We start from the raw sequence: 144,179 nt of genomic DNA, 5'->3' as shown, positions 1-144,179 counted from the left end.
CCTCCTTCAATTATATGAAGAACCACATGAGACTCAATGTCTGCCTCCAACCTTATGTGAAGCACTGGTGGTCACACTTTTGAAACCTGAAAAACCACCTGACAGGTGCGGCTCTTATCGGCCCCTATCCCTAATTAACACAGATGTAAAAATATTAGCGAAAGTATTAGCCACCAGACTGCAACTACTTCTGCCCATTATGGTACATCCTGACCAGCCGGGGTTCATCCCCGCCTGCTCTACATCACATAATTTGTGTATGCTTTCTGCAATAATGCATGTGTTGGAACCCAATCTGCCGGCAGTGGCAGTGCTTCTTGATGCCGCCAAAGCCTTTGACTCGATCTCCTGGTCATATATGCTTACCATTTTACTTCGCATGGGTGTCCCATTCATTTTCACTAATTGGATAAAATTACTATACACCAATCCAGTAGCACGGGTTAGAGCAAACGGACAGATATCGGAGATAATTCATATACAACGTGGCAAGGGTGTCCGCTGTCACCCCTATTATTCGCGCTTGTACTCGAGCCCTTAGCTTGTATTTTAAGGCAGCACCATGCTCGGACTGCGTTACGATTTTTACAATGTACTCTCGCGGTCTCTATGTATACGGATGACATGGTGCTATATGTTCGCGAACCGGTAAACCACCTTGCACAACTTATACATGAGTACGTCCGATTCAAACGCTTCTCGGTACTGGGCATCAACTGGCCTAAATCAATTGTATTGCCCCTCACGGACTGTACACATCCGTTTGACATGGAATTCCCCCTAACATGGTGCACAGACACTGTAAAGTACTTGGGAATATGGATCCATAAAGGTCCGCAGTCTGTGGTACAGTCCAATTATGGCACTGCCATCACGCGACTCGAGGGGCAAATGAGTCATTGGATCAAACTGCCCCTGTCATTTGTGGATGGCATAGCGCTCATGAAAATGGTTATCCTCCCGCGCTTCTTGTATCTTTTTTTAAACATTCCTGTACACTTAACGCGGCATTTTTTTGATAGACTTCGCTCCCTTCTGGTCACACTAGCATGGGGAGGTAAAAAGCCCTGGCTCAAGTGGGAGATTATCACCCTTCCTTACGATCATGGGGGGTTTGCAGCGCCTGACTTCCATTTTTAATATCTCTGCACGCAGGCGCATTACGCCTACTACTGGCGGCACGACCCAGCATACATACCGCATGTGGCAATAGAGGGGGGTGCTGTGCACCCCATACCGCTTAAAGCCATGATCGTCAATAGGCACACGGTATTTGAAAAGGGGGAGTTCGACACTGTGCAAACCACATCTACGGCCTGGCATGAGCTGGGCAAACGAGCGCAGAAATTGCCGCTATACAAGTCTAGCATGCCTCTTCTGCATCACTCTTTTGGTCACTATGGAGACTGGCACACTGCGGACACTTCACGATATGGGGATGTCGACAATGGAGAATGTTTTCCCTGGAGGTCAATTCATAACTCCTGCTAACATAAACTCCTGGGACACTGTCCCTGCCATGCACCTCTTTCTCTACACTAGATTGTGTTGTGCTCCACTATGCGCGCATTTTATTCGCAATTTCCTACTGAACCACCGACACTTGAAGCGTTACAACTTATATATACCACCACTTCCAAAGCCAAGCTAGTCACTAGACTCTACCAGGCATCACAGAGAGATGTAACTGCCGGGGGCGCATCTGCCCTGGCTAAGTGGAATTCCATGCTCCCTGATCCGTTGTCTGAAGATGACTGGTTTACCAGTTGCCACTTGATTGGTCAGCTGACGGCGAATGGCAGATTATGATAAGTGCATTTTAAATATACTACATCAGCTGTATTACACCCCAGCTCAGCTTCATAGATATGGGTTGAGAGAGGCTGACAATTGTAAACGCTGTGGCGCGCCTGGTGCCAACTTCTATCATCTAGCTTGGGAGTGCCCACAAGTGCATGAATATTGGAGATCAGTAACACATACATTATGCCTGATGGTTGAGGAATCTATTGCATGCAGCCCACAAGTGTGCCTACTGGGAGTCATCTCTAAAATTAAGGCATCCAATAAGAAGTTTGTAGCCATAGCACTATTATTGGCTAAACGCAGGGTCTCCATATGTTAGGGGGCAGTCCTGCTCCAATCACTAAACTGTGGTTGCAAGATCTGACTTACTGTCGAGACCAGCTCACATGCTATTTAGAGGAACTACCTGCTACATCTAAACCACAGGACATCTGGGGGCCACTTACGTCTTACCTGCTGTCGCTACCTGACATCTGATGCCCGTTTTTGTAAGATTGCATCACCGGATACTGCTGTACACTGCACTTTTAAGTACTGCCCTGTCTGTATGACCCTATGCTATTAAACTGTTCAATATTGTGATCCGTTTAATGTGATGTTATGCCATGCCAATGCTCTGATCTGAATCCTTGTATGTTGTTCATTACTTTTGAAAATGCATAAATAAAATAAATAACAAAATAAAAAGATTGGGTTTGTCGAGCACTGTCCACCTCATGGTCTCTGCTAGATGTTTCATTTCATGGAAAAGTTAAGTGAGTTTAGTGTTTTGTTTATCCCATCTTATCGTGATTTTGTGCTCCAAAATGTGAGTCTTCACCTAGCGTGTAGTCATGCCTACATACCTCAAATCACAGGGGCAGGTGATAATATAAATCACCCGCTCACTGTTGCAATTGGTATGTTGGCATAGCTCCCATGGTCTGGCTGTGCCTCTGTCGATGGTCTTAGTAGCTGACGTCTGTGGGCACACCATGCATATACCATATGGGAAATGGCCTTGGACTGGAGGGAGGTCCCATAGAGTATTCTGTCTGGCAGTGTTCATAGTGATTGGGGGTCTAGTATGTACTAGTCTGTCCCTCAGGCTGCTGCTCCTTCGGAATGCAAAGACAGGTTTTTCTAGGTTAAGGGAACCTTTGTTCAGGATGATCCAGTTTCTGTTGATGGTTTTTTTGAGCTCATTGGAAAGGAAGGAGCTGAAAGTGTTCACACAGACCAACCGTGTCTGTGTTTGTCTGTTGGGAGTGGTATCCAAAAGTGCTTCTCTATTGTTGTTCAAGGCTCGTTTCACCGACCTTTTTACCAATGTGATTGGATATTGTCTATCAAGGAGATTTTCTCGTAGTTTTCCAGCATGTACCCTGTATTTCTCAGTCCTGGAGCAATTGCGTCTGACGCTCAAAAATTGCCCGAAGGGCAGGTGTCACGCAGTGACTTAGGGTGATGGCTGTTGTTTTGGAGCAGAGATTTCCGAGCCATGGGTTTTTGATAAAGCTCAGATTCTAACCTGCCATCCGCTGGGACTATGAGCAGGTCGAGAAAGGGGAGCTTCTCTTTGCTGAAATCACATGTGAAGCAGATATGTGCTTTCTGTGCATTAAGCCATTGATGGAAAGCCATGATGGGTGGTGGGTCACCACGCCATACGATGAAAATATCGTCTAAGTACCTCTTCCACAGCCTAAGTTGGGAGAGGTACAGGTTGTTGTTGGACAGGACCACCTCACCCTCAAAGGCGTGCATGTAGAGATTAGCCAGGCTCGGGGCGAAGGTACTGCCCATCGAAGTACCTGATGTTTGTAGATACAGATGGTTTTCGTATTGGAAAAAGTTCTCTTTCATGGCTAAAGTAGCACAATCCACGATGAAGGGGATGGGTGTGATGCTTTCCGGTGGGTTGAGGTTCAGAAGACTCTATATGGTCGCCAGTATCTGATCTTGTGGGATGCAGATGTACAGTGACTCCACATCGAAAGACAGTTTCTCTCAGAAGACGAAGGACATCTTTAGTGTCTTGGAGAAAGGTGGGCATCTGTTTAACCAAAGGGCATAGAAAAAAGTCCATAAACTGGGAGAGTGGTTTGAGTGCTGACCCAATGCTAGAGATGATGGGCCTCCCTGGTGGCGGTCTCTGAGGCTTGTGAATCTTTCGTAGAATGTAAAAATACGGGGTGACTGGTTCTTTGTCAAGCAGGAACTCTGCTTCCTTCCTGGTGATCCAACCATTATCTAAGGCATTGGTGGTCATGGAAGCAATGGTGTTGACAATTCTGTTTGTGGGGTCCCGTTGTAGTTGAAGATATGATGTGGTGACGTCAAGTTGGGTTGACACTCAGATCTGAATGATGTAGTGTATATCAGGATAATGTCCACACCCTTTCCTGCTGGCTTGATGGTGACGGTCTTATCTGAGCTGAGAGTGCATATTGCCTCCTGTTCCCTCTTGGGAATATTGTTGTAAGCTCTGGGTAGGGAGGACAATCTGGAGTCTAAATCCTTGAGCACTGCCTTCTCGAAGGTGGCTACCTCTGTAGGTACTTGGCCAATAGGCGGGTTAAAGGTAGATTTGAGGTGTAGATTTGTGTTCCCTTCATCTGTGGCATTCTCAGCTAGAGGTTTGTCAGCAAAGAAAAAGTGGAGCCTCACTTTACGGAAAAACGGAGGCACTTCTTGGATGAGTTGGAAGAGGTCACCACTGTAGGTAGGTGCAAAACCGAGTCCTCTGTTGAGTACACGTGACTAATCCTCAGTTATCTGGCGTGCGCTGAGGTTGACAACTAGTCCGGTTCCCTGCTCGGTCCTGGCTGTTGCGTTGTCTTAGTCATTGTCATGCCGTGGGTGTTGCATGGAGAAGTCCGGGGGGGTCCAATGGACTTGTTGCTGTCGTCTCCCTCTCGAGCGGTAACGGCCCTGACCTAAAAAAGGCGGCTGATTATAGCCTTGTGGCAGTGGTGGTTGCAATCCCATCATCGTTCCCTGTGGTCCTGGTCCAAATGGTTGGTAGGGGGATAGTTCCAAGGGGCCATGTATGATCCAAAGGGGTTCCAGTCTACTGGATTCACTTTCCCAGTCCTTCCCAGTCCGCCTCCTGTCAACTTTTGCCAGCCCTATTTTAACCCCCTTCCACACCTATTTACTGTTGTGCCTGCTACCCAAACTGCGCAAGCACTCTTTCCCAGCCTCCAATAGGCCACCGCCGTCACCCGTGTCAGCCCGAATTTACAGCGACCTTTAAATGGGTCTAAACGTAATCACTTTACTGCGTGACCTCCTGTGCTTAATGGAATCTCCTCCACTTCTCCCTGCACAGTATAGCGAGCATTTCTCCTAAAATTGGTAACATATCATAACCGTTAGGCTTTCATTAGTCACTGTGCCTGTGCACTTGCCATGCCTCTAACCAGTGGGGCCCCAGCTATCAGTAATTTCACATATTGGTTGCGTAGTTCCTACTTACCTACTGTAATAAACCCAGGGATATTGTCCCTAGGCCCCATCGGTGACTCTTTTACAGACTTGTCATGTTTTTGCGTACATTCTTTTAATGTTTGTATCATGGCAAACACTCATTCCTTAGTTTTAAACTTTTCTGTTACTGGATAACTTGTTTGTTTATATGCTAATAGGCAGTATCACATTAATTTATACACCCTGCACCCCTACTCGTTAGGTTGGATGGGCGTTTGTACCTAGGGCCATGTGCCAGGGACAGTTGATGTAAGATACCTGAAGTTTGCAGGTGAGTGTAACACATAACGTAACCACTTGATACGGCACTCATTTTACAGGATGGCACTTGCGTTATTCACCAAGTGCGATGGGTTGTCTTTCTAGAATTATGAGAATGTGGGTCAAACACGCTGCAACCAAATTTCTAATTGCTTGATATGTTGTTTTTATATCACCACTGGTACACCAATGAATCTGCTGAACAGCCGGATCACTGGTTTTGTATTACACTGCGTTGCTTCTATTAGTGCACCTTTATTTTATTTCGTTTTTTCACACACTTGCAGTACCTTAGTAGGAGATCCTGAAGAAAGCCACCACACTATTAGAGATCAACATGGCTGTAACATGTCGGTTCTTTCTCAGTACAGCTGTCTCTAATTAGGGCAACTACATTACCCATTGCTGTTTTTAATCCTGGCACCAGGAAGCATCAATAAACTATAGTAGGCTTACCTTGTAGCTCGTTTTAGAGTTTTTTTCCACTGTTAGTCAGCACTGCACCACCTCACTCACACAACCGCTCACATTGGGTCTTAGTAATACCCCTTTTCCTCAATAAAACACCCCTGAGGTCCTCCCTCGCAGCGAGGGGGCTGTAGCCCGTGTCACGACTAGGTTCGTGACGCGAGGATGTATCCCCATGATGGAGCATGACACCTTTGGTGTGTGAGGGAAACCGTCCTTAAAAGAGACACCCCCTGTTAGACCTGTCTGCTTCTGGGGATACTCTAACCATTATTATTTATTTTTGTCCCCCTTAGCCTCCCAGAGTTTCTATTTTTATTTTTTACATATGTCCATCAGGATTTTTCAATGCTGTCAGGGGGCTAGATGTTCCTTGGCTATGACGCCATTTTTCCCTCATAACCTGTGAGGCCTAGTCAGGCCCCTTGAAAATCTAGGGATCTCCAGAAACCTAAAATGGTGTCCACCAACTGCCATAACGGACACTACTGGAGGACAGGCCCATAGGCTAACATAGGGAACTTTCTAGAATCAACCAGAGACTTCTGCAGGTCTCAGGCCACCCTATATAAGGCCAGTGACCAGCAGCCATTTTGTGCTGACCCCAGAGTAGAGGAGTGAGGCAGTGGTGAGAGGAGGTGGACACACTGAGAGCAGCTAGTTTGTCTCTGAGGCTGACAGTTTCTTCAGAGGATTGTTCCCCCTTCAACCTTTGACCGATCCCTCTCTCTCAAAACATCACTTGCTAATAAGAACAGTAAGCTCCTTGAGGAAGAAGACCCTTCTGCATTGGAGCCCCAGTGAATCCTCTCAGGACACCCTTAACTGAGGGTATCCCTGACTACGCACACCCAGCGCTGCGCTTACCGGTGCTGTGGAGCAGCTGTAGTGAAGGCGGGTGTCTGTGGCACCCTAGCGACCTGAGGAGTGAAGGCGCTGTGTGTGCACATCCTTCCTGAGAGGCCGGAGTGAGAAGTGACTGACCAGGAGCAGCGGCGCTGCTGCGATCGGCTGTGGGACCCCGGGGGCACCAGCCGCGTCAATCCGAGCAGGAAGCGCTGCCGCGCATGCCTTGAGCGCGAACGCTTCTGTGGAGGCAGGAGGGGCCTAGGATCGAGCAGGCCCGGGAGAGCAGCGTCACCGGAAGAGCAGCGTCCTTCCTTGGAGTAAGTGCGGAGGCGGGAGAAGAGCGAGCGCTTCCGCGCATGCCCGGCGGAGTAGTGCGCCTGAGGAGTGCCGGTCGCGTCAACAAGGAAGCCGACCGCGTCGGAGCTTCAGGTGTTCGACCCCCCCCTTTAGGAGGCAGAAGCGCCACAGCGGACGTTGCGGTAGGGAGCCTTGGGGCCAGGAAAACCTTCCCCGACCTTCCCCAACAGCCGTCTGCTGCCGGGCTCCCTCGCGTGTGAAGGACCCAAGCGTGACACGCCTACAAGTAAGCCGGGTAGTGTGGGAACGGGAGGCGGCAGCACCGGGTGAAGGAAGCAGGACAGTGGGGCTACGACCCACACAAGTGACTAAACAGTCCAGAGAAGCCTGACTTCAGGAAGCGGGCTACTGAACTGCCTAAGCCAGGCTTAAGTAACCAATAATGGGCTCAGAAGAGAGAGGTGGAAGCGGTGCAGAGAACCACAGGGTTCCTGAGTAAAAACCTTTATAGGTTATTGATAAATGAAGAAGTAGAACCTCTACCAGACAAGTGTGCCTGTACATTAGAGTGGGGGGTACCTTGCTAATATTATTGTATCTTCCCTTTTAGCCACATTACTGGTGGGGAATGCTGTGAAGTTCTACAACCAGGTCATTCTGTTGAGTTGAGCGGTGCTTAAGAGCTGTGGGGTAATGTACCTGCGAATGAGTCTTTAAAAACGTATTACACTGTCAAACTGCATTTTCCCTTCTGTAAACATATAGTGGTGAAGTGTATTGTGACCTGAATAACTACAGACCTTAAATGTACCCTTGATCCTCAAATTCTGACCAGGAAAAATATTGAAGTGTGATCTGAATTTCATGTACAAGGTGTAATTTGATTGTCTTTTATCCCTGACTAAAAAGTATAACGAGAAAAGCATATTATTTTTATAAAAGGTAACGGTATTTTTCCAAACATTGGTGTTGTGTCTTTTATTTTAGTGGTTAATCACTGAGTTACTGTGAGTGAGACTTGTAAGCACTTAACCAACGCCTTGAGTCAGCTGTAGCCACTACTGTGCCAAGCTACCTTATGTAGACTTGGAAAACCTAGGTCCAACATAATTGGTGTTTCAGCGGTGGGATCACGGATTTGTGCTTACACTCACTTAGTAGTAACGCAGTGCCAACCACGGGACCCCACCTGGAGTTTTCTCCCTGCGGCCCTCCTAATCTAATTTTTGTTTTTTTTCTAAATTTATTTCTGTTGGTGGGTGGAGGTTAACCTCAGGTCACTTCGTGGTTTTCTCCTGTGAGTAATTTTATACCATGGCAAAGCTGGAGGTGAATCTTAAAGAGCTGGAAGCCAATACTGTGGCCCAACTCAGGGATTGGTGTCAGCAGAACGGGGTATTTTTTAATAAAGGTGCCAAGAAAGGAGAGTTGCTGACAAGCATAAGGGCATGGTTAGAAGCTCGTCTAAGGGAGGAACCAGAAACGGAAGTGGGTGATGGGGACACTGTTTCTGAGGCTGCATTGCTGAACCAAATGGGGAGAGGGAATCTTCTGACAGGTCCCAGGATACCTTCAAGGGCAAGCAGCAGCGTTTCAGACAGGGGCTTAACCGAAGCCGAGCTGGAAGATAGGAGGGAGGAGAGGAGGTTGAAAATAGAACTAGCCAGGATGGACATGGAAAGGGAGGATAGGAGGTTGGCGCATGAGCGGACCATCAAAGAGATGGATTTACAAGCCCTAAACCGAGGATCCCCCAAATCAGAGAATGGTGGCAGCGATACCCAGACCAACATCAAAGAACCCAGACCTTACCTACCAAAAGATATTATGGCATGCTATGTACCCAGTGATGACATTGCCAAATGGCTAGCCGCCTACGAGGTCTCACTGAGGGCCCATGGGATCTTGGAAGTCCACTGGGGGGGTGGGTTATATAAATACATGCCCCCCACTGGCAGGGATACCTTGTTGGCCCTAGAACGTAGTGAACAGACCTACTACCCGGCTATGAAGTCAGCGCTGTTAAGAAAGTTTGGGTTGACCCCTGAGAAGTATAGGCAAAAGTTCCGGGGCAGCCACAAACTAGGCACGCAGAACTGGGTAGATTTTTTGGATTACGCCAGGAAGGCCCTGGAGGGTTGGGTGAGAGGCAGCGAGGTAGGGGACTATGAGGGTTTATATGACCTCATACTCAAGGAACACCTACTCGAGAAATGTCTTCCCGAACTACGACAGCATCTGGTGGACAGCAAGCTGGCCAGCCCCAGGAAGCTTGCTGAGGAGGCGGACATCTGGGTTAGTACCCGGGTGTCGACTAAGGGGACTGGAGGGGATTCCCAGAAGCATGGACAGGGCGCCCCCCAGAAGAAAGAGGGAGGGGAAACTAAGAGGGAGTTCTCTAAAGGGCCACAAAATACTTCGCAAGGAAGGGGCAGAGGATTCATCCCTAGGAATAACCCCCCTCGCAACCCTACCCCTGGCCAAAGCCAGCAGCCAAGGGTTGTTCATTGTTTTGAGTGTGGTGGTGTGGGACACTATAAAGGAGATGTGAGATGCCCAAAAAGACCACCCCCTCCCACTGGAGGAAAAGCCCCGGGAATAACTAGTGTAGTGCTCGGGGAGGAGATGCCTTTGGGTAACGGAGGGGAGCGGGCGGGTGTCACTTTAGTGTCCCTGGGAGATAAGGAGATGGTTCCAAAGACCCAACTGCCCTCTAATACTACTAAGTATGAGCAGTGGGTCACCATCAATGGCCGTAGAGGGGAGGCTCTGAGGGATACAGGAGCCAGCATGACTATGGTAAGGAGTCAGCTGGTGTCTCCAGAGCAGGTCATCCCAGATGTACTCCATCCCGCCGTAATGGCTGACGGCAGATTGGGCCACTACCCTGTGGCTGAGGTTCCCTTTGAGTGGGGAGGGGTTGCAGGTCCACTTCGAGTTGCCGTAAGCCCTGCCGTGCCTGTTGACTGCCTGTTAGGGAATGATATGGAGCACAATGCTTGGAGGAGGGTGGAGTACCAGACTCACTCTGAGATGCTGGGACCCCCTGACTGGACTTGTGTCAGCACAAGGTCCGCGACTGCCCGAAGGGGGAGTTCACTGACGCTGGAGCCTGGAACAATGGCCCAGCCGGCTGCCAGAGAGGAGAAGGACAGGAGGCCGGAGGACCCTGCCTCAACATCTCCACCTCGTGAGGCCGCCGGGCCACCTGCGGAGGTGGATCTGGAGTCCACAGGGGAGAATGTTGCTTCCCTGGAGAACCTACCCATCCCTACTGGATGGCATGTGGAGGGAGGTCCTTCCCGGGAAGAGTTCTGCAAAGCTCAGAAGGAGTGTCCTACTCTCGAGGGGCTGCGGCAACAGGCCAAAGCCCAGGCAACAGGGAACATTGTAGGGAGCTACCAGATTTACTGGGAGGATGGACTCCTCTACAGTGAGCCCAAGATACCTGGACATGGTTCAACCAGGGCCTTAGTGGTCCCTCAATGCTTTAGAGCCTTTTTACTGGAACTGGCTCATGAGATACCATTGGCAGGACACCTAGGACAGGACAAGACCTTTGCCCGGCTTGTCCCCCATTTCTACTGGCCTCGAATGAAAGTGGCGTCGGATACATATTGTCGGACGTGTGTGTCTTGCCACGCCAGTGGGAAAACTGGGGTGAAGCTAAAAGCTCCCCTGGAACCACTACCTGTCGTTAGCACCCCCTTTGAGAGGGTGGGCATCGACATTGTAGGGCCATTGGATCCACCAACTTCAGCTGGACACCGGTTCATACTGGTTTTGGTGGATCATGCCACACGGTACCCAGAGGCAATACCTCTGAGGACCATCACTGCACCTGCAGTGGCAAGGGCCCTGATGGGGATCTTCACCAGAGTGGGTTTCCCCAAGGAGGTCGTTTCCGACAGGGGGACTAACTTCCTTTCAGCATACATGCGGGCTATGTGGAAGGAGTGCGGCGTTACCTATCGGTTTACCACTCCTTATCACCCACAAACCAATGGTCTTGTGGAAAGGTTTAACAAAACCTTGAAAGGTATGATACGGAGTCTACCTGAGAGCCTACGGAGGAAATGGGACATCCTCCTACCCTGTCTCTTGTTTTCCTACAGGGAAGTGCCACAGAAGGGAGTGGGCTTCAGCCCCTTCGAACTTTTGTACGGGCACCCTGTAAGGGGACCTCTCAGCCTGGTGAAAGACGGATGGGAACAGACTCCCAGGAAGCTTCCCCAGGACGTGGTGAGCTATATGCTGGCCTTCCGGAGCCAAATGGCTAAGTTGTGGAAGCAGGCTTCAGACAACTTGGAGGCCAGCCAAGCAGTTATGAAAGAGTGGTATGACCACAACGCTCACCCAGTGGAACTGGAGCCTGGACAGAAAGTGTGGGTAATGGAACCTGGAGAGCTAAATGCCCTCCAGGACCGTTGGACAGGCCCCTTTGAGGTTTTGGAGAAAAAGGGGAAGTCCACCTATTTGGTGGATCTTAAGACCCCGAGGCAGCCCCACAGGGTGCTGCATGCCAATCGCCTCAAGCCACATCATGAGAGGCCCGAGGTTGTCTTAATGCTGGTAACCGATGGAGCAGAGGAAGAAGAAAGTGAACCTCTCCCAGATCTTCTCTCGTCCAAAGAAAAAGATGGGTCAGTGGAGGGAGTGATTTTCTCGCCATCCCTGACTCCTGAACAGCAAAGTGATTGCCGCCAGATCCTGGAGCAATTTTCTCCTCTGTTCTCCCTTGTCCCAGGTAGGACCCACCTGTGTACCCATGACGTGGACACAGGAGACAGCCCACCTGTGAAATCTAAAATCTACCGGCTGTCGGACAAGGTGAAGGCCAGCATCAAAAGTGAAGTCGCCAAGATGCTGGAGCTAGGGGTGATTGAACCTTCTGGTAGCCCTTGGTCTAGCCCGGTGGTTTTGGTACCAAAAGCTGCCCCACCAGGCACCACACCTGAATTGAGATTCTGTGTGGACTACCGAGGTTTGAATTCAGTAACCAAAACTGACGCACATCCCATCCCACGGGCGGATGAGCTTATTGACCGGCTAGGAGCTGCTCAGTACCTAAGTACCTTTGACCTAACTTCAGGGTACTGGCAGATTTCCCTTACCGAGGAGGCGAAGGAAAGGTCAGCCTTCTCTACACCTCAGGGACACTACCAATTTCGTGTGATGCCCTTTGGGCTCAAGAATGCCCCTGCCACTTTCCAGCGGCTGGTGAACAGGGTCCTTTCGGGAATGGAAGCTTTTTCTGCTGCATACCTGGACGACATTGCTGTCTTCAGTAGCAGCTGGGAGGACCATTTGCAGCACCTGCAAGCTGTTCTTCATGCCCTGCAACAGGCTGGCTTGACCATCAAGGCCAGCAAGTGTCAGATCGGACAGGGGTCGGTGGTGTACCTAGGTCACTTGGTGGGCAGAGGGACGGTGCAGCCCCTCCAGGCAAAGATTGAGACCATCATCGCCTGGGAGCCCCCCAAGACTCAAACAGAGGTCCGAGCCTTCCTGGGCCTCACTGGATACTACCGTCGCTTCGTGAAGGGGTATGGCACTATTGTGGCACCCCTCACTGAACTTACTTCCAAGAAGCAACCCCGACGGGTAGTCTGGACGGAGGCTTGCCAGCGAGCCTTCATGACCTTGAAACAAGCATTGTGTTCCGCTCCCATTCTCAAGGCCCCTGATTTTGCTAGAGAATTCATTGTCCAAACAGATGCGTCAGAACATGGCATTGGGGCAGTGTTATCGCAGCTAAATGATGAGGGCTTGGATCAACCCGTGGTCTTCCTGTCTAGGAGACTACTCCCCAGGGAAAGGAGATGGAGTACAATTGAGAGAGAAGCCTTTGCGGTGGTTTGGGCTCTGAAGAAGTTGCGGCCATACTTGTTTGGCTCGCACTTCCTAGTTCAGACTGACCACCGCCCCCTTCGTTGGCTGATGCAAATGAAGGGGGAGAATCCCAAGTTGCTGAGGTGGTCCATCTCCCTACAGGGAATGGACTTTAGGGTGGAACATCGACCTGGGACGGACCATGCCAATGCAGACGGTCTCTCCAGGTACTTCCGCCTTAGTGATGAGGACTCCCAAGGGGTTGGGTAGTTCTCCCCACTTTCAGCTGGGGGGGACGCGTGTTAGACCTGTCTGCTTCTGGGGATACTCTAACCATTATTATTTATTTCTGTCCCCCTTAGCCTCCCAGAGTTTCTATTTTTATTTTTTACATATGTCCATCAGGATTTTTCAATGCTGTCAGGGGGCTAGATGTTCCTTGGCTATGACGCCATTTTTCCCTCATAACCTGTGAGGCCTAGTCAGGCCCCTTGAAAATCTAGGGATCTCCAGAAACCTAAAATGGTGTCCACCAACTGCCATAACGGACACTACTGGAGGACAGGCCCATAGGCTAACATAGGGAACTTTCTAGAATCAACCAGAGACTTCTGCAGGTCTCAGGCCACCCTATATAAGGCCAGTGACCAGCAGCCATTTTGTGCTGACCCCAGAGTAGAGGAGTGAGGCAGTGGTGAGAGGAGGTGGACACACTGAGAGCAGCTAGTTTGTCTCTGAGGCTGACAGTTTCTTCAGAGGATTGTTCCCCCTTCAACCTTTGACCGATCCCTCTCTCTCAAAACATCACTTGCTAATAAGAACAGTAAGCTCCTTGAGGAAGAAGACCCTTCTGCATTGGAGCCCCAGTGAATCCTCTCAGGACACCCTTAACTGAGGGTATCCCTGACTACGCACACCCAGCGCTGCGCTTACCGGTGCTGTGGAGCAGCTGTAGTGAAGGCGGGTGTCTGTGGCACCCTAGCGACCTGAGGAGTGAAGGCGCCGTGTGTGCACATCCTTCCTGAGAGGCCGGAGTGAGAAGTGACTGACCAGGAGCAGCGGCGCTGCTGCGATCGGCTGTGGGACCCCGGGGGCACCAGCCGCGTCAATCCGAGCAGGAAGCGCTGCCGCGCATGCCTTGAGCGCGAACGCTTCTGTGGAGGCAGGAGGGGCCTAGGATCGAGCAGGCCCGGGAGAGCAGCGTCACCGGAAGAGCAGCGTCCTTCCTTGGAGTAAGCGCGGAGGCGGGAGAAGAGCGAGCGCTTCCGCGCATGCCCGGCGGAGTAGTGCGCCTGAGGAGAGCCGGTCGCGTCAACAAGGAAGCCGACCGCGTCGGAGCTTCAGGTGTTCGACCACCCCCTTTAGGAGGCAGAAGCGCCACAGCGGACGTTGCGGTAGGGAGCCTTGGGGCCAGGAAAACCTTCCCCGACCTTCCCCAACAGCCGTCTGCTGCCGGGCTCCCTCGCGTGTGAAGGACCCAAGCGTGACACGCCTACAAGTAAGCCGGGTAGTGTGGGAACGGGAGGCGGCAGCACCGGGTGAAGGAAGCAGGACAGTGGGGCTACGACCCACACAAGTGACTAAACAGTCCAGAGAAGCCTGACTTCAGGAAGCGGGCTACTGAACTGCCTAAGCCAGGCTTAAGTAACCAATAATGGGCTCAGAAGAGAGAGGTGGAAGCGGTGCAGAGAACCACAGGGTTCCTGAGTAAAAACCTTTATAGGTTATTGATAAATGAAGAAGTAGAACCTCTACCAGACAAGTGTGCCTGTACATTAGAGTGGGGGGTACCTTGCTAATATTATTGTATCTTCCCTTTTAGCCACATTACTGGTGGGGAATGCTGTGAAGTTCTACAACCAGGTCATTCTGTTGAGTTGAGCGGTGCTTAAGAGCTGTGGGGTAATGTACCTGCGAATGAGTCTTTAAAAACGTATTACACTGTCAAACTGCATTTTCCCTTCTGTAAACATATAGTGGTGAAGTGTATTGTGATCTGAATAACTACAGACCTTAAATGTACCCTTGATCCTCAAATTCTGACCAGGAAAAATATTGAAGTGTGATCTGAATTTCATGTACAAGGTGTAATTTGATTGTCTTTTATCCCTGACTAAAAAGTATAACGAGAAAAGCATATTATTTTTATAAAAGGTAACGGTATTTTTCCAAACATTGGTGTTGTGTCTTTTATTTTAGTGGTTAATCACTGAGTTACTGTGAGTGAGACTTGTAAGCACTTAACCAACGCCTTGAGTCAGCTGTAGCCACTACTGTACCAAGCTACCTTATGTAGACTTGGAAAACCTAGGTCCAACACCCCCCATTCCACAGCACTGTTCGTCCACTATCTCTCTTTCAGTGGGACAACCATTTGTTCATTGCTCAGACCCGAGGGCTTTTAGTGTTATTTATTGTATGACTTGGGGAGAGTGCCCTCGCTGGTCCCTTACATCTCCTCCACACCCCCATTGTGTAATGTAAACCTGACTGTAACAACTTTCAAATATGGACCTCATCCCTTTCACAACAAGCTTTTAATAGAGTTATACATTCAACTGGGAAAAAGATTTCTTGAAACTGTGCTGTCCCAGAGGTCCCATGCTTGGATGGCAATAGGCTCATACAGCCTTCTAAAACCTCTAGCATCTGGTTACATTTCAAGCTTAAACTGCTGCATCTACAATTGGGTGATCTCCAAACCCACTACATTGCCCCCGCCTGGAGACCATTCTCCACTGAAATCTCATTTATTATTATTATTATTATTATTATTAATAATAAAATGTGTATTGCGCACGCGCACAGCTACCCTGGACAGGGTTTCCCGGCGCAAGTAGTTAAACTACTACAGCTGAAAAACCATTTTGGTTCTGTAACTACTCAAAGGAAGACATCTGTCACATTGTCTGTACTTGCCCAGCTCTAATGATGGAACAAAAAGTCCTGCTGAGACAGTATTTATTAGGAACAGCATACGCAAGTGCTGGCAGGTGATTATAGCCTGCCTTCAAGGAGAGGACGCTAAGCTTAGTGGGAAAATTCAAACTTGTATATGCATCGCAGACTCAAAATTAGCAAAGTCAGAATTATAAAGGAGAACTCTCTTACTATGATTTGCCGAATGTCTGCAAACTGACTGAGTCTCTCGTAGACAGTAGACATTGTGCTAGAACTGAAATGTCCCAGTCGCCAAACACTCATTTGCAGGGCACTTAAAAGGAATGAGTAAGCAGTATGCACTTTCTATTAGCCACTTTTTTAGTATAAACATTTGTGATCCTTTATGATCTGTCATCTTCATCTCTTTGGTCCAGTATTTTCTGTATGAGGAAATGAAATTAAGTAAAAGCACTAAGCACTTTTATCCAGAATATTTGAACTACTAAAGTTATTATGTTTTAATCCCAGTTGTCGTCCTTTCTCTAGTCTAGTTCGTCCTGTATAATGAACTAAAATCTAAATCAAGCACTTTCTTCTGAGTATTTGCACTTTAAAGTCTATTATGTTGTATGTCCTGTCATCTGCCTCTGTTGGCCCAGTATCCCCTGTGTGTTTGATATTGACACCAATTCAAAGTATTCAGACCTGTTTTCCAGAGTAATTGCACTAGTAATGCAATCTTGTTTCATGATTTTAAGAGTATATTCCTTTTAATCTGGTATCAATGTTTAGGTGTGTCAAATGTCCTCTATAACTAATCAAGGATGATTGTATAGAAACATTCAAGAGCGCCAGATTTTATTAAATGATACTTTTTAAATTGTTATCTCATAAGAATTGTAAGTTTTAATTAACTAAACAATAATATTATTCGATTGGAGATAGTATCGGGCTGTGTGGTGGGACTTGCCCACTACTTGCCCACTACTTTCTTGTCTGCAGTGTGTGTATGTTCCTGTTGTCTCTGGTGATAAAAATATAGAAATGGTTAACCCCACCACAGTGCCTCTCCTGCAGCCCTCCAAATTCCTGGTTTCTAACTCTCTTGGGGTAAGCAGACTCTACAGAACCCCCTCCCACATGGTCCCCAGATTGTCCTTAAATAAGGATGGGATTTGCAAAGTGGCGAACAGCTGGAGCGTCGACAGCTGCTGTTTGTGTAGGACTTGGAGTGAGGTTGCCAGCACAGCAGAGACCCACTTCAAGAGTGGCCGAGCTGTCCTGTTTTTGTCCCCTCAACCGGAGAGACCGACAACTGCCTGTGATGCACAAGCCCAGTCAACCTAACCACTCTCCCCCCTCCAACACCTTCCCTACTGTTGCGCAGGCTGGAGTTGAAATAGTAATTATACTATTCCTAAGTCCAGCGCCCCCCTACAGCAAGTCGATCTAATGACTTGCGTTGTAAAGGCATCACGTTCTATCAACGCGGTCATTGTAACGACCGCGCTGGAAAGAAACTGCGATTTATTGTAAACGTCTCCCACTAGGGCAATCACAACTATTAATGTAAAAACAACTTACTCTTTGTTGACCAACCTTGCGTTGAACGCAGTGGTGCAAATGGCTGTTCCTCCTCGTTAATAGGCCGACCAAAGAGATGCATTATGAAGCAAAAAGGGGGACTGCATTAGAAATTAATAAAAAGGGCAATTGTTCCCAGTGTCCATCTGAGCCTTACCGGTACAGCCTCCTATTGTTAATCAACATTTGCGCTCTTGAGCACCGGGGTGGAGCTGCTCAGTCCAAGCTCTCGAAAAAACCTGTCGCACAGGATAATGTACCCCCCTCCAAGGGAGCATGTTCGATATATCCTGTCCGATGTCAGAACTAAGCATGGGCGGATTTTGCGGATCCACGATTCGCGGATTCAGCGGATTCAGCGGATTCACGGATCGTGGATCCGCAAAATCCGCGGATTCAGCGGATTTGCGGATTTGGGGGCGGGGCTTCCTCGAGCGTGTGGGCGGGGCCAAACGGACGGGGCTTCCACGCGAGCGCACATGCCTCTTGTGTGTCTAAAAGGTCAGAGACCGATCAGAGCAGCAGATTAAGAGACAGAAGCCCCTGGTCACAGGAACAGCACAGGGGTTGCGCTCGTAAAAGTCAAAGATGCCCAGCCTCCCAACGCTCACGTTTTTTTTTGGGCTGCTGAATGAGTCACTGCATTTGCGCTTCAACTAGTTCCAGCGACCAAGTGTGTGTCACTATGCAATCGCGCCGAAGTGCGCAGGGGTCCCTTGAGTGAAATGTCCATCATAGTGGGTAAATGGCGGGAAGACGGTGCACACCTCGAGTGTGTGGGCGGGGCCAAACGGACGGGGCGTCCATGCGAGCATGCCTCTTGTGTGTATAAAAGGTCAGAGACCGATCAGAGCAGCAGATTAATTATTTAATTGTGCCAGGACCGTCGTGCCCGAATGAACCCTGCCCTTCATATTTATTCAAGAAGACACCACTGTTGAAGTAATTTACGATGGCGCCGGCAAGCTGCCAGCGCCATCCTGCAAAAGTTACTTAATTAGCTTCAACAGGAAGCTCCAACTGCTAAAATAAAGCAGGCGCTCGAGCCCCTGCTGTATCTTATCTGTTAGAGCTTCCTGTTGAAGCTAATTAAGTAACTATTGCAGGATGGGCGCTGGCAGCTTGCCGGCGCCATCGTTAATTAGGCGCGCTTGAACTTTTGACCGCAAAATCCGCTCCGATCGCGGATTGCGGATTTTCGGCAAATCCGCGAGAGTTCGCGGATCGCGGATTTGCCGAAAATCCGCAAAATCCGCGATCGGAGCGGATTTTGCGCTCATGCTTAGTCAGAACAATGCACCAATCTCGCCTCACCCTAAACTAACACCATTGGTACTATGACAAGGTACTCCCTAACTTGCACAGTCCATCCCTAACTAATCTGACTTCTCCTTTGGTGCACTGTTCTTCAGCCGAGGGCGCAAATTGTACCTGGTGACTCCAGGCACAGAGGGGTCAATGAACAGGGGCTCTTTAACCCCTTGGACGCTCATGACGAGCTCAGCTCGTCATGAGCCACGGTGCTCGTGTGGTCATGACAAGCTCAGCTCGTCATGACCGTTGGAACGCTCGTACGCTGGGCTAATTCCCCTGCTGTGCAAGCGTTCTACACAAATGGGTGTGGTCATGACAAGCTCAGCTCCTCATGAGCACACGACCACGTGGCTCATCACGAGCTGAGATCGTCTTGAGCACCAGGGCGCTGTGCACGCAACCCCTCCCCCAGCACAGCGGGGGAATCCGCCTCGCATGCAAGGGGTTAATGGCTTTGCTTTCAGGGGAGGCACTGCATTTAGTACATCGTCCTTCTCAGCATACGTTTGGGTCCATATAAGCCGGGTGTCACTAAAAGGGACAAACTGAGGTACCTTCTCACCATCAGTGTCCCCAATACCATCCATCGCCCACTGGTCATAGGGTAAGGGTAAGGGCTCTGTAGTTCTTGTAGACAAAAAAGCTAATGGTAAAGCATCTGGCCACTGCAACCCAGTGGTCTCCTGAATCTCTGCTAATTTCAGTTTGAGAGTACCATTGTACTTCTCAACCAAACATGCTGACTGGCGGTGGTTCACAGCATGAAACTTCTGTTTGATGTGTAGTCCTTCACAAACTAATTGAATAACCATTGCATTGAAATGACTTCCGTTATCACACCAGGTCAAACAGGGCAAGCCAAAGCGAGGAAGGAACTCCTTCAGGAGTATCTTTGCAGTCGCAATGGCTGTATTTTCTTTGGTGGGGTAAGCCTCAACCCATTTACTGAACGCACAAACAACCACCAACACATACTTCAGATTATTGACTCTGTCCATTTTGATATAGTCCATTTGAAGGACCTCGAAAGGGAAAGTAAGTGGGAGGTGCAAAATTACAAGGTGGAGTAGGGGTACCCTTGCCAGGATTGTGCATCATGCACACCATGCAGTATTTCAATAAAAGCGCAGCTGTCTTTGAAAAGTTATCATTCTGCCATACGAGGTCCAACAACTTGCAAGTACCCTTAGCACTAATATGAGCTGGCCCATGAGCCATAGTGACTACAGGAAGTACATATGTATCTGGCAACATCCATCTCTGCTTCCCTGACCTGTCAATCCAACATCCCTCAATATTCAAATTTCCTGTACTCTCTTGCCACCCAGCTAATTCCTCCATCATGGCCTCACTCTGTATTTCCTTTACATTTTCAAGTGTATCCTCAAACATGGAGAACTCGGGCACCCACCTCGCGGGACCTGCTACAAACATTCTTTTCATCTTCGTTTGGGCTGTTTCCTTATCTGTCTGATCTGCAAAGGCTTTCCCCTTACCCACATCATCAGTAACTTTCTTATGGGTGCTACACATCACTATTGCCAATTTCTTAGGGAGTGTCAAAGCAGACAAAAGCTGATATATGAGAGGGCTGTGTTGTATTCTCGTCCCATGGGAAGTAAGGAACCCCCTCACTGCACAGAGCCGCCCAAAATGATGGGCGACTCCGAAGGTGTACTGGCTGTCAGTATAAATATTAACAACCAGTCCCTCGCTCAATTCACAGGCTCGAATAAGGGTGACTAGCTCTGCAGCTTGGGCCGACTGATAGGGAACTCATGAAGTCTCAACTACTGTGTGCAGTATTGTAATTGCGTATGCAGCAGTTGTAGTGCCATCTGGTAACTTAAAGCAGGAGCCATCGACATTTAGTTCCCCTTGGGGGTCAGATAAGGGAACATCAGTCAAGTCTACCCATCCTTTCGTCTCTTCTTCTGTCCGAAAGATACAATCATGTATGTCAATCACCTCTTTTCAGAAGGGAGGGGTAGTAACGTGGCTGGATTCAGAGTGGCACAGCGTTTGATCGTAATGTGCTTTTGAAAGAGTGTTAGCTCGTAACCTGTCAGACGTGCACTGCTGAGGTGATGTGTCCTTGTCTTCTTCAAAAGTGTATCCACAGCATGGGGTACCATAACTGTGAGGTCAGTATCGCGTACGAGTCCAGCCGATTGTCTTATTGAGACGGCCACAGCCGCAACCGCTCTTAGACAGCTGGGGGTGGCTCAGGCGACAGTGTCAAGCACAGCAGAGAAATAAGCACACAGTCATTGCTTATCCCCAAACTTTTGTGTTAAAACAGAAAGCGCACAATCACCCATCTCATCAACGTACAATAAAAAGCATTTTCGTAATTAGGGTTACCAAGCACTGGAGCCGAGCAAAGTGCAGTTTTTAATTGCTCAAAAAACTGCTGACACTCCGGCGTCCATGGCATGGGTTCATGCACATCTTTTAGTGTTAACGGAAGCAGGTGCTTAAGAAGCAGAGAGTAGCCAGGTGTCCACTGCCTGCAATAGGACGTGATACCTATGAAAGCACGTACATCTTTCTGAGTTTGCGGGACAGACATTTTTAACAATGGTACTGATGAGCTCAGAGGTCAATCTCCTACCCTCCTTCGACAGTGGGAGACCTAAGTAGGTGACCTCCTGTAGACAATACTGAAATTTGGAAAGGGAGACTTTATGGCCATGGTGAGCTAAATGTAGCAGCAATTTAACTGTACTGTCTCTGCAACCTTGTTCTATATCTGAGGCGATGAGCAAGTCATCGACATATTGAAGCAATACATTACCTGCAGGGACAATGAATCCAACTGACCCTTCAATGGGAAACAACCTTTACAACGCAACTTTTACAACGCACTACCATTACAACGAAACTTTTACAACGCAAAAACTTTTACAACGCATACCATTACAATGCATGTTTTTACAACGCAAGTACCTTTACAACGCATACCATTACAACGTAAGTATTGGTAAGTATATAATTATATTTAAAATTTTATATGTTTGGTTTTTTTAAGGGGTATTTTTAGGGTTCAGGGTCAGTTTTTAGTTTTTGGGTAAAGGGGTATTTTAGGGTACAGGGTCAGTTTTCAGTTTTTGGGTAAAGGGGTATTTTTAGGGTTCAGGGTCAGTTTTCAGTTTTTGGGTAAAGGGGTATTTTTAGGGTTCAGGGTCAGTTTTCAGTTTTTGGGTAAAGGGGTATTTTTAGGGTTCAGGGTTAGTTTTCAGTTTTTGGGTAAAGGGGTATTTTTAGGGTTCAGGGTCAGTTTTCAGTTTTTGGGTAAAGGGGTATTTTTAGGGTTCAGGGTCAGTTTTCAGTTTTTGGGTAAAGGGGTATTTTTAGGGTTCAGGGTCAGTTTTCAGTTTTTGGGTAAAGGGGTATTTTTAGGGTTCAGGGTCAGTTTTCAGTTTTTGGGTAAAGGGGTATTTTTAGGGTTCAGGGTCAGTTTTCAGTTTTTGGGTAAAGGGTTTTTTTTAGGGTTGAGGGTCAGTTTTGGGTTTTTGGGGTACAGGGGTATTTTTAGGGTTCAGGGTCAATTTTGGGTTTTTGGGGTACTGGGGTATTTTTAGGGTTCAGGGTCATTTTGGGGTGTTTGGGGTGCAGGGGTACAGGGTTAACACAAAAAAAATCAAATTAATTAAATTAAATTAAATTAAATTATATTAATTTCAATTAATTTAAAATAAAAAAAATAATATATACTTACCAATACTTACGTTGTAATGGTATGCGTTGTAAAGGTACTTGCGTTGTAAAACATGCGTTGTAATGGTATGCGTTGTAAAAGTTTTTGCGTTGTAAAAAATTCGTTGTAATGGTATGCGTTGTAAAAGTATGCGTTGTAACGTCATACATCCCCTTTCAATACCTGACTATATATCAAAACATGTATATGAACCTCGGTACTCTAGTCAATTTAGTGTTGATTCATACAATTTCCCATACAGCTGGTTCAACTCTTGAAAGGAGGATCATTGTATCAAACTTTCTACCTTTGGAATACAATGCTACTGTTTCTAAATATATGCTAAAAACTTTATTTTATATGTACATTAAATTGAACAGCAAGTGAAAAAAAATTGCTTGTCTTGTTTAGATTGTCTTTATGGAAAATTGTATGATTCAACACTAAATTGACTAGAGTGCCATGTACATGTTTTGATATTTCCCACTGGGTTCATTTGGGCCACAGCGGTTTGACACCTTAGGTAGTGGGGTGTAGATCTGCAACCTTGAAGGGCACCAATACTGAAGTTGTCCATATATGATGCACAAAGAGAGTGATGTGCTACCAATAAGACCACCACTACCATTTGTAAATATTGTTTAGACCTGACTATATATACTCAAACTCTCTGTATAGCCGTGAGGAGTGCGACAGAATCTGAAGCTTCTACCAGCTAGGGTGAAACAGAACAAATATCTGCTATCAGGATGAATGGGAATACTGAAGAATGCATTTTTCAAGTCAATGACAGAAACAAATTTAGCAGCAGAAGGAATCACCGTTAAGACAATCGTAATGTCAGGGACCACTGGGAACTGGGGAATCACTATTTTATTGATTTCACACAAATCAATCACAAAACAATAAACATCTTCTTGATACTCAGAGGGAGCCGAATGCGTCCGTTTGAGGATTGGAAGAATAGGGCTGTTACAAACATTAGCAGTCGTCTCCTCAACCACTCCTTTCTCAATCAAGTCATGCACAATTTGTATCAGAGCTCACTAACCTGCCTGCAGAATTTTATACTGAGGAATATGGGGTAAAATAGCACCTTCCTTGACACGTATCAAAGCAGGCGATATCTACAACAAACCCACAACTGTTTACCCTGTTGCCCACAGTGTGGGTGGCAGATCTTTAAATTCAGCAGGGAGAGGCGCATCTTTTGATAGACACTGCTTAACGTTCACCACATCAGGACCCATTGTTATTAAACGCCTGCTGGGGAGCAATAAATTGTAGCATGCAATTTTTTCAACAAGCCCAAACCCATCACATTTTCTCTGCTATTGGAAATCAACAAGAATGGCAAATCCACAGTGAAAGGACCAATAGTCAACGCAAGGGGTTTCGAAATGGGGTTCACAACTGGTACACCAGAACAACAACCAAAATATTATTATGGCAAGACAGAGCCGCCCCAGGGACCAAGAAATGAGAAATAGAGCGGTTTGTTGCAACTGTATCTACCAGAAACTTCTGCACTAAACTTCAGCACTAACATACGGACTGTGTTGATATACAGGTAACGGAACTGGTGCCTCACTGAGTCCCTGGCTTACCTAGCTGTAAGACATTCCTGTTACTCATCCGTATCATAATCGTTATGATAGTACTGTCCACCCCGAGCATCATCAAAATAGTTCTGATCTAAACTACCTTTAGAGGCCACCGCATTCTGAGTCCTGTCCTGTCCACAAGCCCCATGACCCCATCCACGAGAATCTCGTCCTCTAGGGGCCGCGACCTTCTGCAACAACACTTGACACTCACTGCACAGTATCCCTCCTCTTTACAGTATGCACGCTGATTCTGTCTTACAGGCATAGCATTCCTGCTAGTGCGCGGGAGCTGTCTGGCCACACCACCACATCCTCTACCATTTACCCATGAAGTCTGCTGCAACAACACTTTTGTCTTCAAATTTTTGTGCTTCTTTTGCGCCTTCTCCTTATCCTCATTTTTCCTGTGCTCATAATACTGTGCCTTATTCAGGATAACAGAGGGAGAAGAGGTGGACCAGGTGCTTTCGGAAGCCTGTAATTGGGCCGCAATCTGAGGAAGCAAATTAGAACCAAACATATTAACAGTCACACACCACCTTCAATCGACAAGTTCTGTCCACTGTAATCTAGAAACACATCTTCAAGTCGAGTGAAAAAATGAGGCACACTCTCATCTTTCTTCTGACGACAAGCCGATAATTTGTCCCGATCAACCTTCCTCGGAGGAATAAGAGAATGCATGTATGTAATGATACGACCGTGAAAAGCAAGTATTTCTGCTGTAGGCTTATCACCTGGCTTCCATTCCTGATCCCATACTTTAATTTTATCCCAGGTACCACCCAATTCAGCAACGTGATCCTGCATGTGCACTTGTCTCCAAATGTCAACCGGAACCAACAAACCAAAGAACATTTCGATATCCGCAAGTGTCATTACTGTCGAAGAGGGTTGCCTCAGTAAATTCCTTATAATAGGCAGTAGGAATTTTCCTAGGGTCAGGTAACTGAGTCTTAAGAGACAAAACCTCACTCCTATTCCATGGAGTATAAACGCATTGTTCTTAAAAACGAGCCTCTACCCTTGGTTTAGTAACATTATCATGCTGATCCCGTAGCTCTGGTATCTCAGGATGGTATATAGGATGTACCTCCCTCATCGGAAACTGTGGTACCAGGGTGGGGTTCTTCTCCAGCAGCATTTCCTGATAAGCAACCAATGTTGCAATATTACCAAAGACCAGAGCAGGCTCCATATCAGTAACACACACACGATCCCTAATATTGTATATTATTTGCGGTGATGCACCCTTGAAATGCTGCTCCCAAAGACCAATCAGAGTAGCCGACATGTGCTTAAGGGCATGTTGCTGTGCAAAAGGCTCATAATCTTTCATCACACTCCACACGTCTTCCACATTGTAAATGGGGTTAGGAGCCCACTGCGCAGCTTGATTAGCCACCACCTGTTCTCTGCATCTCCCACATCAGATCGGACCAATGTCTGCCCCAATCGCTCCTTAAACTTTGTACAATCTCTATCCTCAGGGCCGCGCTCCGGTGTCTCACTACTCAGTAATGTCGGGGAATGGAGTAACACAGTGGGGGTGACAACAGAGGGAGCGGGCACCAACATCACTGTCTGTTGCGTCATGGGTACAAGAGATGGAGAGAAAGACTCAGAATCAATACGCGTTGCAGAACAGTCACAGTTGCCACAGATGGCAAGGAAAGAACAGGAGGTGCCGCGGCCAAGGCAGTCTGATCAACAGTAACAGAAGCAGAAACAGCAGAGACAGAAGAACCGGGTAGCTAGGCCTGTGAGGGAAGAGGGAGATATACCCTCTGTGGGGCCTACGGAGGTGGGGGTCGATTATCTAACAATTGCTCCACAAACCTATCATTTTCTTCTTGGGCCACTTATGATTTATCAATCTGTAACCGGAATCTCCTATCTTCACGTTCGATTCCTATCTCCTGCTTCTCTCTATCATGCACTACAGCTTTCTGAGTCAATGTTTGCATCCTTCCTTTCCGGGCCTCTTTCTCTACTTTCATCCGCCTCTGTTTAGCTTCTTTTTGCCATGTTCTGAGGGAATCAAACATAGACTGCCTATTCCTCCTGGCAAACAACTTTTCCTGTAAGAACCCAATTTTTGTTCATCAAAGGTGCCCGTCAAAGGCCACTGTAACTCGGCATTGTCCCTTGTATATTTGTGCCATAGCGTACTAAACATAATAGGGCGAAGGCCATGTTTCACATACATTTCAAAATTCGGAGTGCCTTCCGGAGGCGCTGGCTGACTTTCTTCGAGTCGAGCCTCAGCAGAACAACAACGACAACAAGAAACCAAAAAGAGTCTGAACAGAGGCATTTTCAAAAGTAAGCCAAAGTTGTTATGTTGCCTGGCAAAGTGTTCACAAACACTTTGTATCTAAAGCGGTCCTCGGACCGTACCAAAGACATACCAAAATCGGTCCTCAGACTGTACCTAAGACATACCAAATTGGTACCTTATCCACAAAGAACCAAAACAAACTCACCTGGTGCACACAGGTCAAACTAATGTTTTCTCCACTGCCGACTCTTTGAACCAAACGGACAGATCCAAGAGTTTCGCCATTCAGGACCCCACTGGGGATGACCGCTGTGCAAAGCACCGACCTGCCTGATAGATGGGGCAGCTACGAGTGCAAGAACTCTCTCGTGCAGGAATCCGATTAGGGCCACCCCGGTCACCCGCGACCACCTCTCAGCCTTCCATACAAATGAAGAGTCAGTCAGGCAGTAGAGAATACAAACCAAGTATATTTTATTCAGGTACACTCGAGCGGAGTTCAGTCTCACCAGCTTCCTAGGATTGCTGCAGAGGGACTGACTTCAGCCAACACAGAGATACATTATGTAGATGTCTAAACCAAGAAGTCCCGCCCATAATAGAAATCTACTAGCAGGTGCAGCTAAAAACAAAGAAGTAGAGAAAGATGAGTTTCAACTCTGAGGCCGGGCACACATTATCTCCATGCCAAGGTCATTCTATTTGTGCCTACCGCTAGACTAGTGGGAGAAAGCCTCTATCTATGAGAAAGGAATGTGCTAATAAGAGCAGTGTATTCATTAGCGGAGCAAGGCCTAACCTTGGAGAAACAGAAATTTCCACAGCCTGCTTCTCGAGTCGGGGAATACATGGCTGACGACATGATTCAAAATGACGGCTAAACATAAAATGGTGCCGCGAATGCTAACTTAACCTTTGGATCCCCCCCGTGCACCCTTGAAATAGCATTCTCATTTTACGATTCCTTAATTGCGATTCGCAAAATGAGAATGGCTTCCCATTCATTCCTATGGGCCTCTAGGCCCATAGGAATCAATGGGGAGGGATTCCTTAATTGTGATTCGCAAATTGTGAATCGCAATTAAGGAAAAATAAGGAATCGCAAATAAATTTGCGATTTTTTCATGCATAGCCGTTTGCGATTTCTTAATTGCGATTCCTTAATTTTCGCACTTAAGAAATCGCAAACGGGAAGATTGATGCATGTGGCCGCTTGTGACTACCGACTTGCCTTAGTTCAGAATGCCATTGGTGTTAGGGGACGAGCCATTAATGTTTCTAAGTTCAGGTTTTAAATGTTTGTATATGCAGTGATATAATCTGATGTACTAAGGTGAAACGCTACCACGTGTCAATGTAATATACGTATCATATTTTTACATTATGTTTGTAGCACGATATACATGGCAAATGTTTTAATGGCTTTGCTCGTACATGGACTCTTAGACCCAAGCCAGACCCAACTCAGCTCTGGATCTGCTTGCCCTATTAATTTGCTGGCGGGCCCATCTCTATTTGCAACTTGGGCTTAGTACATGGGGCCGTCAGTCACCTGATAAAATTATTTATAATGAGGAGGACTGGGAAATGGAGCCCTGCCTACAAGCACTGATTTGACAACTCTACTATCAAGGCTTCTCGAAGAAGAGTGTGTGCAGTGAAAATGCATTCAAAATAAGTGATCCCAGGGCAGGAATCACTTATTTTTTGTGGCCCTTGTGTTGTACATGACCGTAGTCATGAGTTTCCAGCCAGAACTATGAGGCCCAGGCGAGATGGGCAGGGGCATAGCTTCGGGTATCGGGAGAAGGAGTGGGGGATATATTTGCATTTTTGGCCTTGTAGTTGCATTTGAGGGCCATAAGTTAGATCTCCTATGTCTGTGTCAGTTTTTCTTGTTCTCGATTTTTGGCCTTGTAGTTGCATTTGGGGGCCATAAGTTAGATCTCCTATGTCTGTGTCAGTTTTTCTTGTTCTCGATTTTTGGCCTTGTAGTTGCATTTGGGGGCCATAAGTTAGATCTCCTATGTCTGTGTCAGTTTTTCTTGTTCTGGATTTCACAAAATACTTTTAACTTGTTCATTTTTTTTAACGGAAACTTGAATGTATGTAGTGACTGTTTTTACCAAACAATGAATAAATCTGCACCCATAGAAGTACTCATTAAATGGGTGCAAATGTACTACTTTTTGGATTTCACAAACATTGGAAGTAGTAGCAGGGCCTTATACCACAGGCAGAGGACTTTCTATGGGCGAGTGAGGAGTGTACTCTAAATTTTTTCGAGATCGCCAGAATTCCAGAATGCTGGAACAGAGAGAATATATTCGATGAGGAAGTCCTCAGTGTGCATGTTGGCCTCCACCCCCCTCCGTAAAAACAAACAGTCCCTGCTATAGAGAGAGCATCTATATTTTGGTGAGAAATTATGGTGTAAAATGCCCCACCCGGTACCCCCCTTGTGCATGCTTTTTACGCAGGCACGCACAAGTGCGAAGTTAGACCTATTGGCATCGCCAATGCTCATTTTAATATTTCGTCTCCCTTTAAGACCCTCTTTGCAATGTCCGCACCTCCCCCCCTCTGTCCCTCTTGCAGATGGAGCCCCCACTCCTTTCCCTCCCCCGCACTCCCACGCCTCTGTGCCGGCACAGCCTCTTTCTTTTCGTTTCATTAATCACAGTGGAAACTGCGAAGATTAGAGTTCACGTCAGACATCGGAAACAGGGGGAGACTGAAAAAACCGGCCCTGTTTTGTCGGTCAAAAGTCAGTGGACGACAAAGAAGTGGGATTCCCCGAAGAGATAAAACTACTGTTCTACAATATTCCCCTTTAGCAGAGCGTAGCTCAGCTTCGTTTTCGAACTCTGACAAGAACATATAACAAATAAAGCGCCTGCACTCAGCAAGACCAGCCAAGAGCCCTCGTCCATGTTTTCAGGGCAAAACTCAAGTCACAGCACACAGCAGGTGCAAATAGAAATATTGAATCAGAAAATACTGATTTCGAAATGTGTGTAATGTGTCTATTTACAGAACTGCGTTTCAAAGCCGCTGCAGGCATTGTCTTCGGCAGCATGGCTTTCAGTTCCGCCTTTTCGTGAAGTGAGTGCAATGAGGGAGAAGCCCACTAATGCAAAGTTGTCAACCAATGGCATTTAATCTGAAGCCTTTATTGATCACTGTTGCCTAAGAAGAACACGTTTGGCGTATTCCTATTGGTTCCAGGTTTGAGGACACAGAAATGAGACACAGAATTTTCATTTTGGAAGGGACGCTGACCCATGAAGCATCCAAGAAGCATGTCCTGCTCCAACAACACAGACCCTCCTAGAGATGTCATAACGTGCAGCAAAATTATGTTTCTCCCATGACAGTCCAATGGTACACTTTCTAAAATGAGTGACTACTGTCCACATGACCAGACCATGACACGGCTAACAGTTGGAGACGGCTTAGTAATAGTTGTGAGTTGAGGATTTTTAACTACCCCATAGCAGGGAGACTGCTACCTGGCATCCCTGTGTGTATCTGTGTAGCTTATCATGACAGGATCTCTTATTGGCCCCGTTGTATATGTTGCGCTTGAGAGTGATTGGGCATGAGAGTTTGGGAGTTCCATGTTTGGGGTCCCCAATAAAAAAAATTACACTGTATATTGGTAGTAGTCTGCCTGCCTTCATGCACTGCTCATTTTTTATTAGAAGCTATTGTAAAGCCAAATGCACGCATCCGGCCTGAAAGAATGTAACAGTAAGATTTGTTGTGACCAAGCCAGATCCAGCAGGTCAGCCTGGAGCAGGAGAGGAGCAGCACCTGAACAATGGCTTTGATCAAGGGAGTGCCTCAAGCTCCTCACCATAGGCAAAGAAGATGTGAAGGCCCTCCATTTCCTACGTCTTGTGTCCAGTCCTACTGAAGACGGCAGAACTTAGCGATGTCTGATTGGAAGGGTTCACTGACAAAATATCAAAGTAAAAAATATAGAAGTAATAAATATCGATGTAAAAATATAGAATGCAAAAATATCAACTCCCTATACTTAAACAGGTAAGTACAAAAATATTGAATACAAAATATCGATGTAAAAAATATAGACGTAAAAAATATTTAAATATATATTATAAAATAATATATATTAAATAGTAGTATTAATTTAAACAAAAATAATTACACAAAATATAACAAACTTAATTAAAAAAAAAATGCACAATCATTTATACATATACATATATTTACTTTAAATTAATTAATAACCTATTAGCTTTAATTTATTTAAATGTTTTAAAATGATATAAAATATATATATATAAATAATTTAAAATATAAAAAAAACATTCTAGAATAAATGAAAACATTAAACTATAAAAAAATATTTAAACTTAAATTGCCCAATACAATAAGTGCAACAGTAGAGCAAATGTTGGATAGCAAAATAATTAAATTTACTATTCCAACTCCATTGAGTGCAACAGTAGGGAAAGTGTTGGATAGTGAAGATGTAAAAATTACTACTCCCACTCCAGTGAGGGCAATAGTAGGGAAAGTGTTGGATAGCGGAGGGGAAATAATTACTATTCCCACTCCAGTAAGAGCAACAGTAGGGAAAGTGTTGCATAGCAAAGATGTAAAAATTACTATTCCCACTCCAAAGAGTGCAACAGTAGGGAAAGTGTTGGATAGCAGAGGGATAAACATTACCCCTTTTATTAAACGTTTTTAATAATTTAACTAATGCCCCACACCCAAGTACCTGGTCGACAAGCATTATTGGGCCAGTTTTTAAAAAGGGTGACCGATCTCAACCCAACTGTTACAGGCCAATCTCCCTAATAGATATGAAAATGAAATGGAGGATACTGAATAAAGACTTGGGCCGAGGATGACTGTATTTTACAATCATGCCAATTGGGATTTCGAAGCAAGGTGGGGACTATTGAACAATGCCTGAACCTCAAATTAATTATTGGGAAATATACTGTAGCTAAGAAAACCCCTATATATGTATATGGCTTTTATGGATCTCACCTCGGCCTTTGATTTTGTTAATAGGTCCCGGTTATGGTCTACCCTTTTGGAGTATGGATTAGATGAGGTGTTGGTTGTTTTTTTTAGCATACCTGCATAGGGACTTACGGGCTCGATTAAGGATCAATTATAGTGGGGAAGTCTCAGGGGATATCAGAATCGAAAGGGGTGTAAGGCAGGGGTGCGTTCTGGCTGCTCTGCTGTTTATTTTATATATTAACAATTTGCATAACTCCCTTATCGCACTTACTAATGATGTCCCCAAAATTAATGACAATTTAGTCCCCACCTTATTGTACGCAGATGATGCTGTTTTAATGGGACGAACACCAAATGCCTTACACATTTTAGTGAGGGGCTTTGTGGATTTTATGCATAGCTTAGATTTGTGTACTAATTTAAAAAAATCATTTATTATGTCTTGTGGGCCCAAAAAGCATATTTTAAATTCTATTACTATAGATGAGCAAAAACTTCACTGTACAAGTAATTTCCCTTATCTTGGGCTTGGACTGACCATGTGATACTTAGGGGCCGATTCCAATCTTGGTCGGAAGGGCACAGAATGGGGTTCGGCATTAGCGGATCGGATTCGGAGGCTGAATTTCCGTCCGGTTCATACACGGGTCCGGAGGTCGAAGTACGATGCGAACAAGCGCGAAATCTCTGTCCGAAACTTTTCCGGGTCCGAACCGCTCCGTACGTCTCGGCCGTAAGCTAACCGTGGTGCGCAATGGAGGCGAATTCTGACCGAGCCAGTACGATGCTTTATTCGGACAGTCGGATCGAGTCGGAGCTTCTGGCTCGAAATAGCTCCTGGAGTTCGGCTTTGGGGGTCTGCATCAGACCCCCTGTTACCCGCAGCCTTAAGATTCGGACACAGGGGGAGACCCATGGGTCTCCCCAACACAGACAGGTACGGTGCAGATGGCACCAATGCGTACCCACTGTAGGGGGTGCACTTGTCCGCAACATACCCATTCAGTCAATGGGAGCCAATGTATGCATCATACGATCGGCTCCCATTGACTTCTATGGGAGTCCGACCGAACTGAGTCCGACAGCATACGGCTGCATCGTACTCGCTCGGGCAGACTGCAGGAGTCCGGATCGGTCGGAAAACATCCCGGATCCAGCTCAGTCAGGGAGTGCTTTCCAACCAAGATCGGAATCACCCCCATAGTAGGAACAAGTTTTCCAAAGTTATCAACTCAATCATCAGCCTACCGCAGCCTAATAAGACAGGGATAATACTAGCACTTTTGAAAATTTACAAAACACAGTGTATTCCAACAGCGACATATGGTGCAGAGATATGGGGACACACAAAACGCAATAGCATCCAATTTGAAGAAAACAGATTTTGTAGGAAAGTACTGGGAGCCCCGATTTCGACCTCACAGTTAATTTGTCATGCGGAACTAAAATGATATTATGTTGAAGACTTTATAAAGGCGCGACCCATTCTTTTTTGGCTTGCGATCTGGAAGAACCCCGCAGCGTCCCTGACTAGAGAGATCATTAGAGACTGCTTAAAGTGTGATAAGGGGAAAGATATACCATGGCTTGCTGCTACAAGGGATGCCCTGAGTAGTATCAGCCATGCCTATATTTTTACAAACCCGGAAGACTCCACTGACATGAATAAAAATGTGATTTGGGGGGGTTTTATATGACCATTACAGGACTTTAAGATTTAAAAGGGAGACCCAGAAAAAATCTGTTGAAAGTTATTTGCCAGTTGCGGAAGAATCTATTACCCTACCTAGATACCTCCTAAAGCTAATCGGACGCTGGGAGAGAGGATTATTGTTTCGTCTTAGGGCTGATACAGTCAAATATTTCCTTTGTTTCAGTTTGGGGTATACTGCAAACCTGGGTCAACTACCTTGCCCATGTGATGACAGGAGTGGGCAGACAACATTCCACTTTTTATGTTTTTGTAAATTTTATAGTTGATACACTCATCAGCTTTTGCTCCCATTTTTTTAGAACACACGACCCACACACTCAGAAGATGCCTACTTAACAATTTGTAAATAAGAAAATGACGAGTTAATGGCCAGACCTTTTCAAAACTGTCAGTACGTACTCGCAATTCCATGTGCACTCTATGATGTTTTTAGAGAATGAGTTGTAAAAGTAACTGATTTGTGGGATTTTCTGTATATATTGGTTTTATGCTATATTAATTGTCATGTATGATTATGTTTTATATGGCTCTTGTCTATGGATTGTTATATTTCCCCTTTTATTATGATGATGTGTGCTTTTATGGATAAAATGTATCCGAATAAACATCTGAAACTGAACTGAAACTATTCCCACTCCAGTGAGAGCAACAGTTAGGAAAGTTTTAGATAACGGAGGGGGAAAAATGACTATTCTCACTCAACTGAGTGCAACAGTAGAATAAGTATTGGATAGCGGAGAGGCAAAAATTGCAATTCCCACTCCAGTGAGTGCACCAGTAGAGAAAGTGCTGGATAGCAGAGAGGTAAACATTACTAATCCCACTCCATTGAATGCAACAGTAGGGAAAGTGTTGGATAGCGGAGACATTTTTTTTACTATTCACACTCAAACACTTAAACAATTTTTTCTTTTAATTATTAAAAAATAAATATAACAAATATTAAACATATAAAAATAACATATATTAAATATGAATTACATATAACAAAAACCTAGAAATATGATATTTTTCTTTTTTTAAAGTACAAAAAAAATAATTCTTTTAAACAAGAAAATATTTAAAAAACAAAAAAAGTATTCAAACATATATATATTTATTATTGTATTTCCTACCCTATAACACCACACCAATGACAAAACCCTTCAACATTTTTAATTACATGTATTTACACAATTAACATAATTCATAATCAATTAAAAAATATTAATGAAAAAACGAATAAATATTCATTACCTAGACAAACTTTAACACTATAACATCCATAACACACACCTAAATGAAACTATAAAATAATAAAATAAATATTAAAACTTATTTTAAAATTTAAAACTACTACTATTAACAAGTAATAATTAAATAATTTAATTTAATTTAATGCCCACCCTTTTCCCCTTTAAAAGTAAAAACACACAAAAAATAAACAATTGCTCAAAATAAATGTCAAATAATCAACATTAATTAACAACTATATATTACTTACCACCCTTTACTCCCATAAACACCACAACACACACCTAAAATTAATTACACAATTACCAATTAATTAATTAAAATTAATTAACCATTTATTAAGTAATCAATTACAAATAAATTATCTCCCACCCTTTGCACCTAAAAAAACCACAACACACACCTCGAAGTAATTACACAATTAAAATTAATTAACAAACATTTACTAATCCATAAATTACAAATACATTACTTCCCACCCTTTACACCTATAAACACCACAACACACACCTAAAATTAGTTACACAACTACCATAATAAATTACCAATTAATGAATAAAATGTTATTAACAACCAATTATTAATTAATTAATAATAATTTACTTTACACATTTAACACTATAACATCTCAATCAAACAAATATTAAGAAATGACATTAATAAATATTACTTAATAAAAATTAATAAATACATATCATATAATTAAATTACTTCCCACCTTATTCCTCTATAAGCCCAATTCCCGCTACAGATCTAAAAATGCAAAATTCAAACAAAAATACATTAATAACTTTTATATAATAAATTGCTTCCCACCCTATTCCCCTATAAACCCACAACTCGCTACAAAACTAAAAGCACAAAATTAAAATTGAAAAAAAAACTACTAAAAATCAAACACATATATTAAAAATACAAAAAATTCTTATACAAAAAGACATCACATACATATAAAATATATAATAAAATACATAACAATAATAAAAACGATATTAAACACTTCTAGATTTTTAAAATCGATATTACTTACCTTAAATTCGATATTCTTGACCACGATATTCTTTCTGTCGATATTTCTGACCCACGATATTTATGCCTTGATATTTGTACAACTCAATATTTATTACTTGATATTCTGCTCTGCACCGGCCAGTTATCTACTGAATATAACACGGCCACTTTCGTTTACCCAGTATTCACCCTTTTGCTAGGAAGAGTTCTTGAGGCTTGTGCAAAGGAAGGACCTAGGAACTGCTCTACTTCTCCAAGGCAGGGAAGGCAGATTAGATAGTCTGTTCAAAATGGAGAGAATCTGCCTTTATTTGGGACAGTTCCTGATCCTGCTGTTGTGAGGAGTTTGTGAGAATAAAGTCTACCAAAATGAGTGGCCAGCAACCAATGCCCATCCCTAGCAAGAAACCCAGAGAGCTACACTGAGTGAGAGGGTGAGGGCCTCTGTACCTCTACACCCACTGCTACAAATGTTCCCTCCTTCTGAGTGATGCTGAAAGACTATGAAGACCATTGTCCCTCGGCACTCGGAGGAGGAACATTTTCCACACTCTGTGGCACCGTAACAGCACAACACCGAGTGTACCTGAGCAACCACTGCGGGAATTAATTTCCCCCCTGATCTGTGCTGAGAGGATGTGCAGGTCCATGTGCCTCTGCTCCTGCTACCACACCAGTTTTCTCCCAATGACCTGTGCATAGAGATTGTGCTGTCCTATGGGCCTTCACACCCACAGTTACACTGAAGCAGCATCTCCCGATTCAAGAGTGTGAGCCCATGTGGAACTGGCATCAGGTTTAATTTCTAAATTAACTCTCCCTCATCAAGAACTGCCACTTCATCCACATGACCTCTGAGAAGTAGACGTTGAGAGGTCAAGCGCCAGAGGAGCAACAATACCGCCAGAATATAGTGAACGATCAGCCTGCAGGATTGAACACTTTATGGTCTCATAATGTGATTTGGCTAAAAAGTTAACTTTACATTTGAAACTGTATCAATGCCAAAGAGGCGGCCAGAAGTCTATATAATGCACAATAGTTACATTGTGAGCCCTATGCGTAGCAGGGCAGTGATTTCTGGTACTAGACTTCCTGAAGGTGCTAAGTGCGTCCCTTCATGTAAATAAATCTTATCTCCTTAAAAACACTCTACTTACGTTGTATCACTTGCATCATATTTATTGCAAAAGGCACATGTGCTGACTGTAGTTGGCAATAAATCCTACACCAGCCTTCAAGAGCAAGCCTCTCTGAAAACAGAAGCCCATTCATTGAGCTCACAGCAGGGTATGGTACCGGTGGCTCTCAGAAGAATAGAAGTATAGGTTACTGGAATTAGCCAATTGCTTTCAAGTGCGCAAATCCCTTCATTTTCTGCACTTAATTCCTTTGCCCTTTTAGGAGGTTGGGATTAGTGTCTTCCATGCAAATACTGATATTGCAATCACTCAACAACCTGTTTGAGTGTGTGGAGAATAGGGGTGCATTGAATAATTGTCTGTATCAAAGGGCTGTGATGCATGGTGAATTGCAGTTCACTGGCAGTATTATCTGATTTACATTGATTGCATGAATCGTTCATCTCGGTCAGGCAGGACGTGATCTATTTCATGGTTCAGTGCTAGTCCCAATGTAGTTCAGAGAGGCACTGTGGGTGTAGGCATGCCAGCTGGCTTCTAATCTCCTTCCCCCCACCATGCAGAATGATGCTAGAGTTGCATCACGTATTGTAGTGATGGTCGGTACAGTGTTGCTGCAGTCTGGTAGGATGAGGGGAAATGAGTTGTATGGAGTGGTGTAATGTGATGGACAGTGGTGCTTATTAATGTGTTGGTGCGGCGGTAGTTTGCATGCTGGGAAGTTCTGTGGGGTAATTCCCTATTTCCATGTCTTGGAATGACCTTGGTATGTTGGATAGTAAGATAGGACCTCTGCCCAATGATTAAGAGGGATCTGCACACACTGTTCTGCTAATGTCGAAGGGCGTCTCAGGAACACAAGGGCATGGTAGTATGGGGTGATGAAAGAGGAGGGAAGATGAGGGAAATGTATGCACTAAATCTGGTGCAGTGTGTTGTGGTATTATGGTGAAAGATGTAATGTAATGCCATATATTTCATCATGAGACAGAGAATCATGAGGTGAAGTTGTAATGGGGTATCATGAAATACTGTGTGGGTGGAATTTAGTTTGAAAGTGCAGAGGGTTTGCTTTTGTCCAGTTAGTGGGATGTGAATTTAGATGTCGTGATGTGATCTTTATGCGCAGTGTGATAGCATATATTGCATGGAGAGGTGGAATATCATGGTGTCAGTGTAACCCAAAATAATGTGATTTTGTTTGTTGTGATGGTGTGGCCTGGTGCAATGTGGAGCAGTCTTCTGTCGTATTGTGTGGAATGGTGTGGTACGTTAAAGTTGGGTGTAGCAAGTAGAGAGATTGTGAGGTGTGCCCTCTACACACTCAGCTTCTGTTGTAGCCCTCTTCCTTGCTGCCCCTTTCTCACCATCTTCCCCTCTTATCCTGAATAGGTAGGTGAGAGGGGACAATACAGATAAACATGAATTATCTATGGAAACATTAACAGATCCATCTAAGATTCGGGTTGATGAACCGGATGAGATGCATGGTAGTTAGTAAAAGTGTGTACTGTGTAGGGAAGAAGTTTTACATACATTTGCATAACACATATGCATTTAATGTGCAAAATACTGAGATGGCTATGAGCAGAATCTGCCCCACATTTAGCAAAATGCTAGATAGAAACTTGAGAGTAAGAACAAAAGGCAATAGTTACCAGGCCATTTCAAGGACATGCATTTCAAAGTGAGGCCTAGAGAGCAGCAAATAATGATCACAAGTCATTTTTCACCCAGTAATTGCTGATACAGTCTTGGTATTAGTAGAGCCATAAATAACAGGTTTAACTATCAACAGGTGATAGGCACTTTAACAACCTCAGACAGATGAACTGTTGATTTTGTATCTGCATGCTCCCGCACGAACAATAGAGACAGTCAAACAACCCACGGTGTTCTACACACTCAGGGGGCCATTTAGAAAAAAGTTGCGCAACGCAGCCCCCTGCGAGACTGTGCTGCGTTGCGCAACAGGGAGGGAGCTGGAGAGCGCCATATTTGAAAAGATATGGCTCTCTTCTCCCCTTTCCCTTGTGCTGATTTCAGCAGACGTGAGTCATGCACACACCTTAGTGCCGTAGCGCTAGGGTGTGCAGCCACGGCCCGTGGAGGGAGTTTCGGTGGGGCGGAGAGGCGGGGCGGGGGAGGGGCAGGGTGGGGGGTGCTAAAAACCGGAGTATGGATAATTGAAGGTAAGTAAACAATTTAATTAATAAAACGAATTTCGTATCGCGCCCTGCATCGCAAAATGTGATGCAGAGTGCGCTACGAAATTAGTTTTATTTATTAAATTGTTTACTTACCTTCAATTATCCATACTCCAGTTTTTAGCACCCCCCACCCTGTCCCTCCCCGCCCCACCTCTCCGCCCCACCGAAACTCCCTCCACGGGCAGTGGCTGAGGGTGTGTGCATGAGTGTAGCATAGGTTTTGTACAGGAAGGGTACTCTTCCTGTACAAAATACTGTGCTAGACACGAGGGAAAGCGTTTCCCACTTTGAATGCGTGCTGCACAGTGCAGCATGCAAAGTCGGAAAAGGAAGGAGAAATTAAAGCATTTCTCCTTCCTTGCACCTAGTTGAAAAGTGCGCAGTTTTCTCACGCTAAACCCAATCTACTGTTTTTAGTAACATGGGTTTAGTGTGAGAAACCTTGGGTGGTTGCATGGGAACGCCCATGCACCACCCTTGGCACACCCCCACGGCGCAAAGTAATGCGAAGCTGCACAATGCTCTGCTTCGCATTACTTTAATGTTATTTCCAGCGCTAAAAAAGATTTAGAGACGTTTTGAGTCACTTTTGTGATGCAAACAGGGCGCAAAATCTTAGTAAATCTCCCCCTCAGTCTGGGCCACTGTGCTAGTGTTTTTTAACATTTTTATTTTAGACTTTTAAATGCCTATTTTGTTGCAATGTTGGTTGGGTATTGATCTTGTTATACAACCATAATGGCCCTTAAATGGAAGTTTTATTCAGAATTTCTTTTGGCTTTATATTTTTATATGGTGATTTAGATTGCTTATATGCCTGCAGCCAATGCCCAGTTCCCTACCTGTCTGTAACTGTTGGGTATGACCCGAGTCATGTTTGAGGGTGCTAGCACAGGATAATATAGCTCTCAGCTAATCCATATGCACACTACCCCTTCCCCTGTTGCTTCTGGACGTGCTCACTGTTCATGACCAGCAGTATCCTCGCAGTGGTTGAGACTTTGGCCATGCCCTGTGCTCTCTCCTGCACCCAGTGCATGATCGACATGTCATTTGACGGTGTCCTTAATGGTGATGGCACTGGAAGTGGTCTTTCAACATGTACTTCTTCTGTTCACCCTCCACAAAGAACAATTTTATGACGAGCAAAATCCCCTATCTTCACAGATTTTTCACCATTGTTAGTGCACTTTATGGATTCACAATTATAGGGATAGGTTTTGGCAAAGTGTGCTTGTGACCATTTGCCCACCACCACAATTTATGTTCAGAGTAAAATTCAACAATTGGCTAACTAACATGTATATCCCTATCTTTAACTGAATTAATCTGTTTTCTAAGGAAATGACACAAAATTGTTTAATTAGCCGAATAACCTGCACCCCTCCTTCTAAAGCAGATGGCTGAAACTCTGGAGGGTGGTCTGCCTTCTTCCATCCATGCTTTACATCCTGTCTCACTAATAATATCCATGGCAGCGGATAATTGTGAGTTAACAAATGTTAATACTTGTGCGATGCCTCTCCAGACTAAATGCATTCCTAGAGTGCCCTAATCATATCTGAAATATAATTTAATTCAAGTACTCCTGATTGTTAATCTTTATGGTTTGAAGATTGCTTCACGCAATGGGAGATAGTTACTTGTTTGCACGTACATGATTTGTAGCATACTACAGAAAGGAGCGCATATTTAGGATTTGAAGTCCATAGGGTGCAAGCCACTTTCTGTAGCTGAAAGTTTCAGAAATATGAGTTCTTCTCAAATCATAGAATGATATCAACAATTGATTCTAATTCTCTGGAAAAACTCCGACCAAACACATAGGGGCCTAATACACAAAACATAGGAATTTAGGGATGACATATTAAGATGACGTTACAAATACCTATAAATTCAGTTCCCTTGCTGCAGCTCTCATCTCGGTCTTTAATATCTTAGGAGAACAACCAGCATAACATTGTATGACTGAATGCATGGAAGCCAACACAACTTGCTTGCAACGTATTTTCAACCTGATTGTAGAGCAAGTAAGGCAGGGTTGTCCTTGTTAATTTTAGGAGGAATTATGAGTAAAACATAAATATTTTCTTTTGTTTTTTAATTCAAAAGCATTACAATTGATGTACAAGGACCACAATTGCTTGAGGACTATTGAAGAGGAAACCGGCTCCCAAACAATGCTAGGGTAAGTGCCACACTAACCGACCAAAACAAATAAGCGATTTGCCCCATATGGTATACAATGTAGAGGTACTCAGTCATTGACTCACTACACCAATGAAAACTTGATATTATCATTGCCTCGTATAGATGGAAGTTAAGAAACAGTGTCATAAAATTCAGCCATGAAACCAACAGGGAGCAGAGGGTTGCGCTAGCAGCACTGCTCCACCAGGCTCCTCTCATCACTCTGCTTCACCCAACTTCTTGCTCGACTGCTGCAGCGGCATTGAGGAAGCACCCAAAAGTGCCAGGTCCTCCCGAGTAGGCTTTTCCTAATGCCCTCAGTTCGAGTTCTAGGTTAACACGATATAGAATGCAGCAGGTGACAAAATCTAGGCAACCCCGAAGGAAGGAACTTTTTTTGAGTGGGCCTTTGTCCTCTACAGTGGTTGATTGCAAGGGCGCTGGACAGCCCACCACACTCCTTGCACTTCGGAAATCTCCCTCTTGCACCTGCTTATCACTACCCATGGCCTGTACATTGCTTAATTGTGCCGGAGCTCCGCAGGACAGCAGACATCTACCGTGCTCATCTTTATTTTAAAGCAGACCTCTGAATCCGTCCTTACGTTCACTCTAATATCAACCTTCCTGACTCTCTGTTGTCCCTTGCCCTTCACAATTGTCTTTGCGCCCCCTGGGAAAAACCACTTTGTCATGCCTTCCACGTCATACTAGTACTTCACACACCACCTTCTTTCCCACCCATACCACCCTGGCATACAAATATGCTATTTCACATATCGCCCGCAGATTTCAGCAACTGGTTTTGCTTACTAACTTTCCAACTCATAAAGAACGTTATAGATATCAAAGATTCTGTAGTCGATGAAGTTGGTTCAAATCCCAATCAAACATTATAATTAGTCCCACATCTAGTATGACCTAAATAAATACAGTCAGGACTTTATACAATGCAACAAGTTTTATTGTTTTGATCATTGTTATATCTTCACATTTTCTACAAAGTGCATTAAAGATCACATTGTCTATAGAAGCACTCTCCAGCACAATAAAGTATATTGTACATAACAATCATCATATGTCACATATGCACAAGACACCCATATATACAATGCCATTTCAACTGAAAAATGCACCACATTTAGGTGATTGGCTTTAGACATATTCACAGTTCTATTTCCATCTCATAGGATGTACAGGATTCTGTGGTTTACACAGAAAATAAATATTCAAAACATTATGTTTCAAATGTATGAAGCTTAGCAGGCACAATATGGGCTACATTTCCATGGGAACATGTATCGTTTCAACTTCTCACAAATTACATTTGGAGATGAATGGTTGTTAGTAAAACAGTGCTCTGACTGTACAAATCTAAAATGATAAGTTAATAATTAATTGATATTACTGTATATCCAGTATTAGCAAAGTTACAGCTCAGCATGTTATGTACACGTTCTGGTATAGATTAGATATCCTCGGCTACGGAAACTAAAACCTAGTTAGGGGTAGTTACAAAGATTGGTCCTCAGTAGTTTTGTAGAGACTTTTTTTACAGTTGTTTTTACTATCTTAGTGAATTCCATGACGCTTGTCAAGTTTTAAGGAAAATATCATAAGAAAACGTCAATTGAACTTAGATTTGTAAAATGAAAAACTAGGCAAAAACTATTTTAGAAGGAGATTTCTCATAGTTGATAAACTTTGCAAACATTGCAAACTGTTTGAAGTTCAAAATGTGAAACTTCGCTCACCGCTTGTTTTAGTACCCTTGAAATGTTAAGTCAGGGAGTGTGAACAATAAAAGGGCATGGCAATACGAGCGCTGATCTCTTTACTTTGGTGATGGAATCACATTTGAAGAAAATCTGTAATTACATAATTAAAAAAGCAGCAAAATGTAAGTGATCCTCAATCAGTCAAGATGCGTGTGCTCAAAAATAGCTAGTTCTTTCACATCATATCCTGTTCCCTGGATCCAGCCATGGATCGCATGAGTATGGAGCACACTTCACAAAACACATACATTGCTACAGGTGTGAATGCATGATTATTTTTACTGGATCTACTGCACACATTTTATGGAATGTGTGACATGGTACGTATCCTGCTTGGCATGGTTACAGTCCATGCAAAACATCAGTGTAACCATGGCAGAGGCCTCCAACTCTCCACATAGTTGCATTATTAGCATCGGATTTACCTTCCATCAATGAGTGCCGTTTGATGCTGGATATCTACCATCTGCCACTTCATATCCAAAGTACACATCTATATCTGTGGATGGGAATACAGACTAGATCTGATAAATGAGGGAAGAATGCTGAATTTGTGCCTAAAGGGCCGAAGTCATTCCATTGCAATGGATGCCTCGACGCCTGGTAAAATACCTTAGATAGTTCATGAACTGCAATATCTGAGAGGCATTGGTCCTGTTACTGTTCAATACATGTGACACAGTAGACCATGCTGATGCTTGCACGTACTCCATGAATGGGGCACACAGTTATTGTTAGGGATAGGCATACAAAATATGGTAATATTTCTCCTGTTTCTAACCAATGTGCAATGTTCAAAAACATGGATTTGAATTGGTTCTCAATGAATGCCACCTACATTGAATCTTTGACAATATTATGAGTCCCGCTGTAAAGAAGAGACTGAGCAAAACCAGCACGATAAATATTGAAAATAAACGTAACAGAATTGTAATAATTATATTAACAAAAATTAAGTGTGGCAGCCCAAAATTTGATTTTACATTGATGTGCATGGAAAGTGTTGAAATAATCAAATTCATCTTTAGGGAACCCTTATCAAGGAAGCTGCAAGGCAGGCACACTGCAATACAATGGCTGACGTAGGACAAAATGAAGGGGCCCCCCTGCACATTGTGATTAAGGGTCCTAGAGTCTTCCATATCTCAGAAATATTCATTGACCTTGGGTTAAATAGGGCTCTCTTTAAAGAGGGCTTCCCCCGCACTTCAAGGGTCTGTTTAAACCTCTGATGCAACACCTGGAAGGAGCCGAAGCACAGAGTGTCCAGCACTCCTTAGTTTCTTCAGTTTCCTAAATCCATCCTGGTGAATGTGTAACAATGACTTTCTCAGCAAATGGTCAATGTACCATTAATCTCTTCCCTCTTGCACAAGTGGGAGCAAGCTGTGAAGTGCATTCAAGGAGTGGAGTGCATAAAAAGTCTATTTAGCTTTTGTATTTGTCTGATATGAATAAAAGGTTTAGCTTTAAATGTCCTTATTTCTTTCATATGTTGTTGGCTTTTGATTTGTCTTTCGTTATTATATAAATCTATGCTTTTTAAAAGATTGGTTTTTACTAGAATACAGATACCGGGCAGGCTTGTCACGTATGACAAATAAAGTTTCACATGAATGAACTTGGCCGTAGAAGTTAAAGGTTCCCTACATTTCAAATATATTCGCCCTCTACGAGCACCTTCTGAGTAGCTGCAAGGAAAACATTCCAAGTCAAGGACATAACATTAGCAGCAATAACAACAAGTTGTAATCTTTAAATAAGTTGCACATAGCTCGAGGCAGAGCTTTAGACACATGACTGAAGTAATTTTCCTGATGGAATTGATCCATTTCCATGCTTGCCAAGAAATATTCGTTCTTTAGCCACCAACTTGTGTGTCCTCCTTCTTGCAAAAATGTCCTTTCACATGTGGTAACATAAAGTACATCAACCAAGACATCACAGGCCTTATTCAAAAGTGCTGGTAGTCCAGAATCCTGAATTAACAGCATTGGCTATTGGGGCTCTGCTAAAAAGGAACCATCATGCTTCAGGTATCTGATTTGTCTATAGTCCACAAACTTCGGAGGATCACTACAGGACCTCGTTTTCTACCTCCGGAGGACCCCTGACAATGTTGAAATAGCCAGCTAGAGCTCCCAGGTCCAAAGACAAGGACCGCTGCCTCTTCAGAACATCGGACTCTTCGCTCATAAACAGTGAGGAATCTAAAAAAGGTACAAAACATTTAATGGTTATATTCAGGAATGCATTTCTTCTGGAAAATGTATAGCACATTTTGCACATCAACATTTATAAAGTTTATAATTCCAAATCACATTTTTCTTCATGCTACAAGCATATTTTAACACTATTCAAATCACAGTGGGCTTGACTTATATACCTAAGTTTACCTTAGTTATATAAAAAGAAGTTCTATGCACTTCAAAAGTTTCAAAGTGTATGCATTAAGCATGGTAGAAAAGCTATAGTATCAAGCACTTTACATTTTAAGTCAGAGGCGAGAAGGGGGTATCTACAAAATGCAGTGAGCATTCATATGATTTGTGGGCATATGCTTACAAAACAATAACAATGATCTACTAAGCAAGAGGCTGTCCCAGAGGCATTTCAGAATTTAGGAAAGGTGGTGGGAATACTTTGGGTTAGATAGGAACTGAGCAACTGCTTGATGAGGAACCACAGACATAAGATGTCATCATGTAACCTGTAAGATGATGCCAGAATTACATGCTTTATTTGGCTTTCTACAAAATCAATAGAATTGATTTACAGAAAAAAATAGGACTTGTGGGTATTCACAGTCTTATCCCAGGTACACTTCCATCCCGTAAAGCCATATAAAATTACTGATAAAGGACAAAAGTTAGTGCCTTCAAAGGTCAGAAACATAAGGACAACTCACATATTGCATGAGAATGTAGGGCAAGGAGTTTCTCCAGATGGAAAAATACATGTGCAAGTGTATGCTGCGCATTGATTCACTGAATGAGCGCTGCTCACTGACTGACCAACATATTTGTAAAGCACACACTACCTAACTGGGCCTCACTGCGGTCCTGGAAATCTAGGAAAGTTGCTGATTTCTAGGTGTTTGCCTGTTACACATTCCTAATTTCCAATGATCATGCCATGATATGGATATGTCAGGTTCCTTGGGATTCTCAAAATGGTGCTGGCCTTGGCCACCTAAGACCACTTTAAGCTATTGAAACTCAAATAGAATCAAATGTGTCATTTAACAGGCAATGTTAGTTCTATTTCATATTAGTTACAAACTCTCTTGACCTAAATCCCCCAAACCCTAGACATGACATTTACACTGTCCACCACCCTCAAGAAGGAGCCTGATCCTTGCGGCATGCTGTATTGAAAAGTGTTAGAAAGATTGAAGAAAGTCGTACTCCTACTAAGAAATTCTAACTTTTCATTCAGGTGCTCATGGCCCTCCTTGAGTTTCCTACATCTTTATAACACTTGTAGTCCATCCAGCTCCACTCCATGTTACAAGCGACATTTGATTTCATGCTATAATGCCAATGGTAAGTGGCACATTACACAACATGCACAAATAATTTAATTATGTAAGCACATTCAAATAAAAAAGACATATTGTACCAATAATATTTTCAGGCAACTCCAGCTCCTTCCTTAGTAGCCTTTTCCTTTCGAACAGGGCTGTGTCCAGGCTCTGGCACCGCGGCTGGTCCTCTGGCGGTGGATGCAAAGCCTCGTGTTTCAGTAGCTCGGTAGCGGTGGACCTGTGATTGGGATTCCTCTCCAGAGATGCTGTGATCAGATCCCTCATTGTAGGGCTGCAGTCCTCCGCAATGTCTTCCAGAGGAGGAGCCTGCTTGTGTATCTACAAGGCCCAACAACAAAAATCAATGTGAGTATGGACTAAACATCAGGAATGGCAGATCCCAAAAAAAAGATGCATCGGTCCTCAGCAAATCATCATTAAGTGAAGCAGTATGTAATCCAGAGCATTTTTCAGCATCTGTACATGACGAACCGTGTGCGTGAGGGAACTCTTCAAAAACATACGAACTGCCATACCAATGATATATTCTCTTTTTATGTAAAAGTGGGAAAAAGAGATGAACGTCTATGGCTATTGTGGAGAACAAATGTTCCAGTTCTGATTTCCGTATTAAATATCATATCTACAAAATAACATTTAAACATATAACACATAAACCTTTTCTGTTCATGAAATGAAATCTACGTGCTACATGGGAGAATTTTGCATACTAAAAAAAATGGGAGAGGTGTATACATAGAGCTATGCCTATACTTATGTGAACTGCATTTGTGGGTACGTGAATTAGAAATAAAGGAGAATTACTACATACTCATACATAGTCAATGCGGGTCGTTTGTAGTAAGTAAAGTGTCTTGAAATAGCAGGAAGAACGATTAGGGATATTTTTTTGAATAGGTATACTTTAGATTTTTTTCGCCAGCCTTTTTTGTTGCCAAAATCTATAATCCATTAAAAATAACATCTTGAATTTGTGCCTTAATCGTGTACAAATAGGCTGTTTTTCCAAATTCAGATTCAGACTGGGTCGCAATATGAACTACCTCATTCATATTCAATACGTAGGTCGCAAAATGCTGCTTACCCCGACTGGAACACATGACAGCGATGATAGCCTGTCAGAGTCAGTATACCACCACGTCTGTGAGTACCTTTCAATAAAGTAGACTTTATTTTGAATGCAGCCGGTTTTCCCTAAAGGAAGCAGAGCTGCGTTTAAAAAGAAAAGTTTACTTTTATTTTCTTTGTGCTTTGACAGTTGGCAGTGCTCCCGTGGACCACAGCCTACTTCCTAACTAACTTTTTTTCACATTCAGAAAGTAGAAGTGGTTCCAAGGGAACCACTTCCATTTTGCGAATGGGTTACTACCTCAACTTTGGAAAATGTCAATAGTTTGCAACTATTTTGGTCCTAAACCATTCATCGATATGGATAGGAATCGCTACTTGGAAGGGACACCTACAGCACACCACTACCAAATAGGGCTTCTTTATCCATTTCTAAACACATTTAAGAATCTGAAGAAAAATGTAACTCCTAAAATGAGTATAGTACAATGCAAAAAAGTGTTTGTGGCCACACGCTCCAAACTGGATCATTTGAAAACACAGAAATGTTTTGTACATCTGCCCCAAAGTGCATTAGGCAGGGAAGGTGTTGAAATTCCCCCTGCCTACTGCTGTGACGCTAGGGTGCTACAATGAACAAAGTTAGATGATGAAAGCTGGCTCTGAGGATCCTGGTGTCTGCCTCCCTCGCACCTCCAGGAAAAATAACAGAGATGCTGATTCTGACTCAGAGAGTAATCAACATTGCCAAAACATTTCAGATTTTCCTATTCCTCTGGGTGTGATGCTCTTATTGAATGTTTGTCCCACTATCCTTTGAGCCCCCATTGAGTAAGTTTAAGGATAGAATTGCCATTAGTCATATTTTAGCATTAAACTACAACAAATCTATTCAGCCCAGCTTTATAACCTTTACAATCACCTGCTTTGCCAGTTTTTCATACACAGATCTGACAAAGCCATGCCATCGCCAAGAATTATTGGGGTATTGACCCTTTCCGAACTTCATAGGGACTGGGAATTACAAGCATTGGCAAAGCCAATTGTGCTTGACTTTTAGTTTTGCCAATGCAGACCTATTGGCTTTGCCAGTCGTTTTTGCCGATGCTCTTCATTGTCTGCAAAAAGAAAAAAAATGGCTATTACTGATGCTGAAAAGCACTGGCAAAAACGGCATCATTATGTATACTCGATCATGCATCATCACGCATGCATTTACATGTCTCATGACACTACAGCACAGCCATGTCATGACGTACAACTAAGCATCCATATAGCATGAAGTGAAAGACTTTTAAAAAAATGTTTATTGACTGCTCCAAGATGGCGGACAAAAATCTTGGCGCAGGAAGTTAAAAGCAAAGATTAGGCAAAAGCACATGAAAAAGAAAGGAGTGACCTATGAGGTGAACAAGATTATGAAAAAAAACAAGAACACAGAAGCATGAGGTGGGGTAGCAATGACAGAGTAGATATTGGGAAAAGTTAACAGTGGAAGCAGTGATGAAAGCTGGTGATGTTGGGATGGAGGAGTCATGTGATTTTAAAAAAGAAAAGAAAAAAGTAGGCGGGGAAACAAGGGAATAGCTATGGAGGAAGAGGTTGCAACAAGGAGAGGAGAGGGAGGTGGGGATTTGTATTCTAGCATATGACTATTAATATGCCACACTTTTCTGGGGAGGCTGCAATGAGATTTGTGGTGCAATATACCCTGCATATTAGTCCAAAGTTATACTGGAATGATAAGGCCTTGAGCTCCTCCAGACAGCTGAAGCTCGAGATACAAATCAGCAGAATACAGATTCTACACCCCAATGTAGTCAGTCTATAAATACCTTTGGTGTCTCACCCAGCACAGTAATGAATATAAAAGATTTAGTCTGAGATCAATGCACCAGGGTCTACTGCAGCATGCTTGTGAATGAGCTCTCTAAAATAAAACTTACTATATAAAGGTATGATGGATACGCTGTACGTGGATACCGTTTCACCCAAGGTGGGCTGCCAGTCTGCATGTGGATGATGGTGGCCCCCATGCTGTAGATATCGGTTTTAGTTGAGTGACCTCTGCAAAGTATCACCTCTGGACTCATGTAAATCTGTAAAAGTAACACAATGTAATAGGGTGTAATTATCTGCCTTCACTAGTAAAAAATATATGATTCTCATGTGCCTGGCATTGCAATTACAAACTAATGGTCAGATGTACGGAGACACTGGTTGCAAAGATTGGTCTCAATTTGCAACCAGTCTTTTTGTGAATTGTATCTAATTTTGCAAACCAACCAACGTACTAATGGGTCAGTTTGCAACACTCCGAAACATAGTGGGTCGAAGTTCAAAATGTCTAATTAGTAATCATTAGGATGGTCGTAAACTGTGACTCCTCCGATTGGCCAAAATCACAGGGATGGAGGACTTTAAGTGTTAGTATAGCACCATCCATCGGAGTCACTCTTCCGGAAGCAACTAAAAACCTGGCTCTACCGTGTATAAGGCCCATTTACCTGGGTCCTGCCCCTTGACACTTGACGTGTCTGTGCTGCAGTGTGGGGACACACGAGGGGGTGTAACCAGGGGCTTTACAAGCTTGCTTATTAACATTATTATCCTTATGATTGCTTTTAAAATAAACAGGGCTACTAAAAAAATATATGTTTTTTAAAATCCGTTATAGTGAGAGCTTGCAGTTCTCTGGGCCAATGCCTACTTACCCTGAAAGTTGTACGGCTCAGGTCGAATGGGTCCACCCTAACAATCAGTCTCTTTCTAATGGTTTGCGACTCGAATTTCAGTCTTAAACCACTGGTACTGATTTGATATGTGGACTTGTCCATTCCAAATACCATAGCTGTACGAAGTCAAAAACTCATTTTAGGAGTCAGTCAAACTTCAACAACTCAGGTAAAGGGTGCTGTATATAAATGAACCCTTTTTTTGTGGTTGCAAATGAATCATAGTGTTTGCAATCGCAAAAATATTTCATACATCTGACCCTAAGCTGCTCAAAATCACCTCCAGAAATACATGGGTGCTTCATCAAAAGAGAATCTCAGTGACAAGCTCATCTTATCTCTAATCGCTGGGCCTTTAAAAAAGCACAAAGCATAACATATTGAGGACACCACTAAAACATAAGGTGAGATGATCCTGCAAAGAACTTGGGTTGTCCACTGCACATAGCCAAAATGGTTGGCTCATTTTAGTGTTCTCATTCCTACTCCTCAGAGATGTCCTGAAATATCTACGAGGAGCTCTGTATCACCTAAATAAATTCATGACTTAGCCCATCTAGATTAGTTTATGCTTTACAGGGTGATCATTTTATATTCTTCTTCCCTTATGATTTACATGAACATGAAACTTTTTTTCTATTTTAATTATAGTGTATAAGGTTATTTTGTCTGCAGCATTAACTTTTATTGTTTATATATCGTTTTTTGTGTTAAAAACAATACAATGTGTTCACAACAAAAATAATTAAAAAGTCAAACACAATGATAAACCAAAACCAAGAAACTAGGCGACAAAACAAGGAAGAGACCGTTTTTAAATTAAATGTTATCTTGGACACTAAGCTAAAACACCGTTGTTTGTTTTCAGCACGTTGACCTGGGAATGGAAAAAACACAGTGATGCAATCACTGGGCAAACATGTTTTTCTTTCTGGTGTGTGGGTTTTCCCATACAGTTTCGTTTTTCCTTTCATGCTGTGCACACAATTTCAAGGACCTACTGGAGGAAAGCAAACAATACAAGGGACAGTTTACCTTAGAGGAATTAATACACGACGGCCAAATGCTAATGTTTTGCATTTGCAGAATGCATCCATTTCCCAAAACTGCAGTGGGAGCTTCTTTGTGCATCGCACAGCACAATATGAACCGAGGGCATACTCAGTTCATCTGAGGAAGGGCAGGAATTGGAAAGCGAGTGATAAATAAAATAGCTGAAATAAATGGAAATTTGCAGGCCTGCAAAATAGTGAAGTGAGCCTTTTCAGTCACTAGATGGAACGGTGGTACTGTTATTTTATGTTATATTATGTTATGTTGATATGCAGAGCGCACTATCACCCAGGCACTGGCACTGAGCCGGTGTGAGTCTAGCTAAATCTAGGACCACATGGAACTACTCGAAAAGCCTTCTGCAATTCTTTCTTGGATTCTTGGGGTTCTTAAAATATGTCCTATTCTCTGAAATCTGATACAGCAAAGGCCTGGCATGGAGGTTCGCCCTGCAACACCGTACACACTCTTCGTCTTGCAGGACCATGGACAGCTACCATGGGCCTTCCCATCAGTAGCTTGTGGTGGGTCTTCAGCATGGCATGGTCCCTAAGGTGCACCTGGACATATCGGCGGCCCCTTCAGCATGCTGTCTCTGTCATACATACCTCAATGCCTGCATCCCAGAGAGATAATATGGATGCTGGAATTGTAGGGGAAACAGTCAGTGACATTAGTGTCCAGAGCACAGTACTTATCTGGCTTAAAATATTTTGAGTCTCAGAGCTCAACAAGTGCCTATGTCTAACTGTACTTTTACCCAGCAGCCTCTGATGCGTGGTATCCCGCAGGGATCAAGTTTGTCACCACTGTTAAGGAACTTGTGCGTCCTTGCATTTAGCCCATCTCGCGGGGCAGCTTGTGTACACTTTCATGTACACTAACTAACCCCAAGTTGACTCAGGACACGTACTTATATGCACACTACTATCATTGACAGGCACTAATGTCTTGCATCCTTTAACTTCTGGATGTGCAACAAATATTGCAATCTAGATAGCGAAAAGGCTACAATTCTGCTACCAGTGACAAAACCTACATTTTGGCAATACTATTTCTGGCCACTAGCCCTTGGGATCTACAAGTTCTTGCAAAGGAAGCAAAAAGCCTGGAGTTGAGACAGATTCCAACCTCCATGTGAGCGCTCACAATAGTATAGTCAGAGATGCATGCTTTTTCCACCTGTGTGCTTTTTGATCTGATTCTGTAGTTTTTCACATAAAGTGACAATTGTGGACTATTTTATTTCATCCAGAGTGGCCTTTGCAGGCTGCAACTCATAAAAAATTAAGTTGCCACACTTCACTGGTTGCCTATCAGTGAGCGGTTTAAGTTCAAGGCCCATTGGTTCAAAAAACACTGCACTCCAAAGCTCCTTTGCAGCTGGTTAGTTGGTTCAGCTGATATCAACCCTTGCTCAAGCTTAGACGTTGGATCAATGTCTCTTATAGGTACTAGTTTAAACAAACTTGCACACAAGACAGAGCTTCCTCTGCTTGCTATTGCTGCCTCCTTATGAAGCATGCTGACCATTGTTATCTATACGGGGACACATTTGTTTAAGTTCAGGGACTTTCAGAAATCTGCGTCTTACTCTGATAACCATTCTCTTCTTGTTGTAACGTCCTGCTTGCTAAATCATCAATTGGTATTTACAGCATGTCAGTGATTTGTAGTCATGCTTTATAAACAACAAAGTACAAGGTTGCCAAACCTAACAGTGTGTATCAAACTGACGAGGGCTAAATATTTGATAGTTTCATAATTCAACGATCTGCAATCAGTGCACTGCTGGATTTTTCCCTTACCATGAAAAACTCTTATAATGTAGTTCCTAGGTATAAGATTGATAAACATTTCCTCTTAATTAATATGCATTTTGGACAGTGTTCTGGTCCAAATAGTAGAGAAATTCCTAGTAATGCAAATGCATGACAAATCACTCCTTGGAAGATGGCTCTACATAAATATCTAAAATCCAGAAGCAATTTCCATAAACCAAATACAAAGAGAATCTACATGTTCGCTTTTTCTTGAGATATATGTATATGTATTTTCTGAAAAATATTCATTAACAACAATAGTTTATTTTAACAAGTGTTAACTTGTAGTGCACATTACCTCGGTGCCTCGAAGGTCTTTAGGGTAGTACATGTCTTCGGTGAGCTGAACGCTTAATCCAAAATCCACCAAAGCAGCTTTTGTTGACATAATTACAATGTTACTGGCTAAAATAAAAATAAAAAGAAAGATTCCTGATTTGTACAGGGCAATTTCTTGAAAGTCTTTGCTTCATCACAGAATCTGAGCGTGTCAGTATACTATATATAATAGTATATTTAAAACAGCGACCGACACGACAAAATGCAACGGCCATATAAAAGTGAACAAAAACTTACGTTTAATGTCATGATGGATGACTCCTTTCGAATGCAGGAATTCAAGTCCCTTCAGAACATGTTTGGTCACCCAGATGATTTCAAATTCTCGCATGGGTCCGCAGGTTTCCAGCTTCTCCATGACAGATCCGCCTTCTCCCGCTTCCATGAAGAGATGGATCGTCTCATCCCACAGCACAGCTCCGAATAATTCCGCAATATTCTCATGCTGGAAGTGAGCCTGGATCTCTATGTCGGCTGGTTTGAACTGCTCCACTGGGATCTGAATAATAACAAACATTGATTTTTGGAAATGCCTCTAACGCATTTGGCATAGACTACATTAGCTAAGACGATCACTGCTTCGAAGAACATAAATTACTTAAAATATGGTTCTTCCACAACATTGAAGTATGTCCAAATCCACATTGAATTCAGGTAGAATGAGCTTGGATAGTGAAAACTGTTTGACGTGTTGAAACATTTGAGTAAAACGTATTAATGTGCTGTCTCTATTGTGTCTAAGGCTAGATTCACAGTGCTATTTATGCACGTACTTCTCACTTACACGTGTAAATAGCAGAAATTCTAAGTGCAAAATATTCACATAAGTTGAATTTGCACTAATAAATCAATTCATGCTTGATTTTACCAATATTAAATGAGAGTAATTCCTACTGAAGGATGAGTAACCTTGGAAAGTCTGGGAACTTCTACAAAGTTGAGAGTTTGTATGTGTGAACTTTTCTCTATCCAGCCAATTCTGGAAATAGTAGGAGATTTACTCATGTGGTCCTGCCAAAGTAGTAAACCCCTTACCAGATACTGCCAAAATTGGTTAGGGTGTACGTAAAGTGGTTTCACCACAGGGGAAAACATTTTGAGATCTCACAAAATATATGTGCCAACATGGCAATGAGATCTCACCATGCATAATCACACACCATCTGCAATAATATATGTGGAAATGTCTTTGCATTTTCGAAAACACAAATTTTCACACAAGTTTTCCTAGTATTCCTGCTATTGCCGCAGGGTTCCAGGCCTACTTCAGGAACGTTTTGTGATGTCCTGAAAGACATAAACATGCACCCATTCAAGGTGCTAGACTTGTGTGTGTACACAGAGTTTTTCTTCCACTGTTCTCTCAGTAGCAACGCTATTGGCTGAAGTGTTGGGTCCTACACTAAACTGGTCACAGCTCTTGCCTCGGTTACACATGCTTTTCCTGAAAACAATGGATATAAACCAAATTGTTGTCCTTGTTTACATACATGAGTCGAGAAGACCACAAGTATAACAAGCATTGGCAATGCCAATAGGTCAGGCTTATGAGTGCATTGTGAAGCCAGACCTAAAATATATTTAGGCCAATGACTGCCCTGCTCCCATCTGTTCTGCTGCTAGAGAAAAACATCACAAATTACTTAGTTATCTAAGACACTTTAATAGCATTACAATGTCGAATGTGTGCACCTGAAAGTTCAAACTCAGGCAGCTGGATAAATAAAATGATCACAGATGTGTGGAGGGCAAGTATCTCCTGAGCATGGCATCTGAGGAAAAGAGTTAGGTAGCATAGAAGGGCCTAGGGCAAGAACAGAGACACTGACAAAGAGGCCACGGACTCGCTGAACTGGCACCACAGACCATTCGAATTCAGATGAACTTGTGCTTCCTCGGAAGACGTTCACAGACCCGTATCAGTGAAGTCAATGATGAGCAACATTCCTGAAACCCATCAGCGGCATTGCTACACATTTCTTTTATTTTGAAGTTTAACATATCGCTGGTTAGATCCAATGGGTATCAGAGACATTTACAAATGGAACAGTTATAACTACACAGTGTTACATTTCGTTTTCCAAACAGTTACCTTTATCATATTAAGTATGTTAAAAGCTTCGACAAACCCCCTCCTTAATGGATTGGATCCTGCACCCCCCCCCCTAGGGCCTTGAGACCCTCACGGTTGAGTAGTCACGCTTAACAAACCCCTGATTGATTAATTGAAGTAAAACCATGTATGTTGCATTAGTCTCAGTTCCACTTTGATGTCAAGGAGCAGAGGAAGTTCCAAGGTGAGAAATTCTCAGCCTCCCTTCATACAGTAGGCTGGAGGCCATACTCATCTAAGCCACCATGGATCACAATGCGGGATCGATTTCATCTCAGACTGCTGATGTAAAAGGCGGTGTAGAGGTTCCAGTGGAAGCGAGAGAACAGATGGCGGTCTCCTACGGGATGTTGAGCCATGCTTTATGGCCCTTTATGTGTCGCAGTACTGGTCCAAACCCTGTTTCATCCTGCTCTCACACCCAATGGTAAGGGAGAATGCTATAGAGGATTTGGTGAACGTGGGAGGAGTGGGGGCTTCCAGCCATGATTTGTCCCCCCCAGGTTAATCTTTTTAACGTATACACAGGGAGAAACAGCCTCACAGGTAAAAGCGGAGCCACAATGCACACAAAGGTAGGTTTGTGCTATGCCGTTTTGCTCTGTTTAGCAGAGAACCTTGCTCAAAGTCCAGACCAGGTAGTACTTGGTCATGAAATGCTCATACATTACAAAGTCAATCCGGGTGATTAGATGGGAGAGTTGAAGATGTCACTCAAAACTCCCAGTGAACCAGCGCTGGAAATAGTTTTGTCTGCGAATTATAAACATATTGAAAACACAGGCAGCAGTTGCATTTCAGAAAATCAATATGTTTACCTAAGAGAAATTAAAAAGAGACTTAAAAATAAAGCGAACCTAAGGGAATAGCAGAGGACTTTGTTCTCCTTTTGCGAGTGTATTTGAAGTTTTTAAACCGGTGAGCCAAACAAAAAGAAGTATTAGCTAGAAATAAATTTTTGGGAAACTCCATGCTGATGCAACTGCCCAGAAATACCAAGGCTGAACAAGTAAGCCGTGCACAACGGTTAGATATTATGTTAGAGAGCGGTATTAATGTTTCTGTGATGTGAGACTGATTTAATATAAAGAATGACTCACTGAGTGAAGCATTGACCATTGGCTCAACTTTAAAGCTACTAATCCTCTGACAGCTGAATGGTGAAGTAATGTTCACTGGTTCATGATGCATCTCGGGCTATTAATACTCCAACACATCAATGGTACAGCCGTAACTGTTTACTTTAACTCTGAAACTGCTGAAGGGATTTACTTGTGCGCTTTGTGGTGTCAGAAGGCTTCCAGCAGACCCTGCTGGCTCTGTGAGTTAACCCTCGCCTCCAGCATCTGCTGTGGTCTGTATGACTAAGGTTCGAAAACATCCAGCCAAGCCAACTCATTCTTTCACACTCTAAAGATGTGTACCATTACTTGGTATAATAATACCACCGGTTATTGGTAGTGCTTACAAGCTGCAGAAGTGTGGCATGAAGCGCTATACAAAAAAGTATTATATGTCAGTCTCTCTACTTTAAAATTGATTAGCAGGCCTAAAAGAGTGGGGTGGCCTTATAATGGCTACATTCCAATGAACCTAATGTGACCTTCTTGCTGTTGTGTGTTTGCAGTGGATGAGAGATCTGCATACTTGGCATGCAAAGCCACACTGCCAATGTGGGAGGCATGCTCTCTCACTTTCCACTTTGGAAAACTGCAGTCGGCTTTCTGATCACCAAGTTAGGGTGATCCAAGATGGCGTCTCACTTATTTCATTACCTGTTAGATAATTGCATTTTTAAAGCTCTTGTTCATTAAAAGCACATAGACCCTCAAACGGAGGACTTTTGCAATTCCAGGAAGCAAACTGACCATGAGTTTTTTTACACTGCAATTTTACCTTCTCTTTCCAAGTTCCTAGAAGAAAGACTATCATGCGGTTTCAGTTTTCCTGCATGGTAAAACCATGTTTACCCACAACCCAAACTGGAAAACTCTGAATAATAACTCTTTTTCTCTGCACTAAATCCTATAAGGATTTGTGTGGGGAAAAACAAAGTTCAGTATGAAATTTACTCTCAACTTGGAATGTCAAATCAGGAGCTCCAAATGAGACAAACTTTGTATGACCTTTAATCCTGTAAGAATCGCATCTGTTTGACTATTAGACACGTTTCTATTAAAAAGGCAGTTTCAATTAAACACGTCAATTCACACAGGAACAGTGTCCAATAGGAGAGGCAATCATATTGTCCAAAATGGCAATTCACACATTACATTTTTGATGCTCCTTGGTTATGCGTATAATACTGCTCGGTTCCAGTTTCACTCACTACCTACTATACCTACTATGGCTTTGCAGGTGTTGGGAGATAAATGCTTAGCGATGCAGAACCCATTTTCTTGAGCACAGGTGCCACCATCGCCATGTGTCGCATAGAAATCACTGATGAGGTGATTAAAAACATGGGTGCTTTAAGACTGCTCTGCCTCTGCAACATCCACATAGCTAGAACATTTCTTTACTGAGAGGATTCTCAACATTTCTGATCAGGATGAAACTAAGTGTCTACAACTCCAAAGTCGCGCGTGAGGCAACATTATCATCCACTTAGATGTCAACAGTTGGTTTGTTCCTGAGGAAGAACCTAAAATCAGAACAATATTCAAATATTTCTTAGCTCGGCAACCAATTTCCAGATGTTATGTAGAGACAGTCTGAGACGGGTTCAAAGGTGTTAGTGAGGTGAAGGATATGTTAGTGTCCAAAATACATTACTAAGGATCCCGAATACTGATGATAAAGAAGAAGCAAAAACACTTCCCATTTTGGATGCATTTGCTGACTACTTCACAGCAATTCCATTCTTATGAAGTCTATCGTTTGGACAAGGGTATGGCTATTTTAATTAGCAATTCTGAAAGGGAAATTGCAGTTATCTTGTAGCATGAGCTATGGGGTGGGAGCAGCCTTCTTCGTTACGCTGAAGTGACAAAAATGGTTGTGACAGGGGTTTGGTAGTTCGGAAGAGAATGAACAAAGGCACAAGTGACATTTCCAGTCCTCATCTCTCGAATATCCCGACTCCAACAAGAACAGACAGGCCCATGAAGCAGAATTGCACCAATCAAAGGCAAGGAATTTTCCATAAAGAAAGCACTACAAGTTTAAGACTGCCAGAACTTGGAACTTCATCCCCTACTGCTAATAAGATGTAACTTTATAGCATTTGAAAGCAAAGGAAACAAATCACACATGTCAGTGTTTTCTATCTATTCTGTTCAAGCTGTGGTAAGTGGTTTCCATCCTCCACTGAGTTGGACTTCTCAAACCAAAAATCTAAAAAACATCCAATGCTGGGTGCCTGTGGTCTTAAATACTGATTAATTCTCGCAGAACTAAAAGAACCTAAGCCCACTGCTTAGAGGAGGGTTAATTTACTTAGTTTGATCCTATGTTAATACAGTCCTCGTATACAATGTAATGAATTTATAAACCTCTCATAAGTTCAAATGTGGCTGTGTAGAAGACTTAGATATATGGCTTACAGGTATTTATACGAATGCTAAACAGACACAACCAAACTGTCAATGAAATATCGAAAGGGCTCCTTTGTCGAAGTTCATTTGTTAGATGCAGCAGGTCAGAACCTGAAAATATTTTTATTTTTTTAAACGACCTGGAATACAAAATCACAGCCAGTGCTTCTTTTTAACCTCTTTGTATGGACAAATTTTTTGCAAATCCATAATATGCATCATGAGGCTGTCACTGTGGGCGTCGCCAGGATGGCAACTGGAACGGTCATGGAGTGAGGGAGCTCCAACACACAGGCTCATCAGACACAATCTCGGCGCTTCTCTACAGCGGGTTGGGGGCGACCACACACGCGGCGTACCCTGCCGGCATTTGGAACTGATCGGGCATGGAGCCAGCCAATTAGCAGCAGCCAGGCAGCAGCCTATGGCATCAACTGCTGTCCACCGGATTGGAGCCCACTCGGGGAGGGATATGCCCCCAACCTGACTACATATCTGCCCTTTACTGGGTGTATATAGGAGGCCAGAGAGCTAGCTGTGAGCGATGCTGCCTGGAGGAAGGCTGCTTAGGAGGCGCAGCAGGCTGGAAGCTGGGACAGCGGCTTCCCCCAGTGTGCTACTGGGCTTCTGCTCCACTTTCTCGGCTTCATAGAGCACCACCACAATATTGTGGAATTGGCCACATACCTGGAAACGGTGCTGGCTTTCCCAGGGATCTGGACCTGCTTGTGCCCTAGACCAGGGAGGAGGGCGTCTTACCACTGACACTGAGGGAAGCATTAAATGTCGTCCTCCCAAAGCCCAGCAGGGAACCCATGGATGTGCAGTCTTACAGGCTGCTAACCCTCCTAAATATTGACTACAAGATTCTTGAGAAGGCACTAGCAAATATGTTGCTGTCCTGGCTACCCAAACTGGTTCACCCCTACCAGAACAGTTTCATCTGAGGGAGGAACACCTTCCTAAACCTGAGACATCTCTTCCGACTCCTAGATGAAAACAGACGGGGGCCACCAACGCGCACAGTACTTTTTCTTCATATCGAGAGAGCTTCTGATATGCTGGGCTGGCCCTACATGATGAAAGTCTTGAGACAAATGAGGATGGGTCTAGAAATCATATGCTGGATAATGCTTCTTTACACAAACCAATCAGCCTGGATTTGCATGGGCAAAGAGATATCAGATGTCTTCAGGGTAAACAGGGGCACCAGGCAAGGTTGCTGTTTATTTTGCTTTAGCCATGTAACCACTCGTGGACCTCTTTCATCTCAGGGGACCACAATGGGGGATCCCAAGCAGCGTACATTGGGAGGCTATATCCCTATATGGAAGCGATGCCCTGGTGTATCTTAGAGACGCAAGTAGGGACCTTCAACACTTGATTAGGGCCTTCAAGAACTTTGGCAGGGTTTCAGGCCTACAACTGCATTGAACAAAATCTTGTTTGTTCCCTATGCCGAACATCACATATTCGGAGAGGGAGGTCCTTCCCGTCCTGGCACCGGACGGGCACCCCGATACCTTAAGAGACCTGGGAATAAATATCCACCACTGAGATGAAGATCTTGTTTAGGGGAACCTGGGGGTAGCGATATCTAGCACGCAGAGCTTTTGCCGTTCTGGAGAGCTCTGCCGCTGTCACCCATGGCCAGAGTGGCTTTTGCTAAAATGTTACTGCTACCAAGGATGCTGTATCACTTCATGGATCTCTTTTCCTACCAAGACGCTTTTTCAGAGATCTGTACTCTGTACTCTCAGGCTTGGTCTTGGGTGTGGAGGTAAGAGAGTGGTGCTCCGCAAATTAAATGCACCACTCAAATTAGGGGAATTTAGGGTGAAAAACTATGAATTTTACTGTGTATTGGCCCAACTGCAGTGGCAGACGCTTTGGCTATAAGACGGCCCTTGGCCCAAGCATGGATCATACAGAGGGCTGTGGGTGAGCATGCGATTGTCGATTAGTTTTTGGAATCACAATGGACGGCCATGCACCCTAGTGGGCTGACTGAAGTAGCCAATGGCTGCTGGACCAAATTTGCCAGGTCTAGGAGCAGCCCCCCACCGTACTTGCCAAGCCTACTGCTGTAGGCTATGCCAGCTATTCGAAAGTTGACTGAACATCACAACATCAGACCTTGGACTGAGGCAGGCCTCACCATGCTTGGGGACCTGTACACTCACAACACTACTACATTTTCAGGAGTTACAGGAACAAGCTAGCATCGCGGAAGGGGAGTTCCTGACCTACAATGTGCTTGCAAACACTACAGAGACATTTTGGGGCGCAGAGTGGAAGGAACCGGAGCCCTACTGATTGCTGCAGACACTACTCGCTTAATGGAATGCTAGAAGAGCAATTACAATGCTATACTAAACACTGACGGACACCCAACTCACACATTTCCCTGACCTTAGGGCTAAATAGACTACCTTGATTGGCCATGAACTTACTGGCTGCCAATGGATCGCAGCGCTCGAACAGGTGTGCAGGGCATCCAGAAATCCCTACTTGAATACACCCATTTCAGCTGATGATTACTTACATGAGACATACCTAACATCTCTGAGAATCCATTGCATGTATCCAGTGGCCACTCACAACTGCCCCAGATGCTCATGCCCAGAGGCATACATTTGCCACATTGTAAGGGCATGCCCAGCCATCAGACAATCCTGGACAGAGGAGATGTCGACTCTGGCAGACCAAGAGGACGTTGCCTGTAGCTGCAATACACTGCCTCCTGGGTTTAGCAGTGCATACTGTAAAACAAACACAGCATCAGATATGTCGACCTGGCATACGTACTGGGCAAAATTTGGAAATCACCAAATGCAGAGAAGGCTAATGGACCTGCTCAAGTGGACGACAGCAGAGATTGCATGCTGGCAAATGCAACCCATGCACCAAGTGGGAGCATCGCCCAGTGATGCCTGGAATGCACAGCTAGAGGAACTCACTCCTTAGACGGACAACAGACCTTCGTGAGGGTGATCACCCCAACTGTTCTAGGGCACCTGATGTGCTGCAGTCCACAACTCTGACTGAGTTACAAGCGCCCGAGACATGCTCAGGGTTGGGGAAGGTCTGCTTCCTTTTCACCCACTCCCCTCATTATTCTGTCTCCCCTATGGTTCAGCCCCACTGGGGGTGACAACATCAGTCAAACAAACAACACTATGCTTCCTATACATTCTCGGTTGGGGCAAGGAATAATGTTGCCTCCCTTTTTGAGGGTCCTAGTTCATGTCCACAGACTTGCGGTTACATTGATGTTGCCTCAGTTGTGCGTCTTTTATAGTTACCCGGATCACAATCAAGGGGTCTTTCGATATAGGGCACACAGTTAACTCCCATTCCTCTTTTTTCTGATGGTTGTCAGTACGTTTGGGACGAGAATATTAGAGGCTTGCATTTAGTGATATCAGAGATACTGCTCTCAATTAAATATACTTAATACCTTGTAATACAGGCCAAGTTGCCCATTACTGTATATTTTACTGTGTTCCTGTTGCTTGGACATTGAAAAATATCAATAAAGATCAACTTGGGAAAAAATTAGGTTGTCTCTGTCAAAATCCATGCACAGCCAGCAGGTGTTGAATTTCTGGGTCAGAAGTTCGAACCTGGACAACGTCAATACAAATGGACAACTTGTTCCGTTAAATATAATTATACAGCATGGCTGATACCACAAAGATCGTAAAATACTGGAAGATGAATGAACCTCTGCTTCAACCTCCCCCTAATTTGATTTGAATACCACCTAACCGGAAGTGCTCTTTACGTACCTCAGAAGGTGAAGCTCATAACAAGTGGATAACACACAACAGCAGCAATAACACTAGTATTGGAATCCTCCCTGAGCACTCTAGCTATAATGTCAATGTTGACCTTAAGACAGTTTCCAGTATTCAATTAGTATGATAGATACAGCTAGTACGCGAAATTACTTATTAGGAGATGGACACGTCGGAAGTGGTTACTTACCGAGTACTGAATGACGAGATAATTTGGGACATGTATCCTCACAAGTGGAAATAGAGGAGGATTGTAGTTAAAGAATTTGAATAGATACCTCACTTATTTACATTAGTAACAAACCTAAAACGTGATCATCGAAAATATAGATTTCTTTTGATTCTTAGAATACTTAATGGAGTCGATTATGGAGACTTAATCAAATTAGCCCTGATGAAGTCATTTGGCAAGAATTAGTGCACGGCGAAACATGTGTTGGCTACTTTTGGAGACATGTGAACTGGAATAAATATATTTCAAGACTTTTGAGTTGGACCTGTAATTGAAGAACCAAGTGGGTGATCATTCTTTGGACTCCAATTGATATAGACTGTTGAGATGTATTATATATTGATGTAATCCACTCAATTCATATATTTACTGCAAATTAGATTTAGCTGTATCTATCATGCTAATTGAATACTGGAAACTGTCTTAAGGTCAACATTGACATTATAGCTAGAGTGCTCAGGGAGGAGTCCAATACTATTGTTTAGGAACTCACTTAGTGAGTCCCTGTGGGGTTGTCTGGTAGCCGACCCCTCTTCCTACCCTTTGGATGCACTATTACAGATCGATGTATTTTCCATTACTCTACCCTGACTAACGGCAGTGCGCCTTCTCTAGACCTGGTTACCAGGAACTTAGATTGAGCAGCAATAACACCACAATAAATGGATTAAGAAGTAAAGGCTACTGTGTAACCAAGTATCAGGTCAATTCAAGCAGGCTTGGGGTATTGCCAGTCTAAGCAAGGGTGAGTGTAAGGGCACAGTCTTTAATGGGCGTCAAAAAGACAGCAGACCGGGACGTAATCTTATGTCTACAGGTGAGGAGATTCCAGATTCTTGGTGTAGATGCTTAGCTTCATGAGTGCCTTAGATTTGTTGCCTTGGGCCATCAAGACAAACTAGAGTAAAACTCTGTTTCATAAACTCATCTTTTAATGGAAATTTGCCATTTTATCTGTAGGAGCTAGGAGAGTAGAAGACTTCAATGACGCAATATTCACGTACTGGAAAACAATGATTAGAGATGCTGAGGATGTGATGCAGACTCCACTACTCCAAGTATAAGGTGGGTTCCATAATAAAGCACAGCCTTCAAAGAAGCAGTGCTGAAATTTTTAAGCCTCCATCGATTGAAAAGATAATAAACAAGCATTGGTAATGCATCAGTTTTTCCTATGTAATGAATAAAGAGCTGTATTCATCAATCACCGTCCAGGAGAAGGAAAGAGCTCCCTGACAGATAACATAGGAGTGTAGAGGATGTGGTGTAGCGGCCAGAGCTGCTGACTCAAGAGCTGAGGATCCCGGTTTGAGTATCGGTGGTGCCACGCAACATCCTGTGATTTTATGCAAATCACTTAATCTCTTGGGTGATAAATCGTTATATAAATAAGCTGCAAGAGTAAAAGGTAAAACTTTCTGAAAATATAGTTCCACCAAAGCAGATGTGAACAGTATTTCAGCAGCAGGAAACTGATAAGAGAAGCAGACAAGGAACAAGCATTGGTAAATGCAGGAAAATATGCTACAGCCAATAGAAATGGAGGAAAAGTAAGTGGCACGCACAGGAACCAATGAGAACCCAGGAAAGAGAGGAGGTGGGATGTAAATCCCTTTTAAGTTTATATTAAAAACAATATAGTTCTCGAGCACAGCGCAAGCGAAGCATAAACGTGGACTGCAGTCCTAATACCTTGTTAGAAGCTAAAGAAGGTTTCAGTGGTCAGCAGAGTTAGTAGGATGTAGATGCTGTTGTTTTTACCACATGACACCAACCAACGAGTAACATTAAGTCAAAAACCTGCTCATGTGTGAGGGTTAAAAGATTGCGTGTGCTGATTGCGAAATCAATAATGGGACACCTTCAAGATAGTTACAGTGTTCCCATCAGAGTTCCATCCTGTACCGCCCTACATCATTTGGGAAAGCCACCATAAGTACACAGGGAGGAGCCCAATGTACGATTTGGCACAGCGTAAGCCTGGTGGAAATCAGTAACCCAATGAGCTTTGTGACAGGTAGGAGTCAGGATGTAACTAGTAAGCAGTGCTAAATAATGAAAATAAAGAATTTCTCAAAAATGTGGTGATTTAAAAAGGGGTGGAAGAAGGAAAAATAAATTTATTGGCAACCTTCTACTCCCACTATCTAAAAACAGTGCAAAAGGTAGTGTCAGCAAATTACTACCTGGACAGTTTATATAGTCACGGTCGACATGTTTCTGCAGCTTTACCTGTGCCCCGGGGTCACTTACTGCTTCGTCAGGACCTATGCTGCTACTGCTTAATTAGTGCATGATAAACAAGGAAACTTTAAAACAAAATAAATGTCACCTTTGATTCTCCTGATGAGAGGACCATTGGATTTCACAACCCAGCACACACATGGAAAGAAAAAGAGAGAACACGCCTATTAGCAAATCTCTCTAGCGAGGCTAGAATTCAGAACACAGTCTCGCTCTCAATGGTTAATAATCCATTCCTTTACACACTTATTTTGAAATATCAAATATTCACAAAAGAGCCCAATTACCACTCGTGTAAAAAAACACTCACCCAATATTATGGAGAATATTGCCCCACCTCACCCGGCACTAGCTCAGGTACTACGGAGCCCCGCTCTGTGTAAGCAACAAACACATAAAAAGAATCAATTAAAGGAAGTACTGTTAGGTCAAGGCAAGCCACTCGATATACCGTGGTTCACAAAGGCGCTTATTTCTGTCTCCTGACTCACCTATCCGTCGGTACTCCAGACGTCCAACTGGGCTGTCTGTGGGAGGTACCGACGGTCTGAGTCAGCTTGCTTTTATCTACTTTAGTTTACATAAGCATTCATTTACATACCGAGAAAGGGAAGCCGCGCTCCTCGCTGCAAGCGTCATCTGTCCACTTCCGGGTATCTAGAGGTGTGTCCCAATTGGCCGGCGCGGCGTGATGACGCAGCTGCGTCGCGCCAAGACCTATGGGCAATGTAGTTCTGAAAAATCCCGTGTCTAATCTGGGATATCAGTTCTATTGTACAGGAGTCTTTTCTCTTTCAAGTATTGTTATAATTGAAAGGTGGCGTCATCCCACATTTTATCATAGCCTCCTCGCAAGAATTGCAAAAAATTTTTGGGAAAGTGTCTTAAACACTTTGTCGGCGTCTTATAATCAAACTGGATAGGGGCGCCAACTTCATCTATCATCAGACCCCATGTGTCTCACTCACAAGATCTCGTTCTGCGGTGAAAATCCATGTCATATTAATACTCTGAACAAACCAGGAAAAGGCACAGTGAGGTCTTCCCTAGAGTGTCCATACATGATCGCGCCACTCCCGCGCTGTACCATCTGGTTGATGTGCAACAAACTGGTTAGCACACGCGAGGCGATGCTGCGAACATAGTACTACATCCCCTAGTCCGCGAGACAAAGGTGCTCTATCAAGGGCACCTCTTCCATTCTCATTTATCTTGTTCTTTACTGAGGAGAGAACGTTATAAAAAAGGTCATGCACGTTGTCAGTGATTGATAGCGCCCCTCTGGCAATATATCATCATGTGGGCGTTATACTCATAACCCACTCACCAAAAAAGTCATACAGCACTCACGACCATGGGAAACACCAGAGATACCTCACTTAGGGCATATGACTCATACAGGTCACAGCACTGATTATCAAGTGCATCTAGCTTTTGAGTGACATCCAAGGAATATCTTCATTCAATCCTTGCTTGTCTGTCCCTAATTTGTGTACCCATCGCTGTTCGCGCCGGAACAGGAAACTCTTAATATCCGTGATATGGGCTGGTATCAGAGGTTGCTCTATCACAGTCCAATGCAGATCAGATGACGTATGCTTAGTTATTAAAAAGTGATTCGTCAGTCTGGTCGACTGTCTTGAGCACCGAATGGAGCTTTTATGTTCACAAATCCGTGTGGATCACAGCTAAAGAAGGACAGTTCCTATGCACTGCAAACCCTAGAATTCCCTACTTCTACCACTTACCCAAAATACACAAGCCCCAGCGTCCACCACCAGGTCGCCCTATCATTTCGGGGATCGGCTCCCTTTTAGAGCCTCTGTCGACCTTTGTCGATGTATTTTTAAAGCCAATGGTGAGTGCAATGCCTACTTATCTCAAAGATACTAAGGATGTTTTAAGACTGCTGAGAGATATTGACTTTGATTGTAGTACTGACATCCTAGTATCATTTGATGTGGAGAGTTTGTACACTTCGATCCCACAGAAAGAGACATTAGAAGTAGTGGAAGCACTCCTCTTAGAGAGAGATCTGGACTCCATCACCCCTGTCAATCTCATAATGACTCTGGCTAATATAGCCATGACGGAAAAAAAATTCCAATTCGAAGACTCGCTCTATCTTCAAGTCAGTGGGACGAGCATGGGCAGCATTTTTGCTCCATCGTTAGCAAATCTGTATGTTTATAATTTTGAATTGGATAACATCTTCTCGGACACTAACCCTTTCACAGACAAGGTGCGTCTGTGGAAGCGGTATATCGATGATATTTTAGTGATCTGGAGAGGGAGTGAAGAAGAACTAACAAGGTTCCACGAATGGCTGAATGAGAGAAATCGCTTTCTACGCTTCACAATGGAGCAAAGTAGATTCCAACTAGCGTTTCTCGATATTCTAATTACACCCACCTCTACCGGTTTGGCCTCAGAGCTATACCGTAAACCGATGTCACGAAACTCTCTACTAGACTATAACAGCTGTCATCCTAAATCTCTTCGAGATAATTTACCTTATGGGCAATTTTTGCGCATACAGAGAAACTGTTCTACTAAAGACCGTTTTGAACACCATGCCGATTGCCTAAAAGAAGATCTTGTACAAAAGCATTATCCCAAATGCTTAGTCCGAAGATCAAAAAAGAGAGCCTCCAACAATAACCGAGAGGGGTTATTGGAGATATTGCCACCTAAACCTCATCAAAATCGAATGACTTGTGTCATCACGTTCACCACACAGTCAAATGCAATTCAGAAAATAATAAAAAAACGTTGGTGCATTCTTAATACTGGAGGCGACACTATTCCAGCTCCACTGTTCGCCTTTAAAAGAGGGCAGAGCTTAAAGGACAAACTGGTCCATACGCGTCCCAAAGGGGAAATACCACGAGCTCTAGGCACATTATGGGACATGCCTGCGGCCACAGGACACCATCCCTGTGGGAACTGCGCAGCCTGTCCGAACACAACTAAAGCTCAGACTATTGACATAGGGACTGGGAGACCGTGGGAGCAGCGAAGGTTCACAAATTGTAACAGCTCCAACTTGGTGTACCTAATTAGCTGCCCATGCAATAAGAGATACGTGGGAATGACAACTCGCAAAATAAAGACACGGATTTGTGAACATAAAAGCTCCATTCGGTGCTCAAGACAGTCGACCAGACTGACGAATCACTTTTTAATAACTAAGCATACGTCGTCTGATCTGCATTGGACTGTGATAGAGCAACCTCTGATACCAGCCCATATCACGGATATTAAGAGTTTCCTGTTCCGGCGCGAACAGCGATGGGTACACAAATTAGGGACAGACAAGCAAGGATTGAATGAAGATATTCCTTGGATGTCACTCAAAAGCTAGATGCACTTGATAATCAGTGCTGTGACCTGTATGAGTCATATGCCCTAAGTGAGGTATCTCTGGTGTTTCCCATGGTCGTGAGTGCTGTATGACTTTTTTGGTGAGTGGGTTATGAGTATAACGCCCACATGATGATATATTGCCAGAGGGGCGCTATCAATCACTGACAACGTGCATGACCTTTTTTATAACGTTCTCTCCTCAGTAAAGAACAAGATAAATGAGAATGGAAGAGGTGCCCTTGATAGAGCACCTTTGTCTCGCGGACTAGGGGATGTAGTACTATGTTCGCAGCATCGCCTCGCGTGTGCTAACCAGTTTGTTGCACATCAACCAGATGGTACAGCGCGGGAGTGGCGCAATCATGTATGGACACTCTAGGGAAGACCTCACTGTGCCTTTTCCTGGTTTGTTCAGAGTATTAATATGACATGGATTTTCACCGCAGAACGAGATCTTGTGAGTGAGACACATGGGGTCTGATGATAGATGAAGTTGGCGCCCCTATCCAGTTTGATTATAAGACGCCGACAAAGTGTTTAAGACACTTTCAAAAATTTTTTTTGCAATTCTTGCGAGGAGGCTATGATAAAATGTGGGATGACGCCACCTTTCAATTATAACAATACTTGAAAGAGAAAAGACTCCTGTACAATAGAACTGATATCCCAGATTAGACACGGGATTTTTCAGAACTACATTGCCCATAGGTCTTGGCGCGACGCAGCTGCGTCATCACGCCGCGCCGGCCAATTGGGACACACCTCTAGATACCCGGAAGTGGACAGATGACGCTTGCAGCGAGGAGCGCGGCGTCCCTTTCTCGGTATGTAAATGAATGCTTATGTAAACTAAAGTAGATAAAAGCAAGCTGACTCAGACCGTCGGTACCTCCCACAGACAGCCCAGTTGGACGTCTGGAGTACCGACGGATAGGTGAGTCAGGAGACAGAAATAAGCGCCTTTGTGAACCACGGTATATCGAGTGGCTTGCCTTGACCTAACAGTACTTCCTTTAATTGATTCTTTTTATGTGTTTGTTGCTTACACAGAGCGGGGCTCCGTAGTACCTGAGCTAGTGCCGGGTGAGGTGGGGCAATATTCTCCATAATATTGGGTGAGTGTTTTTTTACACGAGTGGTAATTGGGCTCTTTTGTGAATATTTGATATTTCAAAATAAGTGTGTAAAGGAATGGATTATTAACCATTGAGAGCGAGACTGTGTTCTGAATTCTAGCCTCGCTAGAGAGATTTGCTAATAGGCGTGTTCTCTCTTTTTCTTTCCATGTGTGTGCTGGGTTGTGAAATCCAATGGTCCTCTCATCAGGAGAATCAAAGGTGACATTTATTTTGTTTTAAAGTTTCCTTGTTTATCATGCACTAATTAAGCAGTAGCAGCATAGGTCCTGACGAAGCAGTAAGTGACCCCGGGGCACAGGTAAAGCTGCAAAAACATGTCGACCGTGACTATATAAACTGTCCAGGTAGTAATTTGCTGACACTACCTTTTGCACTGTTTTTAGATAGTGGGAGTAGAAGGTTGCCAATAAATTTATTTTTCCTTCTTCCACCCCTTTTTAAATCACCACATTTTTGAGAAATTCTTTATTTTCATTATTTAGCACTGCTTACTAGTTACATCCTGACTCCTACCTGTCACAAAGCTCATTGGGTTACTGATTTCCACCAGGCTTACGCTGTGCCAAATCGTACATTGGGCTCCTCCCTGTGTACTTATGGTGGCTTTCCCAAATGATGTAGGGCGGTACAGGATGGAACTCTGATGGGAACACTGTAACTATCTTGAAGGTGTCCCATTATTGATTTCGCAATCAGCACACGCAATCTTTTAACCCTCACACATGAGCAGGTTTTTGACTTAATGTTACTCGTTAGTTGGTGTTGAGTACTCTTGAGGGACGTAGCATTTTTGGTCATTAAATTTTCCCTCTGACCCCCCCTAGTGAAGTTTGTAGTTTTTACCACATGGTCATGCATGCTTCTCTTCTGTACGAGTAAGGGATAAAATCCAGAGATTTCATAAAAGGGTGATGAGTCTTTAAGGAAAGGCAAATATTCATTTTAATTTGAGCTTAAGTATGAGGTCTTTCGGTGTATGCTAATTGCAATAGAGGTTCAACCTTAGGAAAACACTGGTGTTACGCAACAGGTAGAACGTGAAGTTTGATGGTTACATTAGTTTAGTGTTTCAAGAGAGAATGTTCTTTTTTCCACCCCTTGAATTTGTAAAGTATTTGTTACAGGCAATATCTTCGTGTGCACCCCTGAAAAGTGTCCTCTCTGGAAATTCCGAAGTGCAAATGCTGCTCTGGAAATTCAGCGGCATCTCTTGCACTGTCCCACAGGAGACAATAATGAATAAAAATCAAAAGCCATGAAGTAGATGTAAAATATATTGCAAGAAAATGTGATTTATTAAAAGTTATGTTCACTAAATCTCGTAATTATTGAAAACATAGCGAGTGCCTTCGTATTTAGTCGAGTCGGAAGCATCAGGGAAAATGTAACAAAAGTCATACGCAGGGCTCGAGTCGGGGTACCACGCGGTGGACGGCGTCCCCCCACTTATTTTACCGGGAGCTCGATAACTGGAGCAAATGGAGCCACACATTCACTCTTTGGCCTCTCTGGGGAGAGATCGGAACTCATTCAGAACGCTGCTCACGCACTTGCTTCTCTGATGCAATCGCATTTAAGGGGTGAGCGAGGGGAGGCAATGAGTCTGATGGTGCAAGCCACCTTTCGTGACGTCACTTCCTGTCGTGATGTCAGTGTCCCCCCACTTCTTTTTTTAGGACTTGTGCCCTGGTCATACGTAACTTTGGGGGTTTTTCTAATTTTTTGGCATCACTTGACATTTTTTTTGACACCGGCTAGAGAGGAAACTAAAATAGAGAAACAGCAGCTTGTGGCAGCGCGCTACAAAGACAAATATTTTCGTGAGCTGTGAAAAACTCTCAAAGCAGAGCTGCAGGCTAACATACCAATTTGCATGCCATCCGTGTTCTCGTTTCCCGGTCTTGGGCCAAGTGTACTTTTCCGAAGGCGCCTTGAGGAACGAACCCGGAGTCAATGTTCCGGTAGGTCAGCTTCCATGGAAACAGGAGCACGTCAGAGTGTATTCGATAGCGGCCACCTTTAACTGTAATCGTCTAGAAAAAGAAGAAAATAATACAAGAAACGTCTTTCAGGGAAAGCAGTCGAAAGGCAACGTCGTTACAGAGAGCATTCAGGTAAAAAGCAACAACATGATAACGAAACCTGAGCAAACACTTGGTAATAAGCACGTGAACAGTCACTAACTCCTCCCCTGTTGGACAGGCTGTTCTTAAAATACACGTAAAATTCGTCGGGAAACATCATTTACCACGAAGGCATTACCACTACTAACGTTTACCACGTGACACTTACCACGCAGGGTGCCTTCCACGCAGGGTGCCTTCCACGACGTCTTTACCACGGGCTGGGGGGGAGACGTGGTATTCCTTCGAGTCGTTCTGCGTGGGCTTGGGGGGCAGAGGGGGGCTGGGGGGGGTCTCCCCCCCCAAAAATAACAAGCGGGGGGCAGAGGGGGGCTGGGGGGGTCTCCCCCCCACAAAATAACAAGCAGTTTACTTTAAAAAAAAAAACGAACATAATTTAAAAAGAAAAAGGAAAGAGCCTCCCCCAAAGACGTGCCGTGTACGTCAAAAAAACAGTCCTTTTTTTATTTTGGTATACGTGTTTTGACGCTTGTTTCAATGGAGGATGGAAGTAAGGGCTCGTAGAGAAAGACGTGCAGGTAAGACGTTTCTAGGCGTAGTAAAATCCTACGTTGTTAATACCAGCGTGGTAAAGCCACTTGCGATGTAAAATTCGCGTGGTAAAGCCATGCGTGGTAATTGAAATCGTGATATAATCATATATTCAAATTCGTCACATCCTTCAGTCATGCGGCAAGTGGAACGGTATGCAAATGCATTTTCTTAGAAACTACAAATTATACTGTCGCGAAAGCAACTTGAACGCTGAGAAACAGGGGGAAAACACATAAGTTCCTTCAAGGTCAGCAGCTCAGGAGGAACTGGAAGTAAATGCAATGAAAAAAATGTCAAATATAATAATGCGGTAATGTGAAGAAATTATGACCCAAATTAGCTAAAAGTTGTGCGTGAAAATCTGCAGCACGGCAACGTGTGACTGTTAGCGATTCAGCTAAATTTACTAAGAATCGCGCACCAATGATGTCATCACCCTTAAAAAAACTGTTGCCTTACAGGGATGCTAGGCAATGGCGCAAAGCTGGCACAGTGGGGTCTTATTTGACACTCAGAGTAAACTTCATAACATTTTTATGTAGACAAAAATTTACATTTCACCTTTGGAAAGATCACGCAATATTGTGCGTGCCCACTGTTTGCGCTATATTTCCTTTGGTGCTAGGGTTTAATGGAAAGCCAGGGTGATGTCCTTTAGTAGCTGGGGCTTTGTGGGAAATGTTTAGGATTTTTTTGTGCGGCACCCATCTGCGATGCTCCCTTTTGTGTTATGGGACGCAAATACATTTTGCACAGGAAAACTGGTCAATTTTGTCATTTGCACAGGTTTGAGTTTAATGTGGGTCTTCGCAAACACTTGATAAATGTGTGCTTCCACCCTTTTTTTTTTTTAAAACAAAGTTGCCTATGTTAGATTTGGTTCCAGCTCGCACAGCGCTTCAGATAGTGTTTCCCTATAATGGCTCAATCACGCTTCCACCTGTTAATATCACTTATTAACAAACTCTTTTGCAGTAAACTTTATGACTCAAGGCCCTTCTCTTCCTCATCAAGGTCTGTGTCGCCCTTCTTTATGATTGGCATTGCATTTAGTTGTTGGGTGATGCTTTGACAGGCAACAGACATTTGGGATTTGTTGTGAAACAATTTATGGGGACCTTGGGTCCTGAAAAAGAAACCCACTGAGGCATTTTTAGTAGGTCAGCTCACTGGCGAACTCAAGGGAGTGGACACATCCTTCTGTAAGGACAATGATGAGCTAAGAGAGAGGAGTTAGTATACACAGCAGGATAATATTTATAATTCTGAAAAGAGTGAGTACCAGACATATGACACACAACATGTGGTTTTTTGTAGGGGAGGGTGGTAAACTCCGCTCCTCCGGCGGAGTTTAGCCCACTCTGCCTGGAGTGTGGAGTTCCTGGAAAAACTCCGCCAAACCCTGTGTGGCAGAGTTTTACTTGCACTCCGCTCACCGTTAAGTTGGCAAACGAGAAAATCAAGCACTAGGACGAGTCTTGGCACGATTCCTCACCGTGGGTGGTCACGGACGGTCGCTACTGCTCACGTTGAGAAAGCTGCTGCTCGAGTAGAACATCTACTCGAGTGGCGCGAAGAAGCGGCACCCTCTGGCGCGCCAGGTGGTGCCATTCGCACTGATTGTACAGTGCGGGACATGTTCCAGGCGCTAAAAGTCAGCACGAGCTGTGCGACGTACCAAAATGACGGCGCTTTGTGGAATCTCACTGAGTTTTATGGGAACTCCGCAGAATTCCACGGAGTAAAACTCCACGAGTTTTGTCCACCCCAAGTTTATTGCATAGATTCTCATCTTACGAACACACAAAAGAAAGGTATGCTCTCGGCCAAACATTTCAACTGCTGCAAGGAACACTAGCTCACTTCTTCACTGGGAACTGAACAGCTGAAATCCTACCATGATGACGCGCCCAGTGTTTAGAAAATGGAACCGCAAACATGTACCAGAGGAAAGATATCGTCACAATAAGCGTACATTACGTGCTACCATTGAAATTAGGGGCAGTTATGTGTAGGAGGTGGAAAATATGCCTGGTTAGTTGGTCCAAACTTCATCTTAAACGGTGTGTTTTCTCTGGTGAGAAATATTTTTTCTGGTCAAGGATGTCCCTCCCTTTTATCCCCCCCAAAATTGTGGGGCGTTTGGGTACTTTTAACACCATATCTGAACACCTTGGCCCTCAAAACAAGTGGTCCCTTAATTCTGGTGGGCCTGGTAACCAGAGTTACCAGGCCCCCTGAATTATGAATTCATAGGACGCGCCATTGATAAAGAGTTGTTCCAGATGGAAAACTGGGCGAGCAAGCGGAGGTGCTAGGCTGCGTCTAGTGCGTGATGGCCAGGCTTCAATTTTAATTTTAGCACTCTCAGACGGAGGCCTTTCTTGATCAAGGAAATAGGATAACAGCAAGAACGTGAATAAATGAGACACAGGCAGTGGTATCTTTACAAAAGAAATATATGTGGCTAGTTGCTGGCAAAGAGGAACTTCATTATGTCAGTTTGTATTGTTGTTTGGCTGATTTTTGCCTTTTTCCTTAGAGGCGCCATGTCTCATCAAGGAAGTGGTCTGTGCATTTAATCACCTCTTCTGAGTTTCCAAACCGCAGACAGAACATTACTGGCCTGGGGTTCAGTACGCCAGAGTTCTTGAGTAGCGGCCATATGGACATTCGGAGGGCATGATATGTTCTACATAAAAGAACAAATTTGATTACAGATTTTGCGTGATGGCCAAAATATGCGCATGTGGCTGAGTTAGTTTGATCTCTTCTGGCCTGCTGTTCGCTCAGTGGTAAGATGTTGCTTCATGCCATGAAAAGCAGTCTTTTTTTATACGTTCAGGGAAAGATAAAACCTTTCAGTTAGGATCAAACCTTAATGTACTGCTGGTTCTCGAAAACTTGGGAGCTGGGCTTAACATACTGCACTAAGGTTAATTTGGCAAGCAACATATGTTAACTGAGCTGGTAATACAGTAATAAATATTTTGTGGCCTTTTGATCTTGAAAATCGATGTATCAATGCCCATATTAATGGGCTTTGTATCAGTTCTGAGGCAGTCTGCAAGTTCTTTTAATGGAAGGCGGTAGAAATAAAAGATGTTTTCCCTTTCTGATGTAGACAAAAATAGGCTGTTTCGTAAAATGTCTTACTTTTTTAGTAGAACTTGCGTAAATTGTGCCCTCAAAATCCTGATCAACAATGTCGGTATTTTTTCATTTATTCATATGGATAGCTTTGTTGACTACTGGAATTTCGTCACAACTGCATATGTTTCCACAGTAGGGACATCGATGGAAGGGTAGCGGGAGTATGTGTTTCCAGTGGAGCTGTCCATGGAAATTTATAGAAAACCCACAAAGTTGCAAGTAGGCTCCACAGTTTTAACAGTTGGATAACTTACTGTGAATTACTGTTACGTAAGGGGGAATAACGACAGTGTATAAGATCTCATGGGTGTTATTTTTTTTAAGCAACTTATTCGGCAGATAACATCTCCTGGAACCTATATTTCCTGTAAAAAAACTAAAAAATACATTGTCCTCCCTACTGCCTAAATACATGGTTGTAAAGGACTTCAACCGGGTTCATGTCAGCACCGTGTGATCTGGCAACAGGCACTGCATGTTTAGGGGTAACAAGCTGAAGCACTGTAAGAAGCATGGGAAGGGTGACTGGCAAGACAACTCTCTTTACAGACAGAGAGAGCACTGGTCGCTGATGAGAAGACTATGAGCAAGATCCAGAATGTGCTCAAAACATTTGTCACCTCCTCAGCTGGGAACTAGAAAGTCATATGGAAAATGCTGGTGGCACATTGAGGCTCTGGGCACAGACACTGGGGAGGTAGGAGATAGAGCAGCTAGTGAATGGTTCTACTCTTGAGCGGTGCGTCATGCTTTTGTCCAGGTAGAAAATCTCATGAATCAAGAGACTTGTGCTAAGAAGACAACGCAGGGAGAGATGGTGATGGAAAGAGTGGAGATTTTAGGGCACTTACAAGGGACAGTGGGGTTTGGAAGTGAAATGAAAAAAGGAGAATTTAGAGTAACCACTAGTTACCTTCACCGGTGGTAAATATGAGAAGGTTAAACCAGTTCCCAACTTCCAAATATAGATAAAATCCCAATTGTGGGGTTACTGAATTTGAAACCTTGAAATATGTCTCCCTCTTGCTAGTAGTCTGATAAGATAGGTCTGTGTGGAGTCTGTGCACTAAACACATGGGGATGAATAGATTTCTTTCAGTCCATAAGATCCTCCCAGCACGCAATGCCACACAAACATGGGACACCCTTGCCATTACATGTCTGACATTACCAATCGCACTTGGAGACAATCCAAGCAGTGTTAGCGGTGGAAGGGGGTTTAGGTGGGACTTAGAGATGGGAAAAGAATAATACAAGAAGCTATTAAGGCCTGTAGGGTTCCTCTAATCTAGTGCTAGCTGAGGGGTGACACAGGGAGCCAGGGATGTCTTGGTGAAGAGATTACATAGGGGACCAGTGGTGGCGGATGGATGACAATGCAGTGATGGCTGATGAGTATAACTAGAGATAGCAGATGTGTAATATGGGCATTCATTAATGTTTTTGGTTGGAGGTAATATGCCAAGCTAGGATTAAGTAAAAAGAGAGAATGGTTGCTGAAAGATATACAGTTAAAAAAGAGAGCTACCTAAAACAATGAACCACGTGGGTAGCAGGGGGTTTGGACAGACAGCAAGAGAGGGGCTGGGGACTTGGCAGGATGGTGGACCTAGAGCAGGACAGCTGTCAAGGTTAGACCGAGAGAAAGATAAGAGACGTGAGTCAGATGGAAAGAACAGGGATGGCAGAACCTGTATACATAGCAAGAAGAGTGGAGAATTAGAGGTGGGTGGAGATGGGAGGGGACTTACATGGGGAGCAAGAGAACAGAGAGGCGCCAGAAGATGAAACAGAGGCATGGCACAGGGTTTAGGCAGAGAGCAAAATAAGGGATATGTGTTGGACAGGGAACTACAGTCTTGTTACAGGTTTTGGACATCAGCCATAGTAGGGATTACTCTTAGGAAGCAGAGGGTTTAGAAATGGAGCAAGATAAAGGAGATGTTGGGTAATTAAAGGAGTGGAGTAGGTTTTACTTTGTGAACAAGTGAAGGGAGAGGTCTTGATGTGACCAGAGGTTATTGGAGTGTGAGGGGAAGGTTTACAGTTTTTCCCATTGGGATTTGAGACTGGAGACAGCAGTAGATGTAAAGCACAATACTGTAGTGTACTCCCTCTTTGTTCAATGTCTGCTACCCTACTTAATGCCTCTCCAGAGATGAATGCAGTGTTTGTTGCTGTTCCCATGTACAACTTTGGAACCTTCCCAATATAGTCACTTGCTTTGCATGACATTTCTTTCCCTTGGAAAAAACTTTCATCCTGACTTCCTGTGGGTGAAAGCCATAGCACTTTTGTTTTCTTCAATGCTTGTGAACATTACACAATTTGATTGCTAGGAATCCTTCTAAGGGATCCCCCACAATGCTAAGCATTTCTTGAGAATGCATCATGGATAGACCAGTTGCAGCATTATGTAAGTGGGTGAGCCATGGGCCTATCCACTTAGGACATATGTAAAGTAAGAAAATATTTTCACCCTCACCCCCAAAGCCTGGCCTGTACTGTCAGGGATCGGATGAGATGAGAGGGTAAACCCCATGGCCAGGGTGGTATGGGTGTGAAAAAAGAGTTGTTGGCTTTAACACAACCGTCCATCTCCTGTATACCCACACCATGTCAAATGGTGGGGGTACTGAAATTGACACTCACGTTTTAACTGGCCTTTACTGCAATGCCTAAGGCTTGAGAGGGTATTATTTGTCCCTTCTTCTTACATTTTCCCAAAACTTAGGTGGGATTCACTAAAAAAGCAGACAAGGGTAGCTAACAGTTATCACATGTTCTTTGCCCCCACCATGGTCAATATGGTTATCATCTGTCATGCTCAATGGTAAGACAGCTTTAGCTTCCCACCACATATCGCCCTAGTATGATGACGTTAGTAAATAAATGTACAGCAAGGAAGGAGAAACTGACACCTTTCTGACACTCTATGGCCTGGTAATGCAGTCACCCACAGAGGAACAGGAGAATCCCTAATGCCCAGTTTACTATATAAATATATGAAGTAAGAAGGCCATAATATATACAACAGTGTGTGTTGATTGTTATCACGGTAAATGCTACACTCATACAGTTCTTACTTTCTCATAAAGGGCACCGAGATTCCTTTGCAAATCAGTAACCTTATCATGAAAAATTATCTAAAAACAAGTGGCAGTCTGACTTCGTAACCAGAACACTTCACAAAGCTGTGCATAGCGGTTCCTGAATTTAAAAAAATGTAATGTGCTAAAAGGTACAAATCTAGAAGAGGCAGTGAGGGAGTTAGGCATCAAGAACAACCAAAATATTTAATTCAAAAGCAAACTTGGCATGAAAGCATCTGTAAACCTCAGAGAAGACTTACAGGGGAGCGATGAAGAATCCCTTAGTAGGCAGGCTGATAAACTATACTCCTCCCTTGTGAAGTTGTAGTTTTGCTTTTCATCTGTGAAAGTGTGTGTATGTTTGTAGTAATCTAATTAATTTGTTAAAAAATTAAGCAATAATTCCATCTTGAAAACGTTAAGATTCATTATAAATCAGTGAAAACAGGACATTATTACTAACATTTAGTCAAAATTTAGATTACCTCCTTCAGTACGATTCCAGATTCTTGCTCCTGGGCTCTGCGCATCTGCTTTGTGGTGTTCGACACCTGATTGGCGAAATCGAGCAGGTGTTTAACAGTTCCCCGTGAGACTTTTGAAAGGCAAGTGTCTACTTGTCCACTTAGCAGCAAGGAATCAGACCGATCCTCATTTTCGTTATTTTCGCGTAAGGTAGACATTGTGCCATCAACAACATTAGGTTGGCCGCCACAGTACAACTCATCCATAATGTCTATCACTTGAGAAGTATTCAAATTTGCCAACAAGAGTTGAAGGTCTACGGTATCACTGTCCATGCTCATGGGCTCCATCACGTTTGGATTTCTTGAGGTTTACCTACTGTACAAAAACACAACAATCCACTGATGTGTATATCCATAGACAAACATTTCATAACCATCATACAAAACAAGGATGAGGCAAGAACAGTGTTTGCCAATTGTTGGAAATGTTTACTTGCAATTAAGAACTTCTATGAGTTTGTCAGGAAAACGTATCATTCACAAATGAGGGATGAGTCTGTTTTCTAGTAAGTTTAGTGCTCAGTTAATAAAAACCATTAGAACAATAAAAATTAAAACATCAACTTAACACAAATAATATCTCAAGTAAAATGCATTAAAGTAGCAAATCTTGTTGCATCCCTCTGACCGTTTCACTTCTGCGCTCTCCTGGTTTTTCATACCTCATCCTATTTCTGTACCCCAATATTATGCCTGCACTTTCTGCACGTGCTCTTTTGTACTTTTCTCTAGCCTACAACACATGCAATACTGTAGTATTACAGTACTGACTTTCTCAAAGATGATTGTAAATGTGTGCAGATTCTACCTATGCATGGTTAGTGACTCCAACATTCTAATCATTGAAAATACAATCGCCCTCAAAGTCAGGCAGTGGTCCACCACCATAATATAAAACCATGAAGAGTTTGGGACAAAAAAGCCTACTTGTCTTTAAAGGTTGAAAAGGGAACATTCTTTGTAACCTGACCGCTTCACTTTCTCCCAAATGACTACACAATTATGAAAATGGAAATGAAAGTTCTTCAGAAACTATTTACAGATAAAACCACACAAGACTCTACACAATGGACACAACGTGTGTTGTCACTTTTCCACTTCCTCCCTAGAGCCGATGACATTTCTGTGAACCAGCAATTAAATGGTTAATCAGGTTTAAGGCTAACTGGGATTGTGGAGTCAAAGAAATGGGTAGTTAAGCACTGTCCACTTACACACGGCATCATCAATAGGCCAGAGTGAAGTTCACAGAGGTCTGCTACGCGGAACTCCACAAAGAGCAAAAAAAACTCTGCCGCACTCCACGGAGTTCCGCAAGCAGCAGAGTGCAATAAGTCAAGTTGCCCTTGCTGATTTTTAGCACCAGGAGTTTGTCAGCGTGAACAGCACCATGCGCAGTGCAAGAGGGCGCTGCTTCTTTCTGCCACCCGAGCAGATGTTCTACTCGCACGGCAGCTTCCTCAACGCGAGTGGCAGGTTTCTCAGCACGAGTGGTAGTGACCTGCAGCGACTTCCCATGTAGAGAAATCTCGCCTGGACGTGGTCTAGCATATGATTTTTCTCGCTGGTGCTCGCCAACTTAACATTGGCGAGCTGTGCAAGAGGGAAAACTCAGCACCACTTTGTGGAGTTTTTTGGAACTCCGTGCAGAGTGGGCAAAACTCTAGGAACTCCGCAGAGGAGCAGAATTCATCGCCCACTCTTAATCATCAACCAGGCCAAAAGTGAGGACCATTAAGCTTGCCAATAGTATTGTCTGTTTACACTGCATACAAATGTTTTTTAAAAAGCTGTATTAAAAAAAGTAATATTAATTTAAAGATTAAGAAAATGTTTCCTTGGAACATTCAATAAATATAATATCACTGACACTACATTCTCAATATTGACACAATTGTATGGAAAACAGTTTGCATGTGAGCATAGATCACATTACAGACAACTGGGATCACCAGAGTGAAACATGGACAAAGCTGGGAATGTACCTGCTGTTACACATGGGAATGGGGGAAAAAATTGAGAAAAAAAATACAATAAACAAAAAGTCCTCATCTATTTAGATCACTGGCGAAAAATACCCACTGCAAAAGAACAAAAGAGTAAAAAATATGCATTTAAATATTACAGCTTTTAGAAGCAAGATGGTGGCCGCTACTGCAGCCGAGTGAGGAGCTACGTTGCGTTCTGCCCGAGTCTGGACCAGGCTCACGGGCTGCGTTTTGAATGCCCTTGCTGTTCTCTTGTCCTGCTCTTACGAACTGTTTCTGCTCCCATTCTCGGGTTTGCTGACCCGTGACCCGATCTGTTTAGTGTGGCGTTTCTGTGCAAAGAGCTTTCCTTTGGCTGGGCTGGGCTCAGCTCACCTGAGACCGGAGCTCCGGAGGCTCAGCGGTGATAGCCGTTAGAAGGACCTGTTTGTGGTGAGGTGCAGAGGCCTCGGGAGCAGGAGAACGTGAATGAGATGTGTTGAGACGCGGAAACACCGGAGATCTGGAGCTGCTGAATTATCGAACATTATTTCAGAGCACGGCAAGTTGGCTGTCCATTACAAAAGAAAAAGGATTGAGAAATGAAACATTGAAACATTGTTGCAATTCTAAATGCGTCTGAGTTAATTCAACAGCCGAGCAGGTTTGCATTTTTTTTCCTCTCTTTCTTCTGGCAGCCGGCTGAGGGAATAAAAAGGGAATGGGAGCTGAAAAAACAAAAAACATTGCTATAATCTCATATGTGTTTGGGTTAAACTGATATTCGAGCAGACGAGCCTTTAGCTTTTTCTCTTATTCGGACCGCTTGGTACTGTTGTGACATTATTTACAGCAGCAACTAATTAAGAAACCTGTCGGTATCGGAGCCTTGGACCTCTGCATCTGGTATTTTCTTCTTCTTCTTTTTTTTTTTTTTCCTCTAAGGGAGTAACCTCTTCTGCCTGGCATAAACTTATTCTATTGCTATAAGCTATTTTTCTAATCTCCTGTTATATCTGCTTAAACAGTTTATACGAACAATATGGCACCTAAAGGCAGAGGGGGCAGAACCAAGGCAGCTGCTAGCTCAGCTAACTCGGATAACCCAGCTACTATGACGCCCAGTAATTTTGAAAGTACTGCAATAAGACCAGTAACAGAGCTTAACTTGTCAGATAGACCTGCTCTGGAGACCCGAGCTCGCCAGCAAAATGAGATCATCAAGGAGCCAGTCACACCCAATTTGTTTAGGAAAAAAATACAACTATTCCAACTAAGAACACTATGCAGACACCTCGAGATATCACTAAAGGAAAGGTGCAAGGAGCACAAGGAGCCGCTGACCCGTGGGGCGCTGTATCAAAAAATCGCAGTGCTAATCTTTTACATACTCCTGCAAAACTAGGGGGTGAGGGGCCTCCCTCCCCCGAAGAAGATACCGATAAGGATGTTGCGGAACTTTGTCAAGCAGTGGGGGAGGTCAGAGTCTCGCCACGAGCCAAGGAAGGGGGCGTCAGAGAGGAAAATGGAGTAGCTCTAACTTCAAATTATGCTGAGTCTATTGAATCAGGAGGTCAATTTTATTCTATGTCCGATGTCTCACTAGCATCTGATGGTGAGATTGGCGAGGATGTGATGAATGAAGGCCATTCACTCTCAAAAGACTGGGCTGATGATTGCAATTTAAATTCTGAGGAAGAACTTCTGGGCTCTGATGATTTGGTGAATAAGGCAACTCCAAACACAGTTCGCAAGGCCACAGAGGTACAAAACTTTCCTTTGGGTGATACTTTTAGCACAGTTGTCCAACCGCAGTGGGAAGGCGTTGGAGTCGCCCTGGAAACCCAAACTGATCTTCCTGAATTTTTGGAGGGAGACGAAGAAATCACACTTAAGTCTATTTACAATCTGCAAACCTCTATGTATAGGTTAATTATGGCTCATAGAGAGGGGACTAAGGCAGAAGGGCTTCGTACGCAAGGGGCTGTACGAAAATTGCAGAATGTTGTTCGTCGCCTAGCCAAATCTAGTAACGAAACCATTTCAAGAGTAAATGAGACTGAAGCTCGCATCTCTGCTGCGGAAGATGAACTTTCTACACAAAATAAGGCAATTAAGGACTTGGAGAATATCAGGCAAGATATTGATTGGAAGTTGACCGACCTGGAGAATCGCGCACGGCGCAATAATCTGCGTATTTTGGGGATTGCAGAACAATCGGAGGGAAGAGATATTCGTCGTTTTGTTGTGGACTTGCTCTCGGACGCTTTTCCAGATCTCCAGGGGTGGGTCTGGGACAAAGAAATTATAAGAGCCCATCGTTTTCCCTTTAATCAAAAACGTGATCAGGGCGGGGAAAATAAGAATCCAAGAGCCATTATTATTTGCTTGCAAAATTACTTGCTCCGTGAGATTCTGTATGACCTAGCAAGACCTTCAAAGACCAGAAAGGGATTGGGGCATGAATTTTTTGTAAGGCCCGACTTTTGCCCGGTAACAGTGCAGCAACGTTGGAGGCTTAAGCAGTTAATGGCTCCAATCCAGTCTAAAGGGGCTCAAGTATTTTTGTTAAACCCTGCAAAACTCAAGGTGGTTTACAGGGGGAAAAGCACTTTTCTCATGTCCGAGGTTAAAGCACAGCAATTTTTAGATGAAATGTAATAGAAACCAGGACAAGGGCTACATACCCCAGTCATGCTTCTTTTCTTTTTGAGTTTCCGGGGTTTTCTTTTTTCTCAATAATGCAGGGGGTAAGATATAATATGGGCCTGGGTGGATCAGGTAGAACCACTTAGCTCATCATCACTTTCCATCAATGAGGGCTTACGCCCTTAAGCTTCTGGTGGTGGGGTTTTGGGAGGAGGGTGGTTTGGGTGGGGGGGTTTGTGGGGGGGGGTTGGAGGGAAAAGGGTGTTCTGTGGGGTGCAGGGAAGTACAGCTGAAGGATGCCTAGTTCTGGTGTATTTGAACTATGTATGGCTGAGCTCATTTGTAGGAATGTTTTCTTTTTGTAATTGTAAGACCAACTGTGGTATTATACTAATACAAGATAATGGTGAAATTTTCAGTTTGTTCTATCAATGTGTGTGGGTTAAATGATAGAAGAAAAAGGGGGATAACTGCTCAGGTGTTTAAAGCTATGCGGGCTGACTTAATATGCATACAAGAGACTCATGTCTCTTGGTCAAATAGGGGATGGTTTAAGGACCTAGGAATGGAGGTTGTGGGATGCTCACGTCAAAGTTCCACGATAAAGGGGGTGGCCATTTTAAAGAGGTTTGGGGTGGGGGAAGTCAATAGAGTTAAAGAAGACCCGTTGGGACGATGGGTCATTGCTGAATTTAAACTTGGGGGTTCGCTTATTACTATTTGCTCAGTCTATGCTTCTACTGTTGATGACCCCACAGTTTTCAATCAACTAAGTGTGGAGCTGGCTTTATGGCCACCTAGGTTAATATTATGTGGGGACTTTAACCTTCATATGGATGAAACATTTGATATCTGTGGAAATATTGCATATGTGGGGAGAAAAAAGAATGTCTTTAAAGCAGTTAAAGGGATTGCTCAAGAATACTGTCTGATAGATGTGGGTTTTGAGAAAAGGGGGGGAACTTATGGATGTACTTTTTTTTCTGCCCCACATCAAAAACATTTTAGGTTGGATTATTTCTTTGTTGCAAGGAACTTTTTTAATGAGTTGACACAAGTTGAATACAGAGTTTTACCCAAAATTGTGTCAGATCATAACCCCATATTGTTTAGTTTTGAATCAACTATGCCATTCTGCCCCCGGCCTTGGTCTTTTGACCGTAAACTCTTGTTCGATGCATCCTATGTTGAGCATATGAATACTTGGATCCCTGAGTTTTTTACTAACAACAAGGGCTCTGTCTCGTCAGAGGTAGTCTGGGATGCATTTAAGAGCGGGGTTCGAGGAGAAACCTTGAGCTATCTAATAAAAAAACAGAGGGTGATTCGAAATAATGAGGAATGTGAGTTGAATAAACTGAGATTGTTAGAGATTCGTCTCATGCAGGCCTGTAATAAGGGCTCAGTTACAGATAATATTATTAAGGAGCTATTAGCCCATAAGGTCAAGATTCACCAGGGATTCGCTTTAAAATTTGCTCAGTTACTTGCAGCTTTTCGAACTGAGGTTTATGAGGTGGGAGAAAATTCGGGGAAACATCTGGCCAAGAGGGCAAGGCAGAAAGCTGTGTTTGCCAGTATTGATAAAATTAATGACATTGCAGGGGCGACTGTTAGTAATCCTGCAGATATACTCAAAGTCTTTCGCGATTTTTATTCTAAACTTTATACTGATGATACGGCAGGAGACTGCATAGACCGAATAACTCATTTCACTGACCAGGCCTTGAATGGCATCTTATCCATGCAGGAGAGGGAGAAGTTGGATCAGCCCATTACTTGGGAAGAGATTGAGGTGTCGCTAATGTCACTGGCTTCTGGAAAAGCTGCAGGTCCGGACCTTATTCCCCTGGAGTTCTTTAAACACTTCCGCAGTATTTTAAGAGCAGAACTGCTGGACTTATTTCAAAGAGCCCAACAAGGTATCGCCCCTCAGTCATGGCACGACTCTATTATAACTGTTTTTCTTAAAAAGGGTAAACCTCCTCTGCTACCGTCATCTTTTCGCCCTATTTCCCTCATAAATGCTGACAGCAAAATTTTCTCTAAGATCCTTGCTTCACGTTTATCGAACATCATATCTCCATTAGTTTCCAAATACCAACATGGTTTCATCCCTTCCCGAGACACCGCGGATCATATCCGACGAGTGATCACGTTTCTGGATTGGTCCCAGGCAACCCGGTCCAATGTTGGACTTATATTTTTAGATGCTGAATAAGCCTTTGACCGGGTTGCTTGGAGCTATTTATGGGATGTGTTAGCCAGGAAGGGATTAGGTTCAGGGTTTCTAATGGCTTTAAAAACCTTGTATATTGCTCCAAGGGCGTGTATTCGAATGAATGGCCAGCTTTCTCCTTTTTTTTGATTACTAGGGGCACCCGTCAAGGATGCCCCTGCTCACCTTTACTTTTCGCACTCTACATTGACCCCCTAATTAACCGGTTTATTATGGAACAAAGGATCAGCCCTATTTGTTTACCTAATATTAACTATCGTGCATTGGCTTATGCTGATGATATTGTTATAACAACTATTGACGTGCAGACGGCTCTTCCGGCAATTAACGAACTCGCTAAACAATTCGGGTCATTTTCCGGGTATAAACTCAACATGGAGAAGACGCAGATTTTATGTTCTGGAGATAATCCATCTTTAAACATTCCTACTATTTCAGAGGTTATATACTTAGGAATTAAAATATCATTGCCCATAGAGAAAATACCCGAACTTAATATTAATCCCGTGATATCCCGAATTAATAGCTCGTTACAACGTCTAGACCACTTACACCTGTCACTGCATGGTAGACTTAACATTTTAAAAATGTTGATTTTACCAAAAGTACTATATATGTATCGCACTATACCGTTGGAATTTCCTCCCTCTTGTTTTAAAAGCTTAGAAAGGACCACCTCTAGGTTTTTATGGGGCTATAAACGCCATCGGAAAGCTTTAAAGAAGATGATATTGAGTAAGGAGTGTGGGGGATGGAACGTTCCTTATTTCTTCTTTTATTATTTAGCAGCAACGCTCCAATATATTAGACCTCGTATAATCGGTGACAGAGCAGACATTCCTGCTTGCCAAGCCCCATCTATTTTTGAATTGATCATGGGCGAGAAAGTAAAAGGTAGTTTTCTCAAGGTCGTTGAGCCAAGTTACCACAAAAAGACAAAGTATAAGACGCTGAAGTCAGCTTTTGGAGCTTGGCAATCTGTCAATATCTAAATTAAATGCTTATACCCCTTTAGTGTCGCCTGGGCTTTTGCCCGATATTTTTTGTGATTTGACGGTTTATAGATGGGAGCAGAAAGGATTACGATATTTGGGTCACTTATTTAGCAATGGCCAAATTGTATCTTTTAAAGAATTAGAGAATAAATTTCTGTTGTCACGAAATGATTTTTTTAAATTCCTTCAGATCCGCAGTTTTTTACAGAGCCTTACATTTATTACTTCAGCTAGAATGACAACATTTGTTTTACTGGAACTTCTTCAGAATAAAATCTCTATAGGCTCTCTCTATTTAAGCTTAATTCAAGAATGTGGAGATGATATGGAACAATGTCAGCTGAAATGGGTTAGTAAATTAGGCCTCCCTGGTATAGATTTTTTGTCATCTGTTAAATGTGCTTCGGAATGTTTAATCACAGGGATGATGAAATCCCAGCATTTCATGTGTATGCATGATCTTTACTATACTCCTAGTAAGGTTGTTAAGTGGAGCACCAGTACTGGAACGAGCTGAAGCCGCTGCGGGTTATATGCAGCTAATGATTTACATATGTTTTTCCAATGTCCCAAACTTAGGAGTTTTTTTCAACAAATTGAAAGCTTTCTTGCTGTCGTTCTCAATTGTGATATCACAGTAAACACAGAGATGGTGTTATTAGGAATGGATTTTTCTATCTCTAGATCAAAATCGGTAACTTATTTTTTGTTTATTTGTATGGCAGTGGCTAGAGCCTGTATTACCAGGGAGTGGATTAATTCAGATCCTCCTTCTTTCTTTTCTTGGCGTGAAAAATTACTGTTTATGTATAATATTGAGTCTGCCATTTATAAGTTAAAAGGCATCAAAAAAAGAACTTTGGGGGAGAAAATCTGGGCTCCAATCGCTGACTGGATTTAATTAATTTGTTGGACTTTATACGTTTTTTTGGTATCCTGTACGCTTCCAAGATGATAACAAATGTTCTTTTGTTTATGATTGTTTATTTGTATTGCTGTATTTCCCTGTAATAAAAACAATAAAATAAAAAAAATAAAAAATAATTAAATATTACAGCTTTTCATAAAACCAGGCAGTAAGTACACACTACGGAATTCAAATAAACTCTACACCTTTCAATTAAATGCCTATACGATTGAACCAAAATATGTGAATTATTTTATGTGTGCCTTCCACAAGCTACAAATAGAATCATTTCTTATCATTAATCAGCATTTATTTACATTTAACTCCATGACGTCAAATCTACACAATCTGTTTCCGAGACAGCCTTTTGTGGTTTTATTCTGTGCTGTGAACAGCCACAGACTTTCACACACATTAATGTTAACATTGCAAGTGTGGCATTTCTCTTACGGGAGTCTGCATGTATTTCCACGGTAGTAAAAACCCCACCTTAGATCATCAAACTATTTATGCACTGAAAACTACCATGTAAGACTTGGCTTATGATCGGCCAAAGTGGAGAATACGAGGAGTTTGGAATAAACAAGGGGTTGGGGGAGGCGTTATTTAAAACATTCAGCCTTACAAACTTTAAAAGATCTGTATTTGAAGAGGGGTTTAGGAAAAAATGCCCAGAAATACAAAAATATAAATAAACACAAAACAGGCATGTGCTCGTTACGAAGATCAGGATAGTTGTGAAGGATAATGAAATTGGGCTGTGTCTAACAAAGAGTTAGGGGTAGCTTTGAAACACGTTGCTAAAGAGAAGAAGCATTGGCAAATCAAATAGGCCTGACTTTAATATAATAACGTTTGCAGTTACAAACATGAACAAACGCTGTTTGCATGCATTCATGCAAAAATGCTCTTTAGCACATCAAATTCAGATCTTTTGACTTTGCCATTCATGAATAAAGTAGCAAAAATGATTTATTTCTGTATAGGTTGTATATGAGATAAAGTAATTAACGAGGCCCTGATTCAGAGCTTTAAAAAAATATATAAAAAAGTCCCTCATGCATTTCGATGGAAGCCCTTCTTAGTAGGTAGAATGATACAGCAAACCATCAACAGCATGATGTGATAGGGTAATACCCCTCTAGGAAGAGCCAAGTCCCACTCTGTGCATAGTTTAAAACAGGGCTTCCAAGACTTTTTGGAACCAGACCCACTTTTTAGAACGACAAACTTTTACGACCCACCTAGCTTTAATGGACATGAGCCGGGTGATTTTTGTAATGTAATAAAAGCATCGTGTGGTGGCGCACTGTCATTTACGGATAGCACGTTATCCATTGAAATGACCACATTTGCACAGAGACAATTTTCCTGAAAAAACTATAATGCAACTAACATGATGATATGTGAAAATTGAGTGTCAATTAATATTTATTATTTGATATCATCATGTAAAGTGTCTCGATTTGTTTTGATCCTATTAAAATCTTTGTTTCCATCACATTTCAGAATTACGAAAAAATGTGCCTTCGTTTTTGCTTTCGTAACTGCTGAATGTGCACAGTTAATTTACAGGTCTTTACATTGTGTTGTGTTACAAAAAATTACATCCTACAGCCTTTCTTTTCACAGCCTCTGCACTCCTACAAGATTGTCATATAATTCACTTATGACCCACTACAAAACTAAAGAATTGATAACAGCTGATCAGCGTCAGCTGCACTGTCACATAAATCAAAAAACTCTGGAGATTGTGGTGACTTGAGTGGACAATAAGGTAGAGTCAGAGATCTGGTTAGTCTTGGCTGAGGGAATGATGTGGTTAAGGGTCAAATCGCTGGAATTACTATGAAGTCATAAGTAATAGTATGATCTAAGCAGCAAATCTGGCCTCTCATCTTTCCACAGCACATCATTTTGACACTTGTTAAAGGGACCGTTTTACAGTGCATTACTTATATGAGACTGACCTACTGCAACCCATTTCTTTAGAACTTAAAATATTTGAGGCTGGGAGGAGTCATAGGAAAGCACTACTAACCTTGAAGCTGCCCTTGATTCGCTAAGGATCTCCGCCATCAGGGGCCCATATTTCCCTCTTCCTCTAAATCCACTCCTCCAGTTCACTGTGCCTGCAATCAGCTGCAGGCCCTTCAGGCTGGAAGAAGAGGCAGGCAGTGTTGAACTGACCTTAAGAGCAATCCGGCAGTTCCAGAAGGACTGATCTGACAGGTCAGTGTGTGGGCGTTTTTTTGGGGGGTTTTTGGGCTGTTTGTTGGTCGTTTTTATGGTATCGCGAAACAGTTTTTACTAATGATTTCCCTAATATTGCCATAAACTTTGCTTGCAGCAAGCACAAATGAATGCAGTTTCTTGTACCTTGACAAACACATATACAGCGTCTTTACAAGTTCATAACTCCCCCAATTATCAAAATGCAGGCCCTTGATTTGCTGTCCCAGTCCACCCTAGGACGCAGAGGTCGCTCAAGGACCCCACCCTACTCTAAGGGAGGGAAGGAGGCTGCGTGGAAACTATTATGGTAGTGATCATGAGTAGGTGTCACCAGCAGCGGCTCATGTTAAGTAAAAAAGGTGTGTCGGGGGGTGGAGACAAATACAAAAAATAGAAAATAACTTACATGCCGCCCTCCAGCATCATGCTCTTCTGCTCCTCTCCTCTCCGCTGCAGGCAGGTACAGGCTCCCAGACTGCCCTGCGGACAATCCTGAAGCTGTTCTCATGCATGAGAGCATGCATGAGAGCAGCTTCAGGATTGGCCTGAGAGCAGTGAATTTACGCTTCCAGACAGACGGGGAGCCTGTGCCTACTCTCTCCAACCTTGTAAAGCAGCTCGGGTTGGAGAGAGCTTCACTGCGCATGAGGGTTTGGCTGCCCTGAGACAACCAGCCAAACAGTCATGCGCACTTATAACAGTGCCCATCACTTCCTCTCTAGTACAGTCACGCCCCTGACCCAACCCCCAAGATTCAGCACAATAAAAATTAAACAATAATAAAATGGGCTTTAAATCTGTTTTATTATCATTTTATTTTTCACCAGGCCCGGACTGGCCATAGCGGGCACCGGGCAATCCCCTGGTGAGCCGCACGGGAGGGGGCCGGTTGTTACAAGGCCGTTTTTGCAGCATATCGGCCCTGCACCAAAATCGGCCGAAAACCGGCCCTTGCAAAGAGCTCCGCGGCACCTCCTAGCCCCCCCCCCCCCCAAAGTGGGGAGGCGGAGCCAGCTGAACACTTTGCCGGGGCCGGTTGTGGTTCCCAGTCCGGCCCTGTTTTTCACGTTTTTGTGGGGGAGGGGGGCAACGCTCCTCCGCCATAGCGGAGGAGCCACTGCTAGGTGTCACAATTATAAACGTAGGGCTTTCCTCTCATGGCAGTATTTCTCTTAAAAATAGGTCCCATTATGGTTAAATGGCGCGGCACGCCCTCATGAAGCTGACATGTAACACAAAACTCTCGCTCTGACCAGGCGCCTACCAATCGATGGTGCAGCAGGTGCAGTGGAACCGGGGCCCAGGGATTTGAGGGGGCCTCATAACTTCTTTGGGAACTGCTCTTTACAACAAAGCCATGGGAAAGTGGGCCCAACCTCCGTGCTTTGATTAAGGCCCACTGCATCACGAACTGCTAATGTGGGATTTGCGCTTGCCACAGCGCAGCAGCAGAGACAGGGTCTAAACGTGGGGTTAAACAGCAGGGTAAGTGAGTGCCTATGTCTGAAAAGCAATGACACGAAAGATGTCAATTTACGCCTAAACAAACAAAACAAATTAAATGTCATGTCAAAAAAACTCGACTGCAATTTTATAATGAATGCAATTATGTATTATATCGCATAAAGGAGCTGTAACTTGACTAGTTGGTGCTCAGCAAAGGTAGTTTGCAAACTTACTGTGTGCTTTGTAACGCAGAGATGTTTTTGCAATGTGTCCCACGGCATGTGCGCGATGATGACCTTTGCACTTTACATTAGTAACATCGCAGCGTTCCCGTGATGCCGCAGCTCCATTGTGACTTGTGCTAGTGTTTCAGCCAATCAAGGCACGAGGGATTGGCACGAGGGTTCTCACATCAAACCACCCACGTTCTATTAGCGCATGGCAGCATGTATTTGTACACAACACTTTCCATTCGCCCGGTTTAAAAAATACAAAATATACTGCACTGAAACAGACCGATCTGGGTTTTTTTTAAATGGGGAAGGGATATTACGCAATGTAACAAACACCTACGAAGGAGGTAAAGATGATGTGACAGGTGGAGGCAGGAAAGAGAAATGGACATGGAGATCCCAGAGTAATTTGATTGGCAGCTATAGAATGCAGGGTATCGCGATATTATAAAAAACGGGGAGAAAATGCAAGCATGTGGAAGACAGAGGCGTAAAAGAGAACATGCAATATTACATGACGTCAGAAGATTGATGATGTCATCTGTGCCCGCTGAAAGTATATATATTATTAATATTTATTAAGCACAAATGCACCTTACTATATTGACGCTAGGCTCTACAAAGAAGAAAAAAGAAGGGGAAAACAGACATGCAACACTAACATGGCGACTGACTGAGGTTCGTTCAATAAGAGCAGTTGTTTAAATGCATGATCCTCCAGGGACTAGGCAGAGTTTTTTTCCCCAAACTCGGGGTTGAGCACTGGAAAGGCTCTGACTTCCATTCTGAGTAAAACAAAAAAAAGTGAAGGTTGGACTGCTTGAAATAATCTCAGACATTAGTTATTACTCTGCGCGGCAATTCAGTCCAACATTTTTTTGTCCACCATCCACCTCAAACAGGAGAAAGCCATATGCAAATCAGTCTTGGTCACTGAATAGGAGCAGTCGCAGTCCAGCCCAAACTGCCAGGCCTGGTTCCCTCCAAGCCGGAACACAAACAACCTCTGACCAGTTTCGGCATGGAACAACTGAGTGTGTCAAATGCTGTTTAGAGGTCTAACAGCAACAAACATGTCATGTGACCCATTTCCTATCCATAGCGCAGGTGAACCAAGAATTGAGACCTGGATTGCCTCAGTGCTAAATTCTATCCGGAAACCTGCCTGCCCTACATCTTCCTTACCGCAGGACACAGGATATTGACTCAACTATTTTGCCAGATGTTTCTCCATAATTTTAGACACAGCAGGTTCAATGGAATGGATTATTATTAAAATCCGTCTGGGCCAGCTTAGATTTTTTCAGGAAAGGGAAAGATGACACCTTTTTGAACGCCTCAGGGACTGATGCTGAGAATAAGGATTACTGATCAACAGCTGAAGAGGAGGCCTGATAGCTGATTTCTGATCCTAAAGTAAAGAGACTGGAGAAGGCTCACCAGGAGACCCCGACTTGAGTGCGAGCACAATTGCCCATCATCAGTGGGAAATCTTCTAATCCTATGGCCACACAAAGGACATCATGGTCAAAGAGATCAGTTGATGATGGGTTAGCAGGGCATTTTCTCATTCCTCAAATTATATCATAAAATTTGGCAATTTAGTTTGCCGGATTACCGCACAGCAATTGAGAGACCGCAATATTGAATCCGTTGAAGTGGCAGAGTGGGACACCTTAAAAAATCTTGAAACAAGTTGTGAGAGAAATTATTATGTAATTAAGAAGAAATAAAATTAGTCTTACCTGTAAAAAGCAGTGTTTTATAATGCCTTATAGGCTGTCAGTCAGTATCATAACACTGTTGTCACCGCGTTTTGGCTTGCCTAACTTTCAACCTCACCATCAATATAGTGACTCTCTTACTGTTTACAGAATAGTTATGTATGACAGTGTGCATTATTCTGTACCCAATTATACCATCAAATTGATGAAAAGTTCCTTTTATACATGCAGTAACCTTTGCACGTTACAATATTAAAGTGACATAAGGATTAGAGACCGTGATAGTCTGGTTTTCCTCTGACGATTCCTCATCATGATTCAACCAAAAGTTATTAACGAATGAACGGTCCTGGTTTGCCACCATGCCCTAGGACAGTCCCACGCACAAGTACATACAATCACATGTTCTAGTTGCGCACGGGATCTAGTTGCCGGTGCCTACGTGCTGTCCCAGCCCGACCTATGACGCAGAGGTCACTCACGGACCCCACCCTACTCTAAGTGAGTGAGGGAAGCTGCGTTGAAACTATTATGGTAGGGATCAAGAGTAGGTGTCACCAGCAGCGGCTCGTGTCAGGGAAAAGAGGCACGTCAGTGGGGCGGAGACAAATATAAAAAATAGAAATTAACGCCATCAGGGTATGTTGGCTTCAACTCAACCACTTAACCTAATTCATTTAAATTAAATGAAAATTACATGAATGATTGAAAGTGACGGAATTGAAGTAAAGTCAGTGAATCGAACATAACACAGATGAGGCGAGTTGGAAGTTGCAGATGTGGGACAATAGAATAAGATGGGGAAGAGGGGCCATAAACGATAAAGGACCTCAACATAATGCAAGGTAGACAAGTGCAAATAGTAAGGTGTGGGATGGCCAGACCAACCCAGCACTGCCCTAGTGGGCTGCGGCTAAATGGCAAATTTTAAGGTAGGATGTACTGCTATGATCCAAGGTTTGAAAACCCGCAAAGCTATCATTCTAGCCCTGTGCTAGTATCCAGCTTGGTTTGAGCTGCCTGCTTTTTGTACCACCTGAAGTAACACACTTCAAAAACACCATGTTAGGCTGGGGCAGTAGGCCCAGTGTACCATCACCCAGGAGCAAAAACAGAAATACAGCAGAGGAAGAGGTAGGGTAGGCTTTCGTCTATCTCTGCAGCAGTGTTCAAAGCAGATTGCACTGTGGTCAGTCAAGTCTTGTAGTTCCAGGTGAATGCAATTCCAGCTCAGAAGTCCTCGAGAACTGTTGCGACACTCTCAATGTGAGCACATGGGCGAGGGGAGATCGGTGGGAAGATGGGAGATGGAGTGGGTAGGATGTTAGCAATGGCATATACCCTAAAAATGTGGCATTACATAACAGGGTTTTTCTAGCACAGCATTGATGCTGTCTATATCAGCACAATGTGGAGTTACTGACACTGAATACAGCCGTGCAATGAGGATTTGGTCACTGCAGTAGTGCTGTGTGCATCTAGGCAATGCAAATGCATTAATGCATTACGTGTGAGGTTTGTTGCATGACTTTGGTGTTTTGCATTTTAAGGCAATAAACAAACTGCCATATAATATGTAGTTTTCTTACTGGGACAATGTTTTATACTGACATCATAGGAGTAGCTGTAAATCAACGGACAATTCAAATTGCTCCATGAGATTTTTTTCTGGTGGATTATCACTTTGAGATTAATTACGGTGATTAATCGTGGAATGATTAATCTCAGATTACAATTTTTTACTGTATTTTTCCAAAATTCTTTGGCTTTTTTGTTTTGGGAAATTCGATGCCCCTGTACCCACCATCTATTTCCATTATGTTTCGACTTTTTCTATTTATCCTTCAAATTTATTTTTGTCTCTTTTTTTCTTATTTGCGTATGGTGACCTACCCCCCCTCAACACACACTGTTATCCATTTTCTCCTAATATAAATCCTTACCTTATGCTATCACATTTGCCATAATCTTGAACTTTTACCCTTATAACTTAATTCTACACTTATGTCTTACCGGAATCCTTCCTGATGTTTTTCCTCCAAGTAGTCTGGCACACTTTACCAGCACCCTTGACAAGCTAGCAGATTGTTATGTTCTGGTTGGGTTCTGATGCAGAACCCTCTATATAGAAATGTATCTCCACCATTTCAGGGGTGCGCTCGAGCTCTGATCAGTTAGCGATAGCTGGAAGGGACTGCAGAAGTAGGTGTGTGCAGTCCATTATATTAAAGGATTCACAAATTTTCTACTTGTCTCCTGCCACGTGTTGTTACCCACAACACGTTTTGGCAACGAGGATGGGATCCAAACCCACACGTGCATAGCACAATGGATTAGCACTTATATTTTCTCATCTTTCGTTTTCTTTTTGTTTCAGTTTATATTGTCTTTTTATTCAGTTTTCCACTTTCCCCTAGGTTTTGTTAGGGGGGGAAAGAGTGCTTTGTCCAGGTTGGGTTCTGATGTAGTACCCTCTATACAGGACCTTTTTATTTGTAAATTTGTTTATTCAGTTTTCTCTGAATGCAAATAACATTGGAGCGTTGCATATTAGGTACATCCATATACACCATCGTTTGTGCCGTGTGTGTCGGGTGAGCAGAGGGAGGGCAAGCAGGAAGGAGTAGAGAAATGGATCTGGCTGCCATTCGTGCTTCCTTACTTGAGGATTCTCTGAGGTCGTCTACAGGGAGGACCCACCTCTCACTGCATACAGTCATCACAACAACCACTCAATGGCCAGGCCTGCAAAGTTGTACAAATTCAATGAATGTTCACTTTCCTATGATTCAAGCAAAGCTGTGTTCCCTGATGTGTATAACTCAGCTGAAGCTGTGCTACTGCTTTCCCCATCCTCCTCCCCGTCTGGTTCCTCCTTGTCTCTCTGCTCTATATTAGGACCTTATCTTCACCGTTCCAGTGGTGCGTTCGAGCTCTGGTCAGTTGGCAAGAGCTGGGATGGACTGCAGGAGAGGGCGTGTGCTGTCCATCATATTAAAGGATTCAAGCATTTTCTACTTGTTGCCTCCTGCCTCGTGTTGTTCCCCACAACACATATATTGCATTTTACCAGCACTCCTGACAAGCTGGCATATATTCCACTTTACCAGCACTCCTGACAAGCTGGCATATATTGCACTTTACCACGACACCTCACAAGTTGGCATACATTGCATTTTATTACAAACAGCACCGACTACTCTTAACTGGCACGGGAATAGTGATGGGCATCATGTCCTGCGACTGAATTTAAAATGTAGGCTATTGATTGGTATAGAATGTTATGTCATCAGTTATTCACAACACACTGCATCAGATAGACAGTGCCCCTCCAGTGGCACAATTATTCTTCTGTTGTGAATCAGTTTTTAGTATCCAACTCATAGGGGCTGATTACGATGCGGCGCATATCGGCTTCAAACAATGGAGAGCCTTCTGGTCCGCCTCGCAATCGGCTCCTCAGTTTACTTTCCGACTGCCGCATTACAATGATGCCAGTCGGAAAATAAACTGGCCGGTAATTCCGTCTGGCTTCCAACAGGCTCATGGAACTCATCAACCAGTCAGAACCGGCTTGTAATCCCAATATATGCTACATGTACAAATCACTTTAATATAATTCCAAAGTAGTCACCCACATACTTCTATTTTCAGGAATATGTCTCCATTGTTATTTTCACATCTTACAATTAAATAGTGCTTTGTATCAAACGTCTGCACCCCTTCTCAGTCAGGTTCTGACAACTTCACAGAGTTACTTCCATACCATAGATCAGAAAATAGTAGTATAGTGTCCCCTTTCAGAATGATTTCAGCAGGTGTATTATTCCAATGAGCTACCGTGGTAATCAACTGTAGATAAAACAAAAGATCCAAAGCCTTCTCAAGTTGCCTACATTCAGACACACTAAGGTAGAAAATAGCAACCAGTGAAATTTATCAGGTTGCCAAATATGCACACATAGGCTCTTTGTCACATTCTCGGCAAAACCTCATCAGCTTTCACTCAAACGTTTGAGTACCACAATTTCCTGAAACTACTGCCAATCCGGTGGTAGGGTTTCCCTGAATTAGCTTTTCTATTCCATAATCTCTGCAATGCTTTCTGACTACTAGCAACTCCCCCATTGAGTTGTTATACAAGTTCTAAAGCCAGCTGAACAAAAACCCTATTTTAATTAGGTTATCAAGTTCTGTTGAATCATTCTTTACAGTGAAAAACTGTAAAATATATACTCATAATATGATGTTGGCTGATTAGTGCAGTTAAAGGTACTAAGAAATACACCGTGTTGGTATTAGAGTAAATGTACAGGTACAAACTAATTCACAAATACTTTTTGTAAATTTTTTTGTTGTGATCATAGTAATATTCACCAGGGACATCAAGAAGTACAAAGAAGCTTTATTTCAATAGCACAGCACCAGCGCCTGTTCTCTCCGCCAGCGAAGCCTCACTGACTCGAGAACCGGCGGCGCTCACATTAGAACGTTCAGCATCAGGGACATTCCACTGTGGCGCGGGGGTGCGACCACAGTGAAGTCATAACATACCCCCCTTTCCTCTACACGCAGGTAGGGAATTGAACGGTAAACAATGAAAGTACAGAATTAGTGGGAGAAGGGGACAGGGAAATAAGGAACATTTCAGCCAACAAGGAAATCATTCAAATGTGGGGGAAGTCTCCTGATCCGTAAGGGTCTCTGATGGGCTTGAGTCCGATGAAGGTTCTGTAATGCATCATTTGAGTTGGTTGCCCTTTGATCAGTGCCCAAATTATCCCCACCGGGGCCTGGTGCCCTCGTCTCCGTACCCGTGCGGGCACCGTCAAGCAATTGGCGATCCTGAGCTAGCATATACCCTGAGCATGTGTCTTTGGTGATGGCATTTCTATTAAAGGTTTCAGAAGAGTGGTCTCTAGAGCTGTACTTTGCCACTCTGCGCAAGTTCCATTTATCTCCATTCTCCAATACCACATAGGAGGGATGCGCTTCTTTCACCTTGAATGGTCCTTGAAACTTACACATACCTCTGATCCAACGTCCAGACCGGACTTTGACACAATCACCAACCAAAATGTTAGATGAGTTTTTCCCCATACCTTGAACCTTCCTGGAACCATGTGCGGGAATTCTCACATCACACTCAGAGCCATTCTTTCCTTCCACCAACTCTCGGATCCATGGAGGCACCAGTTTTGAGGTGGGTTTTCTGCCCCGCATGGCTACAAAGGGAACCGCACCGGTTGTGGTATTTTCTGTCGTGCGATAAGCCCACACCAACTCGTCAAGGGTTTTTTCGATGTCAAGATTATTACTGAGTGCCAGACTTATGGCGCCCTTGATCATTCGATTGGCTCTCTCTACAATCCCGTTGGATTGTGGGTTGTACAAAGTGGTGAACACATGTTTCATTCCAAGGCAGTGTAACATTAAGAACCCCTGCACTTCCCTTGAAAATTCAACTTTATGCTTAGTCTCTCGTGGAAACGATCACAGACTGAAGGTGACCAGTTCCTTCTCCAATACTGGTAGTGTAACGTTTTGAGTTCCATACACGAAAATGCTCTTCGCAGTAAACTGTATTTTGCAGAGTGTCTCTCACAGAGGCATTAATTGCTCCCCACGTTCTCCTCGTGGCGCACTTTTCCACACACAATTGCACACTGGAACGCCCCTTGGCTGACTGGGTTGCCGCACTCACTTCGAGCCTCTGTACAACTTCCTTTCACTCATCGATAATAACCAGCTGGCAGTCTTCTCTTCAGCTGTCATCCGGCATATCCCTCAGCGCCGCTCGAGCATCTGACTGACTCAGTAATCAACCTCTAGTCAGCTGGCATTCTGCCCATCAGCTGTCACGCAGCTTTTCTCTTCAGCGCCGCTCCTGCCTTTCAGAAACACTCCGAATGGATTCTTTCATTCGCTCAGTGCTTATCACAGTATTTCTCAGCTGTCATTCAGCGTCTCTCCTCTGCGCCGATCACTTTCTCTCCAAAATGGAATGCGCGCTTCCTCCTGACACATCGACAAGCAGAATCACTCTTTCTTACTTGTAGACAGTATGATGTGTCGAAGATTTTCACCACAGCGCTTCCTTGGCATGCGCGAACTTCTCATTCACTTCGCTTTTCCTTTTTATTGATTCCCTCGCTGTGCGCTGTGCTCTCCGCTGTCGGAAGACCGTCCTCGTCGCCAATTTATGTTGTGATCATAGTAATATTCACCAGGGACATCAAGAAGTACAAAGAAGCTTTATTTCAATAGCACAGCACCAGCGCGCCTGTTCTCTCCGCCAGCGAAGCCTCACTGACTCGAGAACCGGCGGCGCTCATATTAGAACGTTCAGCATCAGGGACATTCCACTGTGGCGCGGGGGTGCGACCACAGTGAAGTCATAACATTTTTCTCCCTGCTTTAACAATCATCAGCAAAGACAATAGGTCTGCCTTTAATATGCTGGCTCCGGCACTCTCACAGGCACACCGAGCACTCTGCATTCACATGCGTAGTGTTCTACCTCTGATGTACTGGGAACAACAGGGAAAACCAAGATATAAAGTTAACCTGCTGTGGTCTCTTGGAAGATTGACAGCGAGGATCCGGAACAACATTCTAGAACCCATCAAGACCACCCAACACTACTCCAATTTAGGAAAGAGTTGAAGGTGTACTTCTTTAAGGACCACCACAACACACTGTAGTAATAGCACACTTCTTCTGCCAGAACGTAGTGCTTCTATCATTTGTTGACTTGTTGCTTGCCTTTGACCCCGTACAGCTCTTTACTGCCTTTTGACTAGGTTTGTGCTATAGAAATACCATATATACACATCTTCTCATGTACCAAGAATACATGAGAAGATGTACAAAGCATGTGAGAGGGCATATATGGATGATGCCCTGAGTTGAGATACTACAACAAATGCCAGTAGGTGGGTCTGGTACCATGCAAACTGTCTTAAAACAATATCATTTAATTTACTGATAACCTTCAAAGACGTCCGCTGGGATTTAACAGAAACACACTGGGGTAAATTAAATAACAGAAGTAGCAGCTGCATTTTGCACAATTCAAAGATGATACAAGAGGTATTGACGTAAGCCAAGAAGAGCATTTTATAATCTAAACAGATTGACATAGATGCCTTGATCACCAAATTTCTCCCTTGAACTCGGAGGCAAGGAACAATTTTACTCAAGCCCTTCAAAAGGGAGCCACGTGCACCAGCGCTCTTATTGACATGTGGGCAGAAGATAAGACCTGAGTTGAGAGTAACACCAACATTTCTGGTCATAGTAGCAGGGCAGGGAGTGGGCCAGAGCCAGTGACTATGGAACAGAGGCCCATATGTAAGGATGACTCCATGGAAAAAAAGCTCTATTTTATCACCATTCAAAAGGTTACTAATCATCAAACTTAAGACTGAAACAAGACAAATAGACAGAAGTCATGCAGGCAGAAGGCAATCGGAAGAATTATGTCAGCAACAGGCCTCAAAGGTGTCAAGACGATGAGCCGTATAGAAAAGGACTAAGAGCTGGTCAAGGGCAGTCGTTCAAGCCAGAAGTTTAGTATAGCTTTTGACCCTCAGTCCATGGCTATGATGACGGCAAAAAGGCACCGACAACTGTCATAGGAGCTGACATCATTCATCAGCCTTAACTGTATTGTGCCAGTCATCAAGAATTTGGAGACAAAGGCAAACACGCTTTCAGTCAACTCCAGACTAGTTTGTTACCAATGCGAATGATCAAAGTGTGAGCATGGAAGTAATAGAAGACGCGTAGACAGCTCCTAACGTGGACATCAATCCCTGACCAAGTCAATGAGATGACCAGTGAAACAGCATGGGAAATGGGCCAACGCAACCTGCGAAAGGGGTCCTAAAACCACTAAAGACCACCCTTTACTGCCTCATGCAGACGATGTGCGTGACCCCTGGCACAAAAATACCTATCTCGGACACTTGAATTGTTTATTTTGCTTCTGTTTGCCCGATTGACAAAGGATGTAATAATTGCAGTGGCAGCGCTGTTTATTGTTCAGGAAGGGATGTGGGGAGCCTCGGTTTTGTTAATCAAACACATGCGCCATATGCCCAATAAAAGGAAACACTGAACTGAGGCATGTGGTCACGACCAAACAGACCTTATCTCTCCATTGCGCAACCGCTGCCAAAGTCAATATGTAAATGGCCTGCTCATAACAATACAATGAGTCAGTGTGGGTTATATTGCCAATCATGCCTTCGTGCAAGTGCTTTGTTGACAAAACCTCGATTGGGGCAATTTAGTGTTAGTGATTGAAAAGGCATGACTGGCTCGTTGCGTCATTTAGGGCACGAGTCCCCTTGCAAGTTGTGCAAAGAATGTGCCACCTTCAGACTATATTGATGACAATATACGGAGTTTTGCTCTCCTTACAATTGTTGTCAGGTTTCATGACAGAGTTATTAGTGAGTACAGCGCAGATAGGGTGTCTCAACTGCACACAGCTCTCTCCTGCTCTCAACTCAAACAAGTGTCTGCGAAGCAAGGAGATGCTTATTTTTATTTGAATGATATGCTGATATTGTATACCTTTATGGTTGTAAAAAACCAAATAAATTTGTATTGACTGACAAGGAGTTCCCATTTAAAACTATAGGGGTAAATTATTAAAATGCAGTTTGGGAATACTGTGTTTTTAATAATTGACCTGATGACTTTGAAGAACTATAAAAACATATACAGAATAGAAACGTTTTTGGTAGGAAAACCCATTCACCCCCCCCCCCCAACCCGGCTTTCTTTCCGGTCGGTATTGTCCATGCGTCAGAGTTAAGATATTGCAAATCCGGTCCCCCACCAACCACATACCTTTTCTGAAGAGTTGTTCATTTGCATTGAACGAAAATATGTTCTAGTCTCTCTTGCAGGGCTTGGTCTGTTAAAGTTTTAACCCGTAGGACTGGATTCTGTCAACGTTGTGATCGAGCTCCAGTGAGTTGCAGCCACCATGGCTCCCAGTCAGACCAGGATAGAGTCAGGGCGTTGCCATGGTAACTGGTTGTCCAGCCTCCTCCAGCAGCAGCAGGAAATGTCAGGCCGTGTCAGGCGGAGGAACGTAACTTCCACTAGTTCAGCAGGTTCAGTGGCGCCGGGTGCAGAGGGACCTCTCCAATCCGAGATTGCCGTATTTTATACTTCATACAGCAGCCAGGGGGCCAAATCCTTTCCTTGCACTAGGGCCCCTGCGAGGAATGGGGATTTGGGGGGGTGGCCGACCAACGGGAGGCTCGCCCCCCCGGGAAGTTTGGGGCACCAGGGGAGGGGGGGGAGGGGGAAGTTTGGCACTCGGGGATCGCCGTAGCGGCGCTTTTGGGCTGGTTGGGCGGTTTGGGCTCCTTTTGGGCTGCTCCTGGACGGGGGGCTATATAGCCGGCCATTTTGTGTCACCGCGCACGTTTGTGGTGCGGTGACACAGCAGCCAGGTCGCAGTAAGATTTTGTCGCGAGTTGGGGCCCAGCGGTTTTGTGTGGCGGCGGTGCGCGGTTTTCAGAGCCGTTGTGTCACGCGGGGGCGTGTGAGGCGCTCAGGCGGTGTGAGGAGTGGTGACCTGTGTCAGCGGTAGGGGGCGTGCGGACTGGTGATGGCGGCGACGGACCCGCGTGTCGTGGAGGCGCTGCGGCTCTTGGAAGAAGCGGGCCGCATGGACTTGATGCGGCCCGACTTGAAGGTGAGGCCGCCGCGGCGCGCTGCCATCGGCGCCGCGGCAGCTGTGGCGGCGTGCGACCCGCCGAGGTCGCGGGTTGTTCAGCGGGGGGGGGGGGCGGGGGGGCGGATGGGGGCGGCCGGGCGGCGCACAAGGCTCCGGCAAAGGCTACTGCGAAGTCGAAGGGGGGGGGCGCGGAAGGCCCGGCAGGCGGGGCGGAAGAGGCCGCTTGTTTTTGTGACCGGAGGGGAGGGGGGGGTGGGGGGAGGACGCGAGGAGGTGGGGGATGTGTTAGAGGCACGGCCGGGTGGCCTGGGGGGTGTGGGGGAGGGGGGTGGGGCTCGGATAGTTGTGGCTGGGGAGGGCGGGAGCTCTGGAGGGGGGGGGCGGGGGGGTGTAAGTGCGGCGGGGCCTGCGGGGGGGGAGGACACAAGTGGCAGTGGGGAGCGCGGGGAGCTGGTGGGGGTGGGGCTGGGGGGGGCGGTTTCGCCGCTGCTCATTGAGGAGACGGATGTGGAGGAGGAGGGGGTGGGGGGTGGGGGGGGGGGGAAGACACGGAGCTGGACTGGGGTGGGTCATCGGCGGAGGAGGGGGGGGTGGGGGCGAGGGGGCGGTCGTCGCCGGGGCAGGGGGGCCGGGGGGGAGAGGGGCCGGGAGGGGGCGAGGGGCCGGGGTAGAGGGAGGGGTGAGTCGGAGGCGATGGGGGGCGTGAGGGGAGGCGGCGGCTCGACCGGCGAGGGGGGTGGGTCGGGGTGGGCGGTCGGGAGGGGCGGGTTTGAGGAGGGGGCCGGGAGCAGGGCTGGGGGCCCGGGCGGGCGGGTGGCGAGTTTTGGGTGGGGTGCGGGGGGCAGTGGCGTGGCCTGGGGGGAGGCAGGGGGAGTGGGGCGTGGAAGGGGGGTGGGGCCGAGTTGGGGTTTCAGGGGGTGGGGCGGGCCGGGGGGTTGGGCAGGGGAAGGGGGTTGGGAGCTAGGAGGAGGGAGTGTCCCGGCGCGGCGCGGAGGCCATTCGGCGGGATGGGGGAGGGGTGCGGCGATGGGGTGGGGGTTTGGCGGAGGGGGCAGCGCGTGGGGGGGCGACGGGGGTGGTTTTTACCCTGGCATGCTGGACTCCACCTTTTTTTCCTTGGCAGGAGCTGTTGGTAAGGCGCTCGGGGGAGCAGCATGCGGCTCCCACCCACCGAGTGGATGGGCCGGCTCTGTTTGGTGCGGACGGCCGAGCTCCAGCGAGGGACCTGGCTCAGGGACTTGGCGAATGGAGGCGAGACGCGTCTCCGCCGGCCCCTCCCCGATGGGTCTCTACGGCCGCCGGGGTTGGGGGAGTAAGGATGGACACGACTATTTCTGAGTTGCCTGCGAGTGTGGTGCATAGGAGGGGGAGTGTGGACTTGATGGATTTAATGCGGGTGTGTCGTGAGCGGGCGGGGTTGAGCCGGGTGGAACTCCAGTTGGGGGGCCAAGGTGGTGTGATACCGGCGGATGGTGAGTCTGAGGAGGAGGGAGAGATTCGGGAAGATGGGGGGGCTGGTAATGGTGTTGGAAGTGTATTTCAGGTGCCGGCACGGCAGGAAGCTCCCAGAGTGACGGCCCCCTCGGCTCCACTGGTTAGGCGGCGGGATCCAGCAAGGACGCCGACCTTGACGCCAGGTAAGACAGGTGACGGCGCGGGGAGCGCTAAGAGGCGTTGTGTGCAGGTGTCCGTGGGGTCTGGGGGCGATGGGGAGGATGGGTGGCGGCTGGTGCGGGGACGGTATGTACAGGACGCGGGAGTCGGTACCGAAGGCGCGGGGTCGGGCGGGGCTGCGCCGGGCGAAGGAAGCGGGGTTGAGGCGGCGGGCGACAAGGCGTCGGGCGGAAAGGAGGCGGCGGGGGGAAGTAAGGAGAGTTGTGCGATCCCGGTGCGGAAGCTGCCGTACATGGGGTTGACCAAGCCGCTGGGGGCACACCTTTCCGCGGCTACGAAGGAGAAGATTTGGAAAGGGGAGTACATCGATATTTTGAAGCTGCTGCATAGGGAGTTGACATCGAAGGAAGGGTCAAAAGAGGAGGAGCAGGAGTTGGCTAGGCGCCCAAAGGTGCCCCTGACGCTGGACAATTGGTCTGCGGCGTTCCTCATTTACGCGAGCGTGTATTGCGAGAAATTCCCGGACAGGTGCGTCGCGCTCTTTAAATACATGGATGTGGTCCGGAGGGCGCAGGTGACATACGGCGGGTATGCTTGGTCGCACTACGACGAGGAGTTTCGGGCACGCATGGCGGGGGACCCCGAGGCCCAGTGGGGGGAACTGGATTCTGATTTATACCAGCAGACGATGGGAGGGGCCAAGTTTGGCCGCACCATCTACACGGCCAGCGGTTTGCCGCTGGCGTCCCCCCCCTTTGCGGCGCGCCCCACCCGTGGGGGGGTGGGTCAGGGCGCCTCCGGCAGCCAGACCGCGGTCGGGGCCTGCTGGGATTTCAATAGGGGTGCCTGCGGGCGGGCGGCGGGCCGTTTCCGGCATGAGTGCTCTTCGTGCGGACGGAACCATCCGGCGCTGCGGTGTTGGGGCACCGGGGGCCCCCCAGGCCAGCTGCCTCCGCAGGGTGGTGGATTTGCCAGAGGGGGTTCAGGCGGGGGGAGGGGTGGGGGTAGAGGGGGGGGAGCAGGGGCTCTGGGAAAAGGCTCGTACGCCGGTTAGGATCGAGCGGATGGAGCCCTGGTTGGCGGCGTATCCGCGGGCGGAGGATGCTGCAGTGCTGCGCCGGGGTTTTCGGGAGGGTTTTCGGTTGGGGTACGAAGGTCCCCGGATTGCTCGCTGGGCGGAAAATCTGAAATCAGTGAACGCGCACAAGGGCATAGTAAGAGAGAAACTGTTCAAGGAGGTCAGGGAAGGGCGGATGGCGGGCCCCTTCACGGCGCCGCCGCTGCCAGGTTTGATCGTTTCCCCCATCGGGGTGGTGCCTAAGAAGGAGGAAGGGCAGTTCCGACTGATACAGCACTTGTCCTGGCCGGAGGGGGAGTCGGTCAATGCGTACATTTCGGCGGATTTGGCGTCTGTGACGTATTCGTCGGTGGACGTGGCGCGACGTCTGGTTGCGGCGGCGGGGCAGGGTGCGCTGTTGGCAAAATGCGACATCAAGTCGGCTTTCCGACTCCTTCCGGTACACCCGGCGGATTACCAGTTGCTAGGGATCCAGTTTCAAGGTCACTACTTTGTGGATAAGGCGCTGCCGATGGGGTGTTCCATTTCATGCGCACTGTTTGAGCGGTTCAGCTCCTTCATTCAGTGGGTTTTTTCCAGGCGCACAGGCTCGGAGTCAGTGACGCACTATCTGGATGATTTCTTCCTGGTGGGGCGGCCCGGTGCGGCGGATTGTCAGCGGCTGCTGGATGGTTTGGCCGGGTTGATGGGGGACTTTGGGGTTCCCCTGGCGCCAGAGAAGACGTGCGGTCCCAGTACGGTGTTGTCCTTTCTCGGTATCGAGCTCGACTCGGTCGCCATGGAAGCACGCCTGCCAGAAGACAAACGGGTGGCGATGTTGGGTCTGGTGGATGACATGTTGGCGAGGCGGAAGGTGACGGTGCGGGACGTACAGGTGTTGTTGGGACATTTGAATTTTGCGTGCCGCGTGGTGCGGGCCGGACGGACGTTTTGCCGGCGTCTGGTGCTGGCGTTGTCGGGTTTGCCATTGCCACATCACCATGTGCGCCTCTCGGCAGGGATGAAGGAGGACCTGCGCATGTGGCGGGCTTTCTTGGAGCGTTTCAATGGGGTGCCGATGGCGCCGGCGGAGGACTGGGAGTGGGAGGTCACCATGTACTCGGATGCGGCGGGCGGCGGTGGTTTCGGCCTGTACTGGGAGGGAAAATGGTGTGCGGAGCAGTGGCCGGACCACTGGCAGGCGGGGGGGAGGAGCATTGCGTTCCTGGAGTTGTTCCCCTTGGTGGTGGCAGTCACGGTGTGGGCAGGGGCGTTGGCACACAAGAGGGTGCTTTTTCGAGTGGACAACATGGCCGTCGTGCAGGTGGTGAACAGGCAGTCGGCTCGGGATCCACAGGTACTGAAACTGATGCGGGTGTTTGTCTTGCGGTGCTTGGAAAATGACATACTGTTTCAGGCGCGCCACGTTCCCGGTGTGGACAATGACATTGCTGATGCCTTGTCTCGTTCACAGTGGGAGAGGTTCCATGGGCTAGCCACGGCGGCGGAGGAAGTCAGGACGCCGGTGCCGGAAGAACTGTGGTCGGTAGGCGAGGCCGGGTCTTTCAGTTGGTGAAGACGTCGGTGGCTGTGTCGACGTGGAAGGCTTACGAGCTAGCGTGGGAGGAATTCCTGCAGTCAGGTGCGGTGCGGCGTGGGGACAGGTGGCAGCGCGAGGAACAGGTGGTAAGATTCATGCTGGCGCTTATGGACAGGGGCTTGTCGCGGGTGTCAATTGCGGGAAAGTTGTCGGCGGTGGCTTTCATGGGGAAGATGTGGTGGGGTTACCCTCCATCGGCGGGGGAGTTGGGAACCAGGCTGCTGGAGGGGTGGGCGAGGGAGAGTGGGGCGACGGTGCGGCTGCGCCGTCCCATTACGGCGGTTTTGCTGGCAGGAGTGATTGGCGCGCTACCAGAGGTGTGCAGGGATTTGGGCGAGACGGTGCGTTTCTCTACATTGATGTCATGGCTTTTCTTTGGGGCGTTTCGAGTGTCGGAGCTGCTGGGCGCGAGGGGGCGGCGGGGGGTGTTGTGGGGAGAGGTGGAGGTGCGGGCCCAGGAAGTGGCAGTGTGTCTGAGGCGCTCGAAGACGGACCAGCGGGGGGTTGGTACCTGGGTGGTGCTGGGGCCGGGCGACAAGGAGGGGGTGTGCCCGGCGGTTTGGGGCAGGAGGTTGATGGCTGAAAGTGGTGTGTCGGAGGGGGAGGTTTTTGGGCGGGGTGGGGGGGGTGGAGTGACGGCGTCTCAAGCATTGTGGGTCTTGCGGCGGGCACTGCGGGTCTTGGGGGAGGATCCCCTGGCGTTCGGGACGCATTCTTTTCGGATTGGGGCGGCGACGGAGGCGGCACGGAGGGGTTGGGGTAAGGAAGAGATACAGAGGCTGGGTCGGTGGAAATCGGACGCTTACAGGACGTATGTGAGGTTGAGGGAGGCGGATGGTGCGGTGTCGCAATGATTCCCGATTCTCATATATGTGTCTTTGCAGGTGCTGTGGCGGGGCCGGATGTGGCTGTCCTGAATTTGTTTATTGTGGGACATTCGTTCGTCAAGCGGGCTGAACGAGCGGAGTGGGACAGGCATCAGGCTCTCAATTTGGGATTGGATCCGGGGTTGTATAGATGTCATTGGAGGGGGAAAGGGGGTAGGCGTTGGCATGAGTTAGTGCCGTTGTTAAACACGTTGGTGAAAGGGGGGGTGTGCCCGGATGTGGTGGTAATTCACCTGGGCGAGAACGACTTGGTGCAGTGCAAGGGTTTGGCGCTACTCAAGCAGATGAGACAGGACCTGCAGGAAATCAGGAGGCAATGGGCGGGCTGCCATGTCATATGGTCGGAGTTTATTCCCAGGCGGGTGTGGAGGGGAGCTGAGCGCCCAGGGGCCATAGACAGGGCTCGTAGGAAGATCAATCGTGAGATGCGCGCTTTCTGCGCCAGGGAGGGGGTGGGGAGGATGGAGCACCCGGAGTTGCGCTATGGTGCAAACTATTTCTTCTTGGAGGATGGGGTCCACCTGTCCAGGTACGGCATGGAGCTGTATATAGTGCAGTTAAAGGAGGCTTTAGATGGGGCCCTGGGGGTGGTCAGGTATCCCAGGAGACAGGAGTCCTAAGGGGGGGGTCGAAAGTCGTAAGCGACTTTCGAGTGGCGCTGTCCTAAGGAAATAGGGTGGTTGGCTGGAGGCCTGGGACTGCATGGTAGCGGGGGTTTGGGGTCATGGAGGTCATTAGGGGCATCTAGTAGAGGGGCAGGTTGATGAGCGTATGTTGTTGTATTACTGTTGCAATGTTCGGGCTTACATTTAGGGGTGGGGGTGGGGGGCTGTTAGGCAGTTGTTAATTAGTGAGCAGTAGTTTTGTGCGGCACAGGCCAAGGGGGATGTGTTATACGTGCACCTGATTCCAATAAAAGCGGCCTTTTTCACACACTTCTGGTGTCAGTGTCTTTGCTTCCCCCCCCCCTCACCTACTGGTGTGCCCCAAACCGCGGTTAGGGCTGCTTTAGCAAACCACTGCAAATGAGAAGCCTGCACTGCAACCGAGCAAAAGGGGAAATGGAAACAAAAATGCACGAGTGAAACACGAGGTCATATGAATGAAAGGCGGCCCGCTAAACAAAATGAATAAAATACGAATTGCAACCGCACAAAACGATTATATATTGTGGCAGGAATCGAGATGGGCGCTTCGAGTCCAGCGGTTTTCATCTCAAACTAGAGTGTGATGACTTGCACTCGGGGGTGTCACTTATAAGAGAGGGCTGGACTAGTCTACATCTGGAAATCCCCTTGCAGACACAACACGCTGCTCCACTGGTACGTCTACTGCGCTACAGATTCTTGGGAAAAAATAAGTTTTCTGTTTAATGGCCACACCCTTGCTGCTCCCACCCGTTCCTTTCAAATCAGACCCAAGATGTGCTAAGAAAGGGGAAAAAAACAATAAAAAAACGCACTCCAGCCTTTTTTTCTCCCAGTGATATGAAATAAAGTAGGGGGCGCTGGACAGCCTACCTGTACAGTGCGGATCGGCTACATCCCAAGGCGGAGAGAGCCGGGTTCGATGCAGGGCGAGCGCCTCCCCGCCTCCTCCAGCTGGTTGAAGCTATAAGAATCGTCTGCCGGGGAGCCCCAGGGAACCTCCTGCAACTCGTACCGGGGGCTCCTCAGAGTGCACCCTGCAGGATGCAATATGGTCTGTGACTCGCAGCTCCTCCTGGAGACGGGTCACATCTCTCGGAAAAGCCCTCCTAGCGCCGGCAAAAGTAGACAGCACCGGCTGCTGGCTCCCACAGCTGCCCTGCCGTGACGTCAGCGGGGTACCAGCCAGAATCGGCTCTGCCCTTCCTCCGAACAGCTCCGATCTGCCCTGCTGTCTGCAGGCAGCTTCTGGGGTGCGGGGTCTCCTCGCAAACCTTTCTGTGAACGCTTCACAGATCCTGCTTAGAGCTTCCAGGGCTTCACGCTCCTCCCCAATCACTTTCCTCTCTCGTCTAGTCAGCAGTGCAGTAGCTCAGCCTCCGCCGGGATGTCCCCTGTCTGCCAGTAAAGGGCACGCCCACCACAGGACGGCCGAGCCAGCTCACAGACGTCAATGCATTTCGCAAACTCATTTTCTGCTCGGGGTCAAACCTCTTCCCCGAATTAATAAACCCAAGGAAATTTTTCCATATCCGCATCAGAGAAGTTGACACATAGGCACTTCCGAGCTGGCGCGCTCGCTTTTCCACGAGCCAAAAGATGACACGGAAAGAAATTTAACTTGCTTGTGCTTTTCCCGAGATGCTAACATGTAATTACTGTACAAGTGGCATGTTCAGACTTGTCTGCAGACTGATAATGATTGATATAAATGGCTACCATAGAAGATGGGCTCTCTACGAATGGCATGCATAACCCACCAGTTCTCCTCACCACCAGCCCCTTACCATGCAGCGAAACGGAAAACGTCTGGTGGTTTCAGATCCCTGTGCAGCCCAGAAATACCAACATTAGACCCTTCAACTTCCAAAATGGAATTTACAATGGCACAGTCCTGCACTTGGAGTGCAGTTATTTATTTATTTATAACGTTTTATATAGCGCGAACTTGATCCTGAAGGATATCAGAGCGCTTTACAATTTGGGGCAATTAAATAACTTCCCATCCTATTCCCCTATAAACCCACATCCCACTATGGTACTAAAGATGCAAAATACAGTTAGAATTTGGAACTCTCTCCCTCCAGTTCTTTGACCTCGGAATGTGAAATATTTGCATAATCTGCATGTTTGTAAATTAGCGAAATGCAAATCCATAACTTTGTGGTACATTATAGCATTCCTTTGTTATTTTAGTGTTCTCTTGCTTGTATAGTTATCATTATTAGGGCTCGGGCCTACGTCATACTGCGTAGCAGTGTGGGCGGAGCCCAAGAGTCCTGTAGCTAGCGTCTCTGAAAAGCTACCTAAAAATTCCTGGCTGCTCGTGATTTCTCGTTATTCTTTTTGGCAGCTGCATGGCAATTGGGCCTCGCATGCGTGTGTTTTTGCAAGAGAGCACGCAATAGGCCTTAGGCGTTAGAGTAGCTCCGCCTAGTGCATTTTCCGTGCGGACACGCGCAGCAGAAGGGCATATTTCTTCAATTACCAGCTGTCAGTGCCCGCGGTAATTGAAGACAGATGCCGGGCGCGCGTGCACCATTCTTTGCTGTGTGCTCTCGTGGCCAGGCCCCCTCGCAGCGCAGACGTGCCTCTACGAACCGTCCCTCTCTTCGCCGTGCATTTTTCAGATGCCTCCGGCTACTCTCTGCTCTTCGGTCCGCAGGCGGGTTTATGGATTTGGGTGTCCCTGTGGAAAGCATCTAAAGGCCCCCCCCCAGGGTACCCGTCTCTCTCTCTCTCCTGATTGCTGTCACATTGTTTCTCTCTTGTCGTCTCTTCCCTCTCCTAGCGCCAGTTCTTTATCCAGCCTCCCTTTCTCTCACTCTCTCGCCTGATCCCTCCTCTCCTGCCCGCCCGACCCCTCCTGCCCCCCACGCAGGAGGGGGCCCCTCCTGCCCCCGGATAAAGCTGCTTTACATATGAACCTGTCACAGACACTCTCCCCTTCCCACCCCTAACACTTTTCCATTCAGACAGGACTTGGCTCTGGCAGGGGGGCACTCCGGCGCCAATAGGCGAGCGGCCCCGTGACGACGGTCAATCCGATTGGTCACCCGTGATGAATGTAGGAGTTTGGAGTTCCCCACGTGGGGGCGAATGCCCATTGTGATGTCACACGAGGAGCCGCAGGGTGCGAACGAGCAGCTGGAGGTTGGTGCAACTGTCCGCTCTGTGGGGCGCTCTGCTCAGCCTATCACTGCCTGTGTTCTGTACTGGCAGAGAAAAGGGCCGTGTTGGGATACTACCGTGGCGTGCGATGGGGTTTAATTTAGAAGACCTCTCACTTGTTCCAGAATTGTAGCTGTACCCAGACTGTGACATATCATGTAGTGTGGGACCTACACACAGCTTCGCCTGTGTACCCCATTTCCGATTGCCGGAGACCCTTGTTGTTTTAATATCGAAACTCCCACATAGCTCAGGCAAACAAAGCGCCTCAACGCCGTTTCACAGCATACGTTGACATATTTCAGTCTAGGGTTCAGACACAACAATGCACTTCCATTTCCAATGCAGGAACGCGCACTTAGCGCAGCCTGTGTATAGTGGCATTCAGCGCCCCCTGTTATTCCTGCGCATTGACCCCATAGAGATCAGTCAGTGTACCCTACCCTAAGCTCCAGTTATTACTGAATGCTCGAACAGAGAACCTCAACCGTGGCCGCTGCCTCGACAACCCCGGCTTGCAGCACTCCCTGTTAGGGTAGCATACAGCCCCACATACACCTGTGTCGAGTGTACGCCTGTCTTGTAAATACAGCCTAGTCACTTCTCTTCCTATGCGAGCGGAAGTATCGCCCGAGACACCCACGACTTCCTTATTTTGGCGCTGACATGCCTGGTGGCCTTTACCTGGTTCAATATTGTGTGACGCTGAGCATTGAATTAGACTGTGCGCTGACGGGGACCCTCAGAGTGTGGGTCCTCAGGCCCCAGGGTTTCTGCTCAGATAGCTTTCTGTCAATTCTGCAGGTCCGGGTCGAGAAAGGTGTTGTTGTGTATTGGTTCTCACTTTTTTGCTGTGTTTGGTAGCTTAGTGGACTAATTCGTCCGCTGTAGGGTCCTGTGTTTGAACTCATGGTTACTGGTTCACATCCGGGTGTGCACTCAGCCTTTCATCCTTCTGAGGTCAATAAAATGAGTGCCATTGTTTTGGGTAACAATAAACTGTTATTCAGCACCAAGATTCCCTTCTGGGTGAACTTGCGCTTTGCAAATACACGTAATGTTACTGGTACGTCTTCCAGAGCACATCAAAGATGAAAATGAGGGGCCAAGCATCAGAACAGATGGACAAACTGTCACTGGAGGTAACATGCAGGCACATAGTAGGGACAAGTAGTGTTTGTATTTTTTATAAATAACAATAGGGGCGTAGTGTTTTCCTTAGTAGCCTGTCTATGGTGCTGCTGTAAAGTGTATCTTTGATTCCACACAATGACCCTGTCTTTCACCACATGCACTTCCTGGCTCTTTAATTCACTCTTGCAAATTATTTTTCACATATGCTTTGTCACTTTGTCACTGTTTTCCTATCTTTCTCTTCCTCCTTCTTTCTCCCTTTCATGCCTTTCTCTGGGCCAAAGTCTGATGATGAAAAACATATGTGTTGGTCCCAAAAATGAGTGCTGATGACCACCACTTACAACCACAGGCATACATTACGCTCAGCTAGAAGCTTACTCAGCCACGGGTCTCTAAAAACCAGGAGATATTTGGGAACTGTGCAATTAAAAGGAAAATGTGACTATTATTGTATTGTTTGACATGGTTAAACATGATAATATGAGAAAATAAATGGTTAGCAGTAAATTAATTTCCATTGAAACTGGGTGGAGTTGTGCACTACCGAAGGTCACAGATGTTCAATTAGGAAGCACTGTCACTTTCTTCCTTTAAAAAGTATTTTTTATTGAAGCTCATCAAAATTTCATATGAACATAAACCTCAGCCAACGCGTTTCTTTCTAGACGTGAACTTCGTCAGGGCTGGAAATGAGAACATAAATAACATACATAAGTACCAGATATATACAATATATATATAATTCAAACATACACATGTACAAAAACACAACAAATATCCTTAAAATATAGACATGTACAAGACCTAAAGAGCTGAACACCTACAAAAAAGGAAGAGTATCTATACAGATTTAAACAAAGACAAAGTTATTACATGAGTTGAAGATAACAATTCGTACACGCTCAAAAGATACACATAGTGAATGAAACTCAACTCACGTATGAGTGTGTATAATACTAAAACACTTATTACAAATGTGAACAACACAATGGAATTGTCCCGAGCACGTCAATCACCAGCCGGTGAAAATGGCGGTCTCGGCAATTACATATTATCAGAAAAGCACCAAGTTTTAGAGCCATATATTGTGCAACAGTTGCTGCTAACACAGTATTGGTGGGACATAATAAATGACTGTTAGCATTATGACAATGCGAACATTAATAAATAAAACAGTGTTTGCAAAACCAGAAAGAAAAGGAGCAGAAAAAACCAACCGTTTGTCAATTTATAAAAAACATTAGTGTGGAAACATTAATTTCAAGGAAAACATTTTATCGAGAAAACAATTTTTTCGAGAAAACAATTTTTTCGAGTTGCCCTAAATATCTAAAGTCTGCACAGAATGAATTGAATAAGACCCTTTATCATGAGTTCATGAGTTTAGGATATGCCAGCAAAATACTTATAATATCAAAACAATTTATTGTTAAAATGTACCTACCACGGAATTCGGAAGAACGGTATATGTCACAGTATTGTGGAAAAAACAGTGGTCTAGTCTCGAAATCCATCCAGTCATACATCTGATGTTGTAGCCTCCATGATAAGGGCCACAATTAGCTAGCAAAAATCAGAAAAACCAAAAGTGTAGCCATAAATAATCACACAATGTATCTAGAGCATACATCCTGCTAAATAATTACAAATTGCATGCAGGAAAAAACCGCCGCATGCATAGATAATGGGCTTTCACCTAAGCTAGCAACCTTCTGTTAAGTCACTAGATCATTAACACGAAGGGATATTAGGACATTACTTCCGTGACACAAAGTGCACACGTAGTAAGCTAGATCAGACAAAAGGAGAAGGGAAGCCGGCGCCTCCACAAACGCCACTATCAACAAGCGCTATGTTGAATAAAGCCGTCACATCGTAACACAAAACAAGGGAAATAGTGAAAATATGTAGAAATGACAAATCCCTCTCTACACATTAAGTTACCAAGCGCTAGTACAAATACGAGCAACGAAGCGGGGGTAGGCTAACCCTACCCACGAGTGCAGCATAGCCCTACTCATGCTGTAATAAGCGCTTACCTCGAAGCAAAGTGGCGGGTCTCCGGTTTTCACAAAGTAAGCAAAAGCACCCAATGCGGCCTCTTAAATAATGCCTAGTTCCCGCCAAATACAGGGAACTGACGAGTTTCTTAGAAGACAGACTGAATTGGCCACGATCCAAGTTCCCTGCGGCCCGAAAGTGAGCATACTGGTCATAGTAGAAACAGTAGAAAGAACCACGACATCACGTATTACATGTCAAAACCGTGTCGGGTCTGTTTAAAAATAATGAAACCCCACTGAATATTTATAAATAAATAAAAAAGGCAAAGCAAAACGACAAAACTTAAAAAATATCAAATATAATAACCGAATATATATTAAACAAATTCGGTTAATACCTAACGTATTGCTACAAGCGCAAGGCCGCCCAATCTCATGTATAAACCTACTCTTGGTTCCAATAATGATAAAAAGCAAAAGTATACTCTGGCATATCCGGAGAATAACAATAATTCATAAACGTCTTAATTCAAAACTCATGCCGTTGTGGACGATATTCGTGAGTTGGAGCAACTCGCCCAAAAGGATCAGACAATGGGAATGTAAATAATTGTCCTAATTTATAGAAACCCCAGATACAGTGTGACACAAGAAACGACAGAAATAAGCAGAGTAGTTGAAAAATAGGACCAAGGGACATACATACATGAGTTCTAAGTGGTTATACGTAATAGGGAGAGAGAGTGACTGGAGGGGGTAAGTATCTCCACCAATAAGGTAAGTACCAGAATTAGTGTATTGTCAAAGTATGAACCATGCTGAAGGCCACATAAAATTTAAAAAATCAGAATACAACAGTAGCCTTGGCACAAAATCAAAAATAACAACAAGATCGGTCCACTGAATGGGCCGTTGGGAGGTCAACAGTTCATGTGAGGATCATAACATGAGTCATATGGTACCAACATCTGTATTATATGCAATATTTCTATTAATGAAAAGGGCAGGGAGCATAACCTAAGGCAAAAGGATGAAAAGACTATATACATATGTTGATGGTAATAGACTGAAAAATAGGCTTGATTGGTCATGCATGATTTCAATTAAGAAAATGATGGAATTCATGGTCGGTGTTATGACCTCTGTCAACGGCCTTCAATCTACAAATCCACTTAGCTTCCATCTGTCGCAATGTAAGTTCTCTGTCCCCACCTCTAGTGTTAGGTGGCACATGATCTATCCCAAAAAATGTGAAGGTCTTATCCCCCTTATGTGCATTGCGATAGTGGTCAGTCATTGGATATCTATTGTCTTCATGGACAAGTGCACGGCGATGTTCCTGAATTCTCTTCTTGAGATTACGTGCAGTACTGCCAACATAGATCATCTTGCATGGACATTCAAGGATATATATCATATACTGTGTGTTACAGTTAATGAAATGTCTAATGTTATATTTTTTACTGGCATTATATTCAAACTCCCTGCACTTGTTGAGACCAAAGATACAAACATTACACGCGGAACAGGTAAAGAATCCCCCAGGTGCGGGTGGAAACCATGTGGTCGGCTGTTTGGTGATGATGTAACTAGGGCAAAGTGTTTGTCTCAATGTTTTACCCCTTCTATATACAAGTGAGGGGCTTTGGCTGATAAAGGGCCGCAATTTGGGAATATCTACCAATAAATGCCAATGTCTCCTAAATGCTTGGAAGATCTTATTACTGTGTGCAGTATAGTTTGTGTAAAATAAGACCTTGTCATCATGGAAACCGGTGCCTCTGTCCTTTTTGGTACTTTTCATTTGCAATGTACCACTTCTGGGAAGATTTTGTATACGGCGTTCCGCCCTGTCTAATGTCTCCTGTTCATAACCCCTCTTGGCGAATCTTTGTTTGACATCCATGATGTTTTTCTTGAATTCAGTCTCCCTACTGCAGTTACGTCGTGTCCTAACCATTTCCCCATAGGGGATATTGGAGATAACTGAGCTGGCATGTGCGCTGGTGGCGTGCAAGATACTATTGCACGAGGGGGCCTTCCTAAACAAGGTGCTCTGAATCTGTCCATCACTAACAAAGAAGTGTATGTCAAGAAAGTCAATGCATTCTTTATGGTGAGCCATCGTCAGCCGTACATTGTAAGGGTTATCATTGAGGTAAGACAGGTAAGTCTGTAAATTATCAACAGAGCCCGCCCATAGACAGATTATGTCGTCTATGTACCTCCCCCAGAACACAATGTGTTTGGTCCAGGGGGAGGCACATTGGCTCCAGGCATGCTCCCTCTCATACCAGCCCATGAAAAGACCAGCATAAGAGGGAGCAAACCTGGATCCCATTGCAGTCCCCTGTAGCTGGTGAAACCATTCCTCATCATGCTTGAAAAAGTTGTTATTAAGGATAACATCAATCATATCCATGATCATTATGTTATAGGAATATCGATCTGCCCCTTCCTTGTCCAAGTAGTATTGGATTGCCATCATGCCGAATTCTTTTTTAATGCATGTGTATAACCCCACTACATCCAGGGTAACAAATCTCAATTCATTGGACCAAGGGTAACCATCAAATTTTGTGAGGATGTCTTTGCTATCCCTTATACATGAAGGGAGATTCACCACATGTTTCTGTAAGGTCAAGTCAACAAATTCAGATATTTTTTCTGTCTGGGACCCTACCCCCGATATAATGGGTCTCCCTGGAGGGAACATACCCCCTTTATGCACCTTAGGTAATATATAGATGCAGGGGCATCTCGCATGTTTCACCCGTAGATAGTTATATTCATCAGTAGTGATTAAACATTCCTCCCTCCAGTCTGCCAATCTACCATTAATCATGGTCTGCAATTCTAGCATGGGGTTTTTGCGAACCCGTTTGTAACACACTTGATCATTAAGCTGTCTGGTGATTTCACTCATATAGTCCTCCGTGGCCATCACAACCACGTTTCCTCCCTTGTCCGCCTCTCTTATTACAATTGTAGAATCTTTCTGCAATCTAGTTATAGCACATCTTTCAGATTTTGTGAGGTTATAGTGTGTCTGGGGGCTATATTTGAACTTAGATTCAAGCTTGTACAATTCCTGAGTGATTCGTGTCCAGAATTGGTCAATGTTAGAGTGATAACCTGCATGCGGGGTGAACCTAGATCTATTTTTGAGCCCGCTGTTAATAGTGTTGTCACCCGTGATGTTCAAATCTAGAAGTAAACTAGGCATGTCAATCTCTGAGTCATTCTCAATCGAGAGTAATGTTTGTACCTGTCTGATCTCTTCAATTGTTCTATCAGGTCTGACAACATTAGTTACATTCGATACAACAGACAAAGTTTGAGATGCAAAGAATTCTTTTAATTAAGTGCACGTAGAAATTTGAACAAGTCAATATGTACATCGGTTAAATCACCAAATTGCGTAGGGCAAAATCCTAAGCCTTTCTTGAGGACAGAGCATTCATCTGTATCTAACACTCTCCTTGATAGATTGATAATATTCAGCTCCTGTTCTTGTGCTTGTATACTATCTCTGCCAGTATCACCCCCCGTGGTGGATGCTATGGGTATCGGCACATCATGGATCTGGTTCAGTTCTTCTTGGGGCGCAGTTGCATTGGGTGAGTATCCCCTTTTCCTCCCTGTGCGCCTACCTCTCCTTGTTTTCTTGTTCCTTTTTTTGGTTGTCTCTCCCCAATTCTCAATCTTGCTAATTCCTTTTGAAAACTGGTTGTTAATTCCCCTAAAGGGACTATGGGGGCGGATAGATTGAAGGATATACTTTCAATGGAAGTCAGTGATGCACTGCTGTTGGAAATGTTATCAAAGCTCTCCTCCCTAGCTCTTTTCTTATCCTCACCAGTGCTAACATTGTCATACTTTTTTGCAAACGTGTAAATCCTCCCATCTCTGTAGTCCCTATCATCTCTGCGTATTTTTCGCATTTTCTTATCTCTCAGATATATCTGATATCCCTCAATCTCTTTATTCAAAATGGTATCGTTTTTTTCAATGAGATCTTTGCAGTCCAAGCTTTCAATCTGTTTCTCCAATTCTTCAATTTCCGTTTGTAATTTAAGTCCTTTCTCATTAGCATGTTTGATCAAAATGCGCATCATGGTTCCTGAGGCGCCTTCCAAATTGTTTTCCCATTCTCCCAGCAAGTCCACGCTTAAATCCTCAAATGTCGGAAAAATGAGGATGCGGAGACCCCAGGGGATTTTTTTATTATCTATATATTGTTGTAGGGTGACCCCGTCCCACCAACGGGCAAGCTCTTGTTTTTTAACCCTCTCTAATTTTATGAAACATGCTCGTAGTCCAGTACTTTCCTTCTCTATTAGTGGTGCAGCTGCTGCTGCACTGAATCCTTTGCCGAATAGGTCTTGTGCCAGTTCTTGGCGTCGATCAATTAGTTTTGACACCCTAATATCAAATTAAATGAAGGTTTGGTAAAGGCGTGCGTGCTGGTCCACAATAATACTGCAAACACAAGAACCAACTCGAAAAAATGTTTTCCTTGAAATTAATGTTTCCACACTAATGTTTTTTATAAATTGACGAACGGTTGGTTTTTTCTGCTCCTTTTCTTTCTGGTTTGCAAACACTGTTTTATTTATTAATGTTCGCATTGTCATAATGCTAACAGTCATTTATTATGTCCCACCAATACTGTGTTAGCAGCAACTGTTGCACAATATATGGCTCTAAAACGTGGTGCTTTTCTGATAATATGTAATTGCCGAGACCGCCATTTTCACCGGCTGGTGATTGACGTGCTCGGGACAATTCCATTGTGTTGTTCACATTTGTAATACGTGTTTTAGTATTATACACACTCATACGTGAGTTGAGTTTCATTCACTATGTGTATCTTTTGAGCGTGTACGAATTGTTATCTTCAACTCATGTAATAACTTTGTCTTTGTTTAAATCTGTATAGATACTTTTCCTTTTTTGTAGGTGTTCAGCTCTTTAGGTCTTGTACATGTCTATATTTTAAGGATATATGTTGTGTTTTTGTACATGTGTATGTTTGAATTATATATATATTGTATATATCTGGTACTTATGTATGTTATTTATGTTCTCATTTCCAGCCCTGTAGAACGAAACGCGTTGGCTGAGGTTTATGTTCATACGAAATTTTGATGAGCTTCAATAAAAAATACGTTTTAAAGGAAGAAAGTGACTGTGCTTCCTAATTGAACATCAGTGACTTTCGGTAGTGCACCCCTCCACCCAGTTTCAAAGTTTGTTTTTCGAGTTAAGGATTGCATCTTTCAACGGCAGATGCAGGAGTAGACGTGGCACACCATCCACTTAATTGGAACCTTTCGACAAATTTGGGTTTACACCTGAGGTTTGTGCGGCATTTGGAGTCCGCCGTTGGTTCTTGTGTTTGCAGTAAATTAATTTAAGTCTAAATGTATTTAAGGATATATATATATATATGTACGCGCTTTGCACTTCAAAGTGTAAGTGGACATTATTAATAACACCCTCAATTGCAATATATCTTTGATTTCTAATTCTTGATATACTGAATTTATTGTCCTAGAAAACAGACATGGATCATAGTTTTTTGCCTTGTAATTCAAAATGACCCCTCTTTTCTTACTTGCAATGTTTTCTTTTTTTGGCATATATTTAATGTGACATTCTTGGTGTCAGGATGGGCAACATGCTGCTGCATGTAGTTTGCCTGGAAAGAGGTAAGCTAGAAGTCATTGTAGTCCAATACTTAGGGCCTGACTATGATGTTGGTGCATGGGATACTCCATCACAAACGTGACGGATGTTCTGTCCGCCAGATTACAAATTCAATGGGATATCGTGGAATTGTAATTTGGCAGATGGGCTATGCGTCACGTTTGTAACAGAGTAAACCTGCCCACCAAGATTGTAATCAGGCCTTTAGATTACCTCAGAGAGGTGGCTTGCGTTGTATCATGGTGATCCACTCCCTTGGGATGAGCAATATCCTGGCGTGTAAATATATAGTGTTATTATTGATCCGTACAAGTTCATTCATTGTATAGTGCTATGAAAGAACCAACTGTGCCAGGTGTCAAGCTTGTAAGCCCCAGACCTGTGTGTGAGTGTGCAGGATGAGCAGTGTGTGAGTGTGCAGGGTGAGCAGCGTATGAGCATGCAGGATGAGCAGTGTGTGAGCGTGCAGGGTGAGCAGTATGTTAGTGTGCTGGGTGACCTGTGTGTGAGTATGCAGGGTGAGCAGTGTGTGTGTATGTAGGGTGAGCAGTGTGTTGGTGTCCAGGGCCACCAGTGTGTGTGTGTGCAGGGTGAGCAGTGTGTGAGTGTGCAGGATGAACATTGTGTGAGTGTGCAGGGTGAGCAGTGTGTGAGCATGCAGGGTGAGCAGCGTGTGAGTATGCAGGGTGAGCAGTGTGTGAGTGAGTGCGAGTGCAGAATGACTGCAGAGTGAGTGTGACTGCAGAGTGATTGCAGCGTGAGCGTGACTGCAGAGTGACTGCAGAGTGACTGCAGAGTGAGTGTGACTGGAGAGTGACTGCAGAGTGAGTGTGACTGCAGAGTGCCTGCAGAGTGACTGCAGAGTGAGTGTGACTGCAGAGTGCCTGCAGAGTGACTGCAGAGTGAGTGTGACTGCAGAGTAACAGTGACTGCAGAGTGACAGTGACTGCAGTGTGTGAGTGTGCAAGGTAAACAGTGTGTGAGTGTGCAGGGCGAACAGTGTGTAAGTGTGCAGGGTGCACAGTGTGTGAGTGTGCAGGATGAACAGTGTGACTATGCAGGGTGAACAGTGTGAGTGTGCAGGGAGAGCAGTGTATGAGTGTGTAGGGGCACTGTGTGAGTGTGCAGGAGAAGAACACTCAAACTAAGTCCACCACACACATACATAAGACCACACACAAAACATCACACCACACACACACCAGCCTCTCACTACAACACACTCATCACCACTCACCACCACACACTCACCACCGCACACTCACCCCCACAGACTCACCACCACACACTCACCAGTACACACACAACCACACACACAACCACACACCACCAGCCGTCAGTGCACGCTTTCACCAGGCGCAATCACCACCAGACATCAATGTACGCTTTCATGAAGCACAAACACCACCAGGCGTCAGCAGGCTTCCACCACGCACACAATACCAAATGTCAGTGCATGCTTTCACCAAACACACACACACACACCACCAGCCGTCAGTGCACACTTTCACCAGTCACACACAACACCAGCCGTCAGTGCACGCTTTCACTAGGCACACTCGCCACCAGCTGTCAGTGCACCCTTTCACCAAGCACACACACCACCAGCCATCTGTGCACGCTTTTAACAAGCACACACACCATCAGCCATCAGTGCACAATTTCTACAGTCACACACACCACCACCCATCAGTGCACATATCAATTGTTAACGCATCCACAATCAACTATTGTTGCAATCGCAATATGGTGCCCTTCACTTTTAAACATATTCATCTAAAGCGCAGCATGCCACCATTGATACTATTCCAATCCAACACACATATTTCCACTACACACCACATTCATACACTCCATAACACATGGCTAAAAGACACTGCCATTTACAATTCCATTAGCTCTAACTCAAAAAAATCCGAGACCTATTGTTTTTTGCTTATGCTCATATATTCTCTATTCCAGAGCTTGGAGTGGTCTACCACTACATCCTAGAGAGGGAAACAGCTGAAGACCTTGGGAGTTGGGACATCAGTTAAAACTGTTGCAGGGCAGGGGGTGAGGGGAGGGATGACAGTATTACAGAGACACTTTATAATACAGTCTTATTGAATTCTGTTGCTTATGTATCTGCTCTCATAATATCTATTTACCGAAGAATGATAGTGAATGACAGGCACCTTGATCCATGTACAAGGCCTGTGGTTTTAGGAGGGTTGGATAGGGATTAAAAATCGGCCCGGGCACGCAAAAAAAAGTGGCCCACATTTGCATATTGCCTTTCCACAAAACACTGCTTCAGTGAAATTTTATTTGAAAAAAAAGGGGGGGGTAAAAAATATGCACAGATTAGTTTACACTGGTGAAACACACCTGAAAAAAAGTGAGTCCACTTCTGCTGAGGCCCCCTTCCCCCGCTCAATCTGCATACATTAATGGGCCGGCTCAGCGAGAGATAGGGAGTGACACCTCTGCCTGTTAATAAAATGGAGGTAATATATGCCCATCTGCCTCCAGAAAGGCCACTCAGGCACCCACTGGGCGGTTGGCTGCAACCAAACACAGACTCCACCCAAATCGCCCCCCCCCCCCCACAGCTCAAAAAAGCAGCTCACTGCTAGAACTGGACACCGCTCCCTCAGGCATTGCCCGAATGCCCACTTTACCAATCTGACCATGGGTTTTAGACAGTAGTGCTGTGGAGACAGTATCTTTCCCCCTTCCCATTTACAGGGTGCTCATTTTCCCCTCAGGAGATTATACTGACTGCGGTGTGAATTGTTAGAGACCGGTTCATTAGTCTGCTTAAAGAGGAGGATTGTAGATCATCGTAGTAGATCCTCTCACCACGTCCCCATGCTTGCTCAGGGTCGTGACAGATTGCAAGGCCCCCCTTCTGATATCAACTCCTATGTTAATCCTCTTCAAACAATGGTTCAAGCAATTGCAAAGACTGAGACTGACCTTTGGGTCACCAGGCAAGAAATTTATTTTGTGTTGACAAAAATATGCCAGCAATCCACAACAGTTTCAAGCATTCATGGCTCAATACCGGTTACACTTTTTATTGCAACCTCAGGTGAAGCCACCAACATTTCAAGTGTCTTTCATTCTTTCTTATTTGAACAAGGAAGCCATGACTTCGGCTACCCCTATGAACTACAATAGAGTTCTGATGACCCACCAATTTACAGGAGTGTACAGATTTCTTTTTTTGAAGATCTTTGACAGTAAGAGTATTGCACAGCCTGCTCATATGGGTCTGTTGTCCGTGTGCCAGGACACTGGAGAAATCATATGTTATTTAAGTTATTTCCAGCAACTTCGAGCAGAGGCATGATAGCTGGCACTTTCTATAACAGCCTGCATGATGAACTCAGAGATGCGCTTTGTGGTAGTGAAAGGAGATGAGGACCCACTAAGTAATGTTTCTTCACGTAGCTATTTGGTAACGGTTCAGGTACCAATGGCTTAAACAACAGTCTGAGCTGGTAGTATTGCCAGGGTTGGGTAATCTGGTCAACCGTGGCCTTGGTTTTTCTTTGGTCTCGCTATGATCTTTTCCCAAATGCACAGGGCCGGACAGCGACACGTTCTGTCTCAAAAGGAAACCCAAACAACAACAAACAAGCATTGGCATTGCCAATAGGTCTCGCTTGGGGACCTTATAAGTATTTAGTTTTGCAGCACAATATCCTTGTTGCATAATCGGATATTGTGCTGCAAAACTAAATACTTACTGTTGCTATCTCTTCTTTCCTTATTGTTGTTTGTGTAAGGGGTGTTTTCATTGCTGCCAACATATTTCCTTCCCTGTTCGTGTTTGTGTGAGGGGCGTTTTTCACTGCTGTTAACTCTTCCTTCCATATTCCCTTTGTGTGAAGGCGTTTTCACTGCTTCTAACTCTTCCTTCCCTATTCTGTTTGTGTAAGGAGGTTTTTCCGCTGCTTGTAACTCTTCTTTCTCTATTTTGTTTGAGTTAGGGGCGTTTTCAGAGATGCTAACTCTTCCTATCCCGTTCTTGTTTGTGTGAGGGGTGTTTTCTCTGTGGCTAACTCTTCTTTCCTTATTCGTGTTTGTGTGAAGTATGTTTTCACTGCTGCCGACTCCTCTTTCCCTGTTTGTGTGAGGCGTGTTTTCCCTGCTGGCGCCCAACATGTCCCTCCCTATCCTTTGTGTGTGGTGGTTCACTGCTGCCCCCGTGAGAGGCCCTGCTCGGTGTGTGTGGGTAGTTTCCAGTTCTGCTTCCCACCGGTGCTTACTCTTTCTTGCTGCTGTTCTGTCCCGCCATTGAGTGCGAGGGGAGCTCGCGCCTCTGGTCCCTGGGATGAGCCTATTGCATCGATCTGCGTTGCGCGCCAGTGCAGATGGCGGTTACAGCAGCATGCATCTTCAACAAACAAGCTCCACTGCGGGCAGGTAGTATTTAAAACCAGGAGCCCGAGTGTAGTTCCAGGACGGCCAGAATCCGAGCTTGTTAATGGCCCTTTATTAACGACTAGTGCGTAGTTGGAGGGCTGTGTTAATTAGGAAACCCTGCATTTCACAGTCTGCTAATTGGAATGTCAGGGTCATCAATGCCGGGAGGGAGAGTGTGTCGGAGACGTGGGAGCGAGAGAGGCAGTGAGTGGATTCGTACAAACATCATGGCACGACAAATCAGTGTGCATGTGTGCACGAGAGTGAGTGGGTTTTCATGAGAGGGGGTGGGCGAGCTTGCCTCCGAGAGAGTACAAAGGTTATGGGACGGGAATTAACTAATGAAGTGCACATGTGTATATGTGCGAGATAAAGGAAAAGTTAGCGTGTTTGTGAGAGAAGTTGTTCTGTGCACGTGAGAGATATAAGATGAATGAACTTTAGAAAAAAAAGGATTTAGGTGTAGCGGTATGAAGAGGAAGTAGGACAGGCAAAGAGAGAGGATGTGAAAAGGTAGAGGAAGGAAGAACAAATGGAGAGGAATCGGAGAAAGGGAGCCGAGGGGGTGCGAGGGATGAGGGAACATGGCCTGGGGGAAGCTGGCTGGGGAGGGGGAGGAGAAATGCAAGGAAGGCTGTGTGCGGCGTAATTAGGGGAGGAGAAGCCGAGAAGCCGCAGAGCGCACGCTGGGCGAAGCCCTTTGATGTGCTCTGCGGCAAATGGAGGGAGGCTGATGCGCGTTCATGTTTGAACACGTGGTTCACATGAACTGCAGGAAAACGCCATGAAAACGCCAGCAAAAAGCTGGTGGTTTCATGATGTTTTCGCCGCTTGAATTCTCGCTCCGCTCGATGCGCATGCGCACATCGATAGGTCGCGAGACCTAAAAATCAGCTCACTTCTCACCATATGCCACCACCATGAGGTGTGTTTCTTCTCCTCTGCATGCAGTTAGACAAACTATTAACCCTAGTGCAACCCCAAGCCCCCTTGTGGTCATTAGGCTGTTCTCTTGCCTCACCACCCCCATCAAAGCTAATGCAAGGCTCACAGCACTTGCCTCTAGCCATAACCCTCCACCTGGGCCATGGCGTTGGGGCCCAGGGCATCCATTTCACTTCCCTTGCCGCAGGGCATACTGGGAATGCACTGAATGGCTGGGTCTTCTGGAATCCCAGAGAGCCACAGAAACTCAGAGTGGTCAGACTTTGAAGTGCAGACGCAAGTCAAAAACAGCACAGTTATTACAGCCTTCAAGAAAAGTGTAAACTATAAAATAAAGCCCCGCTCATTCTTCAATGAGTTTCAAGGAGTTGACAGTGGGGTCCAATTTGCAAAAACTGCAGTTGAAGGCAAGTAACATTCTGGAATGCATAGACTGTGCCTCAAAGTTGTTAATAGGATTTGACATGTGACATGCAGGATTCCTGCTAGAGCAAACATACTTGTTTTCATCTAAAAGCTTTATGTGCAGTTCTGTACAAATACATTGCTTGTCACATCATTTTACTCTCCAAACCACTGGTCTTCCTTTACATTAAATGGACAAATCCTTAATTACATAAATGTTCTATTAAAATCTATATTCTTTGAAGCCCAATGGCAGATTCTGTCTAGATATGCCATACTCCAATGGTGCGATATTGCAATTATTGACAGAAAGTGATCACGGATACGGACACAGAAGACCAGGCGCATTTGTGTTTCATGCATGGGCAAGACCCAGCAGACGCACATCTTCCACCTGTCAGAAATAGCTGCTAACAATGTTAGTATATTACGTTTTCCGGCCATACAGAAGAACTTCCATGTGAGCAAGTGTGTTCTCTGGGGTGGGTTTGGGAGAGTTGTTGGGTGTGTATTTACCTACCAGTCAATCTAATATGTTTCTGTTGATTCACCAAACCTTTGTAGGTAGTTTCCCATCTTGAAAAGAGTTGGAAATTTAGTCATGTTGGAGGCATAAGCTAAATCAGCTTTCAGAGTGTGTATGTGTAGGGACACTGCCAAAAGTGTTGGAGATCTGAAAGAAGAGAGCTCTGGAATTGTGTGTCGATGAAAGTAAAATTGGGACATTTCACAATGCTTAGCTATGAACTTACTAGTCAAGGTATACGTCTATGTCAGCTTTATTCGGTGCATGTAAAAGAAAACACAATAAAAGCATACTAAGACACACATACTAACAACATTCGCACAGAACAACATGATTAGTTTAAAAGAAGTTAACAATTTATAAAACTTCAAGCCAAACAATGGCGAAATTAAGGCCAATTTCCTATACAAATAAATACAAGTATGCCTATTGTACGAAATACTGTTAAAAAATCATCATTGATAGTCTGAGTAGGATCAAGTTCTACTCATTGAGCTGTTCACGTAGCGTATTAACCAATTATAAAGTGCTAATGCATTAAGGTGCCAAGAATACATGAGATATAAGCTGCTACAAGTTATGTGATAAAGTGCTGGTACATAATAAGTGCATAACAGTACATAAAGTGCGCAATGCCACGTCTTATCATGATAACATTTTAAGAGGTAAAGGCTAAAAACAATCATCCTGGTTTTCATACAGCAATGCATCCCGGTGCACGTAGTCCTTTCTTTTCTTAATTGATAATTGTAGAAATCAAGTTACAGTTTTTATAATTTCACGTTTTCCAGGCTACACACAAAATTAAACACGTATTTATAGTTATGAAGCATGTTTGTTAAAAAAAGGGGTTTTAAAATTGATTTCCGGATATCCCTATAAAAACCACAAAAAAGGATAAAATGCAACATAGATTGTGGGGTTTTGCCATCGCACGGGCAGGCTGGTAATTTATGGCCCCACTTTTCCGTTCTCGGGACTGCAACTAAATAGTGTAATATGCCCATCCTTAACCTGGTTAAATACAATCTATGCTGAATGTCCCTTACCAGGATCAAATATGGCTGAATAACCCCCATGAGAGGACGTTCACAATAAGAAACCACGCTCTGTTTTTTTGTGGCTGCCCTTTCTCTTTCATTTTCCATGGCAGTTATGTATCTCAATTTCAAGTTGTTTTTACCATATTCCAAAATAAGTGAGGGGTTCTTTTTATCAACATTTACTTTGCATTGTGTTAAAGGTTAAAAATGTACTCCAAACTCCAACATTCTGAATATCCTTCCTTATGTGTTATGAATCAAAAGGTAACCATTGCTGATACAATCTATGATTGCTACAACTGTGTAATGGTAAAGACAACATAAATTAATCACCCACAAGTAGCAAATTTTGAAATCCATATTTCTGGATTTGTTCTATTCATGCAGTTTACCATAAATCACTCTGGAACAGTTGATTTTCTTGTTGCATAAATGGCACCTTTAAACTACTGACAAAGGAATGTGTGACCTCAAAATAGAATGTAGAAAAAAATGTACATACAACGAAAGAATTTCCATCTTCACAATATGTTTCTTAAAATTATATTTATGTGTCAAAACATGATGTAAACATCAACAAAAAATGGAGTATGGGTGGATAAAACATTTCAAACATTTGTCAAAATCTTTCATTACAACCTACTATGGAGATGGGAAATGACTGCAGATTGGTGGTTAGTTTTCTGTTTTAATAGGCAAGGTGTTGCTTTTGCTTCCTTTCCATCGCAACAATGATCTAATTTTAGATGCACAATATTTCAAACGTTAACTACATTCAAGATAATATCTTTGTTGTGCTAGATGTCATGGTGCTCCTAGGAAACACGGAAGCAACATGAACCCTCCCTTCTCTACATGCCTTTTTCTTTTTCAGTGTAGCCTACTCTGACACATGCCTGTCTCCTTACTCTCTAGCATTGAATTTCCGCAAACAGCCCATACTCACAGTTCACAATCTTCACTTTTTGATACCATATCCCTGAAAACTAACAATACCTCATCTCCTCAAGCCTACCTACTCTGCCCACTAACCATTTATATTAACTTACTCTAACGTTCACGCTTAACTTTTTGAGAGCTTAAGAAATCCAAATATGCCACCTGCTGTAAAGAGCTTCAACACCTCGTTAGGGATATTCAGCTAGATTCATCAAGCCGAAAACGGCTCGCAAAGGGCCAGATTCTGCGCAATTTTTTGCATTTGGGATTCATCATCCCAAATGCAAAAATCGTTAATAGCAAAATCGCAAATTTGCGAGGAATAGCATTTAAGGAATCTCTATTTGAGATTCCTTAAATGCAATTCATTAACCATTTTTAAATTGCGAATTCGCATTTTTGGGCCGCTATTTACCACGAAGTCTGACTTCGTGGTAAATAGCAAAAAAATAGAAAAAAACACTTTAGTGCATTTTTCTCAGTTGCATGTTACACACACACATGTCCTTTGGACATGTGTGTGCGCAACACCTGTGTACATTTGCTTTTCAGGGGTGCTACAGGGTGTCCTTTGGACACCCCTGGCACCCTTGAAATCGCATCCTTATTTGCGATTAGCAAATTGCTAATCGCAAATAAGGAATAACTCCCCATTCATTCCTATGGGCCTGTAGGCCCATAGGAATGAATGGGAATTATTCCTTATTTGCGATTAGCAATTTGCTAATCGCAAATAAGGATGATGTAGGAATCGCAATATTTTGTGCCATTCCTACATGAATCCCGTTTTGCAAGTCCTTAATAGCGATTCCTTAATAATCGCTATTAAGGACTCGCAAAACGCGACTATGATGAATCTAGCTGATAATCACTATATAAACACAGTTGTGTACAATACAATTGTTCTTGAATCTCTGCAGAACTCGCTTTTGCATTTTGTTTTCCTTTTAACCTCTCGCGAGATAGGATTCCCAGGGAATCTTGTACTGTGTCACAGGATTATTACTCTATGCTTTATTCCAGCTGCATGTTGGTCTGTGCCATATTGTAGATTACTGTTGGTTGGCCTGATATTTCCTTAAAAATCAAAACTTGATGGCAACAGCAGAACCCTTAAAAAGGCAATTTTGACTTTAGCTATGTGTGTAAGACCATATGTATGAAATCATGAGAGATAAAGTTGGGTCAACTTAAGGTGTGGTACTTGAATTAAAAGCATATATCAGAGTGGTTTCGGCAAACTAATAGCCAACAAAGATCTGGGTGTAAACTAAGAGGAAAGGGAGGAAGAAAGTTTGAAATAAACAACCATATTATTGCCAGGTACACTTCTCTTGCAGAATTATCATACAAGGACTGATTACCTGCCAGCTAAGACAGCTTGCAGATTCCTCTCTCGAGCATTTGTGACAACAATGAACATCTTTGGTGCAGCAATGTTGAGCCCCTCAGGCCGATGACATTAACTTAAGTCTGAAGCTGATTAATTTCATCTTTGAGGTTCTTCATTTTAAGAGGAACACAACCAGAGCTCCTGTTTCCTTCAGCTGTGGACCTGGTCCTGCCAGTCCTGGGTGGGATTGAAAAGTGTGCTGCTAGCTATGAGGATACATTTTATAAACTAAATAAGAGTGTCTCACAGTTAGAAGGAATTACAGGCACTCTCCAGGATAGGCTAGATGGAGTCACCCAGGAAGGACAGGTGGCCTAAGGAATTCATAGATTGGAGAGGAAAATGTGTAATTTGGCCATGTTGAATAAAGTTCATTGAAAAAAAAATGGAAACACTTGAAAACTTGTTTAATCAGAAACGAATCAGGATCTTGAAGCTCCATGTAGAAGTTGAAGGCAACAATCCACCCCTTTTTATTTTAAACTGGATAATGGAAAGTTTGGATCTGGACAAAGAGGACGACCCCATCTGTGTGGAAGACATGTCTTAGTATTATGTCTGGCAGAGTCTTGACTAAAGCACAAAAGATGTGGGCCTGACACTCAGCTTTCAGTTGAATAATATCAGTGACATTGAGAGTACATTGATGGAAGGGCACATGAAGCATTAAGGCCATATTTTTAGTTTTATTCCTTGAACCATCACCGGACTCTGTGTAAAAGAAGAAAAATGTGTACACTCTGAAAAATAATCCCTGAACAAAGGAATACAGGTTGGTCTGCTCTCTCCATGAAGCTAAGAGTTACCCACAATAGGACTGAATATTTATCTTGGGGGCAGACACTACAGAAGTTTTCTTGAAAGCAGTTCCAAAATAATTTAAGGGGACGAGAGGATGAAGGTTAAAAAGGTTAGGGAGAAAAGAAACCACTTTAGTATCTCCTGGCACTGGAGACTGAGACATCAGTGAATTTTAATTATGTCAATAAGATGCTAGGATTTGCTACAACAGAAACTAGTCAAAATAACATTATTCTGGCCATGTCAAGATAACACTGTATATTTTGTTATATCTTTCATAATTTCATTATACAACGTGTTCTCCCCTTTTATAGTGTACTATTGTGGAAGTGGACACTAATATAGACTCATGTTAAAACAATTTGATGACAATGCAGCATATGGTGCATGCAAGTTAATGTCTTGTCCAAATGGGTTTCACCTGCCATGTGTTGTTTATGTTTAGGGTACAAGTAAAACAATAAAAAATTATCTTTTAAAAAATCAGCGCAATAAAACTGTTTGTTTTTTACTTTGCATAATGCATAGTTCAGTATACCTTCTAAGTGAATCCTACATCTACTATGGGTGAGGTATATCATCCTATAATGAACACTCAGATTACTTGGACACTGCTGAAATTGCTATTGAAAAGTGACAACTTACCTGTCTTTATATGTTAGGACAGGCGTGTAGTACCAGCAGTTTATCCAGTTTGGATATTATGGCTTCTGTAGATGTTTAATATACTACTTTCACCACAGGATACTTGGAAAAACTGTTTGCCGCCACTGGGAACTGTCATCCATCTAAGGCACTCCAGAAGTCTGCACTGACCTTGTTTCAAAGCACTGTATTGTACACTTCCATGAGAAGGGGGGCTGGTCAGTCCCGCTGCTCTGCAGCCTGACATCCTGAGCACTGAGATTTATCTTATCATGAATCACAGTGTCTATGCTGAGAACCAAACTTTTTTTATCAAATATTGCTAGAAGATGTGAGGATATTTACATCCTAATCAAGTACTGCCATTTCATATATTTTCAAATAACTCCTTAAATATATAGAACATTGGAAGTGCTAGTCATCTCATTTATTAGACATTTTTCGAAAGTCGAACATAGAAGGACTGTAAATAATAGTGAATTGACATTGTTTTTTTTAGTTTTGTTTCTTCGCAACAGAAATAACAGCCGACACGTGTCGCCCAATGTGAATCATAGATCCGGGGCTTTTTCAAGGCTCAAAAATACCATTAATATATAAATCTATAATAAAAAGATACAAAAATGTGAAACAAGGTTTACAAACTGGTCGACATGTGATATAGTTGTCTTGAAAATCTATGTATCCCATAACCAAGTGTACTCACACTTCTGAGTCGCTGCACACTCGTGAGAAGCTCAAACAAAAAAGGGAAGGACGCGTGTCACAGGCATGGGTTTATCATAGAATAGATGTCTAGTGCGGTCCATGTGGAGAGAAATTTGTGGTGGAAAAGGTGGGAGGCATCACTGGTAAGAGCAGAAAAAGTACATGGGTAAAAAGGTATAGAGTGCAATGTGTAAGCCAGTAGGTTACTCTGTAACTGCCAGTCAGTCTGTCCTGTAGATAAAAAATTTAGACAATCAGAGCAACAATGACGTGATCTGTGTCTAGAATGGACAATTATTAATCTTTCATACAGAATGGGGGAATCATGCAGGCATTGATACCTCGCAAAAACATAGTAGTCAGGGGGAAACTGTAGCTGAAAAGGAGTCAAAGAAGATCAAATTGTCAGCAGCAAGTGAGATTGTTCACAATTTTAGTCTGCGAACAAGACCAGAGGTTAAACAATGAGGTAGGAAAAGACTCATACCTGTCCTGTTAGGCAAATTACAGTTCAGAGCCCGGTACTGTGGATTTGTGCATCCTCTGTTGCTGCAGTCACTGGCACGTCCGTAGTAGGAAATTTCATATGGCCTGTCAGGCTTCTCAAGGGGAGAAGAGGAAGGTCAGCATTTTTAGGAATGGAATATCCGGAAGTAGAAATGAAAAGTACTTGTGAAGTCCACGGGTGGAGTAGAGGCAAAGTAGTCAGTTTGACGGCCATATTGAAGAGGTGTATGAGTCCAAGGGCACAAGTATTATTTCATTGTGCAATCCATCTCAGCGTAGGCCCAAAACTCTAGAGAGGTAAGAAAAAAGTGTTCAAGTCTGTGGGACATATTGTAGTAAAAGTACCACACATTTGAACATATGAGGTCTTTGAAAAAAATGCAGTGAATTTATATTAGGATGTATTGACTATGTTATCCCTTATGATACTTTGTTTTATTCTAGTTTCTTAACCGTGGAGTTGAGAGAAAGAATTGCAGTGTTTCTGAGAGTACTGACATACATATTAAGGAGTGTTAGTTTTGTTACTCCATAGAGAAAGTCCCACACAAGGATCTAACTTCTGTGTGTGTGTTAGATGAAATTGCAGTGTTAAATAGATGGTTGCTGGTCATTTCATCAATTATTACAATATACACACTAATTACATTTCTGAAAGCGAATTCAGAGTACTGGTATAATGACAGACCGGAGTAGTTATGCGGTCACATCAAAATATTAAACAAGTAAGGTACAATTGTTAGTTTCTACAAATTGAATCTGATTAAAAACAAATAGGATCCTAATGTAAGTCAGCTATTTCCAACCACAAATATTATAATAACATGGTTGCCAGAGGTTAAGTTGTAGCAAATACAATGAATTGCAATATACAGAGTCACAAGTGAGAGACCAACAACAGAAGTGAGTTGGATTCACAAACACTGTTAGGTCTAGGCAGAAGTGTCACCCTGGGACCATCATGTGAAAAGTATGCTGCTCAGCTTATATTAAATCCAAGGAACATTAACATATTGCAACATGTATCCAAGCACAGATGTCACATAGTGGTGACTCGTTATGGATTATCATAATAACATGAATTCTAGTGGTTAAACACTGGAATAATTCCTATTAGCCTGGACGTAACATGCACAATACATTACATAAACATAATATATAGATACACAAATGCGAGAGCAACAACAGAAGTGAACTGAATTCAAAAATAGAGTTTAGATCACATAGTCCAAGCGGGATTGTTATTAGAGAAACCTCAATGTAATGTTGTCTTTATCAGAGATCAGATGACTCAATTACATTGTTGGAATGGAAAAGTCCTCTGTGTGGACAAGAAGTGTACCCCTGTGTGAGAAAGTGGCTCTATATATACTGGACTACATTGAAGTACAGTGTGTATAGAGTCCACCAACCCCAGAGGTATAACAGAGGTTAAAGTCAGAACTGACCTTACTCTCCAAAGTGGTAGCTTGGTCGAGCAGTAAGGCAGTACCAGAGGACAGTGTAAAGCATTTTTTGTACACACTCAGTCAGCAAAAGGTTTCACACACTCAAGGACTGAACTCCAGGCCAATTGTTTTTATTTCCACAGATATAGGTGTTCTATTTTGAGAACCAACAGTTATAAAAATATACTTGTCTTGTTATGAGTTCTCTCATGTAATTACTTTGCAAAGGAGCAATAAGGTTTGTGCACACAATTAATACAGATTTGACAGTAAGCAACACAATCTTAAAACACACTATAGCATTGAGCTCAATGGGTTTTCCACATGTAAGTACAGTTGATTACTATATAGATTACTTTAGTAGTCCCAGGACTAGGTCCTAGATTCAGTCCTGGGGTCTAAGCTGAAACCAGATTAGCAAAAGCGTTTTAGTTTCTGTAGTGAATTTTCATGAATATAAAGTTTTAAAAGTTCACACTTAGAAACTTTTCAAGGGAAATCTAACAATGTTATTCAATGGGAGAAAATTCAGGTTGCAGGTAAAGTACTATCTCGTTAGTTTTGTAACCCAGCACTGGTCTCCTATGGCCAGCCCTGGGGCCTTAACTCAAAACAGGTAGGTAATTGTGTTTCAGTATTTCGTATGATTTTTAAAGAATATTTCAAGTTTTCAAAAGTAGACAGAACAAATTTCATAGAAAAGCAGACAATGGGTTCCTATGGAGAAAATACAGATTACTAGTAAACCCGATAAGGATTACTTTGGCGGTTCAGTACTGGGCTGAAAGGTACAGTACTGGCTTCTCCCCTAATCACAGGTGAGTAATTCGGAATTCGGACTTCGGCTGATTTTATATGAATATTTTTAGTTTTCAAAACTCCACACTTAGAACATTTTCGAGTCAAAATTGGTCAATGTTATCCAATGACAGGTAAGTGAGTTACCGGTTTCCAGGTGAGTAGTTGGTTGGTGAAGTTATTGTTCTGGGCATAGACTCAGGGGTACCCCAGGGTCAGGTAAGTACAGTTAGTACAGCCCCAGCAGCACAGGCGCGGCCGGGTGCAGAGGTAGTCAGGCCCAATGATATCCAAAGAGCGATGGGGGGCCTTCGGTTGGTGGCTGCTGGCTAGCAGGCCACGCGGCTGTGGGAGCAGGGCTCCAGGTCACTTGCTCAGGGCAAGGGGGGAAGTAGGATAGGACACAGGGGTCACAGCCAGCGGCACTCAGTCGGCTGGGTGCAGGGTGCTTTTGAGCCGTCGGGCTCTCAATGTTATCCAATGGGAAAGGTCAAAAAGGAACAAAGGCTGCAGGCTCGGGGACGGAGACTCTCCAGGGGCAACCAGCACTTCGAGAGGTAAGTTGGGATCTTGGAGCTCAGCTAGGTACCCCAAAGGGAGGCACAGGGGGGTGTAGGGCACCAGGTGCTGGGGTGTCTCTGGGGGTCGGAAAAGCTTACCGTTGGCTGGTCGCGGTTCGGGTGGCCCCTGGTTCTGAGGCTGCAGGCGTCGTCTGGTTCATCGAGAAGGGTCTTTGGGCACTGGACTTCGGGTCCCAGTCGCCGGGGGGAGGCCTCGTGGTCTTGATTCAGTTGGGCCCGGCCCGGGCTCGGCTGGTGCAGAGTGGGCTGCTCCGGAGCTTCCTGGCTGGCACCAGGTGGTTTGTTGCAGCAGAGCCTCTGCTGATGGGAGTTCCAATCTTCAAGAGGGTCAAGGCAGGCAGGTCCTCTGGGTGTCCCAAGTTGCTGTCCGCGGGAGGCGCCGGGTTTAGGCAGGAGCAGGTTCCAGGATCAACAGGCCGGTAGGGCTGGGGCCAAGTCAGTTGTTGTTGTCCTGTTGTTAGCAGCTGCACGGCGGGACGTCGTCTTCTTGATCTTCTTTCTTCTTTTTGGTATCGGAATCTGAGGAAGGAAGGTTCAGGGAGCCCCTAAATCCTACATTGGTCTCTGTCCTGGGGTGAGTACACCCCCTAGCCTGCTCCTCTCCTGTGGGAGTGGGGCACAGGCCTAGCTGGGATTGGGCACGGCTCCTAATCTACAAGATGGCCGGAGCCCGGAATCGTGCTTCACCTCGCCTCCTCCACCTGAGGGGTGGAGTTGGCAAGGGTTGGCACCCCCCCTTCCTGACGTGGTTTTTCCCGCCAGTCTTCCCGCCAGAGTGAGAACTGGGGGGGGCTGGTTGCTGGGAACAGCAAATGGTCTGGGGAAGCTCACAGAGGCGGCATGCCTCTGAAGCTTCCCCCTGTCCGTCGTGGGGAAGGAGACCTAGCACCTCGCCCAGGATGTGCATTGTTGCAGGCCCAGGAGAGCGGGGGCTCTCCTACCCAGGGGTCCAGCAACATGTCTGCTGTGTGGCAGCCTCTGCAGCCACTCGGCCCAGACGTGGATTGTAGGTTAGGTTTTCAGGGGGCATCTCTAAGATGCCCTCTGGTGCATTTTACATTAAATCACACATTGCATCAGTGCGGGTTTAATGTGCTGAGAAGTTTGGTACCAAACTTGTCAGTCTTCAGTGTAGCCATTATGGTGCTGTGGAGTTCATAATGACAACCTCCCAGCACCATATACTCTTAATGGCATCACTGCACTTACAGTGCCCAGGAATGTCCCTGGGTACTGTAGGGGCATAGGGCTCATGCACCTGTGCCCACACCTCTGGCATAGGGCACCCAGCTAGAGGGGTGACTGAGGTATGCCAGGGCAGTGGGTACTGTGGGTTCTGTGGGCATGGCACACAGGGATGTGGGCCATGTCGACTCTTTGTTTGGTTCAGTACTCAGACACTCAGCCTGTAAAGGCAGTGTGTGGGTGTCAGGGTACAGGGCCCCTGAGAGTGGTACAATAAGTGCTGCAGCCCTCAGGGGTCTTCTCTGGTCACCATGCCCTGGGTACCTAGGGTGCCATTTATGAGGGGCTGACAGGGGGCCAGAGATGCCAATTAGGTTTTAGTTGCAACTTAGTTTTAGGGAAGGAACACATGCCCTGGGTACCTGGTTGGCAGGAACCCAGGGCACACTCAGTCAAAGCACATCAGCAGTTCAGAAAAAAGTGGGGGCATACCAATGCAAGAAAGATGGCACGTTCTCACACCCTGCCCTTAGTGGCCAACTCTACTGTTGTCTGGATCTCTAATGCTGATTTCTGGGTCGTAGGTAAACATGGATAACACGAGTGTGCCATGACACAGGACTGTCTCACGGATTGCGTTCTTGAGTTAAGCAACACAAGCTCGGTGGTGGCAGCATACCGTGTGGTGATCAGTAGGAGTGATTAGGACATGTTTGCCCTGTGTCACTGGAATGAGGCCTACAGTCTCTCTAACCTTTTTAAAAGTTCTGCTGCTGTGTGCTTAACTCACTATTGACCTAAATCAGGTAGATGTGGAGTGTTGAGCAGCACAGTAATAGTGACACAGGGGCAAAATATCAAAAGAAAACTGGACCAAGACCTTACAGGAATGCCCACCCAACCATACCGGGAACCTCGATTTGGACACTATGTTCTTCAATAAATGGGTCTCTGTCTGTGCCAACTGCACATCCCACAAGAAAAAAGACCTACAAAAACACCAAACGACCCAACTTGTACATGAACAACCTCAGGAGTCCAAGTGCCACTACAAACAACTTGAGAGAAAATGGAGACTCAACAAAAACACCACTGCAAAGCCACCCTCAACCTCTCCCACCAACAACAGCGAGACGCAAAGAAAAAGGCACTAACTCTCAGACTCAAAGCCAGCTCCAACAACAGCAAAGAACTCTTCATCATCATCAAGGAGTTCTCCATTCCCGCAGCTGCCAACAACATCATCTCATTTCAAGCACTCTGCAAGAACCTCTAAAGATTTCTTCGAACAGAAGATTGCCAAGATCTACAACACATTCACTCCACAGCACACTGATATGAACTCCTTCAACCAGCCAGACACCTCCTTCATTGCCAAGCAGCAGCTAAGCAACTGGAAGTCCCTCTCAAAGAAACTACCACCCTGAGGAATACTATCCACTCAGGAGCCACTTGCAACCCATGTCCCCACTTCATTTACAACCTTGGAAGACCCATCAACTACCCCACGCTCACCGCTATCATCAACACCTCCATAAGCACTGCCATCTTCCCATCTTGCTGTAAAAATGCAGAAGTCAACACCCTATGGAAGAACCCAACAGAGGACCGACACCCTCAGCAGCTACAGACCCATTTCGCTCCTGCCTTTTCCAGCTAAAGCAATTGGGAAATCAATCAATACCCAACTCGCAGACCACCTTGAATGCCATGAACTCCTAGACAGCTCTCAATCAGGCTTTCCCATCAACCACACTTAGAGACAGCCCTCACTGTGGCCACCGATGGTATCAGAAAACATCCTCAACCAAGGGGAAATAGCCGCACTTATCCTCCTCAACCTCTCTGCAGCTTTGGATACAGTCTGCCACAAGCCACTCATCAGAAAGCTTCAGCACTTGGGTATCTGCGGAGTGGCCCTGAAGTGGATATCTTCCTCACTGTGAGGCCTGGCTTTTTCTGTGGGTTTATCCCCAGACCCTTTGCTTTCGGCCTCCTGTTTTTGACCCTGTTTTCGATGATTTTAGGACTCTGGGCACTTTACCACTGCTATTCAGTGCTAAAGTGCATGTGCTCTCATGTAAATTGTGTTTATAGGTTGGTGTTTCCATGATTGGCTTATATGATTTACTACTAAGTCCCTAGTACAGTGTACTATATTTACCCAGGCCTGTAAATAAAATGCTGCTAGTGGGCCTGCAGCACTGGTTGTGCTACCCACACTAGCATCCTTTCAAAGGGTTCTCAGATCTGTCACTGCAGTGTTTGCGTGCAGTTATTACTGCCTTGTCAATCTAACTTCCCCTTTTATTACTTGTGGATCATCCCTAAGGTAGGCCCAAGGTACCCCTATGGGCAAGGTGCAGTGTATGTGATAGGTAGGACATGTACTGGTCTGTGTGACATGTCCTGATAGTGAAATACAGTGTATTTAGTTTTACACCATTGAAAGGCTATCTGTCCCATATGATAGAATTTGAGGTACTGTAACATCTTACAAGTATAACTTCCTAATGGGACAATATAGGGAAGTGGAGTTTAGTATGTCTGAACTCAAGATTTATCAATGTATCTTTTGGTAAAGATGATTTTTATATTGTGTGTTTGAAAATACCACTTTTAGAAAATGGGTATTTTCTTGCTTAGCCATCCTATGTGCCTCTGCTGTTTTTTATTTTTTTTATTTAGACCAGTCTCATTTCTTTTCCCCACTCTATGAGGGGAACCCACACCATACTATACCAACTTCTAGGCGTGCTATTCTCAGTACAGCTCTTAGCCAATTCTCATACAGGGGGGGGCTCGGATCTTTCCAGATCTTACAAATCTCTCTGCGGGCAACAAGAAGAAGGTTAAAAAATAAAGCCACCTGTGTTTCCCTGAACCTACAAACAAAATCCGTGTCTAATCCAAAAAAGATTCTAACTGTGTTCAACCTAATTTTAACCTTAAAAATGCCCTACAAAGCTCTTTCTATATTGGCCCAAAAAAGGTCTAAGCTGGGACATTCATAGAATGTATGGATATCGTCGGCCTCTAGAAGACCGCATCTAGGGCAACAGCATGGTGAAGAGGCAAACTTAGCTATCTTTTTGGGAGTGTAATACAGCCTATTTAATGCGAAGAAATGGTTTTTCTTGAGAGAAGCAGACCTAACATATCTATAAAGATAGTGGAGAGATGTTTCGTAAAGTGTCATTGAAGCAGCCTCTAAGGGCGATTGTTAGAAAGGCGGTCCCTGGGGAGGCAGAAGATGTCTGACTGACCACCCCGAGACCCACCTCCCCTTATGGAATTGGCCGAGTGCCGTCGAGAGGCCTCCTGGATGGGGGTCCTCTCCTAGAATCGTCACAGCAGAGCAATCACACCACTACAAAGGGACACCACACAAGAGGGTAACTTCTCAGAATCTTTATCAGCAATCACGATTGGTCCTTTCGGCAATATGTACAAACGGATCGAGGGATCCTTAGGGTCTCGGTAACTGGGGGAAAAGGGTAGCGGGACAGTCTTGGTACCAGTCTGGCACAGGGATACCCTACGCTCAGCTCTCAATCCTCGAGCTGGTGGGTTCCGCGAGGTCGGGCCGCGGCAGCGCCAGCAGGCTCCAAAGATGGTTTCAGCGAGGTTGGGCCGCGGCAGCGCCAGCAGGCTCTTAAGGTGGTTTCAGCGAGGTTGGGCCGCGGCAGCGCCAGCAGGACTCCAAAGGTGGTTTCAGCGAGGTTGGGGCGCGGCAGCGCCAGCAGGACTCCAAAGGTGGTTTCAGCGAGGTTGGGCCGCGGCAGCGCCAGCAGGCTCCAGAGGTTCAGGGTTCAAAGTAGCGAGTTCTTCTCAGGGTCAGCCGCGACAGCGTCAGCAGGGCTCTCGACTCCAGGATACAACTGCCGACCCAGTTCAGAGCTGCCCCAGATATAGGTCTGGAGTCCTTTGATGTCCGGACCCTCGCGCCTGGGGGTCAGAGGGGCCGGGATGAGAGCGCCCAGACACCCAGCAGGGGGGTGGAGCCAGCGCCCAGGGAGGCCGGAGGGTGATCGAAACCAGGCGTCCGGGGACGGCTGGGGGCCCAGCGAAACCCCCCTCGTCCTTGATCCCTCAAGTGGCCGCTTTACCACCTGGTTGGATCTTAGTGCCTCGATGTCGGGGCTTCGCGGGGGCTGTGGCCGAGGTCGGGCCTTGGTCACGTGGTCCGGACGTGGAGGGTCCAAGATGGAGTCGGGCCTGAAATGGTGGCCCGGGATTGAGGTCGGATCCGCAGAGTGGGGCGAGTAGGGGTCGCCGGGCTCCTAAGGGGAAGAGCCGGGGGTCGCCAGGGGTGGCGGCTCTCGTGAAGGTTAGGGGGGATAGCTTTAGGCCGGGGGACAGGGGTCGATGCTGTCCAGGGCCCGCCATGCAGGAGGATTGGGACCACGCCACGAGGCCGGGTCCAACAGCGATGAGTTTCAAACAATATGCAATGATGGTGTATGTCTTTCCTCAGCCTCACTCATACTTCTGTACCAATATCCCACTTCTTTTTTCTTATACCCTGATGTTAAAAGGGCAGATTCAATGTCCCAGTTACCAGAAATGTTAGGCTTCTCTACAGAAAACCAAGAACAAAGTTGTATATATTTGAATCTGGAAAAAGAATCTGCAATCTTCAGCCTCAGCACCTCCCAAGGGAGGACCTCTTCCGATGTTACCAAGTCAGACCACACTGATATGCCAGCCCTCTTAATAGGGATAGAGAGACTATCTTTAAGGCATATTGGTAAGCCAGGGGAATCCCAAATTAGAGCTAAGTCAGAATAGTATTTTATGCCCCATCTTGCCTTTACTCTGGTCCAAACCAAAAATGCCATTTTCAAAACCTTTAGACGTACCTTTTTATAGAACTTTGGTGCCCCAAACTTATACAAAAAAACGTGCCCTCCCCCTTCCTGGCGAGCCATGATCCCTAAGATCTTTCCCCAGTTGGAGTCATCTGGGTTAGAGAGAAGACTACGGATATTCTTTAGTTGGAAAGCAAGAGCATACCCTAGGACATCTGGAAGTGCTAATCCTCCCTTTTACAATCTTCTTTTCAATTTCTTCCATGATAGCCTGGAGTTCTTGTTGGCCCAGACGAAACTTCCAATTTTTCCCTGAATTCTACCGAGCATTTTTTCAGGGAAAACCAAGGGTATCATATTGAAAAGGTATGTTAACTTGGGCAGTATCACCATTTTAGTCAGATTGACTCGGCCGTATATCGTCAGGCCGAGATTCTGCCATCTCAATAAAAGCTGATCAATCTCCTTGGCCACCCTCTTTATGTTAATCTGGGGTATATTGGATATGTCAGGAGTTATTAAAATACCCAAATACCTGAACTGACTACTTTGAACTCCTTGCCAATTGTTAATTCCCCAACACATTGTTTCAGTTTTTAAGGTGTTAATGAGGTAGCCTGAATGTTGGCCAAAATCAGACATTATCTCCTCTACTCTGGGAAATACCTCTGCCGGGTTGCTTGAATAAATCATCAGATCATCCGCGTACAACGCGAGCTTACAGCTGTACTCATCCGCTTTGAACGGGATTATCCGATCATCCAACCTCAACGCTTGCGCCAGAGGCTCGATATAGAGGTTGAACAGGAGGGGTGAGATGGGACACCCCTGCCTTGTTCCCCTACTGATGTTAAAACGAGATGTCAATATGCCGTTCAACAAAATATTAGCCGAAGCACCTTCGTAGCAGCCTCTCAATACATGGGGGAAGATTGTTCCAAATCCCATGACACTCAGGACATGCCATGGGTACTCCCAGTTGACATGGTCAAAGGCCTTTGCGGCATCATATGCAGACACAGCGAGGGGCTCCGACCGTGCCACAGCCAGATCAATGCTGCCAATCAGCTGGGAAGTCAACTCATGGATGTGCCTACCAGGCATAAAGCCCTTTTGGTCAGAATTAATAAGTAGGGGAGCCAGTTTGGCCAATCTCCCTGCCAAAATACTGGTAAAGATCTTATAATCTGCATTTAACAGGGAGATTGGCTGAAAGGAGTCTGCCTTAAGAGGATCCTTCCCTGGTTTTAGTACAAGGACAATTGTAGACTCCTTCCAAGATGGTGGTGCCCTACCCTCCAAGCTATATACATAATTAAAAAGTTCACAGAGTCTTGGAATTAAAGCATTCTGGAGAACTTTATACACATCGCCAGGGAGGGCATCGGGACCGGCTGCTTTGTTATTTTTAATCTTTTTTATATGAAGACTAACTTCTTCATTTGTAAATGGTCCATTCAAGAGCTCACGCCCTTCGTCTGTCAATTTAGGTAGAGCAATGCTCTCCAACCACCGAAGTGTATTTGTAGCATTTGGGGACTGTTCCTCCTTGTATAGTTCCGAGAACATGGTAAGAAAGCATTCTTCCATGTCCTCTTGTTTGGAAGACACGGTGCCCTGGTCATCGATGATTAATTTGTTGATGTTGTTTTTCACCCGATCTCCCTTATCTTGCTGGCCAGGGTTGCCCCTGCTTTTTCTCCGTACTCATAGTTATCCATGGAGTAGGCAGCCCACTGTGCTTTAACCTTCAGGTCCAGCAACCCTCGATATTCAGATCGGAGGCATTCTAGATCTACCAGGATCTGTGGTAAGTTATCTGGATGTGATTTCTGCCTTAAGCTCTCTAGATTGGAGATTTTGTCTTCTAAGATTTTAAACTTCAGTTTCTGTTCCCTGTTATTAGAACAGATCAGACTGTGGAACTGGCCTCGAATATAAGCCTTATATGTGTCCCATACTATTTCCGTTGAGGCTGATCCCCGATTATCAGAGAAATAGTTGGCAGTGGATGTGGAG

The 144,179-nt window shown here is 44.7% G+C and overlaps 2 protein-coding genes across 3 annotated transcripts; one reads left to right on the top strand and one right to left on the bottom strand.

Annotated features, from left to right (window-relative positions):
- Positions 1 to 41,802: 41,802 nt before the first annotated feature.
- MAP3K8 (mitogen-activated protein kinase kinase kinase 8) lies at positions 41,803 to 110,310 on the bottom strand. The gene is made up of 8 exons (XM_078663388.1): positions 109,860 to 110,310; positions 79,042 to 79,399; positions 71,499 to 71,666; positions 53,441 to 53,702; positions 53,163 to 53,269; positions 49,200 to 49,352; positions 46,260 to 46,503; positions 41,803 to 44,848 (listed from the first exon to the last, which is right to left on the bottom strand). The coding sequence occupies exons 2-8, from the start codon at positions 79,369 to 79,371 to the stop codon at positions 44,715 to 44,717; spliced, it is 1,398 nt and encodes a 465-aa protein (XP_078519514.1). The 5' UTR covers positions 79,372 to 79,399; positions 109,860 to 110,310; the 3' UTR covers positions 41,803 to 44,714.
- LOC144785487 (uncharacterized) lies at positions 104,391 to 109,182 on the top strand. Of its 2 annotated transcripts, none has more exons than XR_013601922.1 (2): positions 104,391 to 104,818; positions 107,327 to 107,612. XR_013601922.1 is itself a non-coding variant. In XM_078664360.1 (2 exons), the coding sequence occupies exons 1-2, from the start codon at positions 104,500 to 104,502 to the stop codon at positions 108,957 to 108,959; spliced, it is 942 nt and encodes a 313-aa protein (XP_078520486.1). In that variant the 5' UTR covers positions 104,391 to 104,499; the 3' UTR covers positions 108,960 to 109,182. The 2 variants fall into 2 exon arrangements, 1 of the variants encoding a protein (XP_078520486.1); XM_078664360.1 differs by lacking the exon at positions 107,327 to 107,612 and adding an exon at positions 108,337 to 109,182.
- Positions 110,311 to 144,179: the final 33,869 nt, after the last annotated feature.

The sequence above is a fragment of the Lissotriton helveticus genome, chromosome 10, assembly GCF_964261635.1.
Source record: "Lissotriton helveticus chromosome 10, aLisHel1.1, whole genome shotgun sequence".
NCBI classification, from domain to species: domain Eukaryota; kingdom Metazoa; phylum Chordata; class Amphibia; order Caudata; family Salamandridae; genus Lissotriton; species Lissotriton helveticus.
Note: the sequence above shows the minus strand (reverse complement) of the source record. Positions and strands in the feature narration are given on the sequence as shown.

What these genes read in the sequence shown, in the direction of transcription:
- MAP3K8 (XM_078663388.1), bottom strand. Translation starts at nt 79,371, where the DNA reads ATGGAGCCCATGAGCATGGACAGTGATACCGTAGACCTTCAACTCTTG. An exon ending in ATCCATCATACCTTTATATA is followed by an intron (nt 46,504 to 49,199) that starts GTAAGTTTTATT and finishes TGGGCCTTGTAG; the next exon opens with ATACACAAGCAGGCTCCTCC. An exon ending in GTTGCCTGAAAATATTATTG is followed by an intron (nt 44,849 to 46,259) that starts GTACAATATGTC and finishes TACCTTTTTTAG; the next exon opens with ATTCCTCACTGTTTATGAGC.
- LOC144785487 (XM_078664360.1), top strand. Translation starts at nt 104,500, where the DNA reads ATGGACACGACTATTTCTGAGTTGCCTGCGAGTGTGGTGCATAGGAGG. An exon ending in GACGCCGACCTTGACGCCAG is followed by an intron (nt 104,819 to 108,336) that starts GTAAGACAGGTG and finishes GTGTCTTTGCAG; the next exon opens with GTGCTGTGGCGGGGCCGGAT.